Genomic DNA, 144,179 nt, shown 5'->3' on the forward strand with positions numbered 1-144,179 from the left:
GGAATCAGGTTTCCAGACTTAGTAGATCACAGTGATCATGTGCTGCTTAGGGCAGTTATTAGGGACAGAGCAGGAGTTAAAAATTGTCTGTAAGGAGCTAGAGGACGCTGCACGTGGAGCAATTTCAGCCCCAGTGTGAGCGAGGATATAGGATACTCAGCACGCAGTGTTGGAGAAAGAAGTAAACCAATGGAAGAGCAAATGTCTGGATTTACAAGCTGCAGTTAAAGTATGAGACCAGGCAGACACAAGAACGTAAGAACTCGGAGCAGGAGTAGGCTATCTGGCCCCTCGGGCCTGCTCCACCTTTCAATAAGATCATGGCTGATCTATTCATGGCCTCAGCTCCACTTACCCACCCTCTCACTGTGACCCTTAATTCCTTTATTGTTCCAAAAAAAATCTCTTCACTGTCAAAGTATTGATGAAGTCATGTCAACCACTTCACTGGGCAGGGGGTTCCCACAGATTCACAGCCCTCTGGGTGAAGATGTTCCTTCTCAATTCGGTCCTAAATCTGCTCCCCCTAATCTTGAGGCTCTGCTCTCTTGTCCTAGTTTCACCCACCAGTGGAAACATCCTCTCTATTTCTATCAGATCTATTTCCTTCATAATTTTTTAGATGTTTCTGTAAAATCCCTCCTTGTTCGTCTAAATTCTAACGAATATAATCCCAGTCTACTCAGTCTCTCCTCATAAACCAACCCCCTCAACTCCAGAATCAACTCTGTGAAGCTCCTCTGTACCCCCTCTAGTGCCAGTGCATCCTTCCTCAAGTAAGGAGATCAAAACTGCACGCAGTACTCCAAGTATGGCCTCACCAGCACCTTGTACAGCTGTAACATTACCTCCTTGCTTTTAATCTCAATCCCTTTAGTAATGAAGGACAAAATTCCATTTGCCTTGCTAATTACCTGTTTTACCTGCAGACTAAACTTCTGTGATTCATGTACAAGGACTCCCAGGTCCCTCTGCATAGCAGTATGCTGCAACTTCTCATCATTCAAATAATACTCCTTTTTCCCGTAACTCTTCCCAAAACGGGATGACTTCACATTTATTAACATTGTATTCCACCTGCCAGACCTTTGCCCACTTACTTAAGTATCTCTGCAAAGTTTCACAGTCCTCTGCACACTTTGCTCTGCCACACATCTTTGTGTCATCTGAAAACTTGGACACATGACACGTGGCCCCCAACTCCAAGTGAAGAAGCAGGCAGCTGCAGATCATATCAAGTGTCTGCAGGAAATTGACTAATTAAAATCACAGCTTTCCATTCGAAATGGGATAATGTGCCCATTCGGAGAGGTTAGAGAAGAAAAAGAATAAAGGATAGACTGGGATGAGCTCAGGGAAGACGGTCAACAGTGTACCAGGAGCACAGAGGTTTGGGGTCCATCCCCACCCTTCCCAGAGGAGTCTCCTCCTTCAATGCCCCTGGGAACACTCCCGGTCACACTGAACCTGATAACAATTGAAAGGCAGTTCGGGGACCCGAAGGACCTGCCCCCAATCACATACATCACCCCATTTACCGCTGCACAGTCTGCAGCGATCAGGGCAGCATGGTGGCTCAGTGGATAGCACTGCTGCCTCATAGCACCAGGGACCTGGGTTCGATTCTAGCCTCAGGCAACTGTCTGTGTGGAGTTGGCACATTCTCCCCGTGTCTGCCTGGGTTTGCTCTGGCTTCCTCCTGCAATCCAAAGATGTGCAGGTTAGCTGAATTAGCCATGCTACATTGCCCATAGTGGTCAGGGATGTGTAGGTTGGGTGTATATTGGGATGGGGTAAATATTGGGAAGGGGAATGGGTTTGATTGGGTAACTGTTTGGACTGTCAGTGTGGACTTGTTCAGCTGAAGGGTCTGTTTCCACATTGTACAAAGAACAAAGAAAATTTACAGCCCAGGAACAGGCCCTTCAGCCCTCCACGTCTGGAGAGGTCCTACTCTATGGGTGGCACGGTGGCTCAGTGGTTAGCACTGCTGCCTCACAGCACCAGGGTCCCAGGTTCGATTCCAGTCTTGGGTGACTGTCTGTGTGGAGTTTGCACATTCTCCCTGTGTCTGCGTGGGTTCCCTCCGGGTGCTCTGATTTCCTCCCACAGTCCAAAGATGTGCAGGCCAGGTGAATTGACTTTGCTCAATTGTCTATAGTGTTAGGTGCACTAGTCAGAGGGAAATGGGTTGGGTTGGGTTACTCTTCGCAGGGTCGGTGTGGACTGGTTGGCCCAAAGAGCTTGTTTCCACACTGTAGGGAATCGAATCTAATTCTAAAGATAGCAAAAAATATTCCTGAATTTGAACCATCCACTGATCCTTTTACATTCCATAAGAAGGTCAGGCAGCAGAACATTTTACAGAGTCTGGACGAGAGGCAGGAGGTGAAACTTATTGTAATGTGTTTGAGCCAGTCAGCACAGCCCATGATCCCAGCCCCAGCAAATGTAGGAGACAGAGCCCTTGTCAACATGAAAAAGCCAATCCTGACAGTGATCGGTTATAATAGAGGGGACCCCGTCGACGGATTGGATAAGGGTAGGCAAAAGAAAGGGACACACCCAACTGTCTTTGCCGCTTGCTTTGGTTACACATCACAGGGGTTTCTGGAGAGTTAGACAGGGGTCAGTTATCCGAGGCTGACTCAGCCAAGTGGGTGAGGACTTTAGTTTCCCAGGGCACTGAGGAGAGCAGGAAGGTGTGTGTGAACTTCAATGCTCCAGAGGCGAGACACAGTGAGGCATGGGTTCTGAGGAGAATGTCCTGGGTGTGGGAGATTAACCAACCCCGTACCCTCAATGCCAACCTTTGAGGCATCCGCACGACGGTGTCAGGCTTCTGCCTCCCTGATATAGGTCTGTGACACGAAGTGGGATGGTGCAGATTGGCCACTAGTCAACAGCGAGGTAGGAGGTCGCCCTGTCAAATTCCTTTGGGACACCGTAGATTCCGACACAACCTTGAACACCTCGAGATTTAAAAATATACCCTGGCGGACAACAGGGACTATTGCTTTAAATGGGTTGACGAGTCATGTACAGGAGGGGTACGTTACTGAATCGATAGAATTTAAACTGGGTGATATTACATGCCAGTGTCCTGCTATTTTAATCAACCTGGGGGGCGGTGGGGGTGGGCGGGGGGGGGAACCACATACTTGGCATCGATTATCTGATGAGGTGTAATTTTAGATTTGACCCAGTGAATGCCTGTATAGGGAAGTTACCTCCAGCCATTAACATCCCATCCATCATCTAAACATGTCCTTATGCTAATCGAGTCAGTACAACAGGAAAGTTCTGGTTTAATCCTCTGACAACGATCAAGGATCTGGCTGTGGGAGAGATAGCTACAAAACGCAAAGGCATATTGGCCCAGCACAAACATGACTGTGAGCATATCCCTGGACAGGTGATAATTGAGGGGCCCAACCCTGAAACCACAAAAACTGGTTTCCCCAGACAGGCAGAGGGGGAGGTGGCCAAGGTGATTGACAGTCTGTTACAGCAAAGAATACTGGGACCTGTAGCCTCCACTAATAATGTTCCCATTTGGCCAATCAGCAAACCAGATGGGTTTAACCATTGATTACAGACAGCTTCATAAAGTCAAACCCCCCCCCTTCACTGCACCAACAGTCACCACAATAATGAAGAAAGTCCCACAAGTGACGTACTTCACAGGACTTGATATCAGTCATGGTTTCTGGTCCATATCCTTAAATAGGTCCTGCCAGGACAAATTCACTTTGATCTTCCAGGAACAGTCGTACACCTGGACATTTCTATCCCAAGGATTTCATAGCTTGCACTCGATTTTTCACAGATGGTTAGCCAAGGGACGAGAGATGTTTTCCCGGCCTGATTGCCTCATACAATATGTCGAGTTTAGATCAGAGTGGTGCTGGAAATCCACAGCAGGTCAGGCAGCAGCTGAGCAGCAGGAAAATTGACATTTCGGGCAAAAGCCCTTCATCGGCTCTATTCCTGATGAAGGGCTTTTGCCCGAATCGTCGATTTTCCTACTCCTCGGATGCTGCCTGACCTGCTGCGCTTTTCCAGCACCATTCTGATCTAAACTCTAGTTTCCAGCATCTGCAGGCCTCACTTTTGCCTCATACAATATGTAGACGACCGACTTGTGTAAACAGAGACAAAGAAGGAGCACATTCAGCTCCGAGGTGAATTACTCGATCTATTACACAGGCTAGGATGCAAAATTAATCTGAAAAAGACACAAATTCTACAGTCTAGGGTCACATCCTTGTGAATGATAATCACCCACAGGAAAAGGGAAATAGACCAAAAGTGATTCGAGACCAAAGAACGACTCCCACTCCCCCGAGATGGTCATGGACTTTGATCCTTCCTTGGGTTAGTGGGATAGTGCAGGAACCACATTGATGGGTTCACCATCAAAGCAGCCCCAGTCTCAGATTTACTGATAAAGAACGCTGCCTGGAATTGGACTCCTCAACACACAGAGGAGTAACTGAGTTAAAACACGCCCTCACAACAACACCCGCCTGACTAGTTCCCAACCCTGATTTACCAGACGTCCTCGAAGCTGCAGCCACAGACCAGACGATAGCTGCTGTTCCACCGCAAGAGTGACACGGTAGGCAAGGGCCAGGAGCTTATGCCTCCAGGGTCCTACAGCCCGTGGAGCAAGGGCTTTCCATGTGGGAATGGCACCACCACACAGTCTTTTGGGCAGGCCAATACTTTGACTACATTATTGGTTTAAACCCACTGACCATACTGACTGAACATACACCAATCTAGCTCCTGCTAGACAGTCCAATCAAAGATGGCTCAGTGAGACAGATTCGAGCCACACGATGGACTCCACTGCTTCAGAGTTGGGACATTACGGTCAAACGTACCAAGGTGCCCAGCTTCCTAGCTGATGGCCTGAATTATGGAGGAGACCCACATGACTGTCAAATCACAGCCACGAAACATCCCACCAGCCCTTTTATGACCCAAACAGCAGGGAAAACGATTAGGGATGAGACAAGGGAATAACCAAGCAGACACAGCCATCGGAATTTATGTAGGTGGAGCCTCCACGGGACAGGATGGCATGTGGATCACCGGCTGTGGGATATACATGACCAACACTCAGGGACAGCTATTGGTTCAATTAGCCTGAAAATTACCCAGACAGCTCAGTGCCCAGGCTGTGGAACTAGCAGCTGTGGCTTATGTAGTTCGCCCACTCCAACCTGTTCCTCCACCAACAGATATATTTTCCAACAACATGTGGTGGGTTACGCTTCGGCGGGGCGGTGTAGACTTGTTGGGCCGTAAGTAATCTAATCTAATCTAATTTAATCTAAAACTGTGTTGGAACACACGTCCAGTGGAAGGGCCCTGGACAAACCTCCAAGTTGACTCTATAGGTGCCCTGCCTCCATGTGAAAACAGATACACCTCCATCCATGACATCATCGACACTTTTACAAAATGGATCAATACATTTCCCATTGGGACAAACACAGTGAGAACAACAGCCCAGATCCTCACACAACAGGGGTTCACGAGATGGGGTTTACCCTGCAGTATCGAGTCAGATCAGGGAACCCCATTTCACCAGCCGAGTAATGCAAAATGTGATGACCATGTTTGGTATCAAACAGGAATTCCACATCACTTACCACCCCCAATCCAGTGGGATCACAGACAGAATGAACTGCAGACTGAAAGGGATGATGAGGAAAACAGTACAACAGAATAACAAAACCTGGGAGACAGTGCTTCCATTTGTCCTCATGGTGAGGAGATACCACCCCCCCACCCCACCACCCCCCCCCAACTGATGACAGGCTGACCCATGAAAGGGGTTGTCTACCTGTTTGGACTTGACCTATCAGAGCCTGCCCCCACTGCCCTCCCCCACAAAAAGCCGGACAGCACCTCCCCCACAATAGCAAAGGCACTTAGCTGGCAGTAGCTGTCCAGTTAGGTACGAGAAAGAAACTAAGCAGGGTTTACTTCAATCGCAAAGTTAACCGTGTCGAGAATCCCCCAGGAGAGCAAGTAATGCTCCAGGTCTATGAGCCAAGTTCCTTCCTTTCCCCTAAATATTCCAATCCACTTATGGTGGCAGATTAAGCTAGCCCCTCAGTCTATAAGATTCTACTAGCCACGGGTAAAACTGGCTGGTACCACAGAAACCAGTTAAAAGCCTTTGGCACACAACACAGCCACTCTCACCACCTTAGTATATGGAAGGCAGATGACACAGTTTCAGACCAAATAACAAGACCAAGGACACCCCATAACACATCCTCAGGGCACCCACCCCTGATGGAAATGATACACTTCCATCACTGTCACCGGCAGCAGATTCCACATCCAAGGGACCCCCAACCAGTTTAAATGACCCAATAGGAGAGTGTCCAACAGATTGGCATCACACACTACTCAGTGACAACACGGACATTCACAGATTCCCGAGACCCCCCGACAGATCGGCAAACTGAACATTCCTGACTCAGTATAACTCAGACACTTAACGGTATCCCCGCACCATGGACATGAGACTCACTCAGAACAGACTCACTCAGACTGTCAGGCAGCAGTTCCTGATGACTCCAAAAGGGGGAGTGACAGTAAACCAACAGGGAAACCCAGAGCAGGCAAGCTCAAACTCCCAGACGGTAATTCCAGATGTCTCCAATAGGGGGCATGGCACGGCCCATGTCTTGGAAGCGACAGAATGCCAGATTAAACAAAACTGACGCAAACTCCCAGGTGGCAATTCTACATTTCTCCAATTGGGGACTGAGAGCACCCCAATAGGAGAACAGAGAGTATTCGATACAGACACCCCAGAGACAAAGGATTCAGACTCTCTGTTTGGTGTCTCTTTGACAAAAGCACTGATTCAGTGATCCAAGTGATGAAACAGCTCCTGACAGCCACTCAAGGGAAGGTGCAACTGTTTCTGGTGATCAAAACTCTCATGCAGCTCACACCTCTTCCAGCTTTATTCCTCTGCACGCTGAGGAATTTAACCAAGTTATAATTCTTCAATTTTCTGCTCATTGGATAGAATCTCCAAGTCAGATTCTTCATGGTACCTTCGCTTTCATCTTCATTTCTATGACCCACATTTAAAGTGGTCTCTGTCAGTCAGGCCACCTTCATTTTGGTTTATATTTCAATGATTGATCTCTTGCAAGCCCCGACACATTCACTCGTCTTTGAAACATTGGTCTTCATGACCACCTCGTCTCAGATTTTGTTTTTCTCCTAACCACATCATGGTCAGGTCATTTAAACAGTCCAAACCTCTACCGCTAGAAACCAAGGTTGGAGCCTAATAGGCCTCGAAACCCAATCTAACATTCCACCTGGGATTCACATTACCAGGTTTTGTTTTTGTTGAAAAAAAAGTGGGAGAGGGTTAGGTCATATACATCCTGAGCATATCCATTGTATTGTGTCAAAACAGTTCAGCTATTAAACAAGGATAACAACAGATCTCTCCCCAGGGTAACCACAGACCGCAAGCAAGAGCTATTTCATCACATCAAACAATCCAGGATGCACTTATCAATTCATTGCCGCTTTCAGTGGTTGGGATAGTTTGTTTGTTTTTATCGTAAAGTACTTAAACTGACCCATTAAGAAAAGCACTTGAGAATTCTTTGTTCAGTTAAGTAGATCAGACCAGTGTAGACATCCTGTGGTTACCCCCCTGCAGTGCACTCTGTGTGGTAGGGTACTTGAAACTGACCCTTTAAGGCAAGTCCCCAATGACTCTGCTTCCACCACCACAACTGGCAATGCATTCCATACATTCACAACTCTCTGCGTAAAGAACCGGCCTCTGACGTCTCCTTTATACCTTCCTCCTTTATATCTTCAAACTATGACTTCTCGTACCAGTCAATCCTGCCCTGGGGAAAAGACTCTGGCTATTGCCTCTGTCTATTCCTCTCATTATTTTGTTCACCTTGATCAGGTCTCCTCTCTTCCTCCTTCTCTCCAGAGAGAAAAGTCCAAGCTTTTTCAACCTTTCTTCATAAGGCAAGCTCTCCAGTCCAGGCAGCATCCTGGTAAACCTTCTTTGCACCCTCTCCAAACCCTCTGTATCTTTACTATAGTAGGGCGACCAGAACTGGACACAATATTCCAAGTGTGGTCTATTACATATGGATGGATACTGTTATGCCTCACTGAGGTAGCATGTTGGAAATCAAGTTGCATTATTCCTTGTGTTGTCACAAAAGTTAGTTTCTCCTGAGTTTTAGACTAAAGATGACAGAAAGCACACACTCGGTTTCTGGACTTCACAAGGATTACTATTTATCACACATAAATAGACCTAATTCCACAGAAAAATGATGGACCACTGAGCTATAATGCCATTAATTAAAACTCTAAGATGCTCATGAACCAAGTCCCCTTAAAAGCAAGCACAAATTGTACACACACACACACACACACACACACAGACACACACACAGACACACACACACACACACACTCACACACACACACACACACTCACTCACACACACACACACACACACACACAGACACACACACTCACTCACACACAGACACACACACTCACACACACACACACAGACACACACAGACGTGCGCGTGCACACACAGACACACACACAGAAACTAAACATCAATCTTTGAGTGGAAGGAACACACAGAAAACAGTTTCGTCGATCCCTGTTCGCGGGAGTCGCTGAGATAATTCTTGTGCTGATCAGAATGCTGCTTCTCCAGATGCTGTCACTGGTTTACTAGAGATACAGTCTGTGGTTTATAAAAGGTCTGACTTACTCATTAAAGGTCAGAACTTTCTGCAGCTGCTGAAGGAAAAGACAATCAGCTGGTTATCCTCAGATTTCAAGTCGCTTTTCCTGCCAGGAACAGAGCTGATGATGAACAGGTCCTCAGATGGTGGAGGTCGGATGGCTTCTCCCTGTCATGTTCATATCCACAAACTGTTCAATTACCTGGGAACCAATCACATCGTCATTGGCAGCAAGATGGTCTTTGTCATTGATACTGGTCTTTAGTACAAAGACCAATCAGAAACTTGTTTCTGGCTGAATCACCATTTGTACATGGGCATGTCTCCAGTTCGTCTGCACCTTCTTCTGCTGCTGTCTGACCCAGCAGCTGTGTAAACAATACTTACAATGAGTGTCAGGTTACTTGCTTTCAAAGAGTGCAGTATCCCTTAAACAATCCTTGGTTTTCAACAATTCTGATGCGTTTCAGTCCACAATTAAAAATACACTAAGATAAAAAGGCACAAATGTTTAAAAAAAGTTTAAAAAACACTTTTGAAGAATAATAATGCCAAGTTTCTGAGCTGGTAAGTTCCATGATGTTCCTTGAATTTGATCTGAGAAACAATGCAACCTCAGTTACACAGGTTCAGTTCTTATTCGCTCCTAATGAGTCTTCACCACAGCTGCATAGGTTACATCCGCTAGAAAGAGACAGAAATCAGAGCTAATGATCATTATCAATTCAGTTTGAAGGTAAATACAGGAAAGGGGCATATTTACCCAAATATCAGTCCCATCACTATCAGAGTAGTTACAGGAAAGGGAAATATTTACTCCATCAGTTGTTCATTTTCCCCCTCATTCACTTTATGACGCTCACAAATACATTGGGAGAGACAAGCTTTTTGAGAGACAGTCAAGTATCATCCAATGGGATAATGGAGAGACTGTTTGCTTTCTGATTGGTGGAGTAAAGGAACACCCTAATAAAGATGAACAGACCGATGGGCCAATGACAACAGCATCATGGTGAGGGAATGGGACTTTAAGGTCATGTGATCAAATCTCCATAATGGCACCACCCAACGTTGGGGTCTCAAATAACAAGGAAATGGATCACCCAGGCCCAACTAGCACTGTCCCACACATTGGAGAATGGGCTTCAGGGATTGGGAAATGAGAAAAGATTAGAATTAGGATTCTGAAAGAACAAAACTGACTCACTCTCTTCTGAATCAGCAACCCGGAGAATCTTGCCACCTTGAAATGAAAGAGAATAGTCTGTTAGTGAGGAGGATGTATTTTAAATGTTTAGAAATACCACTATGTGGGAAAAAAGTATGTAGCTGGTTACCTTTTCTGTTGCTGTCAAACACGATGCTGGCATAGGTACAGGAATCAGGCTGAGCTGTAATACAAACAGTATTCACTCTGAAACTGCCTTACTGCATCAGCTTTCTGACTCTAGAATCAAAGAATCATACAGAATCCTGGATTCACATCACAGCTTTACCATTGGAAAATGTTGAATGAACTGCATGAGAATCAGACATCAAACCATATTCGGAGTTATTTGGACAGGTGGTGTTCCAACACGCATGTCTTAAGGAGCGACTTAAGAGGGGGAAAGAGAGTTGGAGAGGTTTGGACAGGGATTCTCACAGTCTTGGAGATTGAAAATTAGACCCCAGTGATGTTACTATTACAGTCCGGTGAATCCACCACCACACATCTCTCTCTAATGAGTGTAGATCAGAGTGGTCCTGGAAAAGCACAGCATTCAGGCAGCATCCGAGGAGCAGGAAAATCGACATTTCGGGCAAAAGCCCTTCATCACTCTAATCTCGACTCTGATCTCCAGAACCTGCAGTCCTCACGTTTGCCGAGCTTTTCCTCTCTAATGAGAGAACAGCCCGATGCCCTCTGGGACTATGGTGAGTTTACATTTACAGGAAGGGATATGGAGGGGCCAGATTTGGAAATATTGTGAGTATATGAGGATGACAGACCCAATGCCGTGGAAGAATTTGAACCTGAGAAGGATAATCTTTAATTTTATTTCTTTTTCAATTCAGGAGCCGTTCTAGGCACCACACCTTGGGAAGGATATTCTGACCTGAGAAAGAGTGTGGTGCAGAATGATGACATCAGGTCTCACAGAGTTAAATTACAAGGTGTGGGAGCACAAATTATGTTTGTATCCTGTTGCACTGGAAGGTTTTGGATGATTTGATTGAAGTTCTCAACAAAAGAAGAGCATAAACGATCTTTCCACATTCTCCAAGTCGGGAAGTCTCAGATGCCTTCCCATGGAGGTTCCTGATTCCATGATTCCCAACCCTATCCCAGGGTTTCCAATTTTCCCACAGTCCCATGGTTCAGGTTATAAAACCCTGCACCCAGCACTCTGAGCCAATCCCCTCCATTGCAGAGGGAAACACATCCTGCTCCTCCACAATGTACACCCAGTCGGTCCATGATTTTAAAGAATCACGGTTCACAGTGTCTCAGAGATATTGTGGATCACAGTTTACATGAGGGAACTTATTGGAAGTTAAATTCAAAGTGTGCCCCTTACTCCGGCATACCTTTTATGCTACCCCTTCCAGAACCCACTTACCATCCCCTCACTATGCTAAGATATGGCACTTTGATGCCCATTGCCAGGTATTTCCAGTGAGTAATACTTTCCTGGAGATATTTTCCAAACACATTGATTAGAGATATTATTACACACCCATGGATCAAGTGGGACTTCATGGAGGCGTCCGGGCTTTGAAGGAGGGACATTACCACTATACCACAAGACCCCTAATGGTCTTAATCATAGAGTCATAGAGATCTAGAGCACAGTAAAAGGCCCTTTGGCCCATTGAGTCCATGCTGGTCAAAACCAACCATCTACCCATTCCAATTCTATTATCCAGCAGTTGCCCCAATGCCTTATACATCGACATTGCAAGTGCACACCTAAACAGGTCTTTAACATTATGAGGGTTTCATGTCTGTGTCACCCTTAAAAGCAATGACTTCCATTTTCCCGCCATTCTCCGAGTGAAAAGGTTTCCCTCACATCTCCGATAAACCTTGAACATTCATCAAAGATCCTCAGACATCACCTTCCCAACCCACGACCATCTCCAGCTAAACGTTCAGTGGCAGCAGATAAAGGGGAACACCACCACCTGCAAATTCCCCTCCAAGGCACTCACCATCCTGGCTTGGAAATATATCATCACTCCTTCACTCTTGTTCGGTCAAAATCCTGGAATTCACTCCCTCAAGGCATTATGGGTCTACATCCAGCACGTGGACTGTAAGGGTTTAAGAAGGCAGCCCATCGCCATCTTCTCAAGAGGTCAACAAGGAATGGGCAATGAATGCTGGCCAGCCAGTGATATGCATGTTTCATGAATGAATAAAAACAATCGCCCTGCCCCATACCTTAAATTAATGTCCCAAGGTCACTGAACACTCTATCATGGGGAAACAATTTTCAATTCAACCGTATTTATGTCCCTCATAATTTTACGCATCTCAATCATGTCTCCTCTCAATCTCCTCCTCCCTGGAGAAAACAATCTCTCCAAATTCTCTTCAGAATTGAAACTCTCCAGCCCAGGTAACATCCTGGCAAATCTGCTCTGTCCCATAATGTGGATTCCTGAACTTCACACAATTCTTTAGCTGTGACCTAACCAATTTTTCACCCAGTTCCAACATACCCTCACTGCTCTGAATTAAGCTCTATGCTTCAACTAATAAAGGGAAGTATCCCATCGGGTTTTTTATCCATGTTATCCACCTGTCCCGATACATTAAGGGACTGGTGTACATGCACACCAAGGTCGCTCTGATCCTTGGTGTTTCCCAGGGTCCTATTGCTCATTATATCTTCCCTTCCCTTTTCCGTCCTGCCCAAGTGTATCACCTCACACTTATCCATGTTGGATACTGTTTGCTCCTGATCAGTCTATCTGACCAGCCCGTATAGATCCTCTTGTTGTCTAAGGCTATCCTCCTCAATATTTACCACCACAGCTATTTGTTTATCATCTGGGACCATATTAATCAACCCCTCTTCATTCAAGTCTAAATCATTTACGACAAACCGTAAATAGCAAGGGCCCCAACAGTGACCCCTGTGGGATTCCCCGGGACACACACTTCCAGTCACAAAAATGCCCCTCGACCATCACCCTCTGTTTCCTGCCAGTCAGCAAGTTGTGCATCCAATTTACCCCAAATTTCCTTGGATCCCATGGGCTCTCACCTTTGCTGTCATTTTCCCATGTGGAACCTGGTCAAAAGTTTTGCCGAAGTCCAAGAAGACACAAGAACATAAGAAATAGGAGCAGGAGAGGGTTATCTGACCCCTCGAGGAGAATGTGAGGACTGTGAATGCTGGAGATTAGAGTCGAAGAGTGTGGAGCTGGAAAAGCACAGCTGGTCAGGCAGCATCTGAGATGCAGGAGAGTCGTCATTTTGGGAAGAAGCCTTCCATCAGGAAGAAAGATCCTTCCTGATGAAGGGCTTATACTCGAAACGTCAATTCTCCTGCACCACAGATGCTACCGATCTGGTCCTTCAACCCTGCTCCATCATTCAATAAGATCTCTTTTAAAATCTATCTCCCTTTGTATTAAAAAGATGCATCAAATTCATTCCCCGTGTCTTTACATCTGGAAACCTCTTCAAAAAAAATTCAGGGAAGTTGTAAAGATATCATTTCCTGAACAAATCCATGTTCATGATTGATCCCTGTTCCTCCAAATGCAGATCCATTCCGTCCCTCAGAATTACCTCGATCTGTTTCCACCCCACTGAGTATAGACTGAGAGAAAGTGAGGACTGCACATGCTGGAGAGTCAGAGTCAAACAGTGTGGCACTGGAAAAGCACAGCAGCTCAGGCAGCATCTGAGGAGCAGGAGGGTCAACGTTTTCGACATAAGTCCTTCATCAGCCTGACCTGCCACACGTTTTGACACCGAGTTGAGACTGACTAGCCTGAAGTTTCCTGGTTTATCCCTTGTTCCCTTCTTGAGGTACCACACTGGCTGTCCTCCTGTCCTCCAGCACCTCTCCTGCAGCCGGAGAGGAATGGATAATTATTTCCAAAGCCCCTACTATTATCTCCCCTGCCTCACTCAACAACCTGAGATACATTTCATCCTGCCTGGAGATTTATCTACTTTTTGCTGCCCATACCACTCAGCAGTTCCTCTCTATGTTAATTTCTTTCATCTTGTCACAGACTATCTCCCCGATTTCTGCACCAAAATCATCCCTCTCACGCCTGAACACCAACATAAAGTTGTCAATTACAGCCTGACGTACATCCTCTGGATTCAAGTTTCAATTACAACCATGGTCTTTGTTGTCTTTTTACCATGAATATTCCTTTCAATATTTTTGATGCTTCTTTATATTACCTGTCAGTATACATTCATATTTCCTTTTAGCACTCCGAATCTCTACTTTAATTTCCCACTTTCACATTTTATAATCCTTCAGAAATTGCTACTGTTTTGAATTCTCAGTACCTGCCATAAGCCTCCCTTTTCCCTTCATCCAGTGCTGTGTATTCCTCAGTATTCAAGGTTCACTGGATTTGTTGGTCCTACCCTTTAGCCCTGTACTCTCCTTATTTCCTTCTTCAATGCATCCCATTGCATACCTGGTCTGGCCTACATGTGACTCCAGTCCCACAAAAGGACACTGGTGTAAGGTACAGTAATTGTTGAAGAATGAGAGGGGCTGTCAGTGAGCAGATTTATACAGGGCTACAAGGTGCCACATGCTCAAAGAAGAAGCCAATGTTATCAGGAAGTGATGGAAAGCAGCAGCCAGTCTCAAAGATTGCACTGCAGCAAGTCTGCATTTAGAAACATTGTACAGGATGATTTTCCATTTATTTTGGTAAATGGAGGGTACAGAAACAGATATTTTAATAGAAAGAAACAGAGATTTGCCTCCTCTGACTCATCGAGGTGAGGAAGCACATTGTTGGGAGCTTGTACAGAATCTTCAGATTCTGTCTAGTCATAGGTCAGGTCCCAGGGCACTGGAGAAGAGCCCAACATTGTCCCTTTGTTTGAGGGCAATAGGGATAATACAGGAACTTACAGGCTGGTGAGCTTTACGTCCGTGGTAGGGAAAATATTGGAGTAGATTCTTAATGACTGGCTTTACTCAATTTGAAAAAATATCTTCGTATTAACACAAGGCAACATGGTTTTGTGCAGGAAGGTCATGTCACAGAAACTTGATTCAGCCTTTTGAGCAAGTTTCATGATTGACAACGACAGGGTGATAGATATTGTCCACATGGACTTTCATAAGGCCTTTGACAAAGTTTTTCATGGCAGGCTGATACTGAAATTGAAGTCACATGGATCTGCGGAGAGGTGGTAAGATGGATGCAGAATTGGCTTAGTCATAGAAGACAGAGAGTAGTGGTGGAAGGGTGTTTTTCTGACTGGAAATCTGTGACCATTGGTGATCCACAGGAGTCAGTGTTGGGACCCCTGTTAGTTCACAACATTTATAAATATTTTGGAGAATATTGTAGGTGGTATGATTACTAAGTTTGCAGATGACACAAAGATTGAGGGCGCTTTGGGATAGTGAGGAAGATTGCCAGACGATACAGCAGGACATATAAAGGTTGTAGACTTGGGCACAGAAATGGATGCTGAAAATTAATTTTGAGAGACATGTGGTGATGCGTAAGGTCTAATGCAAGAGGGAAGTATACAGTAAATGGTACAACCCTTGGAAGCATTGAAGAGATCTAGGGTAGTTTACTCACTCCTGGTTCAGTCCTTCCCTCACTCCTGGTTCAGTCCTTCCCTCACTCCTGGTTCAGTCCTTCCCTCACTCCTGGTTCAGTCCTTCCCTCACTCCTGGTTCAGGCCTTCCCTCACTCCTGGTTCAGTCCTTCCCTCACTCCTGGTTCAGTCCTTCCCTCACTCCTGGTTCAGGCCTTCCCTCACTCCTGCTGCAGGCCTTCCTTCACTCCTTGTGTGGACCTCCCTTAATTCCTGACATCTCACTGCAATTATATCGATCTTTGGTGAGATCCCATCTGGAATGTCGTGAACGGATCGGATTTCCATATCAACAAAAAGATTCACTTGTTGCAGAGTGAGTGTCATACACTGGCTTGAACCAGGGAATACAGTCTCAGAATGAGGGATAGGTGGTTGGAACTGAGATGAGGGGGAATTTATTGTTTCGAAGCAGTTAATCTTGGGAATTCTCTCATCAGAGAGCTGTGGAAGCTTAGCCATTGAGTATATTCATGAATGAGATTGATAGATTTCCCGGCATTAAAAACATTGAGGGGTAAGGGGATAGTGCAGGAAAGTGGTGTTGAACTACAAGCTCAGACATGATCCTCTTGAATGGTGGAGCATCTTGTCCTTAGTGGGGAACATCCTGATCCACATTCTCCCGACTCTCCTACTTCCTGTGGCTGTGGGAATCCTCCCAAAGACACACTACAGCTTTAAACCTTCCAATGGAATCTCCAACATGGCCTTTGTTGTCAGACAAATCCAAGTAAAATGTCAAACACAACACCAGGAACTCTGTATTACATTTCCCAACCTGATCACAGCAGATGACTCAGTAAATCACTTGATGAATCATACTCTTAAAAGTTGGAATGTCCAGAAACTTCTTCCAAATTTTGCAACTGCTTTGGGATGACTTGACATCTTCAGGAACGGATTTCTTCAAGGAACAGGACCAGAGTAAAGCAACGCTGTGTGATTGCTCCATATTATCTATAATCTACCAAACAGCAGCTTTGACTTCTGGTGTCAGGATTAAACACGGCCCAGATAGAAATCTCTTCAACCTCAGTCTCATCCATGCCAATAATAAAATGACCACAACAGACCCACATAAGATGCAGTATGCACTGATAACATCACTGTTGTTTTCACATTCTGCACCCGACGAGCAAGCCACCCTTGGTCTCTTCAATGCTGCAAACAAGGGACTTGGCCAATGCTTGAGTGTTGCCAAACCAAACCACAAATCATTGGTCAGTTCAATATTCTACCTCTTGTATATGCTAAGACTCCGGGATACATTTAGCACTCTCGAAAGCTTGGGAGGCACGTCCCTCAAAAGGGTGCCCGAGGCTGACATTACTGACTCTGCCCATCATTGCCAGTCTCAGTCCAGCCCATAGGTGACCACGAGGGCACTCTGCTTCTCAATGCCCATTGGGGAAGAGATCCAACACTGGATCAGCTGAGACAGCTCAACCTTCCAGAAACTATGGCAGTGACTGTTTGACAACAAAGTTCTCCACAAGGCAGCAAAAGTCCTTGCTTTCATCATCAGTCCGTGTAAATGTTGGGAGACCCACAATGCCACTGGGGAGGGAATTCCAGGATTGTGACCCAGTGACTGTGAGTGAACGATAATATATTTCCATGTCAGTACAGAGTGGGTGGCTTGGAAGGGAACTTGGAGCTGGTGGTGATCCCATGTAACTGTAGTAAGGAACAGGAATGTAGTGACTGTATCCACACGGTCAGGAAACTGAACAGTGTTTGGACACATTCCCTGTTCTTCCAAAGATAAAAACTTCAAAATCTTTTGCCTCTGTATTTTTGAATCATTTCATTGTTTGTGTGTGTGTTTGGGACTTCTTCAATTCATTAACCAACTACTGCAGCTTGTGAACATTTGGTCATCTTGCAGGATGTTTTATAACGTTTCAATTCACAATCACCTTGTTAAATACAAATGGTTCTGAGACTCCGAGCTCATTAAGGGTTGGCACGGTGACACAGTGGTTAGCACTGCTGCCTCACAGCGCCAGGGACCCAGGTTCAATTCCCACCTCGGGCAACTGTCTGTGTGGAGTTTGCACATTCTCCCTGTGTCTGTGTGGGTTTCCTCCAGGTGCTCCAATGTCCTCTCACAGTCTAAAGATGTGCAGGTTCGGTGAATTGGCCATGCTAAATTGCCTGTAGTGTTTGGTGAATTGGTAAATGTAGGGGATAGGGTCTGGGTGAGTTGCTCTTCGGAGGGTCGGTGTGGACTTGTTGGGCCGAAGGGCCTGTTTCTGCACTGTAGGGAATCTAATCTAATCAATGAGATCCACCGGGCCCACATTTCAATTATATCACCAGCGCTGCACACTTCCCTCCAGTCTGAACTAAAACCACAGACCACAGCGCTCTGCTTCCTGGCCCAAAGCCAATTTCCAAACCACACAACCAGCAACTTTGAACCTCATCAGCTTCAATTTAAAGAAGATATGTACATCGTACTTCACAGCAGGAGCAAGCCCTATGGCCCATCGAGTTCTCTCCACAATTCATTAAGACCACAACTGATCTGGTTCTGTCTCAGTTTTGCTCTCCTACCTTGTCCCCACTCCTCTCGATAAGGCCAAAGGCTGGTAGTCAGACAGCATGTGTTAGCACCAAGGCTATAGGGATGAGAGGGAGTGATGGGACGGCATGGGGTCATTCATTGACACAAACAGTGAATGAGTTTCATCCTTTATGTTTTGAATCCACCCAGGATCACAGCTCTCTCCATGATGTCCATCACTCCTCAGACAGCTGCTCTCACCACATCCTGAGACCCACACTCAGTGCTATGTGCCATCATATACACACTCTTGAGCTTTCTCTCCATCAGCACCCCTTCACACTGTCTCAAAGCTGTCCTGAGCCCCAGTTCAACTTAATTCTCTGGCTCATTCACCCGATACCATGTACCCCCACCCTTCTGGAACCTTCCTCCACCCACTGTCCCACTTGTCTCTCCCCATTCTCCTCCCTCCACCTCTTGTTGGACATTCACTCTCCCTTCTCCGATACTGAGTACAGAACATTCAGCAAAGGTCTCAGTTTTAATCACTTTGCACTCCCACCTCACCGAAGTTCAGACACGACATGATGTTGATCTCTTCTTCCGTTGCCTTTGCCTCTGTGCCCATTTTTTTGGAGAGGAGTCCTCTGTCCATCCCACAGACCCCTTCACCCACCTCTAACTCTCTTCCTCCACCTGGACCCCTCCCTATGGCCTTTAAGCCGCACTTGACCTTTTTAATTGAGAACTGACACTGGTCTTTGTATTTCTCTGCCCTCCTCCATTCACTCCTATCTCCCACTGAACTGAATACTCTCAGGCTGTTCTGTCCACAACAGTCACTCATCTCATCTCAGATCGAGACAAAAGCTCAAAACCACCAAGGTGCAGCCATTTCCCTGTTCTGTTGCTGTCAATCTTGGCACAGAGTCTGGAATTGTCCTGATCTGTAACACAAACAGGAATGATAAGGGGATATTTATTGGTTGGTTTGTTGTTAGGTATCAACAACAGCTCAGTGGACACCACATACCCCTTGGGGTTAGAAGGTTGTGGGTTCAATTCCCCATTCCAGTGGCTACATCGTAAGATCAATGCTGAGACTTCGGAGCAGTTCAAATGGAGCGCTACAATGTCTAAAGTGTTATCTTGTGGCTGAGATGTTAAAGGTTGGAGTGGTCTGCTCTCTCAGGTGGTTGTGAACAATTCCAAATGCGTTACTTCAATGACGAACAGAGGAGCTCTCTACTGTGTCCTTGTCACTCATCCCTCAACCCAGATCATTGTGTCCTCAACATCACTCACCCCTCAGAATACATCATGAAAATACACAGGCTAACTGATTGAGCACAGGGCTGTTTGTGGGACATTACTCTTCACAAACTGGTTGTTGCATTTCTCATTACAAGAATGAAAATAAATGCATTTATGCCTAACTTTTCATGATCTCAGGGCACTGAATAACCCCTTACAGCAGATGAAGCTCTATTTTTATGTTTGCAGTCAACTAATTTCTTACTGCAAGCTGCCACAAACCACAATGTGATCATGATGTCATAATCTGGTTAAAGCACTGAACAGGAGAGTTGGATTATCTTGTATTGATCACAGAGTACAGACCGCCCCGTGGCCCAACATTTCAACTCCCCCTCCCACTCTGCCGAGGACATGGAGGTCCTGGGCCTCCTCCATCCCCACTCCCTCACCACCAGACTCCTGGAGGAAGAACGCCTCATCTTCCGCCTCGGAACACTTCAACCCCAGGGCATCAATGTGGACTTCAACAGTTTCCTCATTTCCCCTTCCCCCACCTCATCCTAGTTTCAAACTTCCAGCTCAGCACTGTCTCCTTGACTTGTCCGGACTTGTCCGACCTGCCTCGCTCCTTTTCCACCTATCCACTCCACCCTCTCCTCCTTGACCTATCACCTTCATCTCCTCCCCCACTCACCCATTGTACTCTATGCTACTCTCTCCCCACCCCAACCCTCCTCTAGCTTATCTCTCCATGCTTCAGGCTCACTGCCTTTATTCCTGATGAAGGGCTTTTGCCCGAAACGTCGATTTTGCTGCTCGTTGGATGCTGCCTGAACTGCTGTTCTCTTCCAGCACCACTAATCCAGTATTTGCTTTTCAGCATCTGCAGTCATTGTTTTTACCTCAGCCTGTTCCAGACGTCTACCATTCTCTTTGTTAAAAGTTATCCTCACAAATAACCCTCAAATTTTTCCTCATTCACCTTCAATTTATGCCGCTTGTATATGACATCTCCACTCTTTGAAAGAAAACGGACTGTCCCCCCTATCCCTGCCTCTCATAAATTTATGTATTTCTGTTCGGTCTCCCCTCACCCTCCAATACTCTCGCAAAAATAAATCCAGGTTTGACCAAATTCTCCTGATAGTTAACACACACCAAATCAGGGAACATCCTGCTCAATCTCTTCTGCACCTTTGTTTTGTGCACAAGTACCCCTATGTCCCTTCATGTTGTAGCTTTCTTCCATTTCTTTTCTCCAGACCTGCTGAGTTTGTCTGTTTGTTTCTCAATCATGACTCCTACAGACATGTCCAAACTTTGATAGAACCTGAACACTGAGGGAACTGGTTCTGAGTGGCACTCGGAACAGCATCGCAGTCACAAAACTACCCGCTCACAATAACTCAATGTCTCCTGCTTTGGATCAATCTCGCCACTTTCCCCTGGATCCCATGAACCTTTGATTTTGTGACCAGTCTGCCTTGTGGAACTTCACCAAACACCTTGCTAACATCCGCATTGATGGACAATATCAAACACCCAATCAACCATCCTTCAATACTCCTTAAAAATTCGATCATGTTTATCAGACCCGACCACCCTTCAACAATCGTCTTCTGAGGGAATGGTACTGGGTCAGACTCGCATCATGAAGACCTCATCAGGGGAGAATTCAAGGTCAGTTAAAACTGAACTGGGAGTTCTCATTTGGGATGATTCTCTGACGGTGGCCAGGCACGAGTTCTATGAGTTGACCAGTTTCCCACTGCAGCTTCAAACATCAACACTGCAACTCCTCCTCAGGAAACCAGACCCCCAGTGAAATCAGCTCTTAAAGATATGGGGGAGTGGGAGTGATCTCAAACGATACACTTTCTCAATATAGAAACAAATGTTGACTCACGGCCTTCTGACAGACTGTTTGTGAATCTCTTGCCACCTTTAACAAAGACAAAATGTTCTCTTAGTTTGATTATAGAATCTGATTATCAATTAGACAATTGCTCAAAACCTTTAAGGTGCAGCCATTTACCTGTTCTGTTGCTGTCAATCTCAGCATAGAGGATGGAACTGTCCTGATCTGTAACACAAACAGGAATGATAAGGGACCATGCATCGACAGGCTTGTCCTTAAATATCAGCAATGGCTCAGTGGACACCACATCATTCTCTGAGTTAGAGATGTGATTGGAGCAAGTGAAATATTGGACTTGCAGCATGGGTTGGTACCTGGGACTTCGATGTTGTGCTTAAAAATGTGTTGCTGGAAAAGCGCAGCAGGTCAGACAGCGTCAAAGGAACAGGAGAATCGATGTTTTGGGCATAAGCCCTTCTTCAGGAATCAAACATCCTGAAGAAGGGCTTATGCCTGAATCGTCGATTCTCCTGTTCCTTTGATGCTGCCTGACCTGCTGTGCTTTTCCAGCAACACATTTTTAAGCTCTGATCTCCAGCATCTGCAGTCCTCACTTTCTCCCACTTCGATGTTGTGGCCATTTTGGAGATATAGGTAGAGTCGGGACAGGAATGGTTGTTGCAGTTCCAGGATTTAGATGTTTCAGTAAGAACAGGGAAGACGGTAAGGTGGGGGGAGGGGGTGTGCAGTGGCATTGTTAGTCAAGGACAGTATTATGGTTGCTGAAAGGACATCTGAGGACTCTCTACTGAGGTAGTATGGGCTGAGGTTAGAAACAGGAAGGTTAGGTCACCCTGTCGGGAGTTTTCTATAGGCCTCCAAATAGTTCCAGAGATGTAGAGGAAAGGATAGCAAAGATGATTCTGGACAGGAGCAAGAGTGACACAGAAGTTGTTATGGGGGTCTTTAACTTTCCAAATATTGACTAGGAATACTATAGTTCAAGTACTTTAGATGGGTCAGTTGTTGTCCAATGTGTGCAGGAGGGTTTCATAACACAGTACACAGACAGGCCAACAAGGGACGAGGCCACGTCAGATTTGGTACTGGGTAATGAACCTGGCCAGGTGTTCAATTTGGAGGTAGTTGAGCACTTTCATGATAGTGACCACAAATTGGTTAAGTTTACTTTAGCAATGGAAAGGGATGGGTATATATTGCAGGACAAGAGTTATGAGCTGGAGGAAAGGCAACTACGATGTGATTAGGCAAGATTTAGGATGCATGGGATGGGCAAGGAAACTGGAGGGGATGGGCACAATTGAAATGTGCAGCTTATACAAGGAACAGCCACTGTGGGTCCTTGATACATATGTACATGTCAGGCAGGGAGGACGTTACTGAGCACGGGAGCCATGGTTTACTCAGGAAGTTGAATCTCTTGTCAAGAGGAAGAAGAAGGCTTATATTCAGATGAGATGTGAAGGCTCAGTTAGGGTGCTTGAGAGTGACAAGTTAGCCAGGAAAGACCTAAAGAGAGAGCTAAGAGGAACCAGGAGGGGACATAAGACATCATTGTCAGATAGGATCAAGGAAAACCCTCGGGCTTTCCATAGGGATATCAGGAATAAAAGAATGACAAGAGTAAGACTAGGGCCAATCACGGATAGTAGTGGGAAATTTTCCATCGAGACAGAGCAGATAGGGGAAGCAGTAAATGAATATTTTTCCTCAGTATACACACAGGATAAAGCTAATGTTGTCGAGGAAAATACTGAGATACAGGCCACTAGACGAAATGGGATTGTTGGTCACAAGGAGGAGGTGTAAGCAATTCGAGAAAGTGTGAAAATAGATAAGTTGGATAGGATTTACCATGGGTTCTCTGGAAAGCCAGGGAGGAGATTGATGAGCCTTTCACTTTGACCTTTATGTTGTCAGTGTCGACAGGAATGGAGCCAGAAGACTGGAGGAGGGAAAATGTTGTTCCTTTATTCAAGAAGGGGAATAGAGACAACCCTGGTAATTATAGACCAGTGAGTAACGAGGGTAACGTGTTGCAAAAGCTTATAAGTGATAAGATTTATAATCATCTGGAAAGGAATAAGTTGATTTGGGATAGTCAACATGGTTTTGTGGAGGGTAGGTCATGCCTCACAAACCTTATTGAGTTGCTTGAGAAGGTGAACAAACAGGTGGATGGGGGGGAAAGCTGTTGATTTGGTGTATATGGATTTCAATAAGGCATTTGATAAGGTTGCCCATGGTAGGCTACTGCACAAAATACAAAGGCATGCGATTGAGGGTGATTTAGTTGTTTGGATCAGAAATTGGCTATGTGAAAGGAGACAGAGGGTGGTAGTTGCTGGAAGATGTTTATCCGGGAGTTCAATTACTAGTGGTGTACCCAAGGAACTGTTTTGGGTCATGTTTGTGAATGACCCAGGTGAGGGCTTTGATGGATGGGTTAGTAAATTTGCAGATGACACTCAGGTTGGTGGAGTTGTGGATCATGTTGAAGGATGTTGTAGGTTACAGAGAGACATAGATAAACTGCAGAGCTGGGCTGAGAGGTGGCAAATGGAGTTTAATGTGGAAAAGTGTGAGGCGATTCACTTTGGAAGGAGTAACAGGAGTACAGAGTACTGGGCTAATAGTAAGATTCTTAGTAGTGTAGATGAGCAGAGAGTTCTCGGTGTCCATGCACATAGCTCTCTGAAAGTTTCTCCCCAGGTTGATAGAGTTGCTAAGAAGGCATACGATGTGTTAGCTTTCATTTGTAAAGGGATTGAGTTTTGGAACCATGAGGTCATGCTGCAGCTATACAAAACTCTGGTGTGGCTGCACTTGGAGTATTGAATGCAGATCTGGTCACCGTATTACAGGAAGGATGTGGAAGCTTTGGAAAGGGTGCAGAGGAGATTTTGAGGATGTTGCCTGCTATGGAGGGAAGGTCTTACAAGGAAAGGCTGAGGGACTTGAGGCTGTTTCCATAAGAGAGAAGAAGGCTGAGAGCTGACTTAATTGAAACATAAAATAATCAGAGGGTTAGATAGAGTGGACAGTGAGAGCCTTATTCCTCAGATGGTGATGGCTAGTAAAGAAGGGGCATAGCTTTAAATTGAGGGGGGATCAATATCGGACAGATGTCAGAGGCAGCTTATTTACTTAGAGAGTCGTATAAGAGTGGTACACACTCCCTGCAACAGCAGTAGACTCGCCAACTTGAAGAGCATTTAATGGTCATTGGATAAACATATGGATGAAAATGTAATAGTGTTTGATGGGCTTCAGATTGGTTTCACAGGTTGTCACAACATCGAGGGCCAAAGGGCCTGTGCTGCACTGTAATGTTCTATGTTCAATGTTGGACGCTGGTGGAGAGTTGAGGTGAGGCAGGGGGGATCATTGGAGGATGCAGGGATTGAGAAGAGAGTGAGAACAGATTCAGTAGTTTTCATATCCTTGCAAGGCACATGGGTCTCACAGGCAAGGCCAGCGTTTGTTGCCCATCCCTGAACACCCTTGAAGTGAGATGCTTGCTTGGCCATTTCAGAGGGCAGCAGGTCAGAGTCAGACACATTGCATTCAATCGGTCCTAAAAGGACAACTGAGGTTTGAAATGGGGATCTGAAGTCACCTGTCGGGCAGATTGGGTAAAGATGGTAAGTTTGCTTCCCTGAAGGAGACTGCCAAACAGAAACTTTTTTTAAGACAACAACTAATGTTAATTCAGATGGCCCCCATCACAGAGATGAGTTTACAATTCCAGATTTAATAATTAAATGTAAATTTTACAAGTTGCCATGGTGAAAATTGAACCTCTCTCCCCAGAGCATGAACCTGATCCTCAGGTTCCCCACAGCAGCCCAGCTACTGGGAGTCATTTGAGATGCGTGACACCCAACTGGACTGTTTTCCTTGACCCAAACCGAAGCAGCAGACAGACTGGCCGTGAACAGCTCGAGGCAGCAAGGACCGGGCCAAGTCAGTTACTCAGCCAGATGATTCAGGGAATCGGAAATGGTTATTGTCCAAGAATCCATCCAGGGTCAGTGACTGAGGAGAAGATTTCCATCTCCATTGCCCGAACAATAATCCAGAGTCTGGTCAGCTCCCTTAATGGAAACCCATAGCTTTTCATTCATTTACATTGAATGGTCTGAAAGTTAAAAGGTTCATCTATCAAAGACGTCAATCTGTGCAATAAGTGTGAAGGGTTAAGGATGGGGGTGGGGATAGTTTTCAACTGACGCAGACTCAATGGGCCGAAGGGCTTTATTCTGTGCTGGAGACCGGTTGAACTCAATGTAACAGTCTGTCCCTGAATATCTCTCCAGGATCCACACTCTCTCCATTCGAGTCTCTGAAGTGGACAATGATCGGTCAGTTCGAGTACAGACAGTACCTGGAGCAGTGAGCTGCTGGGCCTGATCAGTCCCGGGAATGCTGGATGAACCTGGATCATTCCTGGAAAATACACAAGGAAGATGAATATTCCAAGGAATCTAAATGCATTCTGCCAGGTCACAGAAAGGAACATTCTAACTGTACATCAATCTCTTGCTTTGGTTACACAGAGAACAGATTCCAAAGAGTGATAAATACAGTTAATAGAATGAACTTTCCTAGAAATCACAGATACTCAGATGTCGACACAATCAGAAAAGCTATCCTTGAATAAATTGTCATGAGAAACAGTTTTGCCTTGGCATCAGAATATGGCTGGCACCCAGGGAACCCAAGGTGTAGTCAGCAGCTGTAACACAGAGAGGGCTGTGCAGACACTGTCAGGAATCACAGTGACAGATCATTCCAGGCAGCTCGGGCTCAGCTTGGAGCAACTAGTCACAGGGCAGGGAGGGAGGGTGTTGGAGCTGAGGGGAAAGTGCTTGCAGGGGCTTCCCATCTGCTGTAACTTTGGAGGGTGTTACAGGGCATGGAAATCTTGGAAAGTGGGGGATGATCAGAAATCACATTCCCATCCAATAGAAATTCAGCTACTTGGACAACAAGGGAGAAAATAGTAGGATACACAAAAACATCCTTTTTATCCTCAGCACTTGCTGCAAGTGATAATAGTTTAATCTTTCCCACCATATACATTCAATACAACTCAAAGTATCCACTGTGATAAAAATGAGCAACATTTCAGTTTTGATTGAGGATAAATTGCAGGTTAATTTGGCGACAGTGAATCAGGAGCAAGAGTTTTACAATTGCTGGAAATTGCTGCTCAGAAATCATTAATCTGTCATTTACCTCAGTCCATTGATCACTTTTCAACTCTGAGTGTTCGATCAGCTTTTTAAAAGGACAAACCACATTAGCAGCTCATCAGCAGGGACCTGCATTCTGTCTGTGAGCAAGAGATATTCAGGATTCTGGGTAATCCAAGATGGAGGACGGGAAAAACTTCAACTTGTAAGAGCTGCTCCTTTTTTGAGGTATTTTAGGTGCTGGAGGTGATTTCCTCAAATCCCAGGAGCAGCAATTACTGGTTTATATGCTGTTGCATTGTTTTGGAACTTTGGAAAAAAAGTCAAAAGTTAAATTAATAGCTATGGCTTATATTTTAAGTTTAATCAAGAGACTTATCTCCAAAAACATATAATCAAGAAAGAACCCACTGTACTCACTAATACAGCCTTTCTCTTGGACAGACCTAAAACAACAATTAACTTATCTGATTCTGTGCTGTGAACTTCGCCCAAAGTTCTTCCAAGATTAGTTGTGAAATTCACTGTTTGTTAATTTTCCCAAATGCACTCCGATGTCCAGCGACACATGAATTCAAAAGCAGCAAAGGCAGTAACTGTGCAGGTTCTCTGTGCAGGAAAATGTAAGGGTGTGATGGATTCTCAGGGGAACGTAGCACGAACAGCCAAGTCTCTGATATTGAGACTGGCTCTAATGCAACGAGGGCTGTCGGCTTCCAAGAGATCAATTGTGTTTGGGGATTCTGTGGTCCGAGGTACAAACAGACGTTTCTGTGGCCAGCAGAGAAAAAGCCGAATGGTTTGTTGTTTCCCTGGTGCCAGGACCGAGGATGTCTCTGAGAGGGTGCAGAATGTTCTCACGGGGGAGAGGGGCCAGCAAGAGGTCATTGTCCACATTGGAACCAACGATAAATGGAAGGGAAATGGTTGAGATTCTGAAGGGAGATTACAGAGAATTATGCAGAAACTTAAAAAGGAGATCCTCAACGGTGTAATATCTGGATTACTCCCTGTGCTACGAGCTAGGGAGGGCAGGAATACGAGGATAGAGCAGATGAATGCATGGCTGAGGAGCTGGTGTATGGGAGAATGATTCACATTTTTGGATCATTGGAATCTCTTTTGGGGTAGAAGTGACCTGTACAAGATAGATGGATTTCACCTAAATTGTAAGGGGACTGATATACTGGCAGGGAAATTTGCGAGAACTGCTTGGGAGGATTTAAACTAGTAAGGTTGGGGGGGTGGGTGGCGGGCGGGGGGGGGGGGGTGAGGTGATGGTGTGTGGCAGTGAGTGGGTGTGGAACCCAGGGAGATAGTGAGGAAAGAGATCAATCTGAGACTGGTACAGTTGAGAACAGAAGTGAGTCAAACAGTCAGAGCAGGCAGGGACAAGGTCGGACTAATAAATTAAACTGCATTTATTCCATTGCAAGTGGCTTAACTGGGGAGGCAGATGAACTCAGGGCATGGTTAGGAACATGGGACTCAGATATCACAGCAGTTACAGAAACATGGCTCAGGGATGGACTGGCAGCTTAATGTTCCAGGATACAAATACTACAGGAAGGATAGAAAGGGAGGCAAAAGAGGAGGGAGAGTGGCATTTTTGATAAGGGATAGCATTACAGCTGTGCTGAGGGAGGATATTCCCGGAAATACAAACAGGGATGTGATTTGGATGGAACTGAGAAATAAGAAAGGGATGATCACCTTATTGGGACTGTATTATAGACCCCCCAATAGTCAGAGGGAAATTGAGAAATAAACATGTAAGGACATCTCAGCTATCTGTAAGAATAAAAAGGTAGTTATTGTAAGGATTTTAACTTTTCAAACATTGACTGGGACTGCTATAGTGTTCAGGGTTTAGATGGAGAGGAATTTCTTAAGTGTGTACAAGACAATTTTCTGATTCAGTATGTGGACGTACCTGCAAGACAAGGTGCAAAACTTGACCTACTCTTGGGAAATAAGGCAGGGCAGGTGTCTGAGGTGTCAGTGGGGGAGCACTTTGGGGCCAGTGACCATAATTCTATTCATTTTAAAATAGTGATGGAAAAGCATAGACCAGATCTAAAAGTTGAAGTTCTGAATTGGAGGAAGGCCAATTTTGATGGTATTAGGCAAGAACTTTCGAGAGCTGGTTGGAGGCAGATGTTCGCAGGTAAAGGGATGGCTGGAAAATGGGAAGCCTTCAGAAATGAGATAACAAGAATCCAGGGAACGTATATTCCTGTCAGGGTGAAAGGGTAGGCTGGTAGGTATAGGGAATGCTGGATGACTCAAGAAATTGAGGGCTTGGTTAAGAAAAAGAAGGAAGCATAGGTCAGGTATAGACAGGATAGAACAAGTGAATCCTTAGAAGAGTATAAAGGAAGTAGGAGTATACTAGGGAAGAGGGAAATCAGGAGGGCAAAAAGGGGACATGAGATAGCTTTGGCAAATAGAGTTAAGGAGAATCCAAAGGGCTTTCACAAATATATTATGGATAAAAGGGTAACTAGGGAGAGAATCGGGCCCCTCAAAGATCAGCAAGGCGGCCTTTGTGTGGAGCCACAGAAAATGGGGGAGATACTAAATGAATATTTTGCATCAGTATTTACTGTGGAAAAGGATAAGGAAGATATAGACTGTAGGGAAATAAATGGTGACATCTTACAAAATGTCCAGATTACAGAGGAGGAAGTGTTGGATGACTTGAAACGGTTAAAGGTGGATAAATCCCCAGGACCTGATCAAGTGTACCCGAGAACTCTGTGGGAAGCTAAAGAAGTGATTGCTGGGCCTCTTGCTGAGATATTTGTATCATCGATAGTCACAGGTGAGGTGCCGGAAGACTGGAGGTTGTCAAACGTGGTGCCACTGTTTAAGAAAGGCAGTAAGGACAAGCCAGGGAATTGTAGACCAGTGAGCCTGACCTCAGTGGTGGGCAAGTTGTTGGAGGGAATCCTGAGGGACAGGATGTACATGTATTTGGAAAGGCAAGGACTGATTAGGGATAGTAGACATGGCTTTATGTGTGGGAAATCATGTCTCACAAACTTGATTGAGTTTTTTGAAGAAGTAACAAAGAAGATTGATGAGGGCAGAGTAGTAGATGTGATCTATATGGACTTCAGTAAGGCAATCGACAAGGTTCCCCCCGAGAGACTGGTGAGCAAGGTTAGATCTCATGGAATACAGGGAGAACTAGCCACTTGGATACAAAATTGGCTCAAAGGTAGAAGACAGAGGGTGCTGAAGGAGGGTTGTTTTTCAGACTGGAGGTCTGTGACCAGTGGAGTGCCACGGGGATTGGTGCTGGGTCCTCTAGTTTTTGTCATTTACATAAATGATTTGGATGCGAGCATAAGAGGTACAGTTTGTAAGTTTGCAGATGAGATCAAAATTGGAGGTGTAGTGGACAGCGAAGAGGGTTACCTCAGATTACAACAGGATCTGGACCAGATGGGCCAATGGGCTGAGAAGTGGCAGATGGAATTTAATTCAGATAAATGCGAGGTGCTGCATTTTGGGAAAGCAAATCTTAGCAGGACTTATACACTTAATAGTAAGATCCGAGGGAGTGTTTCTGAACAAAAGAGACCTTGGAGTGCAAGTTCATTGCTCCTTGAAAATGGAGTCGCAGTGAGATAGGATAGTGAAGAAGGCATTTGGTATGTTTACTTTATTGGTCAGAGTATTGAGTACAGGAGTTGGGAGGTCATGTTGCAGCTGTCCAGGACATTGGTTAGGCCACTGTTGGAATATTGTGTGCAATTCTGTTCTCCTTTATATCGGAAAGATGTTGTGAAACTTGAAATGGTTCAGAAAAGATTTACAAGGATGTTGCCAGGGTTGGAGGATTTGAGCTGTAGGGAGAGGCTGTACAGGCTGGGGCTGTTTTCCCTGCAGCATCGGAGGCTGAGGGGTGATCCTATAAAGGTTTACAAAATTATGAGGGGCATGGATAGGATAAATAGACAAAGTCCTTTCCCTGGGGTCGGAGATTCCAGTACTAGAGGGTGTAGGTTTAGGGTGAGAGGGGAAAGGTATAAAAGAGACACCTTTTTCACTCAGAGGGTGGTACATGTATGGAATGAGCTTCCAGAGGATGTGGTGGAGGCTGGTACAGTTGCAACATTTAAGAGGCATTTGGATGGGTATATGAATCGGAAGGGTTTGGAGGGATATGGGCCGGGTACTGGCAGGTGGGACAAGATTGGGTTGGGATATCTGGTCGGCATGGACAGGTTGGACCAAAGGGTCTGTTTCCATGCTGTACATCTATATGACTCTATGGCCCAGCGCATTTCTACAACCGCGTTTATATCAGTCACTGATGACCTTACCTTTTCAAAACCGTGGTCGGATCCATTTGCTGTGAACCCCCTAAAAAGATAAAAATGATTCATAAATATGAACAAATTTGCCACATTGTCTCCACAGTTGGATGAGTCTCAAGCAAAACCATCCCTGACCAACAATACATATATTTTGCACAGTTAGATACAGTGATCTCTCGAATGTTATCTGATTGCTAAAGCTTTACTCAGGAGTGTCCTCCTTAGCCCAGTCCAATATCAATAATGGACCAACAACAAAAACAGAAGTTGCAGGAAAAGCTCAGCAGGTCTGGCAGCATCTCTGAAGAGAAATCAGAGTTAATGTTTCAGGTCCGGTGACCCTTCCTCAGAACTGACGGTAGCTCGGAAAATATTGGCTTAAATGCAGAAGATAGGGTGAGGGGAAGTGGTAAGATGTAAATGATAGTTGACCAAGTCAGATTGGAGTGTTTTACAATAATCAGTGGGAACAAGAGATCAGATGAAGGAAGATGTAGCACAAGTCATAGAGATGTACAGCACAGAAAAAGACCATTCGGTCCAACTTGTCCATGCTGACCAGATATCCCAAACCAATCTAGTCCCACCCACCAGCACCTGGCCCATATCCCTCCAACCCCTTCCTATTCATATACCCATCCATAAGACCAAAAGACAATAGGAGTGGAAGTAGGGCCATTCGGCCCATCGAGTCCACTCCACCATTTAATCATGGCTGATGGGCATGTCAACTCCACTTACCTGCATTCTCCCCGTAGCCCTAAATTCCTTGTGACATCAAGAATTTATCAATCTCTGCCTTGAAGACATTTAGCGTCCCAGCCTCTACCGCACTCCGCGGCAATGAATTCCACAGGCCCACCACTCTCTGGCTGAAGAAATGTCTCCACATTTCTGTTCTGAATTTACCCCCTCTAATTCTGAGGCTGTGCCCACGTGTTCAGTCAAAGAGCAGAAACAATAGAGAAAGGTATTAATATTGTTCTGATCCCAGTTGATGTTATTCCTGGACAAGTCAGGTCCCAGACTGAAACAGGTTTGCTCGAGCATATTTTGAGTTGTTTTTGTTTTTGATGAAATGGTCTCTCTCTGAAAGATAAGCGCACGATGCTGCAGAGTTTGCAGCATACTATAGCAGAAGCTCATTCCCAAAAGAAATGAAGATAAGACATGTGTCTACTTAAGACATAAGTTCAAAAAAGTTTAAAAATAGAGTCAAACTTTATCGTATTAATGCCAAAATACTTCTTTATAAATTAAAAATAATAAAAGCTCTGTGTCAACCCCAGCACTCATCCCCAGTACAGTACTCAAAAATACATCTTGTTTTATACCCAGAAAGACTACTTGGGCAAGACTAACCCCAGGGTCCATGTTTCGAACACACTGGGAGATTTAATTTTGATCATAAGCAGTCAATGAGCTAAAGTTCACTTATAAATTATGTGAAGGGAATGGTGAAGAGATACAGTTACAGATATCTGACGAGGAGTAATAGTTAACTGTAAAAAAATTAATGACATTGTCAAACTGAAAGAAAACACAAATATTTACACAAAATAAAGGAACAGGTGAGAAGATTGGACAGGATATAAAAATCATCAATCAAAGGCAACAAAATTCATAAGGAGGGAAACCTTACTGTCCAGAGAAAGTTAGGCAGTAATGTAAGAGTGGATAGTTAGAGTTTCTCGAGACATTTTGCAGGTAAGTTGGTGAAACAGCTGACTTGTGATGTTGAGCATGGATTCAATTACCACATTAGCTGATCTTACCACAAAGGTCCCATTTTTTCAACTTCAACTCTTACTTGAGATAAGATGATTATCAGGTTAAACACACCACCAGTCATTTGTTTTTTTCTCTCTTTCTCTCTGATCAGAGAACACCACTGTGGTCCTCTGGGAATATGGCAACGTTACACTGAGATGGTTTAAAAACAACAGGAGTTTGTAGAATTAGTCATGGAAATGGCAATTGCATTAAATGGGTATTTTGCATTAGTCTTCAGGATAAGGGATAAAAATAACATTCCTGATCATTATAAATCCGGAAATGAAAAGGAAGGAGCAACCCAGAAAATTCCAAACACCAGAGAAGTGGTCCTGAGTAAATCATTGATGTTGTGGACTGACAGTTCCCTGAGTCCCTGATGGACTTCATCCCAGGGTCTTTAAAGAGGAGCTGCTGGGAAAATTGAACAATTGCTTTATATTTCCCACAATTCCCAAGGTTCTGGGCTGGTCCCACTGCCTTCAACAATAGCAAATGTAACTCCTGTGTTCAAAAAGAGACTATGTTTTTAATTTGATCAACCAGTGCACAGGTAGGTCACGAGGTCAGCCCCAAAACAGATCAGTGCCTGAGCATTGCCCCCACTGCACAGGCCCGAACAGGAGCCATTGTTACCATTCCACCCCGAGATGTCTGTTACTCAGACTATCTGAGGCACCAGGTTGTCTTTTTGCAGCAAATCAATTTTAACAATAAAAACACAAAAAGGAATTGTTTCAAATTGCAGCTTCCTTTATGTTCCATCGAGATTCTGTACTGAGTGAGAATGAATGGAAAAGGTGTGGTCTGTTGGGATTCTGTCAAATGGAAGTGAATGAGAAGACATTTTGGTGCATTGAGAGTTGACAGTAATGGGGAGAAGAATGGGGATGAATCCATCAGAGTTTAATAGAATGGAGTGGAATGGCCTTGTTTGTGAAACAGCCTCAATCTTCAATCACCCATGAGTCAGACATCAGACAGTGGGTGATACTATTGAACAGGCCACCTTCACCCACCCTCCACCACCCACCAAAGACAAAGCCAGCGTTTTCAGAGAATGTACTGAAGAGGAGAGAGTCGGTGAGGGAAAATTAATCCAGGGTCATTGTTTATTGCTGTTTCAAAAACAGAACCATATTGTTTTATGAACCTCGTTCTCGACAGAACCCACCTCCTTTCTTCCTGAAGGTGATGAAGATGATGACAATGACGATGAGGAGGAGGAGGAGGATGAGCAGTGGAATGACCAGTGAATATACTGAGACATACTGAGCAGGCTGAGTCTTCACTGTAAAACAGCAAGAACAACATTGGTTAGGAATATCTCAATGTTGCTGCAGTGAAACCTGTAGCTGGGTGATAGAGTGTGAGATTAAATGTACACATTGGACATTCTTTGACAGAGCAATCCAGTTCCTCCCCCTCCCCCTGTCCATCACTATAACCCTGTAACTTGCTCCTTTCCGAATACTTATCCCTTGTTTCTGAAAGATGCCCCTGTTGAATCTGTTTCCATCGCCCTGTCAGGCAGTGCTTTCCAGATGAGGACAATTCTTGAAGGAGGCAGCTGCTTAATTCTGTGACACAGAATAGAAGTTTAGATGGATATTTCACATCATTCCACAGGGCAGTTGTTGGATCCGGTGCTGACTTGCCCGGTCTCAGCTGGATAATGGGAAGGACAGATTTAGCTCCAGCTACCCCCGGACTGAGGGTGAGAAGAATTGGTAATAGTGACTGTCCTCGGGATTTCGGCACACCAGATGTTGTCATGAAGGAATCAATAACAAATATTGCTGGAGAAACTCTGCAGATCTGGCAGTCATCTGTGGACAGAACTCAGAATGAAAGTTTTGAGTCCAGTGATCCTTCATCAGAACTGACAGCTGCTAAGGAAATGTGGTATGGAAACTGTTGACAGGGAATTGTGGGACCGGGATGGGAGTGGGGGGGAAATGAGTGAGAGGCTGGGTGGAGACTGAGCCCAGAAGGTGAGAAAGACAGTCACATAGACAAAGGGACACTGAATGGCCCTCCAGGGAGAAAGACAATGTGATAATGGGGACCAGGAAGTAGGTGAAAGCAGCTCATGTCATTACCAGGCCAGAGATGTGCTGTAGTGGGATTTGAACCCATGATCTGGGTGTCTGGATTGGTCACCCAGTGACAGTAGCAGAAAACCACCACCTTCCTTTATAACCCATGTGTGGATGCAGGACGAGGATTGGTTCCACATTGTTGTGCTTCCTCACACAGTCAGATGGACACTGGGGGAACATACTAGCATTGATGGAACTATTCCTGATGAAGGTGTGAACACTTTCATTGTAACCAAGAGGGACACATTAGGCTGTTGCACCTTCCTGCTCGAGGAGATGATCTCAGTGTCAGTATAACTTTGGTGCATTTGGAGATTGAACTGAATATTCTGAGTGTGTCAATGTCTTTCAATACTGACATCAGAATGAACCTCAAAGAATCAGCACATCAAATTACACTAAACATTGAAAAAAATCACATTTCAAACACAAAAGCAAAATATTGCAGATGCTGGGAATTTGAAATAAAAATCAAATAGTCAGCAGGCCAGCTAATACCTGTGGAGAGAAACAGTTTCATATTTTAGTTCAATGACCTTTCACTAGAAAATCAAATTGTAAAAAGTTCACATAATCTGTTCCACCCACACTCTCGACCCTTTACAGACTAAAGCCTTCATCATGGTCATTAAGTTATGAGGGTGTGACTGGCTCAGTCAGCCTTTATTGCCCATGTCTCATAGTTAAGAATCAGCCACATTACTGTGGGGTATGGAGTCACATGTAGGCCAGGCCAGGTTAGAATGGCAGTTTCCTCCCCTAAAGGACACCAATGATCCAGATGGGGATTTACAACAATCAACATTGGTCACACAGCCATCTTTAGATTCTTACTTTGACAATTTATTTGATTTCACATTGTACCATCTGCCAAGGTGGGATTTGAACCCTGGTCCCCAGAACATTACCTGGGTCTCTGGATTAACAGTCCAGCAATAATACCATCAGCTGTTGCCTTTTTTGCAGAATGATTTCTTACATGTACCAGTAGCCGGGTTTCCTTCAGGATCAGATACTGAGACTCAGGTTCTGACCTGTATTCCACCAGACACAGGTAAGTGTGATTGTCCCTCCCTCTCAGCTGGTTTATCCCAGTCAAGGCGTTTCCCTCCTCTGAGCTCGTACCGATTTCCACCGTGTACAGTTGTCCAAGTTCCCTGTGATTGGGCTCTAAATGTAATGACGTGCTGATAGGGCTTCTTCCTCATCCAGGTAACAGTGGTCAGTGTGTGGGAGTCCCAGATCCTGAAGATACAGGGTAAAGAGACTAAATCTCCCTCTGTCCCAGTCACCACTGAGACATTTCCCTGAGCAGCTGAGGAAAGGACAAACATCAGAATGGATGAGGTCAGTGCCCAGAAGTTCCAGATTCAATTTTTTACATTTCTTTCAACTTCACAATGAAATGAGTAATTAAATACCTCACGCATATTTCTCATGTGTCTGGACCAGACAATTATAGTTTCCTGAAGGATGCACCGTGTTGAAAATCACTTACGCTCCACCCCCTCATTTTGAGTTTCTCATTCGTGGGATAGTTCCAGCTTAGTAAATGGACTGAACCCACATCACTTCATTCATTCTGGGCCCAACATCCTTCCCACCTTCACTAAAACCTTTTGTTTTTCATTCCACAGCCCTATACTTCAGTCTGTGCTCCTTCACTCTGTGGAAGGGGGGGATGGGGGGGTGGTGCGGTGGGGCAGTGGTTAGGAATTAGACCCACCCTGCACCACCTTTATACATTAAAAATCCCATGAAAGAGGTAATCTCCCCCATCTCCGTCCTAATTTGAAATAAGTTTCAGATTCACCCACATCCTCTCAGCATCTACTCCCTCAAGACCCCTCAAGATCTTGCAAGTTTCAATAAAGTCACTTCTCAATCTTCAGCAACGAGCAGCCCCCATCTGACTCTGAACCAATCAGGATGGGCAGGTAACAACACTCTGACATTCTCAGCCAATGGGAGGTAGGGAGGTGACTCTTCACATATTCTCGGCCAATGAGACCTGAAGTTCCACCATGTGCTCACTCAGTGAGGGATTGGAAGATACTTGCCCTATCTTGTCCTCAGTCAATGCCAATCATTGGATTGACAACAAGAAGGAGGTCATTTTACCCATTGGGTCCTGGTTAGCTCCACATGGAACAATCCAGGTGAGACCCACCCATCTGTTCGAGTCCCCCCAAGTTCTGCCGGTTCACTTCCTTCAAGGACCTATCAGGTTTAATTCTGAGATCAATGACTGTTTCCACATGCCCCTTCGTTGCTGTTGGTGACTGTCAGTCATCAGCACTCACTTTGTAAACCTTTCCCTCTCACATTCTCTCTGTACCTCTGCCCCAAAATTTAAGGCCTGCATCCTTGTCCCAACAGTTAATGGATAGACCTTTTACTTGTTTACTTTCTCTTCACTTGTCACTGTCTCAATCAAATCTCCCCTCAATCTCCTTAGCTCCGAGGAGAATGACCCTTGCTTCTCAAAACTTACAACGAAAACCAGTCTCTGATCCCCTCCCTGAAACACCCCAAGCCCATCCCTATAATAATTCGGGTCACTCTGCAATCTCTCAAGGACATTCACATTCCTCTTAATGGGTGGTGACAGATCTGGACACAATACTCTCATTGGGGACCAGTTGGAGAGTTAACAATGTCCACAGTTGTTCGGCCCCTGAACTGCAAAGTCAGGAATGATGGGGCATAATTTTCATGTGAAAGCGAGTGTGATGAGAGGGGCTTTGCAGAAACGGTGATGGGAGTTTGGAATGCACTCCCTTGGGAGGGTAATAGAGGCGGAAAACCTGGCAACATTTAAAAAGTATCTGGATGAGCAGTTGAACCATCATAACATTCCTACCAGGGGAAAGCCATAGTGGCCAGGCCTCTGGCAATGAGCCTGGATCTGTGGCTCAGAAGGGAAGGGGGAGAAGAGAAAAGTGTTAGTGGCAGGAGACTCAATCATTAGAGGAACAAATTTTGATTTGAAGACAGCAGCTATGTTTAGTAAGTTTGCAGATGACAGCAAAATCGATGACGTCGTGAACAGCGAAGAAGGTTATCTTAGAGGACAACAGGACTTTGATCAGATGAGATGATGGGCTGAGGAATGGCAGATGGAGTTTAATTTAGATAAATGTGAGATGTTCCATTTTAGTAGGACAAATCAGTGCAGGGCTTACACACTTAATGGTCAGGTCCTGGGGAGTGTTGCCGAACAAAGAGGTCTTGGAGTGAAAATTCATTGTTCTTTGAAAGTCGAGTCACAGGTAGACAGGGTACTGAAGAGGGTGTTTGGTACGCTTGCTTTTCTTGGTCAGTGCATTGAGTATAACAGTTGGGGGGTCATGTTGTTACTCAACAGGTCACTGGTAAGGCCACTTTTGGAATATTGCATTCACCTCTGGTTTCCCTGCGATCGGAAAGGTTTTGTGAAATCAGAAAGGGTCCAGGAAATATATGGGAGGATGTTGCCAGGGTTGGAATATTTGAATATAAGGAGAAGTTGAATAGGTTTGGGCTATTTTCCCTGGTGCATCAGAGGCTGAGGGCTGAGCTTTTAGAAGGGGCATGGAGAGGGTGATTCGTCAAGGTCTTTTCCCCAAGGTATGGGAGTCCAAAACTAGAAGGCATAGGTTTAATGGGAGAGGGGAAAGATTTGAAAAGGGACCTTTTACATGAAGAGGGTGATGCCTGTATGAATAGGAGGGTATAGAAGGAAATGGGCCAAGTGCTGTCAAATGAGACTGGATTAATTAGAATACCTCGTTGCTGTGGACGAGTTGTGCTGGAGGGTCTGTTTCCATGCTGTACATATCTATACGGCTAATAACTATCACGAGAGAAAACCCGTGAAGGAAACTGACGGAGTTAAAGACCAATTAGTCCCCTGGACCTGACTGGGTGATTCTAGGGTATTAAAGGAAGTTATTGAAGAGACAATAAATGCACAGGTGAGAAGGCAAGTGATGAGGATGAAATAAAGAAGCTGCAAAGAAATGTCGTCAGTTAAATAAGTGGGAAAAACTTTGCAGTTGGAATATAATGTGGAAAATGTAAGGTTATACATTTAGCACAAAGAATAGAGAGGCTGAATATTAGTGAAACAGAGAAAGCCTGCAGAAAGTTACAGAACAGAAGAATATGGAGGTTTCACAAAAACATTCAGCAGAGAGTAGGGAAGGTCAATGGAATGCTGGCCTTTATTTCAAATGGAATAGAATTTTAAAGTGGGGAGGTTTTACCAGACACGAGTTAGCTCACAGCTGGAATATTGTGGATCGTTTTGGTCCCTTATCAAAGGAAAGTGAAACTGGCATTGGAGGCAGTCCAGAGAAGATTCAATTAGTTGATGCCAGGTCAGGAGGGGCTGTCTTATGGGCAGCGTTTGACAAGATTGAGCCTGTACTTGATGGATCACAGAAGAATGAAGAGTGACCAAATTGAGACATTAAAGATGCTTCGGGTGCTTGATAAGGTGGATGCAGCGTGGTTGTCCCCCTTGTCAGGAACAGAGGGCATCAGCTCAGAATGAGGGGTTACACATTTCAGATGAGAGGAATGTTTTCTCTCAGAGTGTAGTGAATCTCTGGGCTACTTTACCACAGACAGCAGTAAATGTTGGGTCATTAAGTATAGCCAAGGCTGAGATAGATAAATTTTTAATCATTCATGGAATCGAGGATTGTGAAGATAAAGCAAGAATGGGGAATTGACGTTTCTCATCTCAGTCATGATCTCATTGAATGTGGAACAGACTCAATGGGCTGAATGGCCTTCTTCTGTTCCTATGTCTTATGGGCTACCTGCCTCAGTTCTCAACACCTCCATTTCTGAAACCTGTAAATCCCATTTGCTTTTCCAACCACATTCTCAATATGTCCTGACATCTTTAAAAACTGAGGCACTCTGACCACCGACTTCCTTTATCCAGATCCATCCTTGAGATCCCTGTCATTGACTCCATATTGCCCATAGGGAACATGGAACCAGGTGGATCTTGGAGCTTGCATCCTTGGTGATGTTCTCTCTGGTCCCTACCTCAGAACACTGAAGCCAATTTGAACACAACAAATTAGGGTGTTGATGGGAGACTGTGGGAAGTTTCAGACACAGTGGTGGAATGGTCCATAAATCCCAGCCTCATGTCTCTCTCTCTCTTTCTCACTGTCTCCTGCCTGAGACCAACTGAAAGAGCCCAAGAAAGGGAGCCAACCCGAGTGCTCCCGGTCCAGGTGGACCCTGTTCCCATTGAGCTATCGGGATAGTGACACCATCCAAACATTGTTCCTTACCTTCAACTTCCTGCGTTGTTGGAGGCTTTGTTTGAAAACTATCAATATTGAGCTCCACACGACACTGATAGGAACTAGAATCCTCCTGGCTCAGTCCCTCCATCGTTACTGAGACATCTTTGTTGCTGAGGTTCCCCATGAATCTGAATCGATTCCCACAGTCCCGCTGTCGCACATTCTCACACAGCTCACCCTGGTAATGGTCTGGACCAGGATATGTACAGGTAAAGATAGCACCTTTGCCAGATTTGATCCGTATGATGGATCCGGTGACTGTGAGGTGAGTGTCAGGGTGGGTGAAGCTGCAGGGTAAGACAGCGGAGCCTCCTTCCTCAGCCCTCACTCCATCCACGTCTGTCATCGACCAATCAAGGGCCAATCAAGGACAATAGTGGGAAGTTGTGTGTGGAGTCAGAGGAGACAGGGGAAGCACTAAATGAATATTTTTCAACAGTATTCACTCTAGAAAACGACAATGTTGTCGAGGAGAATGCTGAGATCCAGGCTACTAGACTAGGTGGGTTTGAGGTTCACAAGGAAGAGGTATTAGAAATCCTGCAGAGTGTGAAAATAGATAAGTCCTCTGGGCTTGATGGGATTTATCCTGGGATCCTCTGGAAAGCCAGGGAGGAGATCGCCGAGCCTTTGACATTGATCTTTAAATCGTCATTGTCTGCAGGATTAGTGCCAGAATACTGGAGGATAGCAAATATAGTTCCCTGTTCGAGAAGGGGAGAAGAGACAACCCTGGTAATTATAGACCATTGTGCCTTACTTCAGTTGTTGGTAAAGTGTTGGAAAAGGTTAAAAGAGATAGGATTTATAAACATCTAGAAAAGAATAATTAGATTAAGGATAGTCAGCACGGTTTTGTGAAGGGTAGGTCGTGCCGCACAAAACCTTATTGAGTTCTTTGAGACGGTGACCAAACAGGTAGATGAGAGTAAACCAGTTGATGTGGTGTATATGGATTTCAGCAAAGCGTTCGATAAGATTCCCCACAGTAGGCTATTGCACAAAATGCGGAGGAATGGGATTGTGGGAGATAAAGCTGTTTGGATCAGTAATTGACTTGCTGAAAGAAGACAGAGGGTGGTGGTTGATGGGAAATGTTCATCCTGGAGTCCAGTTATTAGTGATGTACCGCAAAGGTCGGTGTTGGGTCCACTGCTGTTCATCATTTTTACAAATGACCTGGATGAAGGCGTAGAAGGATGGGTTAGTAAATTCGCAGATGACACTAAGGTGGAGTTGTGGATAGTGACAAAGGATGTTGTAGATTACAGAGAGACATAGATAAGCTGCAGAGCTGGGCTGAGAGGTAGCAAATGGAGTTTAATACGGACAAGTGTGAGGTGATTCACTTTGGTCGGAGTAACCGGAATGCAAAGAATTGAGCTAATGGTAGGATTTTTCCGCGTATGGAGTCAGCTGTTACTAGGGGACACAGCTTTAAATTAAGGGGAGGTTGGTATAGGACAGATGTTAGGGGAGATTCTTTACTCAGCGGGTTGTGAGTTCATGGAATGCCCTGCCAGTAGCAGTGGTGGACTCTCCCTCTTTATGGTCATTCAAGCGGGCATTGGACAAGCATATGGAGGTTATTGGGCTAGTGTAGGTTAGGTAGGCTTCGGTCGGCACAACATTGAGGGCCGAAGGACCTGTACTGCGCTGTATTTTTCTATGTTCTATGTTCTATGTTCTATTCTTGGTCGTGTAGATGAGCAGAGAGATCTCAGTGTCCATGTACACAGATCCTTGAAAGTTGCCACCCAGGTTGACAGGGTTGTTAAGAAGGCATACAGTGTTTTAGCTTTTATTAATAAAGGGGTCGAGTTCCGGAACTATGAGGTTATGCTACACCTGTACAAAACTGTGGTGCGGCCGCACTTGGAATATTGTGTACAATTCTGGTCACCACATTATAAGAAGGATGTGGAGACTTTGGAAAGGGTGCAGAGGAGATTTACTAGGATGTTGCCTGGTATGGAGGGAAGGTCTTATGAGGGAAAGGCTGAGGGACTTGAGGCTGTTTTCGTTAGAGAGAAGAAGGTTGAGAGGTGACTTAATAGAGAGACATAAGGTAATCAGAGGGTTAGATAGGGTGGACACGGAGAACCTTTTTCTAAGAATGGTGATGGCGAGCACGAGGGGGCATAGCTTTACATTGAGGGGTGATAGATATAGGACAGACGTCAGAGATATTTCCTTTACTCAGAGAGTAGTAAGGGTATGGAATGCTTTGCCTGCAACGGTAGTAGATTCGTCAACTTTAAGTGCATTTAAGTCCGTCATTGGACAAACATGTGGGCGTACATGGAATAGTGATGGTTAGATGGGTTCTGATTGGTATGACTGGTCGGCGCAATATCGAGGGCCGAAGGGTCTGGACTGTGCTGTAATGTTCTATGATCTATGTTCTAACCCTTAGCAGAAGCCGCTGTGAGGAGAAAGACAGGGAGAGAGAGGATATGAACACAGCACTGGGACAGATATCAGTGTGTGGGACTGAAACTTGGAGACTCTATTCTGAGTATGTTATTTTGTGAGAACAGGGTTCGCAGCTATAATGAGAGGTAATGAACAAATAGTAATGTAAATTCATGAGCAATCCAATACACTGGGGACAGAGTTTCAGTTCCCACCATGGAAGCTGCTGGAAATTCAATTCAGTTATTACATCAGGAATTAAACACCAGTCTAATGGGAACCATGAAACCATGATCTATTGTTGGAAAAAATCCATCGGGTTCACTGACATTCTTTAGGGAAGGGAAATACCGTCCTTACCCAGTCTGACCTGCATGTGACCCCAGTCCCACAGCAACAGATTCGACTCTGAAACTCCCACATCAATGGCAAAGGGAGACACTGAGTTGGACAAAACCAGTACAAAATGTGAAAGGAAAGTTATAGGTATGTGCAGCATAGAACCAGACCCTTCAGTCCAACTTGTCCATGCCCATCAGACATCCTGAATATCTTTTCTGAACTCTTTTGAGTTTCTCAGCATCTTTCCTCCAGCAGGGAGGCCAAAACTGAATGCAGTATTCCAAAAGTGTCTAACCAGCATCCTGTACAGCCATGACAAGACCTCCTCATTCCTATACTCAGTGCATTCAACAATAAAGGTGAGTTTACCAAATTAACCAGTCTACCCTTTGACTCCACTTTCAAAGAACTGTGAACCTGCACTCCAAGGTCTCTTTGTTTGGCAACACTCCCCAGTACCTTATCAGTAAGTGTATAAGTCCTGCCCTGATTTGCCTGAACAAAATGCAACACCTCAAATTTATCTAAGTTAAACTCCATCTGTTACTCCTCAGCCCATTGGCCCATCTGATCAAAGTCCCATTCTACACTGAGATAACCCTCTTTGCTGTCAACTCCACCTCCAATTTTGGTGTCATCTGGAAACTTACTGACCATTTCTCTGATATTCCCATCCAAGCCATTTATATAAATGTCAATAAGCAGTGGATCCAGCACCGATCCTTGCAGCACACCGCTGGGAACAGGCCTCCAGTCCAAAAAGTAATCCTGCGCCACCACACTCTGTGTCCTTTCTTCAAGCCAGTTATGTATCTAAATGGCTAGTTCCCCCTGTATTCCATGTGATCTCACCTTGTTAACCAGTCTATCATGCAGAACCTTGTCAAAGACCTTGCTGAAGCCCATTGAGGCCATGTCCACCACTCTCCATTCATCAATCATCTTCATCACTCCTTCATAAAACTCAATGAGTCATGCTCTGTCTGAACATGTCTTACTGCTCGACACATTATCAGGAGCTACACAAATGGACAAGAATCCCAGTAGGATCACCCTAACACCCAAAGTGCCTGACAGACTGTGACTCAGGACAGAAGTGAACCACACCAGGATTCTTCAGTAACAGTTAAAATAATTCCATTAATTAATAATTCCACTAATAAGAGCAGTGAAAGAAAAGGATTTTTAATTCATGCTCCTGAACCGCGCCCCTTCAAAACCACACACACACACACACAGGGACAACCACAATTAAGACAGAGAAAAGATAAATCATTTATATTTCTACCATGAGTGAAAAAAGAATGTAGACAGGGTAACAGGCTAAACAAAATGCTGAAAATAAAAGTCCTGACCACAAGATGGAAGGATCGCTCTCTCTCACAGTCCTTGTGTTGTTTCGCAGCAATGAGATGCTGTGTTCTGGACAGTGATGGGCATACTTCAAATCCAACGGCCAATCAGGTGAACTCAGGATGTTTCTTTCCAGATTACTTGTGTTTTCTCTGCTTTTCTCTACAATGATGGGGGAGACGCAGAGCTAGCTGCTTTCTCTCTGTAGGCTCTAGATACTTTACACTTTCAGACACTCCAGGAACGTATAGCTTTGTAACAGCACAGTTCAACCAATCAGACAGCAGTTGCTAAGCAGACTTTTCTTAACTCGAAACATTATCATGAAGTCCGATGGCATCAGGTCAAACATGAACAAGGGAATCTCTGGATGACTACCCACTTCCACAATCCCCCCACTTCTGATCATGTTTATCACCACTTGGAGGAAGCACTGAGGTCAACACTGGAACAGAATGTACTCTGGGTGGGAGAGGTCACTGTCCAACACCAAGACAGACTCAGCAGCTTTCCTACTGCCTGAGCTGGTGGAATCTGAAATGACATAGCTCTTGGACTGGGTCTGTGGCGGGTGGTGAGGGAACCAACAAGAGAGAAAAGCTTGACCTTGTCCTCAGCCGTCTATCTGCCTATTATAGGATTGGGAGGAGTAACTACCACACAGTCCCATGGAGACAAAGTCCCATCATCACATTGAGGTCCATCCCCATCATGTATGGCACTAGCCCTGTGTTAAATAGGACAGACTTTGAACAGATCGAGCAAATCAGTTCTGGGATCCCTGATGCACTGTGGGCCATCGGTACAGCAGAATTGGGCTGTAACACAACCTGTAAACCCATGGCCTGTAATATTCCCCCACTCAGCCATTAACATCAAGTCAGGACATCAATCCTGGTTCAATGAACAATGCAGGAGGGGACGCCAGGAACAGCACCATCAAACCTGAAAATGAGATGTCAGCTATAAAACAGGGTTACTTCCGTGTCAAACAGCATGAGCAGCAATTGATGCTCTGGGGTAAGTGATTCCACTGTCAGTGCATCAGATATAAACTCAGCAGACCTGTCACATGCAGTTATGAATGGTTGAGGACAATTAAGCAACTAACAGGAGTCTGAGTCTCCACAAATAGACAATAGACAATAGGTGCAGGAGTAGGTCATTCTGCCCTTCGAGCCTGCACCACCATTCAATATGATCATGGCTGATCATCCTTAATCAGTATCCTGTTCCTGCCTTGTCCCCATAACCCTTGATTCCACTATCCTTGAGAGCTCTCTCCAACTCTTTCTTAAATGAATCCAGAGACTAAGCCTCCACTGCCCTCTGGGGCATAGCATTCCACACACCCACCACTCTCTGGGTGAAGACGTTTCTCCTCATCTCTGTCCTAAATGGTCTCCCCCTTATTTTTAAGCTGTGTCCTCTGGTTCAGCACTCACCCATCAGCGGAAACATGTTTCCTGCCTCCAGAGTGTCCGATCCTTTAATTATCTTATCTGTCTCAATCAGATCCCCTCTCAGTCTTCTAAACTCAAGGGTATACAAGCCCAGTCACTCCAGTCTTTCAGTGTAAGGTAATCCCGCAATTCCAGGAATTGACCTTGTGAACCTACGCTGCACTCCCTCAATAGCCAGAAGGTCTTTCCTCAAATTTGGAGACCAGAACTGCACAGTACTCCAGGTGTGGTCTCACCAGGGCCCTGTACAGCTGCAGAAGAACCTCTTTGCTTCTATACTCAATCCCTCTTGTTATGAACAGCATGCAGTTAGCCTTCTTCACTACCTGCTGTACCTACATGCTTGTCTTCATTGACTGGTGTACAAGAACACCCAGATCTCTTTGTACTGCCCCTTTATATAAATTGACTCAATTTAGGTAGTAATCTGTGTTCCTGTTCTTACCACCAAAATGGATAACCATACATTTATCCACATTAAACTGCATCTGCCATGCATCTGTCCACTCGCCTAACCTGTCCAGGTCACCCTGTAATCTCCGAACATCCTCCTCACATTTCACCCTGCCACCCAGCTTAGTATCATCAGCAAATTTGCGAATGTTATTACTAATACCATCTTCTATATCATTAATATCTCTTGTAAAAAGCTGCGGTCCAGCACTGATCCCTGCGGTACCCCACTGGTCACTGCCTGCCATTCTGAAATGGAGCCGTTTATCACTACTCTTTGCTTCCTGTCAGCCAACCAACTTTCAATCCAAGTTAGTACTTTGTCCCCAATATCATGCACCCTAATTTGGCTCACTAACCTCCTATGTGGGACTTTATCAAAGGCTTTCTGAAAGTTCAGGTACACTACATCTACTGGATCTCCCTCGTCCATCTTCAGAGTTCCATCCTCAAAAAATTCCAGAAGATTAGTCAAGCAAGATTTCTCCTTCATAAATCCATGCTGACTCTGAACGATCCTGTTACTACTATCCAGATGTGTCATAATTTTGTCCTTTATAATAGACTCCATCACCTTTCCCACGACTGAGGCCAGACTAACTGGTCCATAATTGCCTGCTTTCTCTCTCCCACCTTTCTTAAAAAGTGGTCCAACATTAACCACCCTCCAATCCACATGAACTGATCCCGAATCGATCGAACTCCGGAAAATAATCACCAGCGCAAGCACGATTTCTCAATTCCTGGTGTTGGAATAAATTCCCTTCAGTTCAGGTCCTTCAGCTACTGTTACCTCAGGGAGATTGCTTGTGTCTTCCCCAGTGAACACAGATCTGAAGTACCAATTCAATTCTTCTGCCATTTCTTTGTTCCCCATAATATATTCCCCTGCTTCTGTCTTCAAGGGCCCAATTTTAGTCCTAAACATTTTTTTGCCTTTCACATACCTAAAAAAGCTTTTACCATCCTCCTTTATCTTTTTGGCCAGTTTACCTTCGTACCTCATCCCCATCTCCATCCTCAATGAGGGTGAGCTCTGCACATCAGTGCAAATGTTAGGGCTGAAGTATTCCCACATAACTTGACCCAGAAGATGTCCCCAGTATCATAGGTGATTCCTTACCCAGCCGGCAAATATAATTCAGTGGGTCAGCATTCACGTGTAGATAGGGCTAGGGACAGAAATCATGGGACCTAGTGCTGTTCCTCACACAGTCCCTGACCCAACCTCCAGGACCCACGCTCGCTTCCACTGACCTGACACAGTGAACACCCTTCTTCAATACTGATGTACTGTCAATCCCTGTCCTGGAGACCTGACCAAGTAAGGATGGCAGAGACAAAAACAGAAATTGCGGGAAAAACTCAGCAGATACAGTGGCATCTCTGCAGAGAAAGTAGTGTTAATGTTTTGGCCACTTCTTCAGAAATAAAATGATCAAAAACAGTGGACCGAGAGGAGTGTGGATCTTGCAGCTGCTCCTGAGATTCAGATTTACTTTCAGATTTCTTACGTTTATTAAATTTCAGGAATATAAGCTTTTTATTTGATTTATTTTTAGCTCTTTTCTGGTCAAAAATGCAAAAGAAGCAAAAACAAACTGACACAATGTTTTATGAAATGGAGTTTTCTGAATGGAAGTTTTGGACAGGCCCACATATGGACTGTTCAGTCTTTTTCCACTATGAAATTATGAGAGAGATGTTTTTAAACTCACTGAAGCAATTTTTAAAAAAATTGCTGAGGAATGTTTTGCTTCAAACCAAGTTGTGTTTATACACCTCTTGGACAGGCTGACACGTGGGATTTAATTTTTAATCAGAACATTGATACCTGTCTGCTGGACCACTTGTGTTTAATATTAACTCTTTGGATAAAGAAAGGTAGTTTATTTTAGAGATAATATGCTATTATAAGTTGCTTCTTTTTAGACTTAATGACATTGCAGGCATACAAGAGACGCAGAGTTAGATGGCCAGTAGATTTCGAGAGGTGATAACACAGCAGGATCAGTCAGATAGAAGGATAACTGTCAGGAAAGGGAAGAAGATAGTTCAGAAATCTCTCATACTTTTGAAAGGATAATCTCTCAGAGGAAATTAGAAGGGACAGTCAGACCTTGGGCTGTAAGAATGAATCTCATGTTTGGAGGGGTTTGACAAAATTTAAAAGAATAATTGTTGTCGGTGATTCTCCTGTCAAGTGCACAGACAGGAGGTTCTGCAGCAGCGAGCATGAATCTAGGATATTATACTGTTTTCTTGGTGCTAGGATTAAGGACCTTGCAAAATGTTTGACACATACTGTGAAAGGGAAGAGTGAGATACTGGAAGTTTTTGTACACATTGATGGGAATGACATAGTTAGGGAAAGAATAAAGGCTTTACAAAGTGAATATCAGAGGTTAGGGAGAAGATTTAAAAAACAGACCCTCAAAAGTAGTAATCTCTAACTTACTCCCAGGGCCAAGCTCAGATGAGGGAACAAAAGGATAAAGGAGACAAATCAATGGCTGAAGAGGTGGAGTAATGTTCAGGGATTCAGATTCTTGGATCACTGCGATTTCTTCTGAGACAGAAAAGACCATTCACAAAGGGCGGTTTCAACTGTACTGCTTTCGGGAACAATGGGTGAATAAAGAGATGGAGGTTCCAGTCAGGGATAAAAAACAATCATACACTAAATATAAACGACTGGGTCCAAATGGATCTCTTGCACTGTATAATGAGTGTCAGGCCATTCATAAGAGGGAGATCAGGAAGTCAAAGAAAGGATATGGGATAGCCTCGGCAAATAAGGTTAAGGATAATCCAAAGGGATTCTATAAGTACATTAAGACCAAGACAGCAACAAGAGATAGAGTGTAAGTCTCCTTAAAAAACAAAGAGGTTGCCTTTGTGTTTTCGATTCCCTATAATGTGTGTGGCACGGTGGCACAGTGGTTAGCACAGCTGCCTCACAGCGCCAGAGACCCGGGTTCAATTCTATGCCTCAGGCGACTGTCTGTGTGGAGTTTGCACATTCTCCCCGTGTCTGCGTGGGTCTCCTCCGGGTGCTCCGGTTTCCTCCCACAGTCCACAAAATGTGCAGGTTTGGTGAATTGGCTAAGCTAAAATTGACCGTAGTGTTAGGTGAATGGTCTGGGTGGGTTGCGCTTCGGTGGATCGGTTTGGACTTGTTGGGCCGAAGGGCCTGTTTCCACACTCTAACTAATCTAATCTAATCTAATGTGGAAACAGGCCCTTCAGCCCAACAAACCGTCACCGACCCTCAAAAGAGTAACCCACCCAGACCCATTTCCACTGACTAATGCACCTAACACTATGGGCAACGTAGCATGGCCAATTCACCGAATCTGCACATCTTTGGACTGTGGGAGGAAACCCTCACCACACAGGGAGAACATGCAAACTCTAGCTGCCTGAGGCTGGAATTGAACTCAGGACCCTGGTGCCACTGCTAACCACTGAGCCATCATGCCACCCCTCAGGAGATGGGAGAGATATCAAATGAATATTTTGTGTCAGTTTTTACTGTGGAGAATGAAGTGGAGGCCAGAGAACTCTGAGAAATAAATCTTGACATTTTGAAAACGGCTTGTATTACAGAAGAGGAATTGTTAGAGGTCTTCGAAAATATAAATATAAATCTCTGAGACGTGATCTACTCAGGACTTTGTCAGAAGTTAACAGGAAATTGCTGGGCCCCTGCAGGAACATTTGTATCGTCCATAAATAACAGTCAGGTGCTGAATGACTGGAGAGTGGCTCATGTTCAAGAAGGAATGTCAGGAGAAGCCTGGGAACTTCAGACCTGGGAGTCTGACTTCGGTGGTGAGTAAGTTGTTCTGAAAGTTTGGATTTATATGCATTTGGAGAGGCAAGGAATGATTCGGGATAGTCAGCATGGTTTTGTGTGAGAGATATCGTGTCTCACAAACATGATGGAGTTTTTTCAAGAAGTAAACAAGAAAATTGATGAGGGCAGAGGGGTTCACATTGTTTACTTAGACTTTGGTAAATCCTTTGACAAGGCTCTGCATGGTAGACTAATTAGTGAAGTTAGATCCCATGGGATTCAGGGTGAGCTTGGCAAGTGGATGCAAAATTTGCTGAAAGGCAGAAGACAGAGAGTGACGGTGGAGGGAGGGTTTTGTTCTGGAGGCCTGTGACCAGCAGTGTTCCACGGGGATCAGTGCTGGGCCCACTTTTGTCAGTCATTTATATGAACAATTTCGATGAGACTACAAAAAGCATGTTTTGCAAGTTTGTGGTTGATACCAAAATTAATAGAATATTGAACAGTGAAGAAGTTTATTTTAGAATACAAAAAGATCTTAATCAAATGGGTCAATGGGGTGAAGAGTGACAGATGGAGTTTAAGATAAGTGTGAGGTGTTGCACTTTGGGAAAACAAACAAAGGGGTGACTTACACAATTAAAAGTAGGGCCTTGGGTATTGCTGTAGAACAGAGACCGAGGGATTCAGGTACAGAATTCTTCCAAATTTGCATCATCTATATATACGGTGGTTCAGCACACTTGCCTTCATTGCTCAGACCTTTGATAATCGGAGTTGGGATGTTATGTTCAGGTTGGACAGGATACTGGTGAGGCCTCTATTGTGTCCAGTTCTGGTCACCCTGTTATTGCAAGGATATCATTTAGCTGGAGAAGAGATTTACCAGGATGTTGCAAATAAAGCAGGCCTTGAGTTATCGGAAGAGTTCGGAGCGACAAGGACATTTCTCACTGGAGCGTACAAGGCTGAGAGGTGACCTTATCAAGATCATTAAAGCATGAGGAATATAAATAAGGCGAATGGCAGGTGTCTTTTTTTCTCATGTGGGAGATTTTAAGACTGAGGCATATCTTTAAGGTGAGAGAAGAAAAATTTTAACAAGACATAACGAAGGAGGCTGAGGGGTGACCTTATAGAGGTTTACAAAATTACGAGAGGCATGGATCGGATAAATAGGCAAAATCTTTTCCCTGGGGTCGGAGAGTCCAGAACTAGAGGGCATAGGTTTAGGGTGAGAGGGGAAAGATATAAAACAGACCGAAGGGGCAACTTTTTCCCGCAGAGGGTGGTATGTGTATGGAGTGAGCTGCCGGAGGGAGTGGTGTAGGCTGGTACAATTGCAACATTTAAGAGGCATTTGGATGGGTATATGAATAGGAAGGGTTTGGTAGTACATGGGCCGGGTGCTGGCAGGTGGAACGAGATTGGGTTGGGATATTTGGTCGGCATGGACGTGTTGGACTGAAGGGTCTGTTTCCATGCTGCACATCTCTGTGACTCTATGCCTCTAAGGGGCAGTTTTATTTTACACAGAGAGTGGTTTATGTGGAATGAACTTCCAGAGGAAATGGTGGATGTGGGGACAGTTACAACGTTTAAAAGGCATTTAGATAATTTCATGAAAAATAAATGTTTGGAGGGATATGTACAAAGCGCAGGCAGGTGGGACTACTTTAGTTTGGGATTATGGTCAGCATGGACTCGTTGAACTGAAGGGTCTGCTCCTGTGCTGTATGACTCTATAACTGATTATAGCTGGGAAAAGGTTGGTATAGAGGCTGAAGATGGGGAGGGGAGTGAGGGGGCAGGAGTAAACACTCAGTGGAAACAGACCCCAGACAGAGAGAAAAGCAATTGGACAGACAATTGAAAGGGGAAAGGTCAGCCTGGGAGAATGAACAGCTGCTGATGGGGACCAATCGTCACTGACAATGGATTGTTTTGGTAGTAGCCCATGTGATGACAAGGCCTGGTGTGTGTGGGATGGGGGAAGGAGGTAGGAGAAGGTGCTGAGGCCCTAAAATTATTCACCTCAATATTGAGTCTAGAAGGTCACTGGGTCCCAAAAAGTGGAGTGTGGAAATGGCAGGCAACTGGATGCTGAGAATCATTTTTGTGGGCAGAACATTTCTGTTGTGCAAAGTAATCACCCAATCAGTGTTTTGTTTTCCCAATACAGAGTTAGAAGTGGACTGTGCAGAGTTGGTGGATTATGAGCAGCCCTGAGTCTGTGTGAGGTGGTGCTGATGGAGAGAGAGGGCTCAAGATTGTGCATATGGCAACACATGACACTGAGTGTAAATGGCAGATTTCATTCTCTAAATCAAGTTGCTATATTATTACCAGACCATGGGCTGCTTTCTCTTGAGAGAGAGAGAGAGAGAGAGAGACAACTGGTGGTGGTTTAACCTGAGGGCCACCACACCTCAGTGAGGGGAGAGTTGAGAAGGAGGGTCCTTCATGGTCACCTGAGCCAATGTGGGGATTGAACCCACACTGTTGGCATCACACTGCTTTGCAAACCAACCGTCCAGCTAACTGAATCAAACCCCAGTTCCCTGAAGTGTATGATTGAATCAGATCAGCTTTTCCAAATCTCAACAATGGTCACATGCAGCCATTAGGTTAGCTTTTTAAAAAAATCCTGATTAAAAATCAATTCACCTGCTGCTGTGGTGGGATTTGAACCCATGGCCCCAGGATTGGGTGTCTCGATTCGTCACCCAGTGACAGTAACAGTACACCACCAACTCCTGTTATAACCCAAGGCTGAATGCACGGTGAGGATAGGTCCCACATGGCTGGGATGCCTCACACAGTCAGATGGACACTGGGGGAATGTACTTGCATTGATGGAACTATTCCTGATGAAGGTTGGAACCAAGAGGGACACATTAGTCTGTAGCACCTTCCTGTTCAAGGAGATGATCTTAATGTCAGTATAACTTTGGGTCATTTGGAGATTGAACTAAATATTCTGAGTGTGTCAATGTCTTTCAATACTGACATCAGAAGCACCGAAAAATACCAGCACATCATAGTACATTAAATATTTTTAAAAATTTGAAACCAAAAGCTAAAACACTACAGATGCTGGACATTTTAAATCAACATCAAAATGTTGCAAACACTCAGCAGGGCAGACAATACCGATGGAGAGAAACAGGGTTAATGTTTTAGTTCCATGTCCTTTCAGCAGAAAATCAAATCACGAAACATTCACAGAATCTGTTCCACTCTCATTGTGCACCTTCTACAGGCTGAAGAATGTGTGAACGATTTCTTACCGTGTACCTGCAGCTGAGTCTCTTTCTGGATCAGATACAAAAGATTGTGTTTTGATCTGTATTCCACCAGACACAGGTAAGTGTGATTGTCCCTCACACTCAGCTGGTTTATCCTGGTCGAGGCGTTTCCCTCCTCTGGGTTCCCGATGAGCTCGTACCGATTTCCACCGTGTCCAGTTGTCCAATTTCCCTGTGATTGGGCTGTAAATGTAACGATGTGTTGGTAGGGCTCCTTCCTCATCCAGGTAACAGTGGTCAGGGTGTGGGAGCCCCAGCTCCTGAAGATACAGGGTAAAGTAACTGAATCTCCCTCTGTCCCACTCACCACTGAGACATTTCCCTGAGCAGCTGAGGAAAGGACAAACATCAGAATGGATGAGGTCAGTGTGCAGAAGGTCTTATTTCAATATGTTACATTCCTTTCAACTTCACAATAAAATGAACAATTAAAGACTCCACTCATATCTCGAACAGGTCTGTGCTGGACATTCCCCAAGAAGAGTCACCCTGATCAAAATGTCTCCTCGCCACTCAATTTGAAAACCTTGATTACAAGATTAAGAGTCAGATATCACCAGGTTATAGTCCGACAGGTTTAATTTGAAGCACTAGCTTTCAGAGCGCTGCTCCTTCATCAGGTGATTGTGGAGTATAAGATTGTAAGACACAGAATTTATAGCAAATGTTTACAGTGTGATGTAACTGAAATTATAGATTGAGAAAGACCAGGATAGTTTGTTAAGTCTCTCGTCTGTCAGAGTGACCATGTTGGTTTCAGTTCTTTTATATGTAAATCACAATTTTCTTTTAAAAGTTACATTCACAAGAGAAGTTTAACAATTGGTGTCTGTCAGCCCAGATAATGTATTGAAGGTGTGAGCTCCCCTGAGTGATACTGTCTGTGCCACAATGTTTAGACTGAGTCTAATCTAAAAAATGACTTTCTAGAAACTTACATGGATTCATGCAGTTTTTGGAGCAAAGTATGATGAAACTCTGAATGTACAAATTCACCCCACAAACGTATATGTGTGTGTGTGTGTGTGTGTGTATGTATATGTATGTCTATGAGTGCAGGACCATTGAAGTGTTCTCTGACTGTGGGGGTGGGGGGGAGCACTCCTGTCTGTTGATTGTTGTACGGCGCCCATCCATCCGTTGCTGTAGCCTCTGCTTGCTTTCACTGAAATATATAATTTCAGTTACATCACAGTGTAAACGTTTGCGATAAATTCTGTGTTTTACATTCTTATGCTCCACAACCACCTGATGAAGGAGCAGTGCTCCAAAAGCTAGTGCTTCCAAATAAGCCTGTTGGACTATAACCTGGTGTTGTATGATTTTTAACTTTGTACATCCCAGTCCAACACCAGCATCTCCAAACCTTGGTTACAAGATATTTCCATGATGTGGAGATGCCAGTGTTGCACTGAGGTGGACAAAGTCAGAAGTCACACTACACCAGGACTTCACCTGATGCAGGAGCAGTACTCTGAACCTTGTTATTTCAAATAAACCAGTTGGACTATAACCTGGTGCCGTGTGACTGCTGAAGGTACTTCCAGATTGGGTCCATTGAACCCTCCTGAATTCATTCATGCAGAACCCTCCACCCATTGCTCAAAGTTAATTTTCTTTAAATGAGGTCAAGGATTTTACAGCCTTCCCCCTCACTCTGTCCAGCAAACACATTCAAAGTATTGACCACACTCTGTGTGAAGGAGAACCCCCTGGTGTCATTCCTAATGTAATCATTCACCAGCTCCAACCTGTGACCTTTGAAATGAGCACAGGGTAATTTAAACTCAGAGTCCAGATTAAACTTTTCTTCATTAAGTAAGATATTTGGGTGCAGGAGGAGGGGGATAATCAGCCATGTGGTTTTTTGCTTCATGAACTTAAAAGAGGAGCTGAGAGATTAAATGTTTCCTCATCTCAATTTACATAGAAAATCCGTTATTTTGCAATTGTTCCCCTGTTTGACTTCTGTTCACAAGAACAAATATCCTCTCAGAATCTGTCTTGTCAAACTCCTCAGCATCTTGAGGAAGGGTCACTCTGCCTGAAACGTTAACTCTGATTTCTCTCCACAGGTGCTGCCAGACCTGCTGAGCTTTTCTGACAATTTCCATTTTTGTTTATGATTTGCAGCATCTGCAGCTTTGTTTTTGGTTTTTCCTCAGGATGTTCTTTGTTTCATTAATTTCTCCTTTTGTTTTATTCCATCATGGGTATCGCTGGCCCAGATGATGTACATGTATTGTCCATCCTGATTGCCCAGGTGAAGCTGCTGTTACGAGACGGCGGTGAAGCCTTCTGCTAATTAAACCAAACCCCCAGAAAAGCTCACCTCGCATCGCCATCTGTTAAAGTATGAGGAACAGAGAACTCCCAAAATTCACTTTTATATTAAAAGAACAATTTATTCTTTGACTTGAATAGTGAATATTAAACGACAACTATTTCCAACTCTTAGCCTCCTTTCCCTAAACTGCTTGCTATCTGTCTCCAACTCTATAACAATATACTGTTCCAAGAACCACCCGTATTAAAGTTACATCAGCTTCATTACAAAACCACACAGTGGCTGTTATTGTCAGTGTGTTTCTTCTTTCGGCATCGATTGCAACTTTGATTGCAACATTTGGTGCAGCTAAAACTGGTGCCATGGTTAATGCAACTCTTACATTGTCAAGTGCCTCCTGGCTTTGTTCTATCCACTGAAATGTTGTGATCTTCTTCAGGAAATCCGCGAGTGAAGTCACTACCCTGCTGACATTTGGAACAAACTCCCAGTAGAATCCACTTAGTCCCCAAAATCAAAGCACTTCTTTCTTTGAGGTTGTTTGTGGAAATTCCTCGATGGTCTTTGTCTTTGCATTCCTGAGGGTCAACATTTCATGCCCGATGTATTGTCCCAATAATGTCTCCTCTGCCTTCACAAATTGTGTTTTCTTTAATTTTATTACCGCTTTGCTTCTCTTAATCGTTCAAAGAGCTGTGTGCCAACTGTACCATGTGATCTTTCCATGACTCACTAAAGATCACTGCATCATCCAGATATTAGATTAGATTAGACTTACAGTGTGGAAACAGGCCCTTCGGCCCAACAAGTCCACACTGACCCGCCGAAGCGCAGCCCACCCATTCCCCTACATTTACCCCTTACTTAACAGTTGCACAGTTTGTTAACACAGCCACACCTCTGTTCACGAGCCTTTTAAATGTGGCTGGTGTGTTCTTCATTCCAAAGGGCAGCACTTTGAATTGACATAACCCATTTGGGGTGACAAACGCAGAAATTTATTTCACTTTCTCTGATAAAGGGATGACAATACCCAAACAGTAAGTCCAACTTTGTGATGGAAGGGGCTTGTACAACTTTCTCTATACAGGCCTCCAATTTTAGTATTGATCTGAGTTTGATTTTGTAACGGCCTTAACCTTCCAATGGTCCACGCAAAATTGTTGAATCCCGTCAGGTTTGGCAACTAACACAATCATCGAACCCCACTTGCTTTGACTCAGTTCGATGATAGCTTCATTGAGCATTACATCCACTTCCTTCTGGACCTATGTGGCATTGAAAGAATTAAGCCTGTAAGTGTGTTGTTTTATTGGAACAGCATTTCCTTCTTCTACCTCATGCACAAGAGGATCAGGCCTCTCCATCTTATTCCTGCATATGTCCTTGTCCTGCTGGAACAATCCTTTCAACTGGTTCTTTGTTCCAGTTGACCTCTGACTTCAGTCCTGTCAATTTCTCTTTAATTAATTTCAAAGTACCTCTCACTTCATGTCCGAATATTAACTCAAAGGGAGTGAACTGAGTAGATTCATTTGAGCCATCTCTATTGGCAAACAATATGAAAGGGATACCTTCATCCCAATCATTCAGGTAATCCTGACAGCACACTCTTAACATGGTCTTCAGGGTCTGATGCTACCTTTCCAAAGCTCCCTGAGTTTCAGGATGATATGCACTTGGTTTAATGTGCTGTATGCCTAATCTATCCATGACTTCTTTAAACAGCTGAGCAATAAAATTAGACAATGGTCTGACTGAATCTCTCTGGGTAGCTCATACCAAGTGAAGAAAGCTACTAACTCCTCTACCACCCATTTTGTCTTAATGCTCCATAATGGAATTGCATCCGGAAATCTGGGAGACACACCCATTATGGTTAGCCAGTACTGGTTCCCACTTATAGGTATCGGCAGGGAACCTACACAATCATCATAACCCACGTGAAAGGTTCTTCAAATGTGGGAACTGGCAATAAAGGTGTTGGGTTTATTGCTTTGGCTCACCGACCACTTGGCCAGTATGACACAGATGGCAAAAGTTAACAACATCTTTGTGCATCCCAGGCCAATACAACTGCTTTTGTACCTTAATCTGAGTCTTCCTTACACTGAGGTGACCTCCTACTGGTAGTTCATGTGCTCCATGGAACATCTCCTGTCTGTATACTACCAGCAACATAATCTGGTGGAAGCTGAGTGATGTGAGTTTTTAAACTCGTCAGCAGAATAACCTCTCCTAGAGCCTCAAAGGTCCTATCGATCTTTAAAGCACGTACCCATCTGTCAAAATGACTGATTGATTCTTTCAAACTCAATACAAGTCTGACTTGGTTCCTTCTTTATATTTCTGAACCACTGTCTATACATTTCTGGCACCAATTCATAAGCACTCAAAATAGCATGTTTGACATCATCATAATTAGATTAGATTAGATTACTTACAGTGTGGAAACAGGCCCTTCGGCCCAACAAGTCCACACTGCCCCGCCGAAGCGTAACCCACCCATATCCCTACATCTACATCTACGCCTTACCTAACACTACGGGCAATTTAGCATGGCCAATTCACCTGATCTGCACATATTTGGACTGTGGGAGGAAACCGGAGCACCCGGAGGAAACCCACGCAGACACGGGGAGAACGTGCAAACTCCACACAGTCAGTCACCTGAGGCGGGAATTGAACCCGGGTCTCCAGCGCTGTGAGGCAGCAGTGCTAACCACTGTGCCACCGTGCCGCCCACTGACCCTTCTTGACCCCTCATCTGACAGCACTGCAAATACCTCACGAGCTCTGCCGACCAGCTTATTCCGAACTAGCATTACACAGAGATTCCCTGACCACTCCCTATGCCGAGCCAAATTGCCTAATGAAATAAAAAAGGCTTCAACATCTTTCTCATCAAAATGTAGCAGAGCTTTGACGTATTTGTATATATCACGACCTTCACTCTTCATCTCCTTCCTGTTAACTTGGCTTTCCTGATGAATTCACAACTTCCGAAGTTCAAATTCTCTCTCTCTTTCTCTTTTTCTTACTTCGCTTTCTCTTTGCTCTGCTAACAACATTCTCTCTCTTTCTTTTTCACTCTCTCTCTCTTCCTTTTTCCTTTCTCTTTCTTCTCTCATTCTCTCTCCCTTTCTTCTCTTTTTCTCTCTCTCTGTCTCTTTCCCTCCATTTATTCTATCTCTCTCTCTTCTTTTCATCTCTCATGGCTCTTCTTTCCTTTTCTTTATCTTGTAATTCCATTTTCCTCTGTTGTAAACTAAATTTTTCTAACTCTCCTGCACCTCTCTGTTTCTCTGACACACCAAAGTGCTTGACTAACTCCCTTACAATTTCAGCTTTCCCATGTCCCTGGTTAGATCCAATTCGAAGGGAGATTTAAACAATCCTTTGATAAGCACATGGATGATGATGGGATAGTGTAGGGGGATGAACTGAGAATAGTTCACAGGTCGGCACAACATCGAGGGCCGAAGGGCCTGTTCTGTGTTGTATTGTTCTATGTTTTTTGTTCTATGTTCTAACCTCAATGCTAATTCTAAAAGTATGGTCTTCTGCTGTCTTTCTAAACTTTCTTGGCAAATTTGGAACCATTTTCAAACCACAGAATGTCTTCCGCATTTTTAAGAGACATTTCTCTCACTTTTGATTTAACCAACCACAAATAACTGAAAATAAATCAATTCTCTCACCTGCATTTTCTTTAAAAACCTCGGACACTAATCGGCAAGTGTTTAAATCTGCTGGGATCTTTTGTAACCAAATCTTTCCAAATCTCAGACTGGATCTGTCTAAACCCGTCCAAATCGCAGATGAGCCCCCAAACTGTAACGACATGGTGGTGAACCCCTCTGCTAATTAAACCAAACACCCAGAAAAGCTCACCTCACATCGTAATCTGTTAAAGTCTGAGTGAGAGAGAACTCCCAAATTCCACTCCTTAAACAAAAAAATCAAATTATTCTTTAACTCTCAAAGTGAACATTAAACAACAACTATTTCCAACTCTAAGCTTCCTTTCCCTTAACTGATTTCACACACACACACACACACACACACACAATTTTTCACACTCACAACCCCCACCCCAGACAGACACACTCACACACAGACAGACAAAAACCCACATGCACACATATATTTTGTGGGGTGAAATTGGACTTGCAGAGTCACATTGCACTTTGCTCAAAGACTGCATACATTCATGTAGAACTCTGAGCTCAAAAACTGCATGAATTTATGTAAAACTCTGTTATCTCACTTTTTAGATTAGAAACAATCTAAACATCAGGTCATAGACAGAGAACACAGGGACTAACACCTTCAACATATTGTCTAGCTATCACCATTGTTAACAGCTAACCCGAGAATGCCCTTTAAATAAAAGGTTTTGTGATTTACACATGAAAGAAGTGAAACTATCACCGTATTCTAACAGATGAAAGGCTTAACAGACAATCAATTCTTCAATGTATAATTTCAGTTACATCACACGGCAAATTTTTGCTATAAATTCTGTGTTACGATCGAGCCCTCCACAATCACCTGATAAAGGAGTGTTGCTCCGAAAGCTAGTGTGCTTTCAATTAAACCTGTTGGAGTATAACCTGGTGTTGTGTGATTTTTAACTTTCTCTTAACTGCTTACTATCTGCCTCCAACTCTATAGCAATATACTGTTCCCATAACCACCTTTATTAAAATTACATCAGCTTCATTACAAAACCACAGAATGGCTGCTATTGTCAGTGTGTTTCTTCATTCAGCTAAAGATCTCCTGGGTCGACTTCTGTCTTTCACTGCAAAGATATTTCATATGAAGAAGGTCCCTTTGATTGAGAGTGTTTTGTACAGCAGTCTTTCAATGGCAGTTACTCTCTGTCTAACTTTCAAAATATCTCCTTTTTTTTAATATCCCAAACATCAGATTGTCTCATTAGTTTGAGGTTGGCAAAAACAATAAATTCTAACTCGATTGGGTTTTAGTATTCTGGTATCTCGTTTGCAGTGAAATGTTACATATTTTCAATTTGGCCAATTAAACTTCTGGAAGCTGTCAGTGACTGAATTGAATTGAAATGAATTGAATTGAATCAAATCGAATAGAATTGAATCGAATTAAATCGAATTGAATTGAATTTATTGTCACACATGCCAAGGCACAGCAAAAAGCTTTGTCTTGTGAGCAGTACAGGCAGATCACAGAGTTAAATAGCATAGATAGTAAATAATAGGTAAACAACGGAAAAAGCAAAAAGACAGGTACAGGCGAATGTGCCTGTTGTTAACATCAAGGCTGTATTTGAGCGAGTGTAGCATCAAGGAACCTGAGCAAAACTGAATCCAGTGGGAAGCCGAGGGGGGAAACCTCCATGGGTTTCAGTCAGACCTGGCACAGAGGAAGCTGGTTGTTGTTCTTGGAGATCAGTCATCTCAGCTCCAGAGCACATCTCTGCAGGAGTTCCTCAGGTTAGTGTGTCCTTGGTCTAACCATCTTTAGCTGCATCATCAATGACCCTCCCTCCACCATAAGGTCAGAAGTGGGGATGGTTGTTCACTGATGAACATGGGATACAGGAGAACATCTCCACCTACAAGCTTCCCTCCAAGACACTCACCATCCTGACTTGGGAATATTTCATCATTCCTTCAGTGTCACTGGAACAAAGCCTTGGAAATCCTTTCCCAACCGTATCGTGAATGTCTCTGCAGCTGAGGGAATACAGCAGTTCAAGAAGGCAGCTCACCATTCCTTCTCCAGGGCTGGCCAATAAAGGCTGACTGTGCATGGGACACCCACATCCCCTTGGACAATGAAAAGATAGTTCCAAGTCAGGATGGCCTGTATCCGATGTCATTGTTCACTGAGCTCTTCAAGGTCCCTACTTTGGAAGGTGCTGGTGGAGGAAATGTTGCTGTCTTGCTGCAGTGCATTTTATAGTTATTTTTATTCCCACAACGATGTTAGGGTGGGATTTCCAGGACTTTGACCCAGTAATAATGACAGAGCAATGATATATTTTCCTGCACTGTTCCAGGCAAGTGGGAAGTATTTCATCACACTCCTGACTGGCCAATAGGCTTTGGAGTCAGGAGGTGTGTAAATTCATAGGATTCTTAGCCTGTGACCTGCTCTTGCAGCCACAGTTTCATTTGCACTCCTGGGTTCACTCCTTATCCACAACTGAGGGGCAGTTAAGAGTCAAACACATAACTGTGGGTATGGAGTCACATGTAGGTCAGATCGGGTAAGGATAGCAGATTTCCCTCCCAAAAGGACATGATTAACCCAGATTCTTTTTTAATGGTGACGATTACACAGTCATTATTAGACTAGTTTTCAGTTCTAGATATTTTCAAATTCAAATTTCACAATCTGCCACAATCCCCAGGACATTAGCCTCTGGCAAGGACAGCTCCCCCCATTTTCTCCTCAGCCAATAGAGGTGGAGGATAGCAACAGTGAGGTTCTCAGCTCATGTGAGCTGAGGGTTCCTTCACCCTGAGAAGAGCTCATCCAATGAGGGTTCAGGAGGTGCCAGGTCTCTCTTGTCCTCACCCAATGCTGATAAAACTGCACACTCATTGGAGGGGATCTTGGAGCTTGGATTGTCAGTGATGTTTTATCTGTTCCCCATCCCAGAGCAATGAAGCCAGTTTGAACGTGATAATGACTGAGTGTAACTGTGGGAGGTTTCAAAGATGGTGATGGAATGGTCTCTAAATCCCAGTCATGTCTCTCTCTCTCTCTCTCTTTCTCTCATTCTCCCTCTTTGTCTCTTTCTCTCTCTCTCTCTCTCTCCCTCTTTGTGCCTCTCTGTCTCTGTCCTTCTCACTGCCTCCTGCCTGAGACCAACTGGAAGAGCCCATGAGAAGGAACCAACCCAAGAGCTCCCAGACCAGGTGGAGCCTGTCCCCATTGAGCTGTCAGGGCAGTAACACATCAGAACATTATTCCTCACCTTCCACTTTCAGGCGTGTTCCTTTTCCAGATCCAAACTTGTCAATATTGAGCTCCACACGACACCGATAGGAATCAGCATCCTCCCGGCTCAGTCCCTCCATCATTATTGAGGCATCTTTGTTGCTGAGGTTCCCCACGAATCTGAATCGATTCCCACCGTCCCGCTGTATCACATTCTCACACAGCTCACCCTGGGAATGGTCTGGACCAGGATATGTACACTTAAAGATTAAAGCCCGTGATTTCCCCTTGTACCATAAGATGGAGCCGGTGAGTGTGAGGTTAGTGTCAGGGTGGGTGAAGCTGCAGGGTAAGACAGCGGAGCCTCCTTCCTCAGCCCTCACTCTATCCGCGATTGTCATTGACCAACCATTAGCAGAATCTGCTGTGAGGAGAGAGAGAGAGAGAGGATATGAACACAGCACAGATACTAGACCGTGAGGTAAAATTGAATCTGTTATTCAATGAGAAAAGATATAATATGATACAATTGTGGTTTCTGAACAGACTAGTGACAGTGTGGAATGAGCTCTGGGCTGGATACAACACAGGTCTTCAGGTGGTTTGTAAACATCCTGAGGTTAGACTGTGGGGGGTTGTTGCTGTTGGTTGAAGAGAGGGTTTGGTACCTGAGAGTTTTCTGAACTCTCCATTGTTCCAGGAGACCCAGAGTGATCTGAAGAGCAGGACTCAGGACCCTCTCTGCAGAACCTTTTCTACTTCCCATCACTTTCTACTCTATTACCCAGCCAGCCTTCAGCAACCTGGCTCATTCATCAGTCATAGCAGAGGGATGGGGGATGCTGTGGGGGTCGGGGGGGGGGGGGGCCATGGGTGGGGGTGGAGGTGGATACAGAGAGACATGAAGATGGAAAAAAAGTAAACTGAAGTAAAAAAGTAAACTCATCATTGTGCGAGAGAACTCCTGTCTCGTTAAAGGAAGTTATGACTGGTAATGATTTAACCTGAGGGTCACTCTGCCTCAGACAAGGGGCAAAGTTGAGAAGATTGGAACTTCATGGTCACCTCAGACAATATGGGAATTAAACATCCCTTGTTGGCACCACTCCACATCACAGACCAACTGTCCAGCCAACTGAGCTAACTGACGTTGAGAAGCTAATCCAAGTAAATCCAGAAGGCAGTGTGAATATCGTCAAGTGAGGGCATAAGGGAGTGTGGCATGGCTGGATGGCATTTACTTGTGAGTAAGGCAGACGAGCTGAGGGTGTAGATTAATGAGTGGGGATGAGATATTGTTGTTATCACAGAGACATGGTTGAGGGTGTGACAGGATTGACAGCACAATGTTCTGGGCTATCGAACTGTGAGATGAGGCATGTAGGGGTAGGGGGAATGTCAAAGAGGAGGGGGTGTTGCAACATTGATGAAGGAGTTAATCACTGACATAAGATGGATGATATCTTAGAATGTTCCTCAAATTAGGTCACATGGTACAATGTAAAAACAATCCCCCATCACGACACTCTGTCTCTTACCATCAAGCAAATTTTGTATCCAACTGGCATTCTCTCCCTGAATCCCATGCCACCTAACTTCACTAATTAGTCCACCATGTGGAACTTTGACAACAGCTTTACATAAGTTCATGTAAACAATATCTCCCCCTCTGCCCTCACTCGTCTTTTGGTAACATTTTCAAAAAGCTCAGTCAAGTTTGTGACACATGATTTTCCCTGCACAAAACCACTTTTATGTTTTTCAAGACCTCCAACACTTCCTCTTCAGTAAAGTGAGTTGCTTTCACGACATTAATATTTATTTGCCCGAGTTCCCTTGCGTCAATTTCTTTCTCCACAATAAAAACTGGTGCAAAATATTTGACAATAGACAATAGACAATAGACAATAGGTGCAGGAGTAGGCCATTCTGCCCTTCGAGCCTGCACCACCATTCAATATGATCATGACTGATCATTCCTAATCAGTATCCTCTTCCTGCCTTATCTACATAATCCTTGATTCCACTATCTTTGAGAGGTCTATCCAACTCTTTCTTAAATGAATCCAGAGACTGGGCCTCCACTGCCCTCTGGGGGAAAGCATTCCACAGAGTCACCACTCTCTGGGTGAAGAAGTTTCTCCTCATCTCTGTCCTAAATGGTCTACCCCGTATTTTTAAGCTGTGTCCTCTGGTTCGGCACTCACCTATCAGCGGAAACATGTTTCCTGCTGCCAGAGTGTCCAATCCTTTCATAAGTTTATATGTCTCAATCAGATCCCCTCTCAATCTTCTAAACTCAAGGGTATACAAGCCCAATCGCTTCAGTCTTTCCGTGTAAGGTAATCCCGCCATTCCAGGAATTGACCTCGTGAACCTACGCTGCACTCCCTCAATAGCCAGAATGTCTTTCCTCAAATTTGGAGACCAGAACTGCACACAGTACTCCAGGTGTGGTCTCACCAGGGCCCTGTACAGCTGCAGAAGAACCTCTTTGCTTCTATACTCAATCCCTCTTGTTATGAAGGACAGCATGCTATTAGCCTCCTTCACTACCTGCTGTACCTGCATGCTTGCCTTCATTGACTGGTGTACAAGAACACCCAGATCTCTCTGTCCTGCCCCTTTACCTAAATTGATTCCATTGAGGTAGTAATCTGTCTTCCTGTTCTTGCCACCAAAGTGAATAACCATACAATTATGGTAAAAACAATGACAGCAGATGCTGGAAACCAGATTCTGGATTAGTGGTGCAGGAAGAGCACAGCAGTTCAGGCAGCATCCAAGGAGCTTCGAAACCGACGTTTCGGGCAAAAGCCCTTCATCAGCAATTATTCCTGATGAAGGGCTTTTGCCTGAAATGTCGATTTCTAAGCCCCTTGGATGCAGCCTGAACTGCTGTGCTCTTCCATCACCACTAATCCAGAACCATACATTTTTCCACATTAAACTGCATCTGCCATCATCTGCCCACTCCCCTAACTTGTCTAGGTCACCCTGTAATCTCCTAACATCCTCATCACATTTCACCCTGCCACCCAGCTTTATATCATCAGCAAATTTGCTAATGTTATTGCTGATACCATCTTCTAAATCATTAACATATATTGTAAAAAGCTGCGGTCCCAGCACAGATCCCTGCAGTACCCCACTGGTCATTGCCTGCCATTCTGAAATGGAGCCGTTAATCACTACTCTTTGTTTCCTATCAGCCAACCAATTTTCAATCCAATCTAGTACTTTGCCCCCAATACCATGCGCCCTAATTTTACTCACTAACCTCCTATGTTGGACTTTATTAAAAGCATTCTGAAAGTCCCGTTACACTACATCTACTGGATCTCCCTCATCCATCTTCAGAGTTACATCCTCAAAAAATTCAAGAAGGTTAGTCAAGCAAGATTTCTCCTTCATAAATCCATGCTGACTCTGTCCTCTCCTGTTATTACTATCCAGATGTGCCGTAATTTCATCCTTTATAATAGACTCCAGCATCTTTCCCACCACTGAGGACAGACTAACTGGTCTATAATTTCCTGCTTTCTCTCTCCCATCTTTCTTAAAAAGTGGTATAACATTCGCCACCCTCCAATCTTTAGATTAGATTAGATTAGATTAGATTACTTACAGTGTGGAAACAGGCCCTTCGGCCCAACAAGTCCACACCGCCCCGCCGAAGCGTAACCCACCCATACCCCTACATCTACATCTACCCCTTACCTAACACTACGGGCAATTTAGCATGGCCAAATTCACCTGACCTGCACATCTTTGTGACTGTGGGAGGAAACCGGAGCACCCGGAGGAAACCCACGCAGGCACGGGGAGAACGTGCAAACTCCACACAGTCAGTCGCCTGAGGCGGGAATTGAACCCGGGTCTCCGGCGCTGTGAGGCAGCAGTGCTAACCACTGTGCCACCGTGCCGCCCACAGGAACCGACCTCAAATCTATCGAACTCTGGAAAATAATCACCAAAGCATCCACGATTTCCCGAGCCACCTCCTTCTGTACCCTGGGATGTAGACCATCAGGCCCCCGAGACTTATCAACCTTCAGACCTAACAGTCTCTCCAACACCAAATCCCGGCAAATATAAATTCCCTTAAGTTCAGGTCCTTCAGCCACTGTTACCTCAGGGAGGTGCTTGTGTCTTCCCCAGTGAATACAGATCTGAAGTACCCATTTAATTCTTCTGCCATTTCTTTGTTCCCCGTAATATATTCCCCTGTTTCTGTCTTCAAGGGCCCAATTTTAGTCCTGAACATTTTTTTGCCTTGCACATACCTAAAAAATCTTTTACTATCCTCCTTTATATTATTGGCCAGTTTACCTTCATACCTCATTTTTCCCCTGCGTATTTCCTTCTTAGTAATCCTCTGTTGATCTTTAAAAGCTTCCCAATCGTCAGTTTTCCAACTTATCTTTGCTATGTTATACATTTTCTCTTTTAACTTTATATGTTTTTTCACTTCCCTCGTCAGCTACGGCCGCCCATGCCTCCTCCTGGGATCTTTCTTCCTTTTAGGAATGAACTGATCCTGCAACTTCTGTATTATACACAGAAATATCCACCATTGTTCCTCCACGGTCATCCCTGCAAAGGTATTGCACCATTGAACTTTGGCCAGCTCCTCCCTCATAGCTCCATAGTTCCCTTTATTCAACAGAAGTCCTGTCACTTCCGACTGTCACTTCTGACTGGGAAGCTTTTAAAGAACAACGGAGGAGACAAAGGTTAATCCAGGATATTTAGCATGAATTTGTTTAGGATATCTCCCCCCTCTCCTCTGGTTCTACACATAGATGACCTCATTGATCTTGAAGAGGCCCAATTCCCTCCATGGTTGCTCTCTGGTTTCTAATGACTTTCTAGAATATCTTTGGCTTATCCTCAGCCTTATCTGCTGAGGTTTTCTGATGTCCACTTTTTGCCCTCCTGATATCCCTCATAAGAATGCCCCGATAGCCCTTACACTCTTCAAAATATTCACTTGATCCCAGTTGTCTACACCTAATACATGACTCTTCATATTCTTAACCAGAGCCTCAATATATTTACTCATCCATTGTTCCCTCATCTTACTAGCCTTACCCTTCACTCTAACAGGAGCACAGTATCTCTGAACCCTTGTTATTTCACTTGCCAATCATCCCTTTACCTGTTACCCTATTGTTCAAGGGTGGTAGTGATAAACCAGGAGAGTACAAGCCAGTGAGGCCAACATCAATGGTGGGGAAAATATTGGAAACAATTCTGAGGGACAGAATGAATCATTACTTGGAGAGACAAAGGTTAATCCAGGATATTTAGCATGAATTTGTAAAGGAATTTGATTGAATTGGATTTGATGGAATTTTAGAGGAGGTGACGAGGTATGAAGATGAGAATAATACAGTTGATGTCGTCAACATTGACTTCAGTAAGCTTCACTTAAGGATGTCTCACTCAACTGAATCTCAGCATTTTCACCAGATAGGATTCTCTCTGTCTCTCTATGAAATGCATTAACATAAACCAACTCATTTACTCTTTCTCTCCCTCTTCCTTTGAGTACTGAAACAGCTTCAGACTTATTTTCAATGCTGCTGATCTGGAGATTTTTTTACAACTCTCAACCTGGAGACTTTCGGAATTTTTTTAAAACAACTATTCTTCCAACTTCTGTTCTTCTGAACTCAGCTGACTGGTGGTACTCAAAAATCTGTTTGTATCGACTGTAAAACTCACCTTGGTAAATATTCAGCAATGAATGCTCCAGGTCACCTATCTCCAGGACACTTTCTCAGTGTCTTTACTTCAATGTTCCAGATCACATTCTGACCCTTTGTTTCAAATGAACAAGTCACTTTCACAGAACTGAAACCTAAAATCTCTTTTCACTCCACTTTTGAACCCACATTCTGAATGAACAATAATATTTTATAAACTGCCATCCCACTGTGCCCTCTAGTTCTTGATCCCTTCATGAGTGGGTACAGTCTCTCTCTATCTACACTATCCTGACCCTTCATGAGTGGGTACGGTCTCTCTCTCTATCTACACTATCCTGACCCTTCATGAGTGGGTACAGTCTCTCTCTATCTACACTATCCTGAGCCTTCATGAGTGGGTACAGTCTCTCTATTGACACTATCCTGACCCTTCATGAGTTTGAACATCTCAATCAAATCTTCCCTCAGCCTTCCCTTTGGCCCAAATCCATTCTGACCTCAGTTATTCTGATGTCTCCAATTGTGAAATTCAAGGGGAAACATTCTATCCACTCTATCTAAAGATTGCATGAATTGAAATATCTCTGTTCAATTATCCTTTTGTTATGTTCTTCTCTTTGATGCAAAAATAACAGGCACACACAGGGTCAGTGTGTGTGAAACAATAATGTGTGTTTTTATGTGAAGGGAATATTTTGATTGACTGGGATGTGATGTTTATTGTCAATCTGACTTCGATTTTGCTGCTTCAGACTGTCTAACAAGTCATGGGGCTGACCCATCATATGCTGATGAAGTAGGTAATGATTGACAGCAGTTTAAGGTGTATGTTGTCACAACATCTCCTATGTAATAAAGTGTTATAATTGACTCCCAACCTTCTCTTAAAGGGCCATCCAGTGAATTAGGATCCATTAATGATGACAATCACTGGTAGAGTCCTGAGTAGGCTGAAGGCAAAATGTGACTTGAAGTGGGGACACTCCCCACTGCACCACAACAATGTCCTACATATTGAACAGGACATAAGCTCAATGTCAAGATCACTTCGCTCACCAAGACCAGAATACTGACTCCCCGTGACAACCCAGCAATCCTCCCTCCCTTACGGCCCGATAGGTTACAGTGCTGAAGCCAGAGGCAGCTAAACCCAACGGCATTGGAAAAGCTTCAAAAAAAGATTGACATGAATTGTACGAGGTTGGAGTGGTTTACTAGGAGATTCCATGAGGGAAGATTATTGCTACAAAACCACATATTGAAGCAATGAAGAAAGACAGGAACAAGGTCATTGCTCAGTATTGTACTGAAAAGTGAAGATTCTGTGTGGTTCACTCAAGACAAGTGACTGCCATTACTAGGGGGTGCAATAGCAGAGTTGTCTTATCAGGAGGCTATAAATCTAGAGATCCAGGTCATTTTCTGGGGTAATGGAGTTCAAAGCCTTCCAGAGTAGAGTTTCATTTTATTTTAAATCTGGAATTAAGAATCTCATGATGACCATAAACTCTCGGGAAGGAAATTTGTTATTCTTACCTGGTTGGTTCACATTGATTAACGATGGAAAAAGAAACATTGCTATCAGCTATTCAACACTTTGAAATTTATGTCTGATATGGAATTAATGAGACAACAGTTTTTGCTAATTATAATCTGCTTATCTTGTAGAAAAGCTTGAAGATTAGACTTCAGGTTATACAGATGGAGCTTAGACCTGCAGATGGAGAGGTGCCAGAAGACAGGAGGAAAGCCAATGTGGTACCATGATTCAAGAAGTGAGCAAGGGATTAACCAGGTATCTACAGGCCAGTCAGTCAAACCTCAGTGGTAGGGAAACTATGGAAGCAATTCTGAGGGGCAGAATTCATCTACACTTAAGAGATGGAGATGGATCAAAGGCAGACAGAATGGTTTTGTTCAGGGTAGCGAGGCAGAAGATGGGATACGATAGGCTGTTTAGCCTGACCTCGGTTATTTGAAAGATTTTACAGAAATCATGGGACCTAGTGCTGTTCCTCACACAGCCCCTGACCCAACCTCCAGGACCCACACTCACTTCCACTGACCTGACACAGTGAACACCCTTCTTCAATACTGATGTACTGTCAATCCCTGTCCTGGAGGCCTGACCAAGGAAGGATGGCAGAGACAAAAACAGAAATCGCGGGAAAAACTCAGCAGGTACAGTGAAATCTCTGCAGAGAAAGTCGAGTTAATGTTTTGGGTCCAGTGACACTTCTTCAGAAATAAAATGATCAAAAACAGTGGACCGAGAGGAGTGTGGATCTTGCAGCTGCTCCTGAGATTCAGATTTATTTCCAGGTTTACTTTCAGATTTCTTACGTTTATTAAATTTCAGTCAGAAAAGCTTTTTATTTGATTCATTTTTAGCTCTTTTCTCGTCAAAAAAGCAAAAGAAGCAAAACAAACTGACACAAATTTTTATGAAATGGAGTTTTCTCAATGGAAGTTTTGGACAGGCCCACATGTGGACTGTTCAGTCTTTTTCCACTATGAAATTATGAGAGAGATGTTTTTAAACTCACTGAAGCAATTCTTTTTTAAATTGCTGAGGAATGTTTTGTTTCAAACCAAGTTGTGTTTACACACCTCTTGGACAGGCTGACACGTGGGATTTTATTTTTAATCAGAACATTGATAGCTGGGGCTGGACCACTTGTGCTTAATATTAACTCTTTGGATAAAGAAAGGTTTATCTTTGGAGAAAGAAAGGTAGTTTATTTTAGAGATAATATGCTATTGTAAGTTGCTTCTTTTTAGACTTAATGACATTGCAGGCATACAAGAGACACAGAGTTAGATGGCCAGTACATTTCGAGAGGTGATAACACAGCAGGATCAGTCAGATAGAAGGATGACTGTCAGGAAAGGTAAGAAGGTAGTTCAGAAATCTCTCGTACTGTTGAAAGGATAATCTCTCAGAGGAAATTAGAAGGGACAGTCAAATCTTGGGCTGTAAGAATGAATCTTATGTTTGGAGGAGTATGACAAATTTAAAAGAATAATTATTGTAGGTGATTCTCCTGTCAAGGGCACAGACAGGAGGTTCTGCAGCAGTGAGCATGAATCTAGGATATTATACTGTTTTCTTGGTGCTAGGATTAAGGACATTGCAAAATGTTTGACACATACTGTTAAAGGGAAGAGTGAGATACTGGAAATTTTTGTACAAATTGATGGGAATGACATAGTTAGGGAAAGAATAAAGGCTTTACAAAGTGAATATCAGAGGTTAGGGAGAAGATTTAAAAACTAGACCCTCAAAAGTAGTAATCTCTAATTTACTCCCAGGGCCAAGTTCAGATGAGGGAACAAAAGGATAAAGGAGACAAATCAATGGCAGAAGAGGTGGAGTAATGTTCAGGGATTCAGATTCTTGGATCACTGCGATCTCTTCTGAGTCAGAAAAGACCATTCACAAAGGGCGGTTTCAACTGTACTGCTTTCGGGAACAACAGGTAAATAAAGAGATTGAGGTTCCAGTCAGGGATAAAAAAGAATCATATACTAAATATAAACAACTGGGTCCAAATGTATCTCTTGCTCTGTATAATGAGTGTCAGGCCATTCATAAGAGGGAGATCAGGAAGTCAAAGAAAGGATATGGGATAACCTCGGCAAATAAGGTTAAGGATAATCCAAAGGGATCGTGTAAGTACATTAAGACCAAGACAGCAACAAGAGATAGAGTGTAAGTCTCCTTAAAAATCAAAGAGATTGCCTTTGTGTTTTAGATTCCCTACAATGTGGGCGGCACGGTGGCACAGTGTTTAGCACTGCTGCCTCACAGCGCCAGAGACCCAGGTTCAATTCTATGCCTCAGGCGACTGTCTGTGTGGAGTTTGCACATTCTCCCCGTGTCTGCGTGGGTCTCCTCCGGGTGCTCCGGTTTCCTCCCACAGTCCACAAAATGTGCACATTTGGTGAATTGGCTAAGCTAAAATTGACCGTAGTGTTAGGTGAAGGGTTAAATGGACAGGCCCTTTGGACCAACAAGTCCACACCGACCTGCCGAAGTGCAACCCACCCAGACTCATTTCCACTGACTAATGCACCTCACACTATGGGCAACGTAGCATGGCCAATTCACCGAACCTGCACATCTTTGGACTGTGGGAGGAAACCCTCACCACACAGGGAGAACATGCAAACTCCAGCTGCCTGAGTCTGGAATTGAACTCAAGTCCCTGGTGCCACTGCTAACCACTGAGCCATCATGCCACCCCTCAGGAGATGGGAGAGACATCAAATGAATATTTTGTGTCAGTTTTTACTGTGGACAAAGAAGTGGAGGCAAGAGAACTCTGAGAAATAAACATTGATTTTTTGAAAACAGCTTGTAATACAGAAGAGGAATTGTTAGAGGTATTTGAAAATATAAATATATATCTCTGAGACGTGATCTACTCAATCCCAGGACATTGTCAGAAGTGAAGAGAAAATTGCTGGGCCCCCTGCAGGAACATTTGTATCGTCCATAAATAACAGTCAGGTGCTGAATGACTGGAGAGTGGCTCATGTTCAAGAAGGAATGTCAGGAGAAGCCTGGGAACTTCAGACCTGGGAGTCTGACTTCGGTGGTGAGTAAGTTGTTCTGAAAGTTTGGATTTATATGCATTTGGAGAGGCAAGGAATGATTTGGGATAGTCAGCATGGTTTTGTGCAAGGGATATCGTGTCTCACAAACTTGATGGAGTTTTTTGAAGAAGTAAACAAGAAAATTGATGAGGGCAGAGGGGTTAACATTGTTTACTTAGACTTTGGTAAATCCTTTGACAAGGCTCCGCATGGTAGACTAATTAGTGAAGTTGGATCCCATGGGATTCAGGGTGAGCTTGGCAAGTGGATGCACAATTGGCTGAAAGGCAAAAGACAGAGAGTGACGGTGGAGGGAGGGTTTTGATCTGGAGGCCTGTGCCCAGCAGGGTTCCACGGGGATCAGTGCTGGGCCCACTTTTGTCACTCACTTATATGAACAATTTCGATGAGACTATAAAAAGCATGTTTTGCAAGTTTGTGGTTGACACCAAAATTGATAGAATGTTGAACAGTGAAGAAGGTTATCTTAGAATACGAAAAAATCTTAATCAAATGGGTCAATGGGCTGAAGAGTGACAGATGGAGTTTAAGATAAGTGTGAGGTGTTGCACTTTGGGAAAACAAACAAAGGGAAGACTTACACAATTAAAAGTAGGGCCTTGGGTAGTGCTGAAGAACAGAGACCGAGGGATTCAGGTACAGAATTCTTCCAAATTTGCATCATCTATATATGCGGTGGTTCAGCACACTTGCCTTAATTGCTCAGACCTTTGATAATCGGAGTTGGGATGTTATATTCAGGTTGGACAGGATGCTGGTGAGGCCTCTATTGTGTCCAGTTCTGGTCACCTTGTTATTGCAACGATATCATTTAGCTGGAGAAGAGATTTACCAGGATGTTGCAAATAAAGCAGGCCTTGAGTTATCGGAAGAGTCTGGAGCGACAAGGACATTTCTCACTGGAGCGTACAAGGTTGAGAGGTGACCTTATCAAGATCGTTAAAGCATGAGGAATAAAGATAAGGTGAATGGCAGGTGTCTTTTTGCTCAGGTGGGAGATTTCAAGACTGAGGCATATCTTTAAGGTGAGAGGAGAAAGATTTTAAAAAGACATAAGGAAGGAGGCTGAGGGGTGACCTTATAGAGGGTTACAAAATTACGAGAGGCATGGAGAGGATAAATAGGCAAAATCTTTTCCCTGAGGTCGGAGAGTCCAGAACTAGAGGGCATAGGTTTAGGGTGAGAGGGGAAAGATATAAAACAGACCGAAGGGGCAACTTTTTCACGCAGAGGGTGGTATGTGTATGGAATGAGCTGCCGGAGGGTGTGGTGGAGGCTGGTACAATTACAACATTTAAGCGGCATTTGGATGGGTATATGAATAGGAAGGGTTTGGAGGGATATGGGCTGGGTGCTGGCAGGTGGAACGAGATTGGGTTGGGATATCTCTATGACTCTATGCCTGTAAGGGGCAGTTTTTATTTTACACGGAGAGTGGTTTATGTGGAATGAACTTCCAGAGGAATTGGTGGATGTGGGGACAGTTACAACGTTTAAAAGGCATTTAGATAATTTCATGAAAAAGAAATGTTTGGGGGGATATGTACAAAGCGCAGGCAGGTGGGACTACTTTAGTTAGGGATTATGGTCAGCATGGACTCGTTGAACTGAAGGGTCTGCTCCTGTGCTGTATGATTCTATAACTGATTATAGCTGGGAAAAGGTTGGTATAGAGGCTGAAGATGGGGAGGGGAGTGAGGGGGCAGGAGTAAACACTCAGTGGAAACAGACCCCAGACAGAGAGAAAAGCAATTGGACAGACAAACAAAAGGGGAAAGGTCAGCCTGGGAGAATGAACAGCTGCTGATGGAGACCATTCGTCACTGACAATGGATTGTTTTGGTAGTAGCCCATGTGATGACAAGGCCTGGTGTGTGGGGGTTGGGGGAAGGAGGTAGGAGAAGGTGCTGAGGCCCTAAAATTATTCACCTCAATATTGAGTCCAGAAGGTCACTGGGTCCCCAAAAAGTGGTGTGTGGAAATGGCAGGCAACTGGATGCTGAGAATCATTTTTTTGTGGGCAGAACATTTCTGTTCTGCAAAGTAATCACCCAGTCAGTGTTTTGTTTTCCCAATACAGAGTTAGAAGTGGACTGTGCAGAGTTGGTGGATTATGAGCAGCCCTGAGTCTGTGTGAGGTGGTGCTGATGGAGAGAGAGGGCTCAAGATTGTGCATATGGCAACACATGACACTGAGTGTAAATGGCAGATTTCATTCTCTAAATCAAGTTGCCATATTATTACCAGACCATGGGCTGCTTTATCTTGAGAGAGAGAGAGAGAGAGAGAGAGAGAGACAACTGGTGGTGGTTTAACCTGAGGGCCACCACACCTCAGTGAGGGGAGAGTTGAGAAGGAGGGTCCTTCATGGTCACCTGAGCCAATGTGGGGATTGAACCCACACTGTTGGCATCACACTGCTTTGGAAACCAACCGTCCAGCTAATTTCACCAAAACCCAGATTCCCTAAAGTGTATGATTGAATCAGATCGGCTTTTCCAAATCTCAACAATGGTCACATGCAACCATTAGGTTAGCTTTTTTTTAAAATTCCATTGGTGAATGCAGGGCTAGGATAGGTCCCACGTGGCTGGGATGCCTCACACAGTCAGATGGACACTGGGGGAATGTACTTGCATTGATGGAACTATTCCTGATGAAGGTTGGAACCAAGAGGGACACATTAGTCTGTAGCACCTTCCTGTTCAAGGAGATGGGTCATTTGGAGATTGAACTAAATATTCTGAGTGTGTCAATGTCTTTCAATACTGACATCAGAAGCGCCTAAAAAATATCAGCACATCATAGTACATTAAATATTGAAAAAAATTAAATTTGAATCCCAAAGTTAAAATACTACAGATGCTGGACATTTTAAATAAACATCAAAATGCTGCAAACACTCAGCAGGGCAGACAATACTGATGGGGAGAAACAGGGTTAATGTTTAAGTTCCATGTCCTTTCAGCAGAAAGTCAAATCACAAAACATTCACAGAATCTGTTCCACTCTCATTGTGCACCTTCTACAGGCTGAAGAATGTGTGAACGGTTTCTTACCATGTACCTGCAGCCGTGTCTCTTTCTGGATCAGATACAAAAGATTGTGTTTTGACCTGTATTCCACCAGACACAGGTAAGTGTGATTGTCCCTCACACTCAGCTGGTTTATCCTGATTGAGGCGTTTCCCTCCCATAGGTTCCCGATGAGCTCGTACCGATTTCCACCGTGTCCAGTTGTCCAAGTTCCCTGTGATTGGGCTGGAAATGTAACGATGTGTTGGTAGGGCTCCTTCCTCATCCAGGTAACAGTTGTCAGGGTGTGGGAGTCCCAGCTCCTGAAGATACAGGGTAAAGTAACTGAATCTCCCTCTGTCCCACTCACCACTGAGACGTCTCCCTGAACATCTGAGGAAAGGACAAACATCAGAATGGTTGAGGTCAGTGTGCATAAGGTCTTATTTCAATATGTAACATTCCTTTCAACTTCACAATAAAATGAACAATTAAAGACTCCACTCATATCTCGAACAGGTCTGTGCTGGACATTCCCCAAGAAGAGTCACCCTGATCAAAATGTCTCCTCGCCACTCAATTTGAAAACCTTGATTACAAGATTGAAAATCAGATACCACCAGGTTATTGTCCGACAGGTTTAATTTGAAGCACTAGCTTTCGGAGCGCTGCTCCTTCATCAGGTGATTGTGGAGTATAAGATTGTAAGACACAGAAATTATAGCAAATGTTTACAGTGTGATGTAACTGAAATTATATGTTGAAAAAGACCAGGATAGTTTGTTAAGTCTCTCGTCTGTCAGAGTGACCATGTTGGTTTCAGTTCTTTTAGATATAAATCACAATTTTCTTTTAAAAATTACATTCTCAAGTGAACTTTAACAATTGGTGTCTGTCAGCCCAGATAATGTGTGTCAGCCCAGATAATGTCTGTCAGCCCAGATAATGTATTGAAGGTGTGAGCTCCCCTGGGTGATACTGTCTGTGCCACAATGTTTAGACTGATTCTAATCTAAAAATTGACTTTATAGAAACTTACATGGATTCATGCAGTTTTTTGAGCAAAGTATGATGAAACTCTGAAAGTACAAATTCACCCCACAAACGTATATGTGTGTGTGTGTGTGTGTGTGTTGGGGGGTGGCTGTGAGTGTCTGTGAAAGAGTGTGCGCATGTGTGTGAGTATGAGTATAAAGGGATATAAGTCTGTAAGACGGGGCATGTGTGATTGTGGGAGTGTATTTGTGAGCTTACGAAAGAGCATCTGCGTCCGTGCATGTGTGTGTGTGTGTGTATGTCTGTGTGTGCAGGACCTCTGACAGTGGAGGTGGGGGGGAGCAGTTCTGTCTGTTGATTGTTGTCCGGTGCCCAACCATCCGTTGCCGTAGCCTCTGCTTGCTCTCACCAATGTAGCATGCCTCAGGGTATCCTTGCCTGCAGCGAATGGGATAGACAACGTTGGCTGAGTTGCATGAGTACCTGCCACATACAGCAGTCTGGGACATTCAACCTTGGACATTCAGGTGACCATCCTCCAAGGCGGACTTCGGGACAGGCAGCAACAAAAAGTGGCCGAGCAGAGGCTCTTGGCCAAGTTCGGTACCCATGGGGATGGCCTCAACCAGGATCTTGGGTTCATGTCACACTACAGATGACCCCATCTCGCTACACACACACACACACACACAGACACACACACACTCACACTCACACACACACACATATACACACAGACACACACACACACACACACACATACACACAGACACACACACACATATACACACACACACACACACATACACACAGACACACACACACACATACACACAGACACACACACACATATACACACAGACACACACACATACACACAGACAGACACAGACACACACACACACACACACACACACACATATACACACAGACAGACACAGACACACACACACACACACACACACACACACACTCCTACGGACGCACACACTGATGCAGACCCTCACTCATATGCTCACACATACACTGCTGCACTCACACATGCCCCTCTCACAGACTTTATACTTACACTCACACACAGGCACACACTCCTCACAGACATTCACAACCACCCCCTCCCCCCTTCCCCACCCCCGCCCCACACACACACATGCACACACACACGCACATGCACATATAAGTTTGTGGGGGTGAATTTGTACTTGCAGAGTTACATTTTACTTTGCTCAAAAATCTATGTAAGATTCTCGAACTTCATTTTTTTAGATTAGACTCAGTCTAAACATTGTGGCACAGACAGTATCACCCAGGGGAGCTCACACCTTCAATACATTATCTGGGCTGACAGACACCAATTGTTAAAGTTCAATTGTGAATGTAAGTTTTAAAAAAATGTTTTGTGATCTACATAGAAAAGAATTGAAGCCAACATGGTCATTCTAATGGATGAGAGACTTAACAAACTATCCAGATCTTTTTCAATATATAATTTCAGTTACATCACACTATAAACCTTTGCTATAAATTCTGTGAGTTACAATCTTATACTTCACAACCACCTGATGAAGGAGTAGTGCTCCAAAAGCTAGTGCTTCCAGATAAACCTGTTGGACTATAACCTGGTGTTGTGTGATTTTTAACTTTGTACACCCCAGTCCAACACCAGCATCTCCAAACCTTGGTTACAAGATATTTCCATGATGTGGAGATGCCAGCGTTGCAGTGAGGTGGACAAAGTCAGAAGTCACACTACACCAGGACTTCACCTGATTCAGGAGCAGTACTCTGAACCTTGTTATTTCAAATAAACCTGTTGGACTATAAGCTGGTGCCGTGTGACTGCTGAATGTACTTACATATCGGATCCATTGAACCCTCCTGAATTCAGTCATGCAGAACCCTCCACCCATTGCTCAAAGTTAATTTTCTTTAAATGAGGTCAAGGATTTTACAGCCTTCCCCCTCACTCTGTCCAGCAAACACATTCAAAGTATTGACCACACTCTGTGTGAAGGAGAACCCCCTGGTGTCATTCCTAATGTAACCATTCACCAGCTCCAACCTGTGACATTTGAAATGAGCACAGGGTAATTTAAACTCAGAGTCCAGATTAAACTTTTCTTCATTAAGTAAGATATTTGGGTGCAGGAGGAGGGGGATAATCAGCCATGTGGTTTTTTGCTTCATCAACTTAAAAGAGGAGCTGAGAGATTAAATGTTTCCTCATTTCAATTTACAGAGAAAATCCGTTATTTTGCAATTGTTCCCCTGTTTGACTTCTGTTCACAAGAACAAATATCCTCTCAGAATCTGTCTTGTCAAACTCCTCAGCATCTTGAGGAAGGGTCACTCTGCCTGAAACATTAACTCTGATTTCTCTCCACAGGTGCTGCCAGACCTGCTGAGCTTTTCTGACAATTTCCATTTTTGTTTCTGATTTGCAGCATCTGCAGCTTTGTTTTTGGTTTTTCCTCAGGATGTTCTTTGTTTCATTAATTTCTACTTTTGTTTTATTCCATCATGGGTATCGCTGGCCCAGATGATGTACATGTATTGTCCATCCTGATTGCCCAGGTGAAGCTGCTGTTCTGAGACGGCGGTGAAGCCTTCTGCTAATTAAACCAAACACCCAGAAAAGCTCACCTCGCATTGCCATCTGTTAAAGTATGAGGAACAGAGAACTCCCAAAATTCACTTTTATATTAAAAATCAATTTATTCTTTAACTCTCAAAGTGAACATTAAACAACAACTATTTCCAGCTCTTAGCCTCCTTTCGCTAAACTGCTTGTTATCTGTCTTCAACTCTATAACAATCTACTGTTCCAAGAACGACCCGTATTAAAGTTAGATCAGCTTCAATACAAGACCGCACAGTGGCTGTTATTATTGGTGTGTTTCTTCTTTCAGCTCAAGATCTCCCTGAGTTGTCTTCTGTCTTTCACTGTAAAGATGTTTCATATGAGAAAGGTACCTTTGATAGAGAATGATTTGAATCGCAGTTTCTCAATGGCAGTTACTCTCTGTCTAACTTTCAAAATGTCTGCTTTTTTTATCCCCCAAACATCAGGTGGTTTCATTGTTTTGAAGTTGGCAAAAACAATAAATTCAAGCTCGATTGGGTTTTAGTATCCTGGGGCATAATTTAAACTGATTGGTTAGATTTAAATTATGGTCAAAGCAACTCGTATCTAGTTTACAGCTAAATGTTACATATTTTCAATTTTCCAGTACACTCTGAGACTGCTCGTCAGTCACGTGACAGGTGCCTGCATGTTCTCAGTGCAGAACAGGTTTCACAAACGCTTAAAGGTACAGTACACACCTTCAACTTCATAACAAAATCCCCCCCAAAGCATAAAAAGAACCATCATAATGAAAAGATGTCTCCATTTTTTGCCTAATTCGTAACCCCGTGACAATGAAATGCATAGGATATTAATTTAAGTTCATATTAATTTCCGCACACATATGTATAATATTGTTATCTGTTCAACCTTATTTAAAATTTCTCCATTAAATTTGCGATAATGTTTTACGGCCAGTACCAAACTCAATAATTCCTTTTCGATGGTCGAATATTTTTCTCTGGTGGGTGTTGGGTTTCTTTGAAAAGTAACCAACTGGCTATTCAATTCCATCATCATCTTCCTGTAGCAGTACAGCCTCAAGACCAATATCATGAGCATCGATTGCAACTTTGATTGCAACATTTGGTGCAGCTAAAATTGGTGCCACGGTTAATACAACTCTTACATTGTCAAGTGCCTCCAGGCATTGTTCCATCCACCGAAATGTTGTGATCTTCTTCAGGAAATCCATGAGTGAAGTCACTACCCTGCTGACATTTGGAACAAACTCCCAGTAGAATCCACTTAGTCCCCAAAACCAAAGCACTTCTTTCTTTGAGGTTGTTTGTGGAAATTCCTCGATGGTCTTTGTCTTTGCATTCCTGAGGGTCAACATTTCATGCCCGATGTATTGTCCCAATAATGTCTCCTCTGCCTTCACAAATTGTGTTTTCTTTAATTTTATTACCGCTTTGCTTCTCTTAATCATTCAAAGAGCTGTGTGCCAACTGTACCATGTGATCTTTCCATGACTCACTAAAGATCACTGCATCATCCAGATGTACTGCACAGTTTGTTAACACAGCCACACCTCTGTTCACGAGCCTTTTAAATGTGGCTGGTGTGTTCTTCATTCCAAAGGGCAGGACATTGAATTGACATAACCCATTTGGGGTGACAAACACAGAAATTTATTTCACTTTCTCTGATAAAGGGATGACAATGCCCAAACAGTAAGTCCAACTTTGTGATGTAAGGGGCTTGTCCAAATTTTTCTGTACAGTCCTCCAATTTTAGTATTGATCTGAGTTTGATTTTGTAACTGCCTTAACCTTTCAATGGTCCAAGCAAAATTGTTGAATCCCGTCAGGTTTGGCAACTAACATGATCATCGAACTCCACTTGCTTTGACTCAGTTCGATGATAGCTGCATTGCGCATTGCATCCACTTCCTTCTGGACCTGTGTGGCATTGAAAGGATTAAGCCTGTAGGTGTGTTGTTTTATTGGAACAGCATTCCCTACTTCTACCTCATGCACAAGAGGATCAGGCCTCTCCATCTTATTCCTGCATATGTCCTTGTACTGCTGCAACAATCAGTTCAACTGGTTCTTTGTTCCTGGGACAGATTGTTCACTAACCTATCCCACTCCTCAAGGACTTCTTCATTGTTTAATGTATTTTCAGGCAATCAAACTGCACAGCATGAGATTTGATTCCTCACTCTGTGGGCCAGTAACTAACACTGTTCCTCCAGTTCCCCCTCTCTCTATTATAATAATGTTTCAACATATTCCCATGACATACCCAATATAGTTTTTTCCTGTCCAGCATCTTTACCAGATAGTTTACCTGACTCAACTTTTTTCTCAATTTGTCAGGGACCACAGAACCTGACTTTGAAAGGATATCCTGCCATTGGTAACAATACTAACACGTCATCCCCACGGGAAAATGTCTGAATTCCGGAGTTTTTATCTGCCACCTGCTTCAATCTACACTGCACCCTCTTTCAGTGCTGTTTAGCTAACTCACCTGCCTGATTTGATCTCTCTCTCACCTCTGATACACAATCCAAGGGTGTGACCTCCGACTTTTGATTTAAACAACCACAAATAACTGAAAATAAATCAATTCTCTCACCTACATTTTCTTTAAAAATCTTGGACACTAATCGGCAAGTGTTTAAATCTGCTGGGATCTTTTGTACCCAAATCTTTTCAAATCTCAGACTGGATCTGTCTAAACCGGTCCAAATCGCAGATGAGCCCCCAAACTGAAACTTTAACTGCGACTTCAACCAAACACCCAGAAAAGCTCTTCTCACATCGTAATCTGTTAACGTCTGAGTGATAGAGAACTCCCAAATTCCAATACTTAAACAAAAAAATCAAATTATTCTTTAACTCTCAAAGTGAACATTAAACAACAACTATTTCCAACTCTAAGCTTCCTTTCCCTTAGTTGCTTGCTTTCTGCCTCCAACTCAATAACAATATACTGTTCCAATAACCACCTGTATTAAAATTACATCAGCTTCATTACAAAACCACACAGTGGCTGTCATTGTCAGTGTGTTTCTTCTTTCAGCTAAAGATCACCTGGGTCGACTTCTGTCTTTCACTTCAAAGATGTTTCATATGAAGAAGGTCCCTTTGATTGAGAGTGTTTTGTACAGCAGTTTTTCAATGGCAGTTACTCTCTGTCTAACTTTCAACATATCTGCTTTTTTTTTATATACCCCAAACATCAGATTGTCTCATTAGTTTGATGTTGGCAAAAACAATAAATTCAAACTCGATTGGGTTTTAATATTCGGGGGGATAATTTAATCTGATTGTTTAGATTCAAATCATGCTCAAAACAACTGAGGTATCTCGTTTGCAGTGAAATGTTACATATTTTCAATTTGGCCAATTAAACTGCTGGAAGCTGTCAGTGACTGAATTGAATTGAATTGAATCGAATCGAATAGAATTGAATCGAATCGAATTGAATTGAATTTATTGTCACATGTACCGAGGCACGGCAAAAAGCTTTGTCTTGTGAGCAGTACAGGCAGATCACAGAGTTAAGTAGCATAGATAGTAAATAATAGGTAAACAACGGAAAAAACAAAAAGACAGGTACAGGCGAATGTGCCTGTTGTTAACATCAAGGCTGTATTTGAGCGAGTGTAGCATCAAGGAACCTGAGCAAAACTGAATCCAGGTGGAAGCTGAGGGGGGAAACCTCCATGGGTTTCAGTCAGACCTGGCACAGAGGAAGCTGGTTGTTGTTCTTGGAGATCAGTCATCTCAGCTCCAGAGCACATCTCTGCAGGAGTTCCTCAGGTTAGTGTGTCCTTGGTCTAACCATCTTTAGCTGCATCGTCAATGACCCTCCCTCCACCATAAGGTCAGAATGGGGATGGTTGTTCACTGATGAACATGGGATACAGGAGAACATCTCCACCTACAAGCTTCCCTCCAAGACACTCACCACCCTGATGGGAATATTTCATCATTCCTTCAGTGTCACTGGGACAAAGCCTTGGAAATCCTTGACCAACCGTATCGTGAATGTCTCTGCAGCTGAGGGAATACAGCAGTTCAAGAAGGCAGCTCACCATTCCTTCTCCAGGGCTGGCCAATAAAGGCTGACTGTGCATGGGACACCCACATCCCCTTAGAACAACCCTAACCACTTGGATTGTCAGTGATGTTTTCTCTGTTCCCGATCCCAGAGCAATGAAGCCAGTTTGAACATGATAATGAATGAGTGTAACTGTGGGAGGTTTTAAAGTTAGTTATGGAATGGTCTCTAAATCCCAGTCATGCCTCTCTCTCTCTCTCTCTCTCTCTCTCTCTCTCTGTCTCTCTCTCTCTCTCTCTCTTTGTGCCTCTCTGTCTCTGTCCTTCTCACTGCCTCCTGCCTTAGACCAACTGGAAGAGCCCAAGAGAAGGAACCAACCCAAGAGCTCCCAGACCAGGTGGAGCCTGTCCCCATTGAGCTGTCAGGGCAGTGACACATCAGAACATTATTCCTCACCTTCCACTTTCAGGCGTGTTCCTTTTCCAGATCCAAAATTGTTAATATTGAGCTCCACACGACACCGATAGGAACCAGCATCCTCCCGGCTCAATCCCTCCATCATTATTGAGGCATCTTTGTTGCTGAGGTTCCCCACGAATCTGAATCGATTCCCACCGTCCCACTGTATCACATTCTCACACAGCTCACCCTGGGAATGGTCTGGACCAGGATCTGTGCACTGAAAGATTAAAGCCCGTGATTTCCCCTTGTACCATAAGATGGAGCCGGTGAGTGTGAGGTGAGTGTCAGGGTGGGTGAAGCTGCAGGGTAAGACAGCGGAGCCTCCTTCCTCAGCCCTCACTCCATCCGCGATTGTTATTGACCAACCATTAGCAGAATCCGCTGTGGGGGGAGAGAGAGAGAGAGAGAGGATATGAACACAGAACAGACACCAAACAGTGAGGTAAGACATTGAATCTGTTATTTAGTGAGAAAAGATATAATATGATACAATTGTGGTTTCTGAACAGACGAGTGACAGAGTGGAAGGAGCTCCGGGCTAGATACAACAGAGGGCTTCAGGTGGTTTGTAAACATCCTGATGTTAGACTGTGGGTGTTTGTCGCTGTTGGTTGAAGAGAGGGTTTGGTACCTGAGAGTTATAGAACATAGAACATAGAACAATACAGCACAGAACAGGCCCTTCGGCCCACAATGTTGTGCCGAACATCTATCCTAGATTAAGCATCCATCCATGTACCTATCCAAATGCCGCTTAAAGGTCGCCAATGATTCTGACTCTACCACTCCCACGGGCAGCGCATTCCATGCCCCCACCACTCTCTGGGTAAAGAACCCACCCCTGACATCTCCCCTATACCTTCCACCCTTCACCTTAAATTTATGTCCCCTTGTAACACTCTGTTGTACCCGGGGAAAAAGTTTCTGCCTGTCTATTCTATCTATTCCTCTGATCATCTTATAAACCTCTATCAAGTCACCCCTCATCCTTCGCCGTTCCAACGAGAAAAGGCGGAGAACTCTCAACCTCTCCTCGTACGACCTATTCTCCATTCCAGGCAACATCCTGGTAAATCTTCTCTGCACCCTCTCCAAAGCTTCTACATCTTTCCTAAAGTGAGGCGACCAGAACTGCACACAGTACTCCAAATGTGGCCTAACCAAAGTCCTGTACAGCTGCAACATCACTTCACGACTCTTGAATTCAATCCCTCTGCTAATGAACGAGAGTAGACCATAGGCCTTCTTACAAACTCTATCCACCTGAGTGGCAACTTTCAAAGATCTATGTACATAGACCCCAAGATCCCTCTGTTCCTCCACCTGACTAAGAACCCTACCATTAACCCTGTATTCCGCATTCTTATTTGTTCTTCCAAAATGGACAACCTCACACTTGGCAGGGTTGAACTCCATCTGCCACTCCTCAGCCCAGCTCTGCATCATATCTAAGTCCCTTTGCAAATGACAAATGCCCTCCTCACTGTCCACAACTCCACCTATCTTTGTATCATCTGCAAATTTACAGACCCAACCTTCGACTCCCTCATCCAAGTCATTAATAAAAATTACAAACAGCAGAGGACCCAGAACTGATCCCTGCGGAACCCCACTTGTAACTGGACTCTCCATTATCTGAACTCTCCATTGTTCCAGGAGACCCAGAGTGATCTGAAGAGCAGGACTCAGGGCCCTCCCTGCAGAACCTTTTCTATTTCCCATCACTTTCTACTCTATTACCCAGCCAGCCTTCAGCAACCTGACTCATTCATCAGTCACAGCAGAGGGATGGGGGATGCAGTGGAAGCATTGTCGGGGTGGGGGGGCAGGGGGGGGTGGGGGGGGATACAGAGAGACATGAAGATGGTAAAAAATAAACTGAAGTAAAAAAGTAAACTCATCATTGTGCGAGAGAACTCCTGTCTCGTTAAAGGAAGTTATGACTGGTCATGATTTAACCTGAGGGTCACTCTGCCTCAGACAAGGGGCAAGGTTGAGAAGATTGGAACTTCATGGTCACCTCAGACAATATGGGAATTAAACATCCCTTGTTGGCATCACTCCACATCCCAGACCAACTGTCCAGCCAACTGAGCGAACGGACGATGAGAAGGCAATCCAAGTAAATCCAGAAGGCAGTGTGAATATCGTCAAGTGAGGGCATAAGGGTGTGTGGCATGGCTGGATGGCATTTACTTGTGAGTAAGGCAGACGAGCTGAGGGTGTAGATTAATGAGTGGGGATAAGATATTGTTGTTATCACAGACACATAGTTGAGGGTGTGACAGGATTGACAGCACAATGTTCTGGGCTATCGAACTGTGAGATGAGACATGTAGGGGTAGGGGGAATGTCAAAGAGGAGGGGGTGTTGCAACATTGATGAAGGAGTTAATCACTGACATAAGATGGATGATATCTTAGAATGTTCCTCAAATGCGGTCTGATGGATCAATGTAAAAACAAACCTCCATCACTACACTCTGTCTCTTACCATCAAGCAAATCTTGTATCCAACTGGCATTCTCTCCCTGAATCCCATGCCACCTAACTTCACTAATTAGTCCACCATGTGGAACTTTGACAACAGCTTTACACAAGTTCATGTAAACAATATCTCCCCCTCTGCCCTCACTGGTCTTTTGGTAACATTTTCAAAAAGCTCAGTCAAGTTTGTGACACATGATTTCCCTGCACAAAGCCACTTTTATGTTTTTGAAGACCTCCAACACTTCCTCTTCAGTAAAGTGAGTTGCTTTCAAGACATTAATATTTATTTGCCTGAGTTCCCTTGCATCAATTTCTTTCTCCACAGTAAAAACTGATGCAAAATATTTGTTTAGGATATCTCCCCCCCTCTCCTCTGGTTCTACCCATAGATGACCTCATTGATCTTGAAGAGGCCCTATTCCCTCCCTGGTTGCTCTCTGACTTCTAATGACTTTCTAGAATATCGTTGGCTTATCCTCAGCCTTATCTGCTGAGGTTATCTGATGTCCACTTTTTGCCCTCCTGATATCCCTCATAAGAATGCCCCGATAGCCCTTACACTCTTCAAAATATTCACTTGATCCCAGTTGTCTACACCAAATACATGATTCTTTCATATTCTTAACCAGAGCCTCAATATATTTACTCATCCATTGTTCCCTCATCTTACTGGCCTTACCCTTCACTCTAACAGGAGGACAGTGTCTCTGAACCCTTGTTATTTCACTTGCCAATCATCCCTTTACCTGTTACCCTATTGTTCAAGGGTGGTGGTGATAAACCAGGAGAGTACAAGCCAGTGAGGCCAACATGAATGGTGGGGAAAATATTGGAAACAATTCTGAGGGACAGAATGAATAATTACTTGGAGAGACAAAGGTTAATCCAGGATATTTAGCATGAATTTGTAAAGGAATTTGATTGAATTGGATTTGATGGAATTTTAGAGGAGGTGACGAGGTATGAAGATGAGAATAATACAGTTGATGTCGTCTACATTGACTTCAGTAAGCTTCACTTCAGGATGTCTCACTCAACTGAATCTCAGCATTTTCACCAGATAGGATTCTCTCTGTCTCTCTATGAAATGCATTAACATAAACTAACTCATTGACTCTTTCTCTCCCTCTTCCTTTGAGTACTGAAACAGCTTCAGACTTATTTTCAATGCTGATGATCTGGAGATTTTTTTACAACTCTCAACCTGGAGACTTTCGGAATTTTTTAAAACAACTACTCTTCTGACTTCTGTTCTTCTGAACTCAGCTGACTGGTGGTACTCAAAAATCTGTTTGTATCGACTGTAAAACTCACCTTGGTAAATATTCAGCAATGAACTCTCCAGGTCATTTATCTCCAGGACACTTTCTCACTGTCTTTACTTCACTGTTCCAGATCACATTCTGACCCTTTGTTTCAAATTAACAAGTCACTTTCACAGAACTGAAACCTAAAATCTCTTTTCACTCCACTTTTGAATCCACATTCTGAGTGAACAATAATATTTTATAAACTGCCATCCCACTGTGCCCTCTAGTTCTTGATCCCTTCATGAGTGGGCACAGTCTCTCTCTATCTACACTATCCTGACCCTTCATGAGTGGGTACTGTCTCTCTATTGACACGATCCTGACCCTTCATGAGTTTGAATATCTCAATCAAATCTTCCTTCAGCCTTCCCTTTGGACCAAATCCATTCTGACCTCAGTTATTCTGATATCTCCAATTGTGACTCCCCGTGACAACCCAGCAATCCTCCCTCCCTTACGGCCCGATAGGTTACAGTGCTGAAGCCAGAGGCAGCTAAACCCAACGACATTGGAAAAGCTTCAAAAAAAGATTGACATGAATTGTACGAGGTTGCAGTGGTTTACTAGGAGATTCCATGAGGGAAGATTATTGCTACAAAACCACGTATTGAAGCAGTGAAGAAAGACAGGAACAAGGTCATTGCTCAGTATTGTACTGAAAAGTGAAGATTGTGTGTGGTTCACTCAAAACCAGTGACTGCCAATACTGGGGGGGCAAGAGTGGAGTTGTCTTGTCAGGAGGCTATAAATCTAGAGATCCAGGTCATTTTCTGGGGTAATGGAGTTCAAAGCCCTCAATAGTCGAGTTTCATTTTTTTAAAATCTGGAATTAAGAATCTCATGATGACCATAAACTCTTGGGAAGGAAATTTGTTATTCTTACCTGGTTGGTTCACATTGCTTAACGATGGAAAAGGAAACATTGCTCTCAGCTCTTCAACACTTTGAAATTTATGTCTGATATCGAATTAATGAGACAATAGTTTTTGCTAATTATAATCCTCTTATCTTTGTAGAAAAGCTTAAAGATAAGACTTCAGGTTATACAGTTGGAGCTTAGATCTGCAGATGGAGAGGTGCCAGAAGACAGGAGGAAAGCCAATGTGGTACCATGATTCAAGAAGTGAGCAAGGGATTAACCAGGTATCTACAGGCCAGTCAGTCTAACCTCAGTGGTAGGGAAACTATGGAAGCAATTCTGAGGGGCAGAATTCATCTACACTTAAGAGGTGGAGATGGATCAAAAGCAGACAGAATGGTTTTGTTCAGGAGAGGGAGGCAGAAGATGGGATACGATAGGCTGTTTAGCCTGACCTCCATTATTTGAAAGATTTTACAGTCCATCATTATGAATGAGATTGTGGAGAAGAACACGTTATTTGAGGAGGTCACAAGACAGGTCGACAAAGGTCATGCAGTTGATATGGTGTATATGGACTTCAGCAAGGCATTTGATAAGGTTCCGCATAGTAGGCTCATTCAAAATGTCAGGAAGTATGGGATACAGGGAGATTTGGCTACCTGGAGTCAGAATTGGTTGGCTAACAGAAGGCAGAGAGTGGTTGTAGATGGAAAGTATTCTGCCTGGAAGACACTGATGAGTGGGGTCCTGCAGGGGTCTGTTCTTTGTAGTTTTTATAAATGACTTGGATGAGGAGGTTGAGGGGTGGGTTAGTAAATTTGCAGATGACATAAAGTTTAGAGGTGCCATTGATTGTATTGAGGGTTATTGCAGGCTGCAGCGCGACATAGACAGGATGCAGATCTGGGCTGAGAAATAGCAGATGGAGTTCAACCTGGATAAATGTGAAGTGATGCATTTTGGAAGGTCAAAATCGAATGCTGAATATAGGATTAAAGACAGGATTCTTGACAGTGTTGAGTAACAGAGGGATCTGGGTGTGCAAGTACATAGATCCCTCAAAGTTGCCACCCAAGTGGATAGCAAAGCATATCGTGTTTCGGCTTTCATTAACAAAGGGGATTGAGGTGAAGAGCTGTAAGATTTTGCTACAGCTCTACAAGTCCCTGGTGAGACCACACTTGGAATATTGTGTCCAGTTCTGGTCACCCTACAACAGGAAAGATACAGAGGCTTTGGAGAGGATGCAAAGAATAGACAATAGACAATAGGTGCAGGAGAAGGCCATTCTGCCCTTCGAGCCTGCACCACCATTCATTATGATCATGGCTGATCATCCTCAATCAGTATCCATAACCCTTGATTCCACTATCCTTGAGAGATCTATCCAACTCTTTCTCAAATGAATCCAGAGACTGGGCCTCCACTGCCCTCTGGGGCAGAGCATTCCAAACACCCACCACTCTCTGGGTGAAGAAGTTTCTCCTCATCTCTGTCCTAAATGGCCTACCCCTTATTTTTAAGCTGTGTCCTCTGGTTCGGCACTCACCCATCAGCAGAAACATGTTTCCTGCCTCCAGAGTGTCCAATCCTTTAATAATCTTATATGTCTCAATCAGATCCCCTCTCAGTCTTCTAAACTCAAGGGTATACAAGCCCAGTCGCTCCAGTCTATCAGCGTAAGGTAATCCCGCCATTCCAGGAATTGACCTCGTGAACCTACATTGCACTCCCTCAATAGCCAGATTGACTTTCCTCAAATGTGGAGACCAGAACGGCACACAATACTCTAGGTGTGGTCTCACCAGGGCCCTGTACAGCTGCAGAAGAATCTCTTTGCTTCTATACTCAATCCCTCTTGTTATGAAGGCCAGCATGCTATTAGCCTTCTTCACCACCCGCTGTACCTGCATGCTTACCTTCATTGACTGGTGCACAAGAACACCCAGACCTCTTTATACTGCCCCTTTACCGAACTTGACTCCATTTAGGTAGTAATCTGCCTTCCTGTTCTTGCCACCAAAGTGGATAACCATACATTTATCCACATTAAACTGCATCTGCCATGCATCTGTCCACTCGCCTAACCTGTCCAGATCACCCTGTAATCTCCTAACATCCTCCTCACATTTCACCCTGCCACCCAAGCTTTGTATCATCAGCAAATTTGCTAATGTTACTATTAATACCACCTTCTATATCATTAATATATATTGTAAAAAGCTGCTGTCCCAGCACTGATCCCTGCGGTACCCCACTGGTCATTGCCTGCCATTCCGAAAGGGAGCCGTTTATCACTACTCTTTGTTTCCTGTCAGCCAACCAACTTTCAGTCCAAGTCAGTACTTTGCCCCCAATACCACGTGCCCTAATTTTGCTCAATAACCTCCTGTGTGGGACTTTATCAAAGGCTTTCGGAAAGTCCAGGTACACTACATCCACTGGATCCCCCTCATCCATCTTCAGAGTTACATCCTCAAACATTCCAGAAGTTTAGTCAAGCATGATATCTCCTTCATAAATCCATGCTGACTCTGACCTATCCTGTTACTACTATCCAAATGTGTAGTAATTTCATCCTTTATAATTGACTCCCCAGCATCTTTCCCACCACTGAGGTCTGACTAACTGGTCGATAACTTCCTGCTTTCTCTCTCGCTCCTTTCTTAAAAAGTGGTACAACATTAAGCACCCTCCAATCTGCAGGAACTGATCCTGAATCTATCAAACTCTGGAAAATAATCACCAACTCATCCACGATTTCTAGAGCCACCTTCTTCAGTACCCTGGGATGTAGACCATCAGGCCCTGGGGACTTATCAACCTTCAGACCTAACAGTCTCTCCAACACCAATTCCTGGCAAATATGAATACCCTTCAGTTCAGGTCCTTCAGCCACTGTTACCTCTGGGAGATTGCTTGTGTCTTCCCCAGTGAACACAGATCTGAAGTACCAATTCAATTCTTCTGCCATTTCTTTGTTCCCCGTAATATGTTCCCCTGTTTCTGTCTTCAAGGGACCAATTTTAGTCTTAACCATTTTTTTCCCTTTCACATACCAAAAAAGCTTTTACTATCCTCCTTTATATGTTTGGTCAGTTTACCTTCGTACCTCATTTTTTCTCTGCATATTTCCTTCTTAGTAATCCTCTGTTGTTCTTTAAAAGCTTCCCAGTCCTCCGTTTTCCCATCTTCTTTGCTATGTTATACTTTTTCTCTTTTGACTTTATATGTTTCTTAACTTCCCTCGTCAGCCATGGCCACCCATGCCTCTTCCTAGGATCTTTCTTCCTTTTTGGAATGAACTGATCTTGCATCTTCTGCATTATACCCAAAAGTATCAGCCATTGTTCCTCCACTGTCATCCCTGCTAAGGTATTGCACCATTGAACTTTGGCCAGCTCCTCCCTCATAGCTCCATAGTTCTCTTCATTCAACTGAAATATTGTCACTACCGATTGTACCCTCTCCCTTTCAAATTGCAGATTGAAGCTTATTGTATTATGGTCACTACCTCCTAATGGCTCCTTCACTTCGAGGTCCCTGATCAATTCTGGTTCGTTGCACAATACCAGATCCAGAATTGCCTTCTCCCTGGTAGGCTCCAGCACCAGCTGCTCTAAGAATCCAACTCGGAGGCACTCCACAAAGTCTCTTTCTTGAGGTCCAATACCATCCTGATTCTCCCAGTCTATCTGCATGTTGAAATCCCCCATAACAACTGTAGTAACATCTTTGTGACAGGCCAACTTCAGCTCCTTATTCAACTTACACCCGCCATCCATACTACTGTTTGGGGGCCTGTCTTTGTGGGTCTTTCTACCCTTAGAATTTCACAGCTCTATCCATACTGACTCTACATCCCCTGATTGTAGGTACCCCCCGCGCAAGGGACTGAATATCATCCTTTACCAACAGGGCCATCCCACCCCCTCTGCCCATCAGTCTGTCCTTACGATAGCACGTATAGCCTTGAATATTCATTTCCCAGGCCCTGTCCACTTGAAGCCACGTCTCAGTTATCCCCACAATATCGTAGCTGCCAATTTCCAAAAGAGCCTCAAACTCATCCATCTTATTTCTAATACTTTGTGCATTCATATATAGTATTTTTAATTTGTTACTGCTCTCACCCTTCCTATCAACCCCTATTTCACTCAACCTTACGGCATGATCCCTTTTAGAATTTTCTGCTTCATTGATACCGTTGACTTTCTTGACTTCCCTTGTTCTAACTTTCCCTTCAATTTCCTTCTTAAACTTCCAGTTTGCCCCCTCACCCCCCGCTATTGAGTTTAAATGCAGCTGTGTTGCAGTAGCAAACCTGCCTGCCAGAATGCTGGTCCCCAACCTATTAAGGTGCAAACTGTCTCTTTTGTATAATTTATGCTGACCACAAAACATACCCCAGTGATCCAAGAATTTAAATCCTTGCTTCCTGCACCAGTTCCCCAGCCACATGTTCAAGTCCATTATCTCCCTGTTCCTGGCCTCTCCAACCTGAGGAACTGGAAGCAAACCGGAGATAACCACCCTGGATGTCCTGCTTTTCAGCCTTCTTCCTAGTTCTCCGAAATCCCACTGCAGTATGTTCCTCCTCTTCTTCCCGACATCATTTGTGCCGACATGTACCACCACCTCTGGCTCTTCACCTTCGCCCTTGAGGATTTCCTGCACTCTGTCTGCGATGTCCTTAATCTTGGCACCAAGAAGGCAACACACCATCCTTAAGTCCCACCTGTTTCCACAGAAACCCCGTTCAGTTCCTCTCACTATGGAGTCCCGTATTACCACGGCTCTGTGCGATGTCTGACTCCTCGGCTCTGCCTCCACTCCAGCTTTTGATTGACAGACCTGACCACCTCACGGATTGGCAGTATCATCTGTCTCTACTGTTTCCAAAAGATTCAACTTGTTCCTGACAGGTACTTCCCCCGCGGTCTCTTGCACCTGTCTCCTCTCTGCCTTCCTCATCATCTTCTCGCTTCTGCTCTCTTCTGGTATGGTCGGTGTACATAGATCCCTCAAAGTTGCCACCCAAGTGGTTAGGGTTGTTCAGAAAGCATATGGTGTTTCGGCTTTCATTAACAGGGGGATTGAGTTTAAGAGCTGTAAGGTTTTGCTACAGCTCTACAAGTCCATGGTGAGATCACACTTGGAATATTGTGTCCAGTTCTGGTCGCCCTACTATAGGAAAGATACAGAGGCTTTGGAGAGGGTGCAAAGAAAATTTACCAGGATGCTGCCTGGACTGGAGGGCTTGCCTTATGAAGAAAGGTTGAAAAAGCTCGGATATATCTCTCTGGAGAGAAGGAAGAAGAGAGGAGACCTGATCGAGGTGTACAAGGTAATGAGAGAAATAGATAGAGTCAATAGCCAGAGACTTTTCCCCAGGGCAGGATTGACTGGTATGAGGGGTCATAGTTATAAGATATTAGGAGAAAGGTATTGAGGAGATGTCAGAGGGAGGCTCTTTACACAGAGAGTTGCGAATGCATGGAATGCATTGCCAGCGGTGGTGGTGGTGGAAGCAGAGTCATTAGGGACATTTAAGCGACTGCTGGACATGAACATGCATAGCAGTGAGTTGAGGGGTGTGTAGGTGAAGTTAGTATAATTTACATTAGGATTAAACTTCGGCACAACATCGTGGGCCGAAGGGCCTGTTCTGTGCTGTACTTTTTTATGTTCTATGTTCTAAGTTCTAAGTACAGTTGGCAGTTCAGAAAACAAATGCAATGTTAGCATTACATTCGAGAGGGTGTAAATTCAAGGCTAGGGGGTGTATGGCCTATGCTGTATAAGGCTCTATCTGGCCAGACTACATTTGGAATATTGACAGCAGTTTTGGGCCCCAAATCTGAGGATGGAGCTGTTGACATTGGAAGAGATCGAGGAAGTTACAAGAATGATCCAGGGGGCGAAGACTTGTTATGATGAGTACAGATTCTGGGTCTGTACTCAAGGAAGTTTAGGAGGATGAGGGGGATCTGATTGAAACTTACAGAATACTGAGAGGCCTGGATATCATGAACGTGAAGATGTTTCTACTCGGGGGAGAGATGAGGACCCAGGGGCACAGCCACAGAGAGCAGGGTTAGATTTGAGACGAGGAAGAATTTCTTCAGCCTGTGGTGAGAATTCTGTTGAACTCATTGCTGCAGAGGACTGTGGAGGCGAAGTCATTGAGTGTATTTCTGACAGGGTTCTTGATTAGTCAGGGGTTCAAGGGTGTTATGGGGAGAAGGCAGAGAATGTGTTTGAGGAACATATCAGCCATGATCACAAACAGAGCAGACTTGATGGGTCAAATGGCTTAGCTCTACTCCAATATCCTACGGTCTTACATCTGACCAATAATTGAATTTGTTTGAAGCAAAGACCAGGTGTGCAGATGAGGCAATGATTTTGATGTTGTCTACTTGGACTTCAGCAAGGCTTTTGTCAATCTCCACATGGGAGACTGATAGTAAAGGTCAGAACCCATGGGATCCAAGGACATTTGGGAAATTGGATCCACAATTTGCTGACAAGCAGGAAGTAGAAGATGAAGGATGAGGGACCCTTTTCCGACTGGATGTTCTTGTCCACTAGGGGCCCACCGGGGTAGGTGTTAGGATCCTTGCTGTCTGTGGTTTATATCAATGATATAAACTTATATGTCGGCAGATTGATCAACAAGTTCCCAGAGGATAAACAACTTGGTGGGGTGATCAATAATGAGGAGGATAGCCTTAGGCAGAAAGAAAATATGGACAGGCTGGTCATGAGGTATGTGAGGGCAAGGGCTGGATAATCGGATTAGAATAGATAGGTGACCAGCACAGACTCAGTGGGCTGAATGGCCTTCTGTGCTGTTAACTTCTGTGAGCTGATCACCATGTAAATCTAAATTATCTACCATTTCCCTGTTCCATGTTTTAAATTCCCAACTTTCTCCCTCACATAGTTCCACAATTATTTTCTTTCTCTGTATATGCCCAGAGCATCGATTGCTGTTAGTTTTTCTATTTCTTGTCCAGTTACTGTCATCCCAATTGTCTCCACCTTTACGATCTTTATTGGTATCTGCTGTTGGTTTAGAATCACAGAATCAGATGGTGCAGAAGTGGCCCTTCAGCCCATTAAGACTGGACCATCAAAATATATACTACTGCTGACTAATGCACCGATCACAATGGGCAATTTAGCATGACCAATTCACCTGACCTCTCCATCCTAGGATTGTGAGAGGAAACTGGAGAACCCAGAGAAAACCCACACAGACATGGGGAGAATGTACAAACTCCACACAGACAGTCGCCCGAGGTGGGAATTGAACCCAGGACCCTGGCGCTGTGAGGCAGCAGGGCTAACCACTGAGCCACTGTGCAACCCAGATGAAGCATATTCATTTAACGCCACTCCTATCTCTTCAGACTCCACACACAACTTCCCACTACTGTCATTGACCTGCCCTAATCTTTCTCTAGTCATTTTTTTTATTCCTGATACACCGAAAGGAAGCTTCAGAGGTTTCCTTGATCCTACCTGCCAAAGAATTCTCATGTCTCCTCCTGACTCTTCTTAGCTCTCTCTTTAGGTCCTTCCTGGCTAACGTCTAACAATCAAGTGCCCTATCTGAGTCTCCCATCTCATCTTTCCATAAGCTTCCTTCTTCCTCTTGACAAGAGCTTCAACTTCTTTCGTAAATCATGGTTCCTTCACTCAACCACGTCCTCCCTGCCTGACTGGTACATACTTATCAAGGACACGCAGGAGCTGTTCCTTGAACAGGCTCCACATTTCAATTGTGACCATCCCCTGTAGTTTCGTTCCCCATCTTATGCTTCGCAAATCTTGCCTCATTGCATCATAATTGCCTTTCCCCCAGCTATAACACTTGCCCTGCAGTATATACCTGCACCTTGCCATCGCTAAAGTAAACTTAACCAAATTGTGGTCACTATCATCAAATCTAACAGCTGGCCCAGTTGATTGCCCAGTACCAAATCCAATGTGGCCTCGCCTCTTGTATCTTTGTCCGTACATCTCCTACCCCTTCCCATCACACTTTGATTATCATTCACCTCCTCACTACCCTGCATTCTCTGCTCTCTTTTTTTTTTATTGTTTGACAGGAAAACTAATAAAATATGGAGAATTATGAGTGCTCAGATAGGATAGGCAAGAAGGTCCTTTCTTCATTCATACTGTGGTCAGTAAACAGAGAATATAGATTTAAGGTCGGAGATAGAGGGTGAGAGGAGACTTGAACAGATTCTTCCTCAGGTCGAGGTTAATACGACTCTGGAACACACTGCCTGAAAGGGCGGTTGAGTTATAAACACTGGTAACATTTGTACTTCGATGTTCATTTGCATTTCTGTTTGCCTCTTCAGTAGCCTGCACCTCTGCTCTGTCATTTCTATTTTTCCGAATCCCTGCAGTGTGAAAACTGGAGATTTGACCCAACAAATCCACATTGACTCTCTGAACAGCATCCCTTTTTGATTTTCAAAATTCCCTCCAACTGAATCCCACCTCCCACCATGATCTCCATCCCACTAATTACATTAAATCCCTCAATAAGTTGGTTAAGAAGGCTTTTAGATGGAGAGCTGCAAAATGGGAGAAGTAGAGTGAGATCATTGTTGACTGATACAGACATGATCACCCAAAATGGCCTCCTTTTACGCTGTAAATGTCTAAGATTCATGAATCTACAAGGAAAACATGAAGGAATAAATCATCATGCTCGGAATAGTCAATTGTCACTGCTTTCATTTTTGATAAAACAAATGATTTTTCCCTGATGTAGAAACCGCAGTGAAGGAAAAGGCACATCGTGCTGAGCAGGAACAGTTTGGGAACTAAATACCAGACAGTAAACAGAGGAGGAGGCAATTCCATGATGAACAAAGTGGATTTGAAAGTTCAGTATTAGAAAGTACTTACTGTGACCCCGTACTGAGACTGACAGCAGGACTGCAGAAAGACAAACATAGAGAGACCTCATCGTTAATACTTCACCATTTCATCATTCTCACTCCCTTACTCTTGTCGTTTTACAGAAAAATACAGAAGTTACTTGACTTCCTACCAAATAAATGTGAGGCAATCATACACGATACGAACAACAAACGGGAAGTCTGTGTACGGTCAGTAGGAGCTGAGAGAATGACAAAGCTATTATAAAACTGAGGCACTGCAACCGTTGAGAAAAGGGGATGTTACTTCAGCTTCCAACACAAATCTCAAAATCAACAGCGTCAGCATCAAACACTCTGTGAGCTGGGGCAGGACAGTGTTAGAGACAGAGTAAAGCTCTTTCAACACCATCTCCATCAAACACTCCCAGGACAGCCACAGCTCGGGGTTGGATCCAGAGTAAAACTCCTTCTACTTTTTAACATTGAAAATAACCAGAAGGAAAGCACCTTGACATTATCCCCCCGAATGGATACAAAGACTCAGGAGGCAGACAGGATTCAGGCACGTGGCCAACGTTTATTCAAGTAAAAACCAGTTCGTGCAGGGAGACGACCAAAGGACCCTTTCTCATACACCCGCTCTCTCTCAGACACACACACATACACTCCCCACACTCACACCCAAGCAAAAATCCTCTCACAGGCTTATGCACCGTCACACTCACACACACACACTACCAAGTACGCACACACGCAAACACACACCCTCAAGCACTCACATTCACATCCATACATACACACTCAAGTGCAAACACTCACACTCTCTCGTTCCCTCACTCACACACATACACATACACACCCACTCTCTCTGTCCGTCACATGCTCACACACATTGATATTGGGTGAATGTGAATTTGCAAAAGTGCAGGGACATTCCATTTTGTCAAAACGTCCACAACCTGCAGGCAGTCAATGCAGGCAGCCAATCTATGTAACATTTTATAAGTTCCTACTTTGGAAATAGAACCAGTCTGACTCAAGATTGGAATACATACAAACTCTAACCTCACACCTTTAATGCATTGACTGAACTAAGATGTCACTTTTTACACTAAAACTGTAAGTTATCTCAAGAATGTGATTTATTTTTTTTTAACAGTACAGCACAGAACAGGCCCTTCAGCCCACGATGTTTTGCCAACCATTGATCCTCATGTAAGGTAAACCTAATGTATAAACCCTCAAATTTCTGTGACCATATGCATGTCCAGCAGTCTCTTAAATATCCCCAATGACCTCACTTTCACAACTGCTGCTGGCAACGCATTCCATGCTCTCACAACTCTCTGCATAATGAACCCGCCTCTGACATCCCCGCTATACTTTCCGCCAAACAGCTTAAAACTATGATCCCTCGTGTTAACAATTTCTGCCCTGGAAAAAGTCTCTGGCTATCAACTCCACCTATGCCTCTCATTATCTTGTACACCTCAATTAGGTCCTCTCTCTTCCTTCTTTTTTCCAATGAAAACAGTCTGAGCTCAGTCAACCTCTCTTTGTAAGATAAGCCCTCCATTCCAGGCAGCACTCTGGTAAACCTCCTCTGAACCCTCTCCAAAGCATCCACATCTTTCCTATAATAGGGCAACCAGAACTGGACACAGTATTCCAAGTGCAGTCTAACCTAAGCTTTATAGAGCTGCAACAAGATCTCACGGCTCTTAAATTCAATCCCCCTGTTAATGAAAGCCAAAACACCATATGCTTTCTTAACAACCCTGTCCACTTGGGTGGCCATTTTCAGGGATTTATGTACCTGCACACCAAGATTCCACTGTTCGTCCACACTGCCAAGAATCCTATCCTTAATCCTGTACTCAACTTTCAAGTTCGACCTTCCAAAATGCACTAATTCGCATTTATCCAGGTTGAACTCCATCTGCCACCTCTCAGCCCATCTCTGAATTCTGTAAATGTCCCGCTGCAGCCTACAACAGTCTTCTATACTGTCAACGACACCTCCAACCTTTGTGTCGTCTGCAAACTTGCTAATCCATCCTTCAATCTCCTCATCCAAGTCATTAATAAAAATTACAAAGAGTAGAGGCCCAAGAACAGAGCCCTGTGGAACACTGCACACCTCCAGGTAGAATACTTTCCTTGCACTACCAGCCAATTCTGTATCCAGACAGCTAAATTTCCCTGTATCCCATTTCTCCTGACCTTCTGAACGAGCCTACCATGGGGAACCTTATCAAATGCCTTACTGAAGTCCATATACACCACATCTACCACTCAACCCTCATCAACTTGTCTAGTAACATCCTCAAAGAACTCAATAAATTTTTTGAGGCATGACCTGCCCTCACAAAGCCGTGCTGGCTGCATTTAATCAAGCCATGCTTTTCCAGATGGTCATAAATCCTATCCCTTTCTAACACCTCGCAGACGTGAGACTGACTGGTCTGTAATTGCTGGGAATTTCTCTGGTTCCCTTCTTGAAGAGAGGAATTACATTTGCCTCTCTGCAGTCCTCAGGTATGACTCCTGTGGAGAGCAAAGATGCAAAGATCTTTGCAAGCGGTGAAGCAATCACATTTCTCGCTTCCCAAAGCAGCCGAGAACAAATCTGGTCTGGCCCTGGTGACTTGTCAATCTTAATGTTTGTCAAAATTTGCAGCACATCAGCTTCCTTGATCTCTATCTGTTCCAGCATGCTTACCTGCTCCTCAATGATTTCATACACTACAAGGTCCTTTTCTTGAGTAAAGACAGAAGCATAAAAGTCATTTAGGGCCTCCCCTACCTCCTCAGACTCTATACACAAGTTCCCTACGCTATCCCTGATCGGCCCTACTCTTTCTTTGATAATTCTCTTATTCCTCACATTCATGTAAAATGCCTTTGGATTCTCCCTAATCCTTCCTGCCAAGCCTTTCTCGTGCCCACTCCTGGCTCTCCTCAGACCATTTTTGAGCTCCTTCCTCGCCTGCTTGTAATCCTCTAGAGGTAAAAATCAACGAGGCTTTTGCCCGAAACGTCGATTTCGAAGCTCCTTGGATGCTGCCTGAACTGCTGTGCTCTTCCAGCATCACTAATCCAGAATGTAATCCTCTAGAGCTGAGCAAGACCCTTACTTCCTCCATCTTATGGAAGCTGCCTTCTTTCTTTTGATGAGAAGCGCCTCCGCTCTCGTCATCCAAGGTTCCTTTATCTTAGCCCTTCTTGCCTGTCTCAGAGGAACACATCTATGCATCACTTGCAACAACTGTTCTTTAAACAGTCTCCACATGTCTATAATGCCCTTTCTATGGGACAATTGCTCCCAGTCCATGCTCCCCAAATCATGCCTGATAGCATCATAGTTTCCTTTTCCCTAATTAGATATCCTCCCATTGTGCCTGCTTCTCTTCTTCTCCACAGCTATGTAGAATGTGAGGCAGTTGTGGTCACTATCACCAAAATGCTCTCCCACCGCAAGATCTGACACCTGCCCCAGCTCATTGCCGTGCACCAAATCCAAAATGGCCTCTCCCCTTGTCGGGCCTATCAATGTACCGAGTTAGGAAACCCTCCTGAACACACCTTACAAAAACAACAACTTCCAAACCATCTGCTCAAAGGGGGTTCCAATCAATATTGGGAAAGTTAAAGTCACCATTACAACAACCCTACTACATTCACACTTTTCCAAAACCTGCTGACCTATGCTTTCTTCAATCTCCCTGGTGCTATTGGGGGGCCTGTAGTAAATCCCTAATGAGGTGACTGCTCCCTTACTGTTCCTAACTTCCACCCATACTGACTCAGTAGGCAGACCCTCCTCGACAATGGTAACTTCTGTAGCTGTGATACCCTCTCTGGTTAGCAGTGCTACACCCCCTCCTCTTTTTCCCCCCTCCCTATTCTTTTTAAATGTTCTAAACCCTGGAACTTCCAGCAACCATTCCTGCCCCTGAGAAACCCACATCTCTGTTATGGCCACAACATCATAGCACCAGGTACTGATCCATGCTCTAAGCTCATCACTTTTGTTCCTGATACTCCTTGCATTAAAGCAAACATACTTTAATGAATCCCTTGTTTCTTTCCCAGGAAATCCCTTCCCACTGGCTGCGCTACCTCTTGCTATTGCCTCATCTCCATCAACTCTCACCACCGGTATATAGCTCAGGTTCCCACCCCCCCTGCCATACTAGTTTAAACCCTCCTGAACCACTCGAGCAAACCTTCCACCCAGGACATTGGTCCCCTTCCAGCTCAGGTGCAACCCGTCCTACATTCACAGGTCCCACCTTCCCCAGAAGGCATCCCAATTATCTACATATCTGAAGCCCTCCCTCCTAAACCAGCTGCGAAGCCATGGGTTAAGCTGTGCCAGCTTCCTGTTCCTCACCTCTCCAACTTGTGGCACCGGTAGTAAACCTGAGAACACTACTCTGTTCGTCCTGCTCTGCAGCTTCCACCCTAACTCCCTGAAATCACTTTTTATATCCTCAATCCTTTTCCTGGCTATATCATTGGTGCCAATAAAAAACACGATTTCTGGTTGTTCGCCCTCCCCTTTCAGAATTTTATACACCCGATCGGAGACATCCCGGACCCTGGCACCAAAGAGGCAACATACCTTCCGGGAATCCCGATCCTGACCACACAATCTCCTGTCAATTCTCCTAACAATCAAGTCTCCTACCACGAGCACTTTCCTATTCTGCCCCCCTTCCCTTCTGGGCCACAGTGTCAGGCTCAGTGCCAGAGAACTGACCACTATGGCTTTCCTCTGGTCGGTCACCCCCCCCAGCAGTATCCAAAACGATATACTTATTGCTGAGGGGAATGTCCACAGGGGATCTCTGCACTGTCAGTCTGTCCCCTTTCCTCCCCCTGACTGTAACCCATCTATCCTTATCCTGAGACTCAGGAGTGACCAACTGCCGGTAACTCCTCTCAATTCCCCCCCTCAGCCTCCCGAATGATCCGCAGTTCATCCAGCTCCAGCTCCAATTCCCGAACACAATTTTCAATGAGCTGGAGTTGGGTGCACTTCCCACAGATGGAGCCAGCGGAGACATGTGTCATGTCTCTCACCTGCCACGTTCTGCAGGAGGAGCAAGCCGCCTTGCTAATATATATGGTCACTTACTTTCCTTCCCGACAGCCCCTCTGATCTCGGTCACTTCCCCCGCTGCTCCCACACCGACTGTGGAGGATAAACACCGCTGGTGACTCCCGTTAAGTAATGTTAAAAATCTCCTTTACCTTAACTGGACCCTTCCTGGTTTGCCTTACCTCCGCTGCTGCTCTCACTCTAAAAGGTCACTGGTGTCGAAGGGTAAGTACTTATACTCACTCCTTTCCTCTGAGAGAAGTTCTGGGATTTACATCATAATGAGCCTAAAACCGTAACCCATTCTAAAAGGTGAAAGACTTAACACCAATCTCGGTTTGATCAATCTATCGTTTCAGTTGCATGACGCTGTGATCTTTTGCTATAAATTCTATGCCTTCTGATCCTGCTCCACAGCTCCCTGATGAAGGAGCAGAGCTCCGGAAGCTCGTACTTCCAAATAAACCTGTTGGACTCTAACCTGGTGTTGTGTGATTTTTAACTTTGTCCCATGTAAGACACTTCCCGTTTGCTGAGCTGGGCTTTCTTTGGTTTTATTTTTAATCCAGAAGCTACAATGGTTTTTAACGTTTTCAGTTCTGTCTTGTAGTGTTTTCCCTCAGTAGTAGAAGCAATCAGCATCTCGTCAACCTGTTATAATCTTACACACTCTGTTTTGGGACCTTTTGCGATTACATCAGCCATTGCAGAGCTAATGAAGAGCCCTTGTGGTCCTCTTGTCCAGGTGTACTGTCAGTCACCTGTGGGAAAGGGAAATGTATATTGGTGTTTGGGGTCGATAGGCAGAGTCCAGAACCTGTTTGCTGTGTCTAGGATTATAAAGGGCTTGGTTTCTGACCCTATATTGTTCATTATCGTGTTGGGATCTGCATTACCAGGCCCCAGTTTATCTGCATATTTCTTTAGACTGCTATAGTCAGTCATTATTCTGTATGATCCTTCGGGTTTCTTCACTGGCCAATTTTGGGAGTTTGTGGTGCATCCCTCAATACGTAGTCCTGGACCTTGGAATGTGCCACTCTGCAACACTCAATCGGGGTCAACTCCTTCAGCTGGAAGATCAACAGGTTTTGGACCGCCCAGAGAGCATCCTTCACCGAGTTGATGATCCTCCAGGCACAGTTGATTTTCGTCTCGGTGTGCGTCCCAGGGAACAGACCGTAGAGCACGGAGTCCCGCGTCACAACGCTGCTCGGGACGAACCTCGACAAACACCACTGCATTCCTCTCCAGACTTCTTCTGCGTAGGCAAATCCCAGAAGGAGGTGTGTAACAGTCTCGTTCCCCCCCGCAGCCGCTTCGAGGGCAGCGTGCGGTGTTGCTGAGAGTCCAGGCGTGCATAAAGGATCTCACAGGCAGAGCCCTTCTCACCACCAGCCAAGCCATGTCCTGGTGCTTGTTGGAAAGTTCTGGCGATGATGCATTCTGCCAAATGGCTTTGACAGTCTGCTCAGGGAACCGCTCGATAGGATCCGCCCTCTCCTTTTCCCTAAGGGTCTCAAGCACACTACGTGCTGACCACTTCCTAATGGACTTGTGGTCAAAGGTGTTTTTCTTCATAAACTTCTCCACGAAGGACAGGTGATACGGAACGGTCCAACTACTCGGAGCGTTCCGCGGCAGCGAGGCCATGCCCATCCTTCACAAGACCGGGGACAGGTAGAATCTCAGTACGTAGTGACACTTGGTGTTTGCTTACCGGGGATCCACGTACAGCTTGATGCAGCCACACACAAAGGTGGCCATCAGGGTGAGGGTGGCATTGGGTGTATTATTTCCCCCGTTGCCCAGATCTTTGTACAGCGAGTCCCTTCGGACACGGTCCATCTTTGAACTCCATATAAACTGGAAGATGGCCCGGGTGACTGCAGCGGCACAGGTTCTGGGAATAGGCCAGACCTGTGCCACGTACAACAGCGATGACAGTGCCTCACACCTGATGACCAGGTTTTTTCCTGCAATGGAGAGTGACCGTAGCTTCCATCTGCCCAGTTTCTGCCTCACTTTGCTGACACGCTCCTCCCAAGACTTGGTGCACGACCCACTCCCCCCGAACCAAATACCCAGCACCTTCAGGTGGTCGGTCCTGATGGTGAAGGGGATTGAGGATTGGTCGGCCCAGTTCCCGAAGAGCATGGCCTCACTCTTGCCTCGGTTTTCCTTGGCCCCCGAGGCCCGTTCAAACTGGTCACATATACACATGAGTCTGTGCACGGACAGCGGATCCGAGCAGAAAACGGTGACATCATCCATGTACAGGGAGGCCTTAACCTGCAGGCCCCCGCTGCCAGGAATAGTTCCCCATCTCAGGCTCGCATCCTTCCTGATGGACTCGGCAAATGGCTCTATGCAGCGCACAAACAAGGCAGGAGAGAGAGGGCAGCCCTGCCTGACTCCAGATCTGACTGGGAAGCTATCTGATTCCCACCCATTGATTGAGACTGTAATGACAGTGTTGGTGTTGAGCAGATTCCCTCCCCAAAGCCCATTTTGCCCAGCGATAATACCACTCAGCCACTGTGTACTAGCTCCTTCCTAGCCCAATTGAGTACTCTCTTAACTTGTGTTAATTTCTTAATATTTTTATCCTCCAGTCTCTATTTACAGGTCCCTTCACCCAGTAGCAATAAAATAACATCATCCATGGATTCAAAATTCCTAAAGGAAGTATCCATCCATTCCATGAGAAGTAGAATGGGTTAATTAGTTTTCAACGATGGAAAAAGGGGAGGGGGGCACAATCTCTTGCAGGTAATTAAATCATCCATCATTCCTCCTCCTCCAAAATAAATGTTATACTTTAGGAAAAAACCCACCTCCTTTGTTAAATTTGCCTTTCCTAATTATTTTATCAGCTTTATCAGATTTTAGAACAGACCATCAGAATTTTGATCAAAGAGAATTGTATTTCCAAGATTCCACATTTCAAATTTTTTTGGATTGTCTCACACCAAAGTACCTTTACAATGAGCAAATCTTATCATCTGGAATTAAAGATTCACTCATGTGTTAGAACAGTGTTTGGAAGTTCATTCTGGCAAGAAACTGCAATCCCAAATATTGGTAATTTCTGGAATGAAAATTTTACCCAAGTCCAAACACAGCACGGAGCCAATTCCAAAAGCTTTTGCCAAGCCTGATGAACCAACTTCTTAAATCAACATTTTGTCGCAGACTTCTGCCATGCACAACCACTGATAGTTTCTTAAATGGACATTATATTAACCAGACTGGCTCACATATGGCACATATCACACTTCTAAATCACCCAACATTTCCAAAATGCAAACTAACTTCAACATATCCCCAGATCTAAAGTTCCAAGAAACAAAAACACACAAATTGCACAAGAAAACATTTTGCAAACAACACTCGTGCATTCAAACCAAACCACAAAGAGTTAACCCTTCTCCAAGGTTCAGTGAACCAGCCCGGTGCAGAAATTCAGTCTTCCTCTGTCACTTTTTCAGTTATGAACACTGCAGCTATTTCAGCTTAATTCTGTTCCTCTTTTGTATTCTGCTTGAACAGACCCACAAAGCTGATTAACTCATTGGTCGATTTCTCTTTCTTTGACCCAGCCACCAAGCTTCCTGTTCTGATTCAGTTCCCTCCCTATTCCAACTATCCTCTATCATATCTTTAATTAAGGTTTTATTTTTCTCAAACACAGACTGGTCTGGAACCCAGTGGGTTTTTCTTTTCAGTTCTGTTCTGCCATTGTCCTCGACTCTATGTCGGGCTGTGTCTGATTCCATTTGGAGTCATAGAGTCATAGAGATGTACAGCAGAGAAACAGACCCTTCGGTCCAACCCGTCCATGCCGACCAGATATCCCAACCCAATCTAGTCCCACCTGCCAGCACCTGGCCCATATCCCTCCAAACCCTTCCTATTCATACACTCATCCAAATGCCTCTTAAATGTTGCAATTTTACCAGCCTCCACCATTTCCTCTGGCAGCTCATTCCATACATGTACCACCGTCTGTATGAAAAAGTTGCCCCTTAGATCTCTTTCATATCATTCCCCTCTCACCCTAAACCTACGCTCTCTGGTTCTGGACTCCCCGACCCCAGGGAAAAGACTTTGTCTATTTATCCTATCCATGTCCCTCATAATTTTGTAAACTTCGATAAGGTCACCCTCAACCTCTGATGCTCCAGGGAAAACAGCCCCAGCCTGTTCAGCCTCTCTCTATAGCTCAAAACCTTCAATCCTGGCAACATCCTTATAAATATTTTCTGAACCCTTTCAAGTTTCACAACATCCTTCAAATAGGAAGGAGACCAGAATTGCATGCAATATTCCAACAGTGGCCGAACCAATGTCCTGTACAGCCACAACATGACCTCCCAACTCCTGTACTCAATACTCTGACCAATAAAAGAAAGCATACCAAACGCTCATTCACTATCCTATCTACCTGCGACTCCACTTTCAAGGAGCAATGACAAGGAGACTCCAAGGTCTCTTTGTTCAGCAGCACTCCCTAGGACCTTATCATTAAGTGTAGAAGTCCTGCAAAAATTTTCTTTCGCAAAATGCAGCACCTCACATTTATCTGAATTAAACTCCATCTGCCACTTCTCAGCCCATTGGCCCATCTGGTCAAGATCCTGTTGTAATCTGAGGTAACCTTCTTCACTGTCCACTACACCTCCAGTTTTGGTGTCATCTGCAAACTTACTAACAGTACCTTTTATGTTCGCATCCAAATCATTGATGTTAATGACAAAAAGTAGTGGACCCAGCACCGATCCTTGTGGCACTCCACTGGTCACAGGCCTCCAGTCTGAAAAACAACCCTCCACCACCACCCTCTGTCTTCTACCTTTGAGTCAGTTCTGAATCCAAATGGCGAGTTCTCCCTGTATTCCATGAGATCTAACCTTGCTAATCAGTCTCCCATGGGGAACTTTGTCCATATAGATTACATCTACCGCTCTGCCCTCATCAATCTTCTTTGTTACTTCTTCATGCTTTAGGGTCTCCCTTGCTCTCTTTGTTTTCACATTGTCCCTTGCTGAAGACTCTTGGTCTCTCTTTATCTTGCATTCTCTCACCCAAGTCTCTTGGTGTCTCTTTGTCTCACGCTGTCGCGTGCCGGGCACCCCCAGTCCACCCCGACCTGTAATTCTGTCTCCACCTGCTCACTCCAATTAAACGTTTTTTTTGCCCTGGCTTTTCACACACCAAGTGCCTTATATTCTAAGAGGGGTGGTACATAAAATTTTGCTCACCCACATCTCGGCTTCAAGCTGAGACTCCTCATTGTATCGTCAATCTGTAGGAGCGAGAACCCAGACTGGAGACAAAGAGTCAGGAGACGGACAGGATTCAGGGACGTGGCTGACTTTTATTCAGTCAGAAACTGGTGAATGCACGGAGAGGGCCAAAGGATCATCCCCGAATCTGTCTTCAACATGAGAACACAATCGATCCCTGAACCTGCAGCTCAGGCCGGAAGAGAGATCAATGACACACTCTGATTTTTGCAGTCAAAAACAGTCTTTTCATACAATGTGTTTCTGCAATGATCATACCCAAAATAGTTGCTGTGCCCTCCTTTTCCCCTCCATCGGACCATTCCTGTAAAACACCTGATCAATGATGGGCATTCCTATAGATAATCCTGGGTTTCTTTTGTCTTTTAACAATCATTGTTTTCTCTAGGCTTGGGATTTTTAAATGTTGTATTCCAAAGTTAATAGCTGTTCTCTTTTGGTCATGTCCCAGGTTTGTAATTGATCCTTCAATGTCCTGGCATCCAGTAGAGGTGGATCCCAGGCTTTTACTGTCAGAGTGACATTGTCCCCATCTATCCTGGGTCACTGGCCCTGCCATTTCCCATTCCATTTCATATTTAGAGAGTGGTAAGTGCTGGCAGGGAATGCAGTTCACGGTGGACACTGTTCAGCATTGGGCACTGCCAGATCACGAGGTACACGGTCTCACACCTCCATGTCCCCTTTATACCTCACACTACCTGACAGACCCTGTCCACACATTTTCGGACGTGAAGCCCCACCACAATGAACTTCACCAATGACTGTCCTCCTTGCCCCAAGCCCTGACATTACACCTTCGTGATGTCTACTGTGCCCCTTTACATTCCCCCTGTGGAGACCATGATGGTGGTCATTGGCAATGCAAACCACTCCCCCACCCCATGGCCTGAGATACCCTCCTGTGCTGATCCATATTCATCCCCCTCCCCCCATACACCTTGAGATGCCCTCGCCGATCATCATTCTTGACCCAACCTCCACAGGTCCCTCTGCCTTTCCCCATCAGACCTCAACTCCCCCATCCCTCTCAGCAATGATTCCACCACTGTGCCTCCTGAACAATCAATGGACCGGTCCCCAGGACCGTATTCACCCCAAATCTCTGAGTGACATTGACTGACAGCCCCTGGAACATGACTGGTCAGACCCCTGACCACTCCCAGACTAACAACACGAGGTTCTCCTGACTGAAGCTGCTGGCCCCACAGCACTGACTGTCGCCCTCTCCCTGAACTGCAGGCAGACAGATTTGCTGATGGTGCCTGGCCTGAGCAGGTGACTCCTTCATTTAACTGGCCTGAGGTCCAGCCCCCACCCAGTTTCTGACAAGGCCATCGAGTTGAATAGACATGCAGTGTGTTTGCTTGTGTGGGCAGCTGGCACATGCTGCAGGTGTTAGACTGAAGGGTGCAGCATCTGTGGAGAGAAAGCAGAGTTAATGTTTCAGGGCCAGTGATCATTGTTCAGAACTGATTACAGCTGGGAAAAGGTTGGTATGTCTGTCAAAGAAGGGCTGGAGGGAAGGAGAAGGAGTAAATGATAGCTGAAGATAGAACCCAGAGAGAGAGAGAGAGAGAGAGAGAGAGAGAGAGAGAAAGCTGGACAGACAAAGGGAATGGTAAAGGTCAGCCTGAAAGAATAAACAGCTGCTAATGGGGACCACGAGTGGCTGACCATGGATTATTTGTGGACGTAGTCTATCTGTAAACAAGGCTTGGTGATTAAACCCCGAGATGGAGCCTGGTCCAATCAAGGAGCTGCGTGCCTGTCCCTCTGCCTGCAGTAACCTTTCAATGTTAATTGCCCTCAATATGGGTCTGTGCTTCCAAAGTGACCCGTCAATGTATCGGTGAGCTGCTGTGAAGGTGGAGAGGGGTTGGTAAATGTTGGGATGCCAATGTCTGTGGATGATGGGTGTGTATGTGGATGATTCCTGTGGATCATTCCCTGAGACGCTGTTTGGTGCTGAGCAGCGTGGAGACTCCTCACAGCCAGCGGTGAGCTGAAGTCTCCAGGTACCTGCTCTGTCCACCTCCATGTAGAGGATTCAGGGTCTAGATTAGAGTGGTGCTGGAAAAGCACAGCAGTTCAGGCAGCATCCGAGGAGCAGTAAAATCGATGTTTCGGGAAAAAGCCCTTCATCAGGAATACAGGCAGAGAGCCTGTTTTTACCTGAGGATTCACCATGGAGAAAGTGAGGGCTGCAGATGCTGGAGACCAGAGCTGAAAAATGTGTTGCTGGAAAAGTGCAGCAGGTCAGGCAGCATCAAAAAAGCAGGAGAATCGACGTTTCGGCAATAAGCCCTTCTAGCTTGTTCGGCATGTTTGGTAAGACAGGAAGCTGAATGTTAGTCAGTAAGGTTCGGGCAGTAATAAAAGTTATAATGTCCCTTAATTCCTAATTTGCTGCTGCCCAGTGAGAGGCCTGCCTCACTGCTCAGCAAATCCATAAAAGATGCAGCGAGATGCTCCCGATTCTGAGATAGACCTCAGCGCACTTCTCATCTGATTCCACCACAAATTTGACCTTGGCTCATCACTCAGGCCCCTGTAAGATTCCACTCATAATCTCAGCAGCATTAGCTGTGACAACAGGGGTAGACCCACATGAACCAGTGGTGACTATTCAAAGTTCTCCCTGGTGACCTGCTCAATGTCTATCCATGAATCAATGTCTTAGAGTCACAGAGATGTACAGCATGGAAACAGACCCTTTGGTCCAACCCGTCCATGCTGACCAGATATCCCAACCCAATCTAGTCCCACCTGCCAGCACCTGGCCATATCCCTCCAAACCCTTCCTATTCATATACCCATCCAAATGCCTCTTAAATGTTGCAGTTGTACCAGCCTTCACCACTTCCTCTGGCAGCTTATTCCATACACGTACCACCCTCCGTGTGAAAAAGTTGCCCCTTAGGTCTCTGTTATATCTTTCCCCTCTCACCATAAAACTATGCCCTCTCGTTCTGGACTCCCCAACCCCAGGGAAAAGACTTTGTCTATTTATCCTATCCTAGCTCCTTATAATTTTGTAAACCTCTGTAAGGTCACCCCTCAGCCTCCGAAATTCCAGGGAAAACAGCCCCAGCCTGTTCAGTCTGTCCCTGTAGCTCAAATCTTCCAATGGTGGCAACATCCTTGTAGATCTTTACTGAACCCTTTCAAGTTTCACAACATACTTCTGATAGGAAGGTAACCAGAATTGCACGCTATATTCCAACAGTGGTAACACCAATGTCCTATACAACTGCAACATGACCTCCCAACTCCAATACTCAATGCTCTGCCCAGTAAATGAAAGCATACCAAACACCTTCTTCACTATCCTATCTACCTCGGACTCCACTTTCAAGGAGCTGTGAACCTGGACTCGAAGGTCTTTTTGTTCAGCAACACTCCCCAGGACCTTACCATTCAGTGTATAACTCCTGCTCAGATTTGCTTTTCCAAAATGCAGCACCTCGCATTTATTTGAATTAAACTCCATCTGCCACTTCTCAGCCCATTGGCCCATTTGGTCCAGATCCTGTTGTAATCTGAGGTCACCTTCTTCGCTGTCCACTACACTCCCAATTTTGGTGTCATCTGCAAACTTACTAACTGTACCTCTTATGCTCACATCCAAATCATTTATGTAAATGACAAAAAGTCGTGGACCTAGCACCGATCCTTGTGACACTCCACTGGTCACAGGCCTCCAGTCTGAAAAACAACCTTCCACCACCACCCTCTGTCTTCTACCTTTGAGCCAGTTCTGTATCCAATTGAGTATCTCTCCCTGTATTCCATGAGATCTAACCTTGCTCACCAGTCTCCCATGGGGAACCTTGTCGAACGCCTTACTGAAGTCCATATAGATCACATCTACCGCTCTGCCCTCATCAATCCTCTTTGTTACTTATTCAAAAAGCTCAATCAAGTTTGTGAGACATGATTTCCCACGCACAAAGCCACGTTGACTATCCCAAATCAGTCTTTGCCTTTCCAAATACATGTACATCCTGTCCCTCAGGATTCCCTCCAAGAACGTGCCCACCACTGAGGTCAATCTCACTGGTCTATAGTTCCCTGGCTTGTCTTTACCGCCCTTCTTAAACAGTGGCACCACGTTTGCCAATCTCCAGTCTTCCGGCACCTCACCTGTGACTATCAATGATGCAAATATCTCAGCAAGAGGCCCAGCAATCACTTCTCTAGCTTCCCACAGAGTTCTCGAGTACACCTGATCAGGTCCTGGGGATTTATCCACCTTTATGCATTTTCAAGACATCCAGCACTTCCTCCTCTGTAATCTGGACATTTTGCAATGTGTCACCATCTATTTCCCTACATTCTACATCTTCCATGTCCTTTTTCACAGTAAATACTGCTGCAAAATACTCAATTAGTATCTCCCCTTTTTTCTGCGGCTCCACACAAAGGCCGCCTTGCTGATCTTTGAGGGGCCCTGTTCTCTTTGAAGTTACCCTTTTGTCAATAAAACTAATAACTGGTTGTTTGCATATTGCTGTTTGTTGAGAAATGAAAACAGAAGAAAGAGACTGAAAGGAATATTTTTTTTTAAACTTAAATTGGAAGTTTACAAATTGTCTGGAACAATTTAAAATCTGCAAAATAAGACTCAGTGATTTTAATTACTGCCTTTCTAGGTCAGAGGGATTGAGGATCAACCTCATTAACATGATATAAATGTGAATGTTTCCATTTCTTCATGTTCCCTGAGTGATCCAGAAAACCATTATTAAAAACACCTTCCACACAGCTGGATATCCAGCACAATCTTCTCAAGGAATAAGCAATAAAAGCTGACCCACATCAAGGGAAAGACATTGATAGAGATACAGAAACTGTATATAGAACGTATCGATACACCACACACATGCGTCAATCCCATATTACATATAAATGTAGATCTTTACACCTCACTGAGGTAGCAGTTTGGAAATCAAGCCTCACTCTTCCTGGGATCATCCAAAATGGTGAAGTTTTTTTAGAAGTTCACAAAATTCTCCAATTTTCTTGGAGTTTTCGATCCAAGTTGAAGTGCTCTCCGACTGGAAGGGAACACTCCTGACAGTCAGAGAACACTTCTGCATCTTACAATCTTGTACTCCACAGTCATCTGACGAAGGTGCAGTGCTCCGAAAGAAAGTGCTTCCAAATAACGTTGGGCTATAACCTGGTGCTGTGTGTTTTTTAACTTTTCCCACCCCAGCCCAACACTGGTACATCCAAATCATGGTTCAAGAAGGCAGCCCATCGCCATCTTCTCAAGAGATCAACAAGGAATGGGCAATGAATGCTGGCCAGCCAGTGATATGCATGTTTCATGAATGAATAAAAACAAACACCCTGCCCCGTACCTTAAATTAATGTCCCATGGTCACTGAACACTCCATCATGGGGAAACCATTTTCATTTCAACCGTATTTATGTCCCTCATAATTTTACACATCTCAATCATGTCTCCTCTCAAGCTCCTCCTCCCTGGAGAAAACAATCTATCCAAATTCTCTTCAGAATTGAAACTCTCCAGCCCAGGTAACATCCTGGAAAATCTGCTCTGTCCCATAATGTGGATTCCTGAACTTCACACAATTCTTTAGCTGTGACCTAATCAATTTTTCACCCAGTTCCAACATAACCTCACTGCTCTGAATTAAGCTCTATGCTTCAACTAATAAAGGGAAGTATCCCATAGGGGTTTTTATCCATGTTATCCACCTGTCCCGATACATTAAGGGACTGGTGTACATGCACACCAAGGTCGCTCTGATCCTTGGTGTTTCCCAGGGTCCTATTGCTCATTATATCTTCCCTTCCCTTTTCCGTCCTGCCCAAGTGTATCACCTCACACTTATCCATGTTGGATACTGTTTGCTCCTGATCAGTCTATCTGACCAGCCCATATAGATCCTCTTGTTGGCTAAGGCTATCCTCCTCAATATTTACTACCACAACTATTTGTTTAGATTAGTTTACTGAGATTACTTACAGTGTGGAAACAGGCCCTTTGGCCCAACAGGTCCACACCGCCCCGCCGAAGCGCAACCCACCCATACCTCTACACCTACCCCTTACCTAACACTACGGGCAATTTAGCATGGCCAATTCACCTGACCAGCACATCTTTGGACTGTGGGAGGAAACTGGAGCACCCGGAGGAAACCCACACAGACAAAGGGAGAACGTGGAAACTCCACACAATCAGTCACCTGAGGCGGGAATTGAACCCGGGTCTCTGGTGCTGTGAGGCAGCAGTGCTAACCGCTGTGCCACCGTGCCGCCCATTATTTGTTTATCATCTGGAACCATATTGATCAACCCCTCTTCATTCAAGTCTAAATCATTTATGACTAACCGCAAATAGCAAGGGCCACAACAGTGACCCCTGTGGGATCCCACCGGACACGCACTTCCAGTCACAAAAATGCCCCTCGACCATCACCCTCTGTTTCCTGCCAGTCAGCAAATTGTTCATCCAATTTACCAAATTTCCTTGAATCCCATGGGCTCTCACCTTTGCTGTCGTTCTCCCATGTGGAACCTGATCAAAAGTCTTGCCGAAGTCCAAGAAGACACAAGAACATAAGGAATAGGAGCAGGAGAGGGCTATCTGACCCCCCGAGCCTGGTTCATCATTCAATAAGATCATGGCTGATCCTTTCATGGACTCAGCTTCATTTATTGCACACTCACCATAACCTTTAATTCCTTTACTGTTCAAAAATCTATCTGTCTTTGCATTCAAAAGACAACATCAAATTCATTCTCCTCATCTACATACCTGGTCACCTCTTCAAAAAAATTCAGGGAAGTTGTTCAGACATGACTTCTCCTGAACAAATCCATGTTCATGATTGATCCCTGTCTCTCCAAATGCAGATCCATTCTGTCCCTCAGAATTACCTCGAACAGTTTCCACCCCACTGAGTATAGACTGAGAGAAAGTGAGGACTGAACATGCTGGAGAGTTAGAGTTTAACAGTGTAGCACTGGAAAAGCACAGCAGCTCAGGCAGCATCTGAGGAGCAGGAGGGTCAACGTTTTAGACATAAGTCCTTCATCAGCCTGACCTGCCACACGTTTTGACACAGAGTTTAGACTGACTAGCCTGAAGTTTCCTGGTTTATCCCTTGTTCCCTTCTTGAGGTACCACACTGGCTGTCCTCCTGTCCTCCAGCACCTCTCCTGCAGCCGGAGAGGAATGGAAAATTATTTCCAAAGCCCCTGCTATTTTCTCCCCTGCCTCACTCAATAACCTGAGATACATTTCATCCTGCCCTGGAGATTTGTCTGTCATGTGACCTCTGGTTCTTTCATCAACACCTTTACCTGGATCCATTTATGAACTGACTTGATCTTTGTGAATGATCTGCACTCAGGGATACAGGACAAACTCCAATGTTTTCAGATGACACAAAATTCAAAAACACAGTGAAGAGTGAGGAAAGTGCTCACAGGCTCTGGGCTATATAGGCTGGTGAAATGGCCAGCCAAATGAAAGAGAACACTGGGAAGAGTGAAGTGACACATCATGATAGGAAGAACAAAGAGAGGTGTGATAAATGGTGTAATTTTACAATGGTTACAGGAACAGAAAGATTGCCATTGGAAACAGTTTCTCATGACTTGCTTTTGAAAGACTCTTCTTGAATTGGCACAGTCCAACCAAATCTCCCCTGAATCTTCTCTGCTGTTAAAATAACACCAGTTCCTCCAAAGAACTGAAGTCTCTCTTCTCTGGAACTATTCAATTCATCTGCTTTGTACAAAAACATCTTCCTTAAAGGATGGTGCTCAGAAATGATCACGTGTCTACAGCAGAGTTCGAACTGATGTTTTGGAAATGTCCATCCTTGCTTTTCTACTCTATGTGCTATTCAACAAAAACAAACATTTCTTTTGCCTTTTTTAATCCATTTCAATGAAACCTCCAAGCTTCAAAGACTTCTCAATGTGCATTTCTGCTAACTTTCTGTTCCTGTAACCATTGTAAAATTACACCATTTATCACACCTCTCTTTGTTCTTCCTATCATGATGTGTCACTTCACTCTTCCCAGTGTTCTCTTTCATTTGGCTGGATGGCATCATTGACCATGTGGAAGGGGAAATTGGGGTCCTTGAAGTAGGAGGCCATCTGGGATATTCTATGGTGGAATTTGTCCTCCTGAGAGCAGATGGGGTGGAGATTGTGGAACTTGGAGTAAGGCAGTGTCTTTGGGATCATGAAAGCCAAAACTGTCTTAATTCTTCCAGATAAAGTTACCTGCTAGTATCCTCTGAGTAAGTTCAACTGAGAATTAAATTGATGGCCCACCTTCTCAAACAGTCTTTCAAACATAGAGTACAGGATCAATCAGACTTTGTGACTACATTTATTTTGCAGTAGTACACACACATACTCGTTGGGTACCATCTGATTTTGTCATCATTACTTTGGGTAAGCTCCAGTCACTGCAACTCGCTTCAATGATGTTGTCTTTTAACATGCGTTCAATCTCTTTTTGAACCTGTGCCACATTTAGAGTGTTCAGTCTGAAAGGATTTTGCTTAATTGGAACAGCATTTCCTATATCTACATCATTTATAATTAGATGAATACTTCCCAGTTTATTCTCGAATATCTCTCCACGCGATAGTAATAACTCTTTCAGGTCATTTCAATTTTCCTCTGGAAGTTAACTCAATAGTTTATCCCAATTTTTGAGATCTGCCTCATTGTTCAAATTAATTTGAGAGATGTCCAATTCAGAATCCTCTGAACTTGCTTCTTCACTCTGTGTTGTAACCAGCAACACCTTCTCCTTTTGCTTTCATTGCATATTGAAATACCTTGTGCGCATAATCACCTGATACATTTTGTGAAATTTATTTTCTATCTGGAACCCTTATCAAATAATTCACCTCACTCAATCTCCTTTTGATTTGTTAAGATCCACTAAACCTTGATTTTAAAGGTTCACCTTTCACTAGAATTACACTGACACTTTACCTCTTTTAGTAAAATTGCAATTTTTTCGTTTTCTTGTCTCCTTCCTGTTCCATCATATGCTGTGCTATTTTTAACTGCTGTTGAACCTACTCTCTTGCTTTATTTAATTATTCACTAAAACTTTGACACATAGATACAGTCTACAGTTAGGTGAGAATTGGTCAACATGGTCTCTGATAAGGCATGACAAGAGATGGCAAAGAAAACTGAAGATGGATATGGGTTCAAGATTGAGACATGGAGCAACATGTGAGGGCCTTTGGACCAGCGGGCTGGAGGATGTGAGGGATGGCACACAGGCACAGCATCAGAAACAAATTCTGATCAAACAGACTCACTCCCAAATATGGTTAACATGGAAGATCATCAGACACAGGAACTGAAGTGGACCATTCATCCCATCAGAGTCTCGCAGGTACAGTGCTGCTGTGACGGAGGGGTTGTGAGGATATGAAATGGGAACCATTCACAAACAGGAAACTCCAAACAGACATGTGACTGTCACTCCTTTAACCAGGACACGAATATCATTGTCCTTTCTCTGTGGAAGCAAGTGTTTTTCTTTCTGTCTGAGGGAAAAGATGTCAGATGTTGGTGTGACTGTATGTGTTCCAAAATATTCACAATCCTGATTAGACCATCCTGGAGTATGTGGTCATTCTGTGTATCACACCTGCAGAAGGGTGACCTGTACTGGGCTGAGTCGGAGTACAGAGCAGGTTTATTGAAATGGTAGTTTGTCTCCATGCGTTAAAAGATCAGAACGGGTTAAAGAGAGAAAAAGAGCTTCATTGTGGCATAGAAAAAGACCATTCAGCCCATCAAGCTGCCTATCTGCCACATAATCCCGTGTGTCCCATTCACTGCTCTATCCCCAAAGCCCTGCAAATTTATTTCCCTCAGTTTCTGGTCTCATTTTTTTCATCAATAATTGATCATCTTCACTTGCACCATCCAAATAGGCAGCATGTTCTGCACATTTCCAGTTAATGCATCAACAGAACCACTTACCCATCTACATTTTCTCAAACCTTTAAACCTGATCCGAATTCTTGTGCCATCACCGATTGGACAGAGTTCCTTTTTTTTTGTCTGCCTTATCTCGATCTGTTATAATCATGTACAGCTCTATCGAAATGATTCTCAACCTGTATTCTTCAAGGAAAATAGCCATTTCTCCAAAACAGTCCTCTGACTATATTTTCTGTGTCTATGAGCCATTCTGGTACAAGTGTGCTCCACCTCTCAAGAGCTCTCCCATCCTTCCTGACCCGAACTCTGGGGACTAGAATTGGATGCAACACTTGACTGTCTCATAACCAGAGCTGAATCAAAGGTTCGCATCTTCTCCATGAGATTGTTCTCAGTAACAATAATAATAAAGCCCAAGATCCCATATATGGTGCTTTCTGATTATGTCCTGTCACCTTTAAAGATAGGTGCACATTAACCTCCTGCTCCCTCTGTCCTTCCATACTCTCAACATCTGTGTCATTCAAATATACATTCCCTCTCTGCATTGCTTCTCTCAAAATGCATCAACTCACTGTGTTCGAAAGAAGAGACATATTCAATTCAAAATGCTAACTCTGGCTGGACAATTTCCTTTCCACTCAGGTTTCCTGGGTTATTTATAAGAAATAAAACTCCATGGGCTCACCACTTCCTGGGTGAAGAAATCCCCATAGGCATCTGTAGAGTGAATGCAGAGTTAATGGTGTGTGTCTAATCCAGTTATGTCTTCTGAAGAACGGTCACTGGACTCCAAACATTAAGTCTGCTTTCTCTCCACTGATGCTGCCAGACCCGTTGAGTTTCACCAGCAGTTTCTGTTTTTGTTTCTGATTTCCAGACTTTGTCATTTTTTTGATTCACTGTGGTGAGTGTTTGTCTTTCAGATTGGAGGGAAGTGAGCTGTCCTGTTGAAACAATTCTCTTTTTGAACAATGTGTATGACCTGGGCTTAGGTATACAGGACAGAACTTTAATACTTGCAGAGACACAATGAAAAGAAAACATTCAACGATCCTCAAAATTACCAAATCATTCCTAATGAGACATGACAAAAACAGATCTTGGTCACCAAGTGTATAATTTTAACCATATTCATTATGAAGAACAGAACTTAGCAAAGCACAGATAAACTATAAGACAATTTAATTGATATATACTATTGTTATGAAGTTGAAGGTGTGTACTGTACCTTTAAGAGAGAGAGAATGCTGTTCTCGACAGAGAACTTACCAGCACCTGTGTATATAACTAGATGGCAGTCCCAGAGTGTACTGGAAAATTGAAAATATGTAACATTTGACTGTGAAATGGATACCTAAGTTTTGGTTGCTATTTTGACAACAAAATTCCAAGTTAACCCATTCGTTTAAATTATGCTCCAGCATACTAAAACCCAGTAATGTTTGAATTTATTGTTTTGCCAACATTGAGCCAGTGAGACAATCTGATATTTGGGTATAAAAATGCAGGCATTTTGAAAATTGGAGGGAGAGCAACTACTATCGAGACAGATCTCAGAAACTAGGATAAACTCTCAATCAAAGGTAGCTTTCCATGTGAAACATCCTCCCAATGAAAGAAAGAATATGACCCAGGGAATTCAGCAGCTGGAAGGGTAAAGGCACAGAAGTTGGCAGCGGCTGTGTGGTTTTGAAATTAAATTGATGTAATTTTAATAAATGTCTTATTGGAACAGTATATTGTTATGGAGTTGGAGGCAGGGAAGAAGCAGTTGAGAGATGGGGGTCTTAGAATTGTGAATAGTTGTTGTTTAATGTTCACTTTAGAGTTAAACAATAAATTGATGTTATTTTCTTTAAATAGTTGAACTTGGGAGTTCTCTGTCATATATATTTGAACAGATTAGGAGGCAAGGTGAGCTTTTCTGGGTGTTTGGTTTCATTAACAGAGTGGTTCACCACCGTGTCACAACACGATCTAAGTCAAATCTTCTCTGATCATAAACATCCAATTAGACATCTCTCTCACAAATGCCTGTGCCGCATTCACACACACACACACACACGGCTGAGAGATAAATTAAGAAAGAAAATGCAAGAATTGTAATGTTCAGCTGTATGCCAGGCTTTCATGAAACCTTTGGATAATGGGTTGTATGACAGGCGCATAGGACTGTCCATCTGGCTTGAATTCCAAAGTCTCTGGTCAATGTCAGCAGCTTCTGCAGACCTCGAGACATTTTTATTTATATCTCACAGACTGGGATTCTTTTCTCAGTCCAATACAGTCACTGGAGAATCATGAGAGAGAGAGAAACAGAGAGAGACAGAGAGAGACAGGGAGAGAGAGACAGAGAGAGACAGAGCCAGAGAGAGACAGAGAGAGAGAAAGACAGAGAAAGCGAGAGAAAAACAGAGAGAGAGAGAGAGAGAAAGACACAGAGATTGAGAGAGACAGAGACAGAGAGAGACAGAGAGAGAGAGAAAGAGAGAGAGAGCCCCAGTGGGAGGCTTAGAAAACAAATTGCTAACCCCCACCCCGTCGTGCCGCCTCCCCCAATACAACTCCCAAACCATCCCTGACTCACACCATACCCCCACCCCCAATGCATCCACCCCAATGTGTCCACTGAACCAGATTTCACCCCAGCCCAACCCAACCCGCAACCTGTCCCCCCAAACGGCCCCTCCAACCCAGGCCCCAACCCATTCCCACCCCACCCACCTCATCCCCCCACCCGATACCCCGACTCCAAAACTATCCCCCAACCCACCCCAACCTGTGCCACACTCCACCTACCCTGTCCCACACCCCCAACCCATCCCCCACCCCATCCCCCACCACCACAACCACTTCCCCACCCCATCCCCCACCACCAAAACACCCCACTCCCCAACCTGTGCCCCATCACCACAACACCCCCCACCCCAGAACCCCACACCCAGTCCCCCTGTCCAAAACCCAGTCAGAGCCAGTTCACTCTGGTTCTAACCTTTACTTTCAACATTCCCTGTGTGTGGCAGGCCAGCAAACGGTCCTCCAATGATGAACCAATTCAACACACAGCCAGCTGCCAGTTCCGAGGCAGAGCAACATTTCAGTTCATCCACAGTGTCTTTCCAGCTGGAATTCACCTGCTGTTCGCTGCTTCAAGGATGCTGACACCTGTCCCTCCAGCTGATGTGGAAAGTCTGCCTCAGTGTTGATGGGACTTATCAAGGATCACAGGATGAAGGAATCATTTCAAAAATGACCAAAAGGCTTCCCTCAATAATCCAACATTGATGTAAATGCATGGGAGACCCTCATTCAAATGAAAGTGAGTTGAAGGAAACTCCTGTGTGAAGGGACACAATTGTTTGTGAACACCCATCAGCAGACGAAGCATGGAAAAGGAACCACAGAATGGACTTTTAATGATCTCCAGGCCAAGGACCAATCTCACCTGTGGGGAAACACCCGTCAAATATGTGGTTGGAGATGTGGCTCCAGGATCAGGCTCATCAGCCACACAAGGACCCACAGACCCCATGACCAGTGGCACGGAATTTCCTCAGTGGATGGTCACACTCATCAGTGAGTAATGACGATGACAATGAATTAACCTGCTTTGTCTTTCCAAGCCAGATTCCAATAACATTTGTTCCCTATTTGTTTTCTCATCTTTTGTAAATGATGAACTGAGAGCACGGATCAGTCCTTGGAGCTACAATGTTGTGTCCATTCTGGAGACTTGGATACCACAGGGGCAGGAATGGTTGTTGGATGTTCTGGGGTTTGAATGTTTCAAAAGGAATAGGGAAGGAGGTAAAAGAGGGGGGGTGGGGGGGGGAGTGGCATTGCTAATCAGGGATAGTATCACAGCTGCAGAAAGGGAGGTCATCCAGGAGGGTTTGCTTACAGAGTCAGTGTGGGTGGAAGTCAGAAACAGGAAAGGAGCAGTTACTTCATTGGGAGTTTTCTATAGACCCCCCAATAGCAACAGAGACATGGAGGAGCAGATTGGGAGGCAGATTTTGTCAAGGTGCCGAAGTAACAGGGTTGTTGTCATGGATGACTTTAACTTCCCTACTATTAATTGGAATCTCCTTACTGCAAATAGTTTGAACGGAGCAGGATTTGTCAGGTGTGTCCAGGAAGGATTCGGACTCAATATGTAGATAGGCCGACTAGAAGGGAGGCCATATTCCATTTCTTCTTGGCAATGAACCAGGTCAGGTGTTAGATCTCTCGGTGGGATAGCATTTCGGTGATAGTGATCACAACTGCCAGACTTTAACTGTAATCAGGGAGCAGATGGTAGGGAAAGTATTTAATTGGGGGAGGGGGAATTCCAATGCTATTAGGCAGGAACTGTGGAACACAATTTGGGAACAGATATACTCAGGGAAATGCAGGACCGAAATGTGGAGGTTGTTCAGGGAGCACTTGCTGATAGTGCTGGACAGGTTTGTCCCACTGAGGCAAGGAAGGGATGGTAGGGTGAATGATCCTTGGATGACAAAGGATGTAGAACATCTAGTCAAGAGGAAGAAGGAAGCTTACTTCAGGTAGAGGAAGCAAGGATCAGACAGGGCTTTGAAGGGTTACAAGGGAGCCAGCAAGGAACTGAAAAATGGAGTGAGAAGAGATGGAAGGGGGCATGATAAAACCTTGGTGGGTAGGATTAAGGAAAACACCAAGGGGCATTCTACACTGATGTGAGGAACAAGAGGATGGCCTGAGTGAGGATAGGGCTGCTCAGGGATAATGGAGGGAACTTGTGCTTGGAGATGGAGGAGGTAAGGGAGATCATTAATGAATGTTTTGCTTCAGTATTCAATAGAAAGAGGATCCTTGTCATTTGTGAGGACAGTGTGAAGCAGGCTGATATACTTGAACAGATTGATGTTAAGAAGGAGGATGTGCTGGAATTTTTAAAAAATGTGAGGATAGATAAATCCACGAGGCCAGAGAGGATGTATCCAAGGTTACTATGGGAAGCGAGGGAGCAGACTGCTGTGCCTTTGGTGATAATCTTTGTGTCCTCACTGTCCACTGGATTTGTACCAAATGAATGGAGGGTGACAAATGTTATTCCCTTGTTCAAGAAAGAAAACATGGATAATCTTGAGGATTACAGACTAGTCAGTATTATATGGTAAAACAGGATTTCCTCCCACAATCCAAAGATGTGCAGGTTAGGCGAATTGGCCAAGTTAAATTGCCCATATTGTTAGGTGCATTAGTCAAAGGTAAATATAGGGTTGGGCAATGGGACTGAGTGGATTACTCTTCGGAAGGTTGGTGGGGACTTGTTGGGCCAAAGGTCCTGTTTCCATACTGTAGGTATGTAATCTAATCTTGATTTGTGAGGGGCGGGTCACGTTTCACAAGTCTTGTTGAATTCTTTGAGGGTGTAACAAAACACATTGATGAAGGTACAGCGGTGGATGTGGTGGACATGGATTTTAGCAAGGCGCTTGATGAAACTCCACATGATAGGATCAGTCAGAAAGTAAGGAGGCATGGGATTCAGGGATATTTCGCTGTGTGGATATAGAATGGGATGGCCCAAAGAAGACAGAAGGTGCTAGTTGATGGAAAGTATTCAGCCTGGAGCTCGGTGACCAATGGTGTTCTGCAGGAATCTGTTCTGGGACCTTTGCTCTTTGTGATTTTTAAAAATGACATGGAAGAGGAAATGCAAGGGTGGGTTAGTAAGTTTGCTGCTGACATGAAGGTTAGTGGAGTTGCGGATGGTGTGGAGGGCTGTTGTAGGTTGTAATGGGACACTGAGTGGATACAGAGCCCAGCTGAGAAGTGGCAGATGGAGTTCAACTTGTAAAAGCGTGAAGTGATTCATTTTAGAAGGTCAAATTTGAACACAGATTACAGGGTTAAAGGCAGGATTCTTGGCAGTATGGAGGAGCAGGGTCATCTTGGTGTCCACATCCATAGATGCGTAAAAGTTGGTACCCAAGTTGACAGAATCGTTAAGAAGACAGATAAAGTGAGGAAAGGTGTATTGTTATGAAGATATGGATGTACTGTACCTTTAAGAGAGTTAAAAGCTAGTAGTCACGGCACTAAGTGTTCTCAATACGATACAACATAACATGTGCTCCAGCTACTGGGTTAGTTACGGTAGCTGGTTGCCTGAAGGCAAAAACAGATTTGAATTTGGCCACATTATATACCAAATAAAACAAACTGCAATCCAGATTGAATTTCGTATATTGACATTCTGAAAAGCCAATGATACAATCTGATGCTTTGATGGGAAAAGACCATGGAAAATTGAACAGTTTAGAGGAGAACTGCCAAGCCAATATCTTCTGCAAACTGCCCAGAGAATAGCTTTCTTCAAAGTACCTTTATTGATCCTTAACCTCTGGAGCAGAATCCCACTGTGTTGATGCTTCATACTCTCTCTGTCACAGTGTCTGAAATGGATGGTGATTGGTCAGTTCGAGTATAGCCAGTACCTGGAGCAGACGCTTGCTGGGCCTGATTCATCTTGGGAATACTGGATGACCCTGAATCATTCCTGAAAAACACACAAGGAACATAAGTATTCAGAGGAAGCTAATGGCATAATCCCAGTAACAAGAATCCTATCTTTTTGCTTATCCCCTCACAGGTCATGGATGTGGCTGGCTGCTCCTAGTTGCCCATGAGAAGGTGGTAGGGAACTGTTGCTGAATCAAAACCCTGGAATTCCCTCCCTAAGGACTCTGTGGCTCAGCCTATAACACACGGACTGCAGTGTTTCATAAAGGCAGCTGACCATCAACTTCTCAAGGGCAACTAAGGATAAATGCTGACCCAACAAGAGATGCTCACATCAAGAAATTAAATTTAAAAGATTTTCAAATCACCCACGTCAGCCTTGAAAAAGTGGTCACCATGAACAGCCTTGCCTTGCCTACCCAGGTGTAGTCAGCAGCTGTAACACAGGGAGGGCTGTGCAGACACTGTCAGGAATCACAGTGACAGATCATTCTGCATCAGCTTTGAGCAACGAGTCACAGGGCAGGGAGGGAGGGTGTTGGATATGGGGGGAAAGATCCTGCAGGGGCCTCCCATCTGCTGCAAATTTGTAGGAAGTTACAAGGCTTGGAAATCTTGGAAAGTGGAGGGTGATGCGCAAATCACATCCACACCCAATGGAAATTCAGCTGCTTGGAGAGCAAAAGAGGAAGTAATAGGTTTCACAAAGACTTCCATTTTATACTCAGCACTTACTGCAAGTGATAACATTTCAATCATTCCCTTCATAAAACATTAATTACAATTCAAAGTATTCATGGTAATAAAAATGAGCAATAGTTTAGTTTTCCACGGAGGTGAATCGCAGGTTAATTTGGGGAAGGGAGATCACAGGTGATTCTGGAGCTGGAGATTTGCATACAGCTGGAAATTAACAAATTCTGTTGAGAATTTATTAACCTGTCATGGTTTATGGAGATCACTTTCCCACTCTGAGTGTTTGAGCAGTTTCCTAAAAGGACAAACCACATTAGCAGCTCATCAGCAGGAAGCTGCATTCAGTAAGAGATATTCAATTCATCTCTGAACCTGAGCCTCTCCACCACTCCCCTAGTATCAATCACTAATTACCCTACCTTTTCAAAGGTGGAGTGTGCTCGATTTGGCTGTGAACACCCTAAAGAGACAAAAATGATCAGTCAATATTTTGGTAAGTGATGAACAAATCTGTTACATTCTCTCCACAACTGGAAGTGTCTCAAATGAAGCTGTCCCTTATCAACAATATATACATATCGCACAGTCAGCCACAAAGATCTCCAGAATCTAATGTGGTACCTAAACCCTTTACTCAAGAACATCCTACATAGCTCAGTCCAAGATCAGTAATTGACCAATTCAGATTGCACTGTTTTAAAATAATTACTGGGGTGAAGCGTCAAATGTCGGAAGATGTGTTCAGTAAAAGAGCAGAGACAAATTAAGATAGAAAGGTATTAATATTGTTATAATCCCAGCTGATGTTATTACTGACAAATCAGATCCCAGGCGTGGAACCTGGCTTGCGAGATCATATTTAGATTATTCTTGGTTTACAAAGAAATGTTCTCTCTGTGAAAGATAAGCACATAATGCTGCATTTATTGCTTTAATAATAAATCACAAGTTTATTCAGAATCAAAATGACAATATAAAATAAACAAAACTGTCTACATCTGACACAAACCCAAAGATTTTTAAAAAGTAGGCTACAAGTATATTTCCATTTTTGCTAAAAAACTCTTTTACAAATTAAATTCAATGAGAAGCTTTTTCATTGTACCCAAAGCTTTTCACTGGGACAGTGACTAAAATCACACTTCATATAGGAATCAAAAACACTACTTGTGCAATACTTACACCAGAATCCCTGTTTCTATCACTTCAGTAGATATAAGCCACTTGTAATTTTAACTTATTGGTTAATATATAGGTTTTTACTGGAACTATGATACAGTTGAGTTCAAATGCACTGAGTTTCAAGTAACCTCTTCAGGGTTTTGTCCCAACATTTCTGGACAGTGATTAACATTAACTCTTCACTTGAATGTAAAGTCAATTACTCTGTTCTTCCCTTCACAGGTGCCATATTCATCCAAGTATTTCATAAGATTGCACAAACCAAGAGTAAAACTAAGTATAAAGACTCTTCCTCCAAATTATAGCTGTATCCCTGAAGCTTTAAAAAGAAGTTCCAGAAAGTTCTAACAAACCTTGAGGGCCCCTTATTTATATCCCTGTGCCACAGAACAATCTAAGATAAACAAAAATCCATCAATTCTAAAGCTTGTCCGCAAAAACACTTCTCTGAAGAAATCACCATGGCTATAGCAATATTAAGCCAATTATCAATCTTAGAGACACAGAAAATCCACATGTTACTCACTTAAAAAACAAAATCGCAAACTGGGCATTTTTAATATTAAATACTCTGAGTTGGGCGAGAGAGTAAACTATGAAGATGATACAGACACTTCAGTGCAATTTGGATCAGTTCAGTGAGTGTGCAAATATATTGTTGTTGAAGTATAATGTGGTTAAGTATGAGATCATCCATTTTGGTAGCAAAAAAAGGAACAAGACAAAATGCAACCGCAAAACAAGTCCTCCACAGCCATTCATGCACAAGATATTTTCAACCAACTTGAAGGCAGCTCTTGTATGAAGGGATACAATTCTTTTAAAATACCGATAGAAAAGAGGAAGCATGGAAAAGGAACCAGAAAAAGGAATACCAGTGACCCCGTGGCCAAGGATAAATTCCAAAAGTGTGGAAGGACTAGCGGTTGCTGGATTATACTCATCAGCCACACAATGACCCACAGTACCCACAAGCAATGACATGGAATTTCCAAATGCAGAAACCCTGATAAATGTAGATGGGTAAAGATAGTCGAGATGAGGAGTACTTTGAATATGTTTGGAATCATTTTTTACAAACAGCACATTCTGGAGCCAAAAGTATATCAGACCCTACAAGACTTGTTATTCTGCAATAAGATAAGATTAATTAATAAAATGAAAACAAAGATACCCCGAGGTAGCAATGATACTAATATGACTGAATTTTACAGTTCTAGGGAGGAAACCATGGATCCAAGACTGTTAGGTTAAACTAAAATAAGGATAATTATGAGAGTATGAAAGCAGAACGAGTTGAATTGAACTGATAAATAAGGTGAAGGGAATGATCAATGGATGTAGTGGCAGATATTAAAGGGGATAAATATTCCAATGAGAAAGAGAAATTGCAAGGGGCAGGACCTAGCATTTGGAGGGAAACGCAACAAGAAATGAAGTATTGAAATGAAAGGAAAAGGAAATAATTACACAAAGCAAAGGAACAGGTCTGAAGATTGAACAGAATATAAAAGGCACAGGAATCAATGTCTCCAAGATGTACAAAGAGGGAAAAATTAATGTACGAGAGAAAATCATGTCGAAATATGTATTTCTATGAAGACTTTAGAAACAAATACAATATGAGTCAGTCTGCAGAATTAATAATGGAAATGGCAAATGAATTCAAATAATTTTTGCATCTGCAAGAAAATTACAATCCCCAGAGAAATGACACTGAGTTAATCATTGAAGCTGTGGGCTGGCAACTTCCCAGGTCCCTGATGGAGGGTATCTTGGGTCTTTAAGGTGTAGCTGCAGGGAAAGTTGACCAATTGCTTTAAATTCCCAAAGTTCTCAAGGTTCAGGGGATGTCACATTCCTTTCAAAAATAGTGAATGTAAGTCATTTATTCAAAAAGGGAAGAAGGCAGAAAGTAGAAAACAACAGGTCTGTTTTTTTATCGATCAGAGTGAAAATGCTCGAAATTAATATTGAAGACGTTCTAGCAGGTCACTTTGTGAAAATGAAATGTACTGCAGATAAAGGACAACATGTGGATACATTGAGCTTATATTTCCAGAAGGCATTTGTTAACATAGAAAATAGGAGCTGGAGGAGGCCATTCGGCCCTTTAAGCATGTTTCACCTTTCAATATGATCATGACTGATTGTCAAACTCAGGACCTTCTTCTGGTTTTCTTACTATACTCCTTGACACCTTTAGTCTGAAGGACTCTATCTAACACCTTCTTAAAGCATTCAATGTTTTGGCCTCGACTGTTTTCTGTTTAGATTCCTTCCAGTGTGGAAACAGGCCCTTCAACCCAACAAGTCCACGCTGAACCTCCGAAGAACATCCCACCCAAACCCATTCCCCTCCATTTACCCCTGACTAATGCATCTAACACTACGGCCAATTTAGCATGGCCAATTCACCTGACCTTCACATCTTTGGACAATGGGAGGAAATCGGGTCACCTGGAGGAAACCCACGCAGACACGGGGAGAATGTGCAAACTCGATACAGATAGTTGCCCGAGATGGGAATTGAACCCGGGTCCCTGGCGCTGTGAGGCAGCAGTGCTAACCACTGAGCCACTGTGCCACCTGTATAATGTATTCCTTATGCTTTCTGTGAGGAAATGAATTTCTCCTTCCTCTCTTTCCTAAGTGACCTACCCCATATCCTTATCCAGTGACCACTTGGTTCTTGACCCCTCAGTCATTGGAAACATCTTTCTTGCATTTAGTGTGTCTAGTCTTTGCTGGAATTTCATACGTTTTCTTGAGATCCCTCATGCTTAATCACAAGGTTCACTTTCCCATACTAGGCAAAGAGCCTTTGATCTCATGACACTTCATGTGTTCATCCAAATACTTTATAAAGCCTGTGAGGCTTCCTGCATCTAGTAAAGTCCCAGGCAATGCATTCCAGAATCCCACCACCCTCTGAGTGAAAACATTTTGCCTGAAACTCCCTCTGAACCTCCGACCTTTCATATTAAATTTATGCCATTTTGTTAGTGTGAAGTTCGTAATCCACTGGGAACCAGAAATTCCACATTAGGGAGGCACAGGTAAAATTCTGGACAGGAACATTTCATTGATGATGCTCACACCTCCACAACTGTCTCCTTCCTGAGCCCCTGGCACCACACCCTGCAAGGTAAAAACAATGACTGCAGATGCTGGAAACCAGATTCTGGAATAGAGTGGTGCTGGAAAAGCACAGCAGTTCAGGCAGCATCAGATGAGCACATTTCGGGCATAAGCCCTTCATCAGGAATACAGGCAGAGTTCCTGAAGGTCGGAGAGGTAAATGAGAGGAAGGTGGGGGTGGGGAGAAAGTAGCATAGAGTACAATTGGTGAATGGGGGTGGGTATGCAGGTGATAGGTCAGGGAGGAGGGCGGGGGAAGGTAACAAAGGGTACAATGGGTGGATGGGGGTGGGATGAAGGTGATAAGTGAGAGAGGAGGGTGGAGTGGATAGATGGAGAAGAAGATAGGCCGGTAGGACAGGTCATGGGGCACGGTGCTTAGCTGGAAAGTTTAGAACTGGGGTGAGGGAAGGGGAAATGACACGCTGCAAATCACCTAACCAGCTTTCTTAAAGGGGCAGCATCCAACCAGATACATAACACCCCTCCCCCTTTGTTTTAAACAAACCCCAACAAGGCTGGATGCAAACGAGTGTGGCAGGAAGGATCCCTGAAAAAAAATGGAATCAAGGGGAGTCATGGGTCAAACTCTCCATAGGTTAGAGTTAAAAATGTGTTGCTGGAAAAGCGCAGCAGGTCAGGCAGCATCCAAGGAGCAGGACAATTGACGTTTCGGGCATGAGCCCTTCTTCAGGAATTTGGAGAGGGGGAGGTGGGCTGAGAGATAAATCGAGGAGTGGGGCTGGGGGCACTCAGCTGGGAAGATGATTGGTAGATGCAGGTGGGGGGCGATGGTGATCGCTCAGAGGGGAGGGTGCAGTGAATAGGTGGGAAGGAAGATGGACAGGGAGGACAGTTCAAGAGGGCGGTGCCGAGTTGGAGAGATGGATCTGGGATGATGCCTGAAACATCGATTATCCTGCTCCTCAGATACTGCCTGACCTGCTGTGCTTTTCCAACACCACACTTCTCGACTCTGACCTCCAGTTTCTGCAGTCCTCACTTTGTCTTTGTATTTAGTATTGTACAATCATGGATTAGAAACAGATCTGAGACAGTGTGGAGTGAACTACAGACTGGAACACCACAGAGGGCTTCAGGTGGTTTGTAAACATCCTGAGGTGAGACTGTGGGTGTTTGTTGCTGTTGGTTGAAGAGAGGGTTTGGTGCCTGAGAGTTTTCTGAACTCTCCATTGTTCCAGGAGACCCAGAATGATCTGAAGAGCAGGACTCAGGGCCCTCCCTGCAGAACCTTTTCTTTTTCCCATCACTTTCTACTCTATTACCGAGCCAGCCTTCAGCAAACTGGCATCAGTCATAGCAGAAGGACGGGGTACGCAGTGGAAGTATTACAGGGGCTGGAGGTGATACACAGAGACTTGAAGAAGGAGAACTGAAGTTAAAAAAATTGGTCATAATCCAAGAGAACTGCTGTCTCATTAGAGAGTTGACTGATGGTGATTTAACCTGAGGGTCACCCTGCCTCAGACAAGGGGCAAGGTTGAGAAGGTGGGACCTTCAGGATCCCCTCAGACAATATGGGAATTAAACCCGCATTGTTAGCATCACTCTACACTGCAAACCAACTGGCCAGCCAACTGGGCTAACTGACCTGAAAAGGCAAACCAAGTATGTCCAGAAAGTAGTGTGGACATCATCAAGTGAGGGCATAAGGGAACATGGCTGGATGGCATTTACTTGTGAGTAAGGCAGATGAGCTGAGAGTGTAGATTAATGAGTGGGGATGTGATATTATGATCTCAGAGACATGGTTGAGAGTGGGACAGGATTGGCAGCACCATGTTCCAGGGTATAGAACCGTCAGATGAGACATGTAGAGATGGGGAGGGATGTAAAAGGGGAGATGGTGTTACAACATTGACCAATGAGTCAATTGCTACAAAAGAGGGATGATGCAGAGTTATAAGGTCATAGGGCCAGGGAGTTGGTTTAGCTCAGTTGGCTACATTGTTGGTTTGTAAAACAGTGTGATGTGAACAGCATGGGTTTAATTCCCATCACTGGTTTGAGGTTACCATGAAGGGCTCTCCTTCTCAATCTCTTCCCTTGCCTGAGATTTGGTGGCCCTCAGGTTAAACCACCACCAGCTGCTTCTCTCTAATGAGAAAGCAGCCCCTCTGATCTGGTAAGATTATGGTGACACAACATCATACAGCGTGGAAACAGACTATTTGGTCTAATCAGTCCACACTGACCGGGTTCTCAAACTAAACCCATTCGACTTGCTTACATTTGACCCAAATCTTTTCTATTTATGCAGATATCCAAATGTCTTTTAAATGTTGTAACTGTATATACGTCCACCATTTCCTCTGGTAGTTAGTTCCACTCAAGTGCCACCCTCTGTGTGAAAAAGTTTATCCTGTGTACTTCTAAATCTTTCTTCTCTCACCTTAAAAAAATGCCCCCTAGATTTGAACTCCTACACCCTAGGGAAAAAACTCTCGCTATTTGATTATCTATGCCCCTTGTGGTTTTATAAACCTCTATAAGGGCACCCTTCAACCTCCTGTGCTCCAATGAAAAAAGACCCAACGTTTATGACTCAAATGCTCCATGCCAAACACAATCCAACCGGACAGCCAGGACTATACACAGTACTCCAGAAGAGGAGTCACCAACATCCCGGACAACCTCAACAGACATCCCAACTCGTACACTCAAAGATCTGAGCAATCACAGCAAGCATGCTCAATGTCTTCTTAACCACACTATCTACCTGTGATGCAAATTCAGGGCATTATGGACCAACTTGATTAGAAAAGGGAAAAAAGGAAGCTTATGGGAGTTACTGAGCTCTGAAAACACTGGATATCCTCAAGGGTGTAGAAAGTACAGGGGGGTTACTTAATGAAGAAACCAAAAAATAGACAGGAAAAAGAAAATCTGTTGAATAATGTTAAAGAGAGTCCAAGGAAATGTCATACGTATGTTCGGGGCAAGAGAATAACCAGAGAAAGCGTAGAGCTGATGAGGAACCAAAATTACAATCGGAGCGTGGAGCTGCAAGTCTTAGGTGAAGTTGCAAATGAGTTTTTCACGTCGGTATTCATGATAGAGAGAAGTACAATGTTGGGATAGAAATCAGGGACATGGACCACGACAAATGTGAACAAAGTATCATGTAGATGGAAGTGGCGATGGAGATTTTAACAGACTTGAAAGTGGCTAATTCCCCAGGCCCACATGGTATCCCAGGTGGAGAATGCAAGGGCTCTGATATCACTTTCCAAATCCTCTCTGGACACAGGAGGGGTGCCAGAGGATTGAAGGAGAGGTGTCATTATTCAAGAAGGGTGGTAGTGATAAACTAGGAAACTATAGGCCAGTGAGTACAACATCAATGCTGGGGAAACTATTAGAAACAATTCTGAGAGACCGAATGACTCTTTACTTGGAGAGACAAGGGTTAATCAAGGGTAATCAGCAAGGCTTGGTTTTTTTTTAGTGACAAGCAGTGCCCTTCACATCAAAGGGCAATGCTGTGTGATCAAAACAGTGAAGGGGAGGGTAAGGACTAAATCAAAATAGAGTTGGAGGGGGAAATAATGCACTCCACTCCCTGCGGAGCCCACCTCTCCCTGAACAACTCCAGGGTGTTGGTGGACACCGCGTGCTCCTTCTCCAAGGACACCCGGGCTCTAACATAACCCCGGAAGAGGGGCAGGCAGTCGGCCCTAACGACCCCCTCCACGGTCCACTGCCTGGACCTGTTGATGGCCAGTTTGGCCAGGCCCAGCAGCAGACCCACGAGGAGGTCCTCGGACCTGCCCTCCCTCCTCCGTACCGGGTGCCCGAAGATCAGGAGCGTGGGACTGAAGTGCAGCCAGAAACAGAGGAGAAGGTTTTTGAGAAAACCAAAAAGGGAGTGCAGACGCCCACACCCAATGTATACATGGTCCACGGACTCCACAGCGCCACAGAACAAGCAGTTGGGCTGGGAGTCCGTGAACTACCGCAATCTGCGGGTGCAGGGGACTGCTGCGTGCAGCACCCTCCACCCCAGATCCCCGAGAGAAAGGGGGAGGACTCCCGCGTAGAGAGCCCTCCACTGGGGATCCCCACCGCCCGGTGGCAAATGGGCATGCCAAGGCGTGTCTGGGCGGTGGATGAGGGAGAAGAGGTGGACGGTGTGCAGCAGCAGTCGATACAGGGCCTTCCTTTTTATATCCCCTAAGGGGACAAAATTAAAATTCCGGAGGCGGCTCAGGTTGTGGGGCACAGGCTCCCACGGGAAGTACGGGACCTTGGGGCCAATGTGAAATTCCGTCCGGGCCGGGGTGAGCGCGGACGGGATCCCACCGCACACCTGAGCGTCCTCCAACTGGTGCACTACGTCGGGTCCGAGCACCGCTGTTTTAAGGCGTCGGATGGCGGTGGCCACGTACCGGACGTCTACCGCTGCCCTGCTCGCTATGTCCTGCGGCAGCGTCCAGCCCAGGCCCCCAGCACCCAGCACGTCCCCGACCCTGGTCGCCCTCGTCGCCACGGCCCTCCCCTCCAACAGCCACTCGAACCCGCGAGTACGGAGGTGCGGATTCCTGAGCAACGGCTCCCTGACGACAGCCGCTACTCCAGCCGGAGGGTAGGCGCGACGCGATTCGACCATGTTCCAGACAGTGATCAGGTCCTGGTAAAAGACAGGCAGCACCTTGAGGGAGACCTCCAAACCGTCACGGTCGACGAACAAGAGCTGCATGTCGTAGTTGAGGTTACACACCTGGCGTCAGCATGGCTTTGTTTTTTTTTTCTTTCTTTGTTTTTTTTTAAACAGTGAAGGGGAGGGCAGACCCCTGTTTTATTTTTTTTTTCTAACTGTGGTAGTGCTTATTTTTCCCCAGCACCCATGGTGTGTGTGTGTGCAGGTGTGAGACACAGTGAAAGACACAAAGTGCATGAATCTTTATTCAATTGCCACCACCAGGAAGATATGAAAAACACCCAAGTGGCCAGTGACAAGCACCGCCCTTCACACCAAAGGGCAATGCTGTGTGATCAAAACAGTGAAGGGGAGGTTAGGGGCTAAATCAAAATAGAGTTGGAGGGAGAAATAATACACTCCACTCCCTGCGGCGCCCACCTCTCCCTGAACGACTCCAGGGTGTTGGTGGACACCGTGCTCCTTCTCCAAGGACACCCGGGCTCTAATGTAACCCCGGAAGAGGGGCAGGCAGTCGGCCCTAACGACCCCCTCCATGGCCCGCTGCCTGGACCTGTTGATGGCCAGTTTGGCCAGGCCCAGCAGCAGACCCACGAGGAGGTCCTCGGACCTGCCCTCCCTCCTCCGTACCGGGTGCCCGAAGATCAGGAGCGTGGGACTGAAGTGCAGCCAAAAGCAGAGGAGAAGGTTTTTGAGAAAATCAAAAAGGGAGTGCAAACGCCCACACCCAATATATACATGGTCCACGGACTCCACAGCGCCACAGAACAAGCAGTTGGGCTGGGAGTCCGTGAACTACCGCAATCTGCGGGTGCAGGGGACTGCTGCGTGCAGCACCCTCCACCCCAGATCCCCGAGAGAAAGGGGGAGGACTCCCGCGTAGAGAGCCCTCCACTGGGGATCCCCACCGCCCGGTGGCAAATGGGCACGCCAAGGCGTGTCTGGGCGGTGGATGAGGGAGAAGAGGTGGACGGTGTGCAGCAGCAGTCGATACAGGGCCTTCCTTTTTATATCCCCTAAGGGGACTAAATTAAAATACCGGCGGCGGCTCAGGTTGTGGGGCACAGGCTCCCGCGGGAAGTACGGGACCTTGGGGCCAATGTGAAATTCCGTCCGGGCTGGGGTGAGTGCGGACGGGATCCCACCGCACACCTGAGCGTCCTCCAACTGGTGCACTACGTCGGGTCCGAGCACCGCCGTTTTAAGGCGTCGGATGGCGGTGGCCACGTACCGGACGTCTACCGCTGCCCTGCTCGCTATGTCCTGCGGCAGCGTCCAGCCCAGGCCCCCAGCACCCAGCACGTCCCCGACCCTGGTCGCCCTCGCCGCCACGGCCCTCCCCTCCATCAGCCACTCGAACCCGCGAGTACGGAGGTGCGGATTCCTGAGCAACAGCTCCCTGACGACAGCCGCTACTCCAGCCGGAGGGTAGGCGCGACGCGATTCAACCATGTTCCAAACAGTGATCAGGTCCTGGTAAAATAAGGAAACTGTTGAAGTCCATATTGATGCCCTGGGGTTGTCACATTGTATCCTGATGAAGTAGATAATGATTGACAGTGATTTTAAGATGTTACAACATCTCCTCAAGTGAAGAACAGGTAAATTTGACTTGAGGGCGACCTCCAAACCATCACGGTCGACGAACAAGAGCTGCATGTCGTAGTTGAGGTTACGCACCTGGCGTCAGCATGGCTTTGTAAAGGAATTGGATTGAATTGGATTGGATTGAATTTTTCTCGGAGGTGATGAGGTGTATAGATGAGGGTAATGTAGTTGATGTAATCTACACGGACTTCAGTCAGCTCCACTTAAGGATGTCACTGACTTTTTACACATTCACCAGACAGGATTCTCTCTGTCCCTCCATGAAACACGTTGACATAAACGAACACAGTGACCCTTTCCAGCCCTCCTCCTTGGGGTCTTGAAACAGATTCAGATTTATTTTCAGCACTGATTGTCTGGAGATTTCTTTCCAACTCTCAGCTGGAGACTTTTATAAAATTAAGAAAAAAAACTTCTCCTAGCATGACTTCTAATGATCTGAACTCAACCTGCTAGTGACACTTAATTCTGATCTTAAAACTCAACTTTGAAAATATTCAGTAATTAACTCCTGAGGTGACTTGATTAATTGACATAGTTTCTCAGAAAGGCTGTCTTTCCTCTCATGATTTTGACCACCTCAATCAAATCTTCCCTCAGCCTTCCTTTGGCCCAGATCCAGTCTAAACTCAATGATAAGTGACCTCTCGTTATTATGATGTCTCCAACTGAGCAGTTCACAACAAGAGGAAACATTCTATCCACTCTGTCAAAAATTGTACAACTGGAAAGATCTCTGCTCAATCTTTGCTCTGCTTTCCTCTTCGATGCAAAAATAACACGCACAGGATCGGTCAAATAATAATGAGCATTTTTATTTGAAGGGTGTATTTTGATTTACTGGGAGGCGACCTTTGTTGGAAATCGGACTTCTATTCTGATGCTTCAGACTGTCGGACAGGTCATGGGACTGAGGTAAAAATAATGACTGCAGATGCTGGAAACCAGATTCTGGATTAGTGGTGCTGGAAGAGCACAGCAGTTCAGGCAGCATCCAAAGGAGCAGCGAAATCGACGTTTTGGGCTAAAGCCCTTCATCAGGAATAAAGGCAGAGAGCCTGAAGCGTAGAGAGATAAGCTAGAGGAGGGTGGGGGTGTGGAGAAAGTAGCATAGAGGACAATAGGTGAGTGGGGGAGGGGATGAAAGTGATCGGTCAGGGAGGAGAGGGTGGCGTGGATAGGTGGAAAAGGAAATAGGCAGGTAGGACAAGTCCGGACACGTTATGGGGACAGTGCTGAACTGGAAGTTTAGAACTAGGGTGAGGTGGGGAAAGGGGAAATAAGGAAACTGTTGAAGTCCACATTGATGCCCTGGGGTTGTCCCATTGTATCCTGATGAAGTAGATAATGATTGACAGTGATTTTAAGATGTTACAACATCTCCTAAAATGAAGAACAGGTAAAATTGGCTCCTTACTTTCCTTTAAAGTGTCATCTCATGAATTAGGGTCTGTTCATGATGACAACCTCTGTGGTGCCCTGAATAGACTGAAGGGTAAACCTGATGTGACTTGAACCCAGAGCTTGTTGAAGCGGGGACACTCCCCAGTGGATCACAACAATGTCCTACACATTGAACAGGACAGAATCAAATAAAGCTCAATGTCAAAGTCACTTAACTCACCAAGACCAGAATACTGGTTCCCCATGACAACCCAGTAAACCTCCCTCCCTTATGGCCCAATAAGTAACAGTGCTAAAGGAAGAGGCAGCTGAACCCAAAGACAATGGAGGAGCTGCAAAAAAAAGATTGATGTGGACTTCAATAAGGTGTTCAATGAAGTTCCTCATGGGAGTCTGGTTAGCAAGGTTAGATCTCATAGAATACAGGGAGAACAAGCCATTTGGATACAGAACTGGCTCGAAGGTCGAAGACAGAGGGTGGTGGTGGAGGGCTGCTTTTCAGTCTGGAGGTCTGTGACCAGTGGTGTCCCACAAGGATTGGTGCTGGGTCCACTACTTTTTGTCATTTTTATAGTTGATTTGATGTGAACTTAGGAGGTATAGTCAGTAATTTTGCAGATGTCACCAAATTTGGAGATGTAGTGGACAGCGAAGAGGGTTAGGTCAGAATACAATGGGATCTTTATCAGATGGGCCAATGGGCTGAGGAGTGGCAGATGGAGTTTAGTTTCGATAAATGTGAGGTGCTGCATTTTGGAAAGGCAAATCAGGGCAGAATTTATATACTTAATGTTAAGGTCTTGAGGAGTGTTGTTGAACAAAGAGACCTTGGAGTGCAGGTTCATTGTTCCTTGAAAGTGGTGTCAAAGGCAAATAGGATAGTGAAAAAGGTGTTTGGTATGCTTTCCTTTATTGGTCAGAGCATTGAGTATATGAGTTGGGAGGTCATGTTATGGCTGTACAGAACATTGGTTAGGTTACTTTTAGAATATTGTGTGCAATTCAGAAGGATGTTGTGAAACTTGAATGGGTTCAGAAAAGATTGACAAGGATGTTGCCAAGATTGGAGGATTTGAGCTATAGGGAGAAGGTGAATAGGCTGGAGCTGTTTACCCTGGAGCGTCAGAGGCTGAGGGGTGACTTTCCAGAGGTTTATAAAATCATGAGGGGCATGGATAGGATAAATAGATAAGGTTTTTTCCTTAGGATGTGGGAATCCAGAACTAGAGGGAATAGGTTTAGTGTGGGAAGGAAATGATATAAAAGGGACCTAAGGGGCAACGTTTTCACACACAAGGTGATGCATGTATGGAATGAGCTACCAGTGGAAGTGGGAGAAGCTGGTACAATTACAGCAGTTAAGAGGCATCAGGATGGGTATATGAATAGGAAGGATTCAGAGGGATATGGGCCAGGTGCTGGACGTGGGACTAGATTGGGTTGGGATATCTGGTCGGCATGGACGGGTTGGACCACAAGGTCTGTTTCTGTGCTGTACATCCGTATGACTCTATCGCTCTACAATAGGTCTAAGTAGTTCACAAGGAGATGCCAAGAGGTAAGATGGGTACTTCAAAACCACCTATTGAAGCAGTGAAGAAAAACAGGAACAAGGCCACTGGGCAACAATTGTACTGAAAAGTGAAGATTCTGTATGATTCACTCAAAATGAGGAGGTGAAATGGTCCCATTCTATTATCACCAGGTTATTAATCTGGACACACAGGTAAGGTTCTGGGGAATGAAGTTCAAGTCCCACTATGTTGGGTGTTCCTTTTTGTCAGTCTGGATTAACAGGCTCGTGATGGCCATGACCTATCGAGTAGAAAGTCTGTCATTCTTCCCTGATTGGTTCAAATATGATTCCAGACACACAGCAATGCGAGTGACTTCCCAGTGGCCTCTGGGCAATTCGGGAGGGATAATGAATGTTGGCCCAGCCAGTGGCAACTGAATGCCTTGAATGAATCAAAACAAAGAGTCCATGGAAGGTGACGAAACCAAACCCATATTGTCCTCAGGATTCAGGAATTTCTGACAGTGAGCAATGAGATTGACTGCTCTGAGTGTGAAAATGGCCAGGAGGATTATGGAGAGGACAGCCCAGATTACAATTACGAGTCACAAAGCCAGGTCATGCAGCAGAGACAAGGAATAAAGTGTTTTGACAAAACTATAAAAAAGCAAAATGGAAGTCTTTACAAAAAATGATGCATTCACGGAGAGGATTCATGGAGAGGAAAGACTGAACAGAATTTCAGACTCTGCTCCTGAATCAGGAAGGCCAACTGATGGGGACGGTGAAAGTTATGAGATGTCAGATAGTACAGACAAGCAGGAAATGTGGAGGGACCTGAAACCAGGAACTGTAAATATTCTAATCACCACCAAACCACCAAGGGATCCAGGAAAACACAGGGAGTGGTTAGAATGTGGAACCTGCTCATACACCAAGTGGTTGACACAGTGACCATTGTTGTACTGAAGGGGAAGCTTGATTGACACTTGAGGGAGGAAGCAACAGATCGAAATACTGACAAAGTGAGAAAATAAAGGGTAGGGAGGAACTTGTGCAGAACATGATCACCACCAAAGACCAACAGAATTCTTTAAGTTCCATTTGCATGAGCCTTAATTAACTGTTCAGATTACTTCATATAAATCTTAACATGCTGAACTTTTATTCGTTCATGGGATGTAGGTTTTGTGAGCGGGTGTTACCTGCCCCACATTGTTGTCACAAAGGTACTAGCGAGCTGCTGCAGTTCATGATGTTATAACCCTCACTAATACTTCATTATTTTTATTTCATCAGTTTTACTTTGGAGCTGGGAATTAAAAAGATGTGAGCTGAAGGTGACAAACAAGTTTTGGTTTCTTTGTGAGGCCAGGCCTGGAAGCTATTTGCAGATTGCTTCTTGATCAAAACCATTCCATAGAACAGGTGTGAGCTGGGAGAGCAGTCGGTTTAAACAGATAGTAGATCTTGATCATTAATTTTTTGTCATTACCTCAGTCAATCCGCTCTGGGGGAGACCTTCTGCTCAAGCTGATGGTAGATGTTGAATGGTAACTGGGACCTCGTGGGGAGATGGTCAGGGTGAGAGTGAAAGTCCACAGTTTTGAACTGGATTTTGGTCTGTGTTTTCAGGGAGCAGGAGTTTTGATGCAAAAGCATGAAGTTTTAAAAGCTCCCTGACTAACCTTCCATTGGCACCGATTGGAAACTCAGAGAATAGAAACTCAGTTCCAAGTATTAGTGGATTCATCGGAGTGAGCTGAAACTTTGGTCCTGATTGATATCTCCAGAAAGTCAAACCGAGAAACAATCATCTCTGCCTGTGGAACTAAAGTATCATGAGAACCACCTGCATGATCTGGTCAATTTTGTTATTGTATTGTATTTATCCCTTAACTGTGTTTGTTCATCTGTCAGTATTTTGTGTGAATGGGGCTGAAATGAAAAAAAATTGAAAATAGACATCAAGTCGACTATTTTGCTCTTTAATTTTGTTGAAATTTCACTCTGCTACAGTCACTGTATTGTTCATAAATTGCTAAGTATTTTGTTTAAGTTACAAATCAGTGTCATTTGGGTCAATTCTGAAGGTCTCTGAAGGCAAATGGAATTGAGAAAATTTGAGATTAGAATTCCAAAGAACAGAGAAAGAGATAGAAAGGGAGGAGAAATAAAAAAAATTCAAAGAGCATTAAAGCTTAAAAAATTGGAACAAGAGTGGCAAGAGAAAGAAAAGTAACAGAAATTAAAATGATGCCATTTAGGAGCAGTGGGTCAGTGGTTAGCACTGCTGCCTCACAGCATCAGTAACCCAGGTTTGATTGCACCCTTGGGACCGTCTGTGTGGGTTTGCTCCGGGTCATCTAGTCTCCTCCCACAGTCCAGAGGTATGCGGGTTAGGTGGATTGGTCATGTTAAATTACCCATAGTGCCCAGGGATTTTAGGTTAGGTGGATTAGCCATAGGAAATGCAGGGTTACAGGGACGGGATGGAATCCTCGTTTGAACGTCAACGTGGATTTGATGGGCTAAATGGCCTGTTTCCACACATTAGGGATTCTGTGTTACTCTATGCTAGGCAAGTTAAACCAAATGCTTGGAAGAGACTCAAAGAGGAAGGTTCGAACCATAATTCACAGATCAGTCAGGAGATTTTTCAGATTGTGCAGGTGAAATGATTGCACAGAGGCCAGGATCCTATCACCAAGTCACATTTTATTTTCATGGGCTCTAACCAGCCAGCTCAGAGCCAGTTCCAAGAATGAGGACACTCTCTGAATCTTCTGTTTTTATCTGCCCCCAAGTGCTCCTTGGTCCAGGTAACAACCCAATCAAGGACCTTCTAAAAGGGGTGGCACGGTGGCTCAGTGGCTAGCACTGCTGCCTCATAGTGCCAGGGATCCAGGTTCAATTCCCACCTGAGGCAACTGTCTGTGTGGATTTTGCACATTCTCCCCGTGCCTGCTTGGGTTTCCTTCCAGTGCTCCGGTTTCCTCCCACAGTCCAAAGATGTGCAGGTTAGGTGAATTGGCCATGCTAAATTGCATGTAGTGTTAGGTGCATGAGTTAGAGGTAAATGTAGGGGAATGAGTCTGGGTGGGTTGCTCTTCGGAGGGTCGGTGTGGACTTGTTTGGCCGAAGGGCCTGTTTCCGCACTGTAGGGAATCTAGTCTCATCAATGAGATCCACCAGGCCCACATTTCAATCACTGCAGCAGGTTTTGTCAAAATTTGAAAAGGAGGAAATGGAAGCAATTTTCATGTTGTTTGAGAAGATAACAACAGATATAAGGTGGGCAAAAGCAGAACTGACCTTCCCCGAGCAAAATAAGTGAACTGGTAAAGTAGAAGAGATTTCTACATCCCTGTCACAGGAACAGTGCAGGGTTTACGATGAGCTGTTCAATGTGAATAGGAGTTGGTCCTGGAAACATCCAGCTGGAGGTTATGGAACTTATGGAAACAGCCTGGACAAACATATACTGAGTTTGGGAGATTTAAAATAATGTTCATTCATGGATAAGAGCATTTAAGCCTGTCAATACTTACAATGTTACAAAGAGAAATTATTCATAGAATCCCAACAGTGTGGAAACAGGCCTTTTGACCCAACGTGTCTACACTGAACCTCCCGAAGAGTATCCCACACAGACCCATTCCCATACTACTTAACATTTCCCCTGACTAACCTACACATCCCAGAACGCTATGGGCAACTTAGAATGGCCAATTCACCTAACCTGCACATCTTTGGACTGTGAGAGAAAACCAGAGCACCCAGAGGAAACCCACACAGACTCAGGGAGAATGTGGAAAGGGGTGGCACGGTGGCTCAGTGGTTAGCACTGCTGCCTCACAGCACCAGGGTCCCAGGTTTGATTCCAGCCTTGGGTGACGATCTGTGTGGAGTTTGCACATTCTCCCCGTGTCTGCGTGGGTTTCCTCCCACAGTCACAAAGATGTGCAGGTCAGGTGGATTGGCCATGCTAAATTGTTAGGTGCATTAGTCAGAAAGAAATGGGTCGATGTGAGTTACTCTTCGGAGGGTCAGTGTGGACTTGTTGGGCCGAAGGGCCTGTTTCCACACTGTAGGGAATCTAATCTAAATCCACACAGACACTTACATGAGGCTGGAATCAAACCCGGGTCCCTGGCGCTGGGAGGCAGTAGCACTAACCACGGGGCCACCCTGTTATTTTAAAAGTATTTAAGTTTTCCTAATCTTCTGTAAATAGAACTCAGGTCAAAAACTAAAGTGTACTCAGGGCAAGACAAGTCGTTATAATGGCTGATGGATACGAACTGATCCTCTGATCTCTTTTTGTGTCCCCCCAGAAATGTGAGAAAAATATAAAGTGGTGAAGGAAAAGGGAGGTAGGTCACCAGGACGGACAGGATGGAATCCCCGAAAATTAACAAGGAAATTGCTGAGGGTGGAGGTTCGGGTCAGAAACTTCAATGTTTCTATTTGACTAAGTTGGGTCATGTGCATTCGGAATGTTGGAAGGTGTGAGGAAAATCTATGGGACTTCTAGAAGTCAGCAAAGACGACAAGGGAGCACAATAAAGAGAATAACATGGAGCACGCTGTAGCTCTGATTATAACAAAAAGGCCAGAGGTGAATTCTGTCATGAGTACAGTTATGTGTAAGGTAGATGAGAGGTTCCTTTTGTCGAAAGGGAAAGTGACTCCTTTCCTTCAGGTGAGCTAGCTAAACCCTTAACTATATTAAGAGATACAGGGACAACATCAACCCTTTTACTGGAGAAAGGATTGCTTTTCCTCCAGTGAGTTTGATGGGAGCCAAGGTTAACAAATGTGATTGGTGGAGAATATTTTCCTGTTTCATTATATAAAATAAATTGGAAAGTACTTTATCAGGAGACGTACTATTGGAGTTGTAAAGATATTACCGATTGAGGGAGTAGACTTACTGCTGGAGAATGATTTGGCCGGACTGAAGGTAATAGTTTTGCTCAGAATTACAGAATACCTAAAGGAGGTTCAAAAGACAAAATAATTATAGATCAGGTTCTTGGTATCTTTCCTTTGTGTGGAGTCGCCAGAGGGATGGTTAAACAAAATCCATCCAAACGGGTTGATGAGACCCCACAAGTGAGTGCAAGGATAGCTGAAACATTCCAGAGAGGTGAAGATATTGCAGGCAGAGTGCTGGGTTTGACATCCTGAGTTACAGACCAGAAAACAGATCCTGAATTAAACGGTGCAGCCAATTCATACTGAGGCAGAGGCTGAAGGAGCTCCAGTGTGTTATTATCTCAGAATGGAGTACCAGTGAGGAAGTGGAGGCTGGATCTGAAGGATGGTTAGTTGTACATCAGATAGTGACACCCCAATTTTGTAAAATGTGTCATTGTGTCAAGTTGGAGGTAAAGCTCAATATATGATTAAACTAGCACCCCGATTCCACCCACACCAGTTTATAAGGAACCATTCGGTCATGTACTGGTGGGTTTTATAGGACCATTACCAAAATCAAAGGCTGGAAGTGAATATTTTCTTATCATTCTGGATATGACAACTGGATTTTCAGAGACTATTCTCTTTCAACCAATCAGAATTGCAGTGGTAGTGACAAAAACTCGCACAGCTTTTCATTGTTAGGGTCCACCAATCCCGAAGCACAATTTAATCAAGGATCAGACTTCATGACAAAACATTGTGACGATAACATCAGTAATTTGGGGATTAAAC

General features: G+C 44.4%; 1 protein-coding gene across 4 annotated transcripts; it reads right to left on the bottom strand.

Moving 5' to 3' along the window:
• Positions 1-8,542: 8,542 nt before the first annotated feature.
• On the bottom strand, positions 8,543-97,651 carry LOC140494222 (polymeric immunoglobulin receptor-like). Of its 4 annotated transcripts, XM_072593405.1 has the most exons (13): positions 97,373-97,651; positions 83,769-84,155; positions 75,719-76,066; positions 62,363-62,749; positions 53,088-53,435; positions 33,733-33,849; positions 30,792-30,831; positions 25,647-25,708; positions 21,416-21,463; positions 21,287-21,322; positions 10,132-10,185; positions 10,002-10,037; positions 8,543-9,478 (listed from the first exon to the last, which is right to left on the bottom strand). In XM_072593405.1, the coding sequence occupies exons 1-13, from the start codon at positions 97,431-97,433 to the stop codon at positions 9,441-9,443; spliced, it is 1,962 nt and encodes a 653-aa protein (XP_072449506.1). In that variant the 5' UTR covers positions 97,434-97,651; the 3' UTR covers positions 8,543-9,440. The 4 variants fall into 4 exon arrangements, with proteins under 4 accessions (XP_072449506.1, XP_072449537.1, XP_072449526.1 ...); XM_072593436.1 differs by lacking the exon at positions 83,769-84,155; XM_072593425.1 differs by lacking the exon at positions 21,287-21,322.
• Between the last annotated feature and the right edge of the window lie 46,528 nt (positions 97,652-144,179).

The sequence above is a fragment of the Chiloscyllium punctatum genome, chromosome 2 (genome assembly GCF_047496795.1).
Source record: "Chiloscyllium punctatum isolate Juve2018m chromosome 2, sChiPun1.3, whole genome shotgun sequence".
NCBI lineage: Eukaryota > Metazoa > Chordata > Chondrichthyes > Orectolobiformes > Hemiscylliidae > Chiloscyllium > Chiloscyllium punctatum.

What these genes read in the sequence shown, in the direction of transcription:
- LOC140494222 (XM_072593405.1), bottom strand. Translation starts at nt 97,433, where the DNA reads ATGAGGTCTCTCTATGTTTGTCTTTCTGCAGTCCTGCTGTCAGTCTCA. An exon ending in AACACGCCTGAAAGTGGAAG is followed by an intron (nt 53,436 to 62,362) that starts GTGAGGAATAAT and finishes TCCTTTCCTCAG; the next exon opens with CTGCTCAGGGAAATGTCTCA. An exon ending in CACCTTCAGGAAGAAAGGAG is followed by an intron (nt 30,832 to 33,732) that starts GTGGGTTCTGTC and finishes TTATCTTTTTAG; the next exon opens with GGGGTTCACAGCAAATGGAT.